Below are 106,934 nucleotides of genomic sequence, written 5' to 3'. Positions count from 1 at the left end.
TGACAAAACAACTGTACAGAACTGGAAAAATAAAAAGAGGGTGTGTTGCTCCCAAGACAAATTTCCATCTCACACACTGTTTATAAATAGAAAATTCACCTCATAGCGACCAGGCAGAGAAGACTTGCCTGTCCTTCACTTATAAGACACTGATTATATATCTTTACCAGTTCCTGATTGTCAGCCTAATATCCAATTGAAAATCTTCCGAACCATTCAAAGAAGACCTAGAATGGAATGCAGCTCCCGAACCAATTGAATGGCAGCCATGTGGAGTTAGTCAGGACACTTACAGCAGTCTGCAGGCTCAACGTTAATTACTCTTCATAATAGTATTCGGGAATGATATTACCTTTCACATAAAGCAAACCTACTCCCTATATCCAGTGTACGTAACTCACACTGTTAATCCATAACTCCTGTGCTGACTGACCTCTGTTGGTGAACTGCCTTCTTTGAACCACTTCAGTTTCCATTCTGCTGTTAGGAAGAGAATTTCAGGATTTTGACCTAGTAACAATGAAGAAATGGCAACAGTTCCAAGTCAGAACTATTTGTGTCTTGGGAGGAACTTTGGGGGTGATGCTGTTTCTATGCACCCACTGCACTTGTCTTTCTAGATGGTGAAGGCATTGCCGAAGAAGCCTTGATAAAGTTAGTGTGCACCATGTCGATAAAATAGATCCACCAGTGATACAGGGAATTAATGTTTTATAATGTGGATGTGGGGGAAAATGACAGAATTGAGCACGGCTTCAATAGTTCCTGTAACTGAATAGTCCTAGTAGGTCCATGGTCATTGAAGAGTGGCCACTTGAACAGCAAACTTGTGATGACAATGTTTCCTGTGAAAACACATCTCTCTCGGTTTTTGACAAAAATAGAAATTGCTGGATAAGCTCAGTGGGTCTGGTAGCATCTGTGGACAGAAATCAGAGTTATCGTTTCTGGTCGAGTATCCCTTCCTCAAAACTGATGGTAGCTGTAAAGTGTCTGTTTATATGCAGAAAATAGGGTGGGGAGGTGGTAAGAAATAAACAATAGAACCCAAAGAGAAAGAATAGCAGTTGGACAAAGGAGTAGATAACATTCTGCCTCGGAGGGTAAATAGCTATTAATGGAGTCTGTTATTGGCTAACAATGTTAAAAATCACACAACACCAGGTTATAGTCCAACAGGTTTAATTGGAAGCACTAGTTTTCAGAGCACCGCTCCTTCATCAGGTGGTTGTGGAGGACACAATTGTAAGACACAGAATTTATAGCAAAAGTTTACAGTGTGATGTAACTGAAATTATACATTGAAAAGTACCTTGATTTTTTGTTGAGTCTTTCACTGTTAGAATACCATGATAGTTTCACTTCTTTCATATGTAGATCACAAAACGTTTTTTCAAAAGTTACATTCTCAGGTTAACTGTAACAATTGGTGTCAGCCAGATAATATGTTCAACATTATTATCTGGCTGACACCAATTGTTACAGTTAACCTGAGAATGTAACTTTTGAAAAAACGTTTTGTGATCTACATATGAAAGAAGTGAAACTATCATGGTATTCTAACAGTGAAAGACTCAACAAGAAATCAAGGTACTTTTCAATGTATAATTTCAGTTACATCACACTGTAAACTTTTGCTATAAATTCTGTGTCTTACAATTGTGTCCTCCACAACCACCTGATGAAGGAGCGGTGCTCTGAAAACTAGTGCTTCCAATTAAACCTGTTGGACTATAACCTGGTGTTGTATGATTTTTAACTTTGTACACCCCAGTCCAACACCGGCATCTCCAAATCATGGCTAACAATGGGTTTTGTGTAATAACAGACTATGTGATAGCAAGGCCTGCTGTGTGGAGGTTGGAGCAGGGACATGGGAGAGTTCAAGCTCCAAAGTTGCTGAACTCAATAGGAAGGCTGCACGATGCCCAGTGGAAAATGAAGTGCTGTTATTCCAGCTCACGCTGAGCTTCGCTGAAGCACTGCAGCAAGCCTGAGACAGCCTCTCTGTTTTTGACTTGCTGCAGGAAAAAGGGGTATAGGCAAGGAAATTCAAGAAAACTGGAAAAGAGAACAAAAAATCCTCACAGTTGTAACTGTAAGTAAATTTGTATGTGTTGATTTGATCTATTTTTAGAGCTGTATGGTAGGAACTAATGTACTATAGTGTATTTTCAGAGACCTTGATTCCCTGATCATATTTCCTGGCAGAAATACTCAAAATGAATCTCTACTTGTGCTTCACTGACGTTGGGTGCAGCCATACACATATATTTGTAAGAATTCTGTAAGTGCTTAACACTTGCGAAAATAGGAGATAGGGTCTAAAACTTAGTTTGTTATATTGTGACAAATTGATAGATATTTTTGTTCTTTACTGCGTGGTGCCTAATAAGAATCGTGAAACTATTAAAATATGTTCAATTATCAAACGTGTTTGGTTTTTATTCTCTGCCTGTGAAAGAAAGCTCTTATAAGCACAAAACCTCAAAACTCCTCAAAGCTTCATGCTGTTGCAAAGTCCTTTCCAGCAAAGGAGTCAGAAGTCAAACAACACCAGGCTATAGTCCTGGTGACCTCATCTGACAAAGGGACAACACTCTTAAAAACTTGTGATTTTAAATAAATCTGTTGGACTATAATCTGATGTTATTTAACTTCTGACCAGGTAAAAACTGATGAAGGGCTTTTGCCCGAAACGTCGATTTCGAAGCTACTTGGATGCTGCCTGAACTGCTGTGCTCTTCCAGCACCACTAATCCAGAATAATTTCTGACCTTGTCCACCCCAAACCAACACCAGCACCTTCACATTACAACAAATGAAGTATGTAAAATGCATATCTGTCATAATTTACAAAACGTGGCAGGACGTAACCACAACCAGTGAAGAGATTACGACCTGATTATGTTTTTCTGACGGTTGAGAGATGACTATGGAACACAATAGTAATAACATTTGCATAGGGGTTTGGATCCTTTATATGTTACAAAAAAAATTCAAAAACACTTAGAATAGTGAAAGCACACCATTAATGATGCACTTGAATGTCAATCTTTTGTGTTCAGACTACTGAACCGGCAACTTCTGACTTACTAGAAAGTTTCACTGTAAATTGGAGCTTCTATCTTTAACTTTCAGGCTCAAAGCCAGCAACTTCCTAATTGGGGAGATAGTCTCTATTCACTCGCGTGTACTTCCACTCAAAACCAGACGTCATCACGCTTGACAAAAATATTTAGCGTAAGGAGCCCATTCCTAAACAGTTCAACTACAACTCCCAGAAGGCATTGTGCACAGCACGTCTGCGCAGTACAGGCGATTGGTCGGCCCCGCCCCCCCCCAAGTGCACCATTCAGGGCGGGGGCCAACGGCAAAGAGGTGGAGGCGACGGATTGGCCGTTAACCGGCAGGTGGACCTGTTAGAAGCAACGCTTTCGTGACAATCAATGCGGAACGTGACTGTGCTGGCGGCGGCCTGCTTTTGTGTCCTCGCCATCATTATCCCTTTCGGATTGCAGCCTGGCCGCGATCCCGGTAGCCTGTTCCAGTTTCGAGGTACTGTAATGGTAAATTTAACCGTCACATAACCGCCACGCTCGCTCGCGGCTCTGAGGCCTTTGACGTCACGATAGAAAGTACTGCGCGTGCGTGTTACCGTCGTGACGTCGGGCCAGGTGACGCCACAGTGGACGCTGTGTCCCATGTGGTACTGCGCCTGCGCATCTGCCTGACAACTTTTGACAATGTAGAACAGCCACCTGTAACTTTCAAAGCATGTGTTTATTAGCATTACGTTGTGACAGAGTCAGAGAGTCATAAAGTATAGAAACAGACCCTTTGGTCCAAACAGTCCATACTGACTGTAGGGCAGCATGGTGGCTCAGTGGTTAGCACTGCTGTCTCACTGTGCCAGGGACCTGGGTTTGATTCCAGTTGGGGTGACTGTGTGGGGTTTGCGCTTTCCCCCCCCCCCGTGTCTGAGTGGGTTTCCTCTGGGTGTTCTGGCTTCCTCCCACAGTCCAAAGATATGTAGGTCAGGTACATGGCTGGGAAAGGGTGGATCTAGGAAATTGTTTCCGTTAGGCCAGGAGACTAGGACCCATGGACACAGGCTTAGAATTAGAGGGGGTCAATTCAGAACAGAAATGCGGAGACATTTCTTCAGCCAGAGAGTGGTGGGCCTGTGGAATTCATTGCCGCAGAGTGCAGTGGAGGCCGGGACGCTAAATGTCTTCAAGGCAGATATTGATAAATTCTTGATGTCACAAGGAATTAAGGGCTACGGGGAGAATGTGGGGAAGTGGAGTTGAAATGCCCATCAGCCATGATTGAATGGTGGAGTGGACTCGATGGGCCGAATGGCCTTACTTCCACTCCTATGTCTTATGGTCTTATTAGTTAGGGGTAAATGTAGGGTAATAGGTATCGGTGGGAACTGGTTCAATGCTGTAGGGATTCTACGATTCTATAATCCTGAACTAAACGAGTTCCACCTACCTGTCCTTGGCCCATATCCTTCCAACCATTTCCTATTCATGTATTTATCCAAAAGTCTTCTCAACATTGTAACTGTACCTACACCTCCCACTTTCTCTGGAAGTTCATTCCAAACACAAATCATTATGTGTGAAAAAGAAATTGCCCCTCATGTGTTTTTAAATCTTTCTCCTCTTACCTTAAAAATATGCACCCTCATCTTCCTGTGCTCCAGTGAATAAAGTCCAAGCCTATCCAGCCTCTCTCTCTCCAGTTTATAATATCCTTCCTATAATAGGACAACCAGAACTGGACACAGTACTCCAGAAGTAGCCTCCTGTACAACTTCAACATTGATGCCCCATCTCCTATCCTCAAAGATCTGTGCAATGATGGCAAGTATGCTAAATTCCTTAACCACCTTGTCTACCTGTGATGCAAGTTGCAAAGAATTATGTACCTGAAACCCTGGGTCTCTGTTCTATAACACTACCCAAGGACCTATTTTTAATTGTATGAGCCGTACCCTTGTTTGTTTTACCAAAATGCAATACCTTGCATTTATTACAATTAAGCTTCATCTGCCACTTCTCAGCCTATTGACTCAGTTGATCAAGATATCCTTGTAATCTTAAATAACTACCTTCACTGTTAACTATACCACAAATGTTTGTGTCATCAGCAAAGTTACTAATCATGCCTCCTATATTCTCATCCAAATTGTTTATATAAATGACAAACAAAAGTGGACCCAGCACCGTTCCCTGTGGAACACTGCTGGTCACAGGCCTCCAGTCCGAATAACAACCCTCCACCATCACTCTCTGTCTCCTGCTGTTAAGCCACCCTCAACAACTTCTCCTTTGAATTCTCCTATTTCTATCAGACCAGAGGGGTAGCCATGGGCACCTGCATGGGACCCAGCTATGCCTGCCTCTTCATAGGATACATGGAACAGTCCATATTCCATAGTTACATTGGCACCATCCCCCATCATTTCCTCTCCTACATCGATGATTGTATCGGCACCGTCTCATGCTCCCACGAGGAGGTTGAATGGTTCATCAACTTCACCAGCACCTTCCACCCTGACTTCAAATTTACATGGGCCATATCCGACATCTCCCTCCCCTTCCTGGACCTCTGTGTTCATCTCCGGTGACTGACTCAACATTTATTTCAAACCCACCAACTCCCACAGCTACTTTGGCTACGTCTCCTCCCACCCACCCCTCCTGTAAAAGCGTGATCCCTTACTCCCAATTCCTCTGCTTCCACTATACCTGCTTCCAGGAAGAGCAATTCCACTCCAGGACATCCCAGATATCCTCCTATTTCCGGGACTGCAATTTACCGTCCCAGGTGGTCAACAATGCCCTCCAGTGTATCTCCTCCACTTCCTGCATCTCTGCCCTTGAACCCCACCCCTCCAACCGCAACAATAATAGAACCCCCTCTAGTCCTCACCTTCCACCCCACTAATCTCTGGAAACAGTGCATTATTCTCTACCATTTCTGCCACCTACAGAGAGACCCCACCACTAAGTATATAATTCCCTCCCCAACACTACCTGCGTTCTGCAGAGGTCATTCCTGCTGCGACTCCCTTGTTAGGTCCATGCCCCCTACCAACCCACCCTATATACCCAGCACCTTCCCTTGCTGCCGCAAGAGGTGTAAAACCTGCACCCACACCTCCCCCTCATCTCCATCCAAGGTCCCAAAAGATCTTTTCATATCTGGCAGAGATTTTCCTGCACATCCATCCCCTCATCTACTGCATCTGTTGCTCTCAATGTGGTCTCCTCCACATCGGTGAGACAGGACGCCAACTCATGGTGTGTTTCAGGGAACATCTCTGGGGGACATGCACCAAGCAATCTACCACCCTGTGGCTGACCACTTCAACTCCACCTCCCACTTCCCCAAGGACACGCAGGTCCTGGGCCTCTTCCACTGCCAAATCAAAGCCATCCGTCAACTGGAGGAAAAACTGAAGGACATCAACATTTTCCAAATATCCCCTCCACCCACTTCATCCCAGATCCACCTCTCCAAATTGGCACTGCCCTCTTGACATGTCCTATCTGTTCATCTTCCTTCCCACCTATCTGCCCCACCCTCCCCACCAACCTATCATAATTGCTCCCCACATGCATCCACCTATCGCCTTCCCCCACCCCCACCCCCACCCCCACCCCACCCCCTATGTAGTTGTTTCTGCAATCAGCAGCCTTAAAATTGATTGACTGCTTTCAGTGAACAGCCAAGACAAACCTTCCCCCTCCACATTCCTGATGCAGGCTTATGCTTGAAACATCAACTGTCCTGCTCCTCAGATGCTGCCTGACCTGCTGTGCTTTTCCAGCACCACCCTTTCCGACTTGTTAAGCCAATTTTGTATCCAACTGGCAAACTCTCCCTGAATCCCAATTGAATTCCTGTGGAATTTTTTCAAAGAGTTCAACAAAGTCCAAGTAAACAATGTCTACTGCTCTGCCCTCATCAACCTTTTTGGTTATTTCCTCAAATATTTTCCTACAATTTTCTACCAAATGGATAATCGCCCATTGATTCACATTGTACTGTATCCTCCATCCCCTTTGTTCACTCTGTGATAATGCTGCTCCTTTAAGACGGTAAGGTTGGCCTTGGTACTTTTTAAGGTGATTGTAAAAACACAGACTTCAAAATGTCTGGGGTTGATCTACTTAAATGCTTTTAAGTTTAAAAAAAAACACTTGGACAATGAAAGGGGAGTGGCCAGTTCTCCCAGCTCAGCTTTTCTCTCGTTTGGTTTGGTTTGGTTTGGTTTTAGCAGTCTGGCTGTTCACTGAAAACAGTCAGTTTTGAGGCTGCTGATCCAAGAAACAGCTGCATGGAAGACCGTGTTCCATGCTTTTCTATCTCTCTGTCTGTCTCTCTCTGTGTCTCTCTCTCCCTCTCCTGCAAGACCCTGTTTGATTTTACCTTTTGTGCCAAGGGGGATTGTTGCAAGTATTTGAAACGGCATCATTAAGTTGGGATAATCTGTTGGGTTTTCAGATAGGTTAAGTTTTTTGGTAGTCTGTTTTCTTTTGTTTGTATTTTATTTGGTAATCTTCTAAATAAATCCTGTTTTGGTTAAAACTTAGTGGTTTGACCAAGTGCATCTCTCCTGGGATATCCACCTGCTTAAAACAACTAGCAAAGTTAGGGTCTGGGCTATTTCTTGAAGTGTTTTGAGGGGGTCTGGCCTGGTCCATAACAACTCACTTTGAGTGTGTCTCTGGGTCTAAATTGTAGATGTGTTTCTGTTTTAATGTCTATGTGAGTGTGTCTCTATGTTTGGTATATATATATCTCTGGTGTCTGACTGTATATAGAACATAGAACAATACAGCGCAGAACAGGCCTTTCGGCCCTCAATGTTGCGCCGACCTGAGAACTATTCTCAGTTTGCCGCCCTACACTATCCCAAAATCATGCATGCCTTTATTCTGTTTGCTAAAGACTGCTCGTGTCCTCTCTTTGCTCTTCTTAACTCTCTCTTTAAATCCTTCCTAGCTGATCTATAACTCTCCATCACCTCATCTGAACCATCTTGCCTCATCAACACATAAGCCTCCTCCTTCTTCATAACAAGAGATGCAATTTCTGTAGTAAACCATGGTTCCCCTACCTTATCACTTCCTCCCTGCCTGACAGGGACATACCTCTCAAGGACACGCAATATCTGTTCCTTAAACCAGCTCCACATTTCCATTGTCTGCATCCCCTGCATTTTGCTACCCCATTCTATGCATCCTAATTCTTGCCTAATCACATTATAATTGCCCTTGGCCCATCGATAACTCTTGAGCCGTGGCACATACCTGTCCCTTTCCATCGCTAAACTAAACGTAAGTGAATTTATGGTCACTTTCTCCAAATTGCTCACCTACAACTAAATCAAACACCTGACCTGGTTCATTACCAAGCACCAGATCCAGTGTGGCCTCCCCTCTTGTCAGCCCTTCGATATGCTGTGTCAGGAAACCCTCCTGTACACATTGGACAAAAACTGATCCATCCAATCTACTAGAGTTATAGCATTTCCAGTCAATGTTGGGGAAGTTAAAGTCCCCCATAATGATCACCCTGTTCTTTTCACTCCTATCCAGAATAATTTTGCCAATCCTCTCTTCCACCTCCCTGGAACTCTGCGGAGGTCTATAAAAACTCCAAGCAGTGTGACCTCTCCTCTCTCCTGTTTCTAACCTCAGCCCACACTACCTCAGTAGTCGAGTCCTCATCAAAAGTTCTCTCAGCCACCGTTATACTATCCTTGACTAACAAGGCCACACCTCCCCCTCTTTTACCGCCTTGCCCATTCTTAATAAAATATCTAGACCCTGGAACCTGCAACATCCATTCCTCACCCTGCTCTATCCATGTCTCCGAAATGGCCACAACATCGAAGTCCCAGGTTTACACCTCCATCTCTGTCCGTCTGTTTGTGTTTATCCCCTTCTCCCTACAAATGTGAATCGCATCACTACGTTATATTCCATCTGACAATGCTGTAAATATAATTCACACAATACAATAGATGTTATGATTGGATATAGCGAACTCTGTTACACTCAGTACCTTCATGTTGCAGGGTTACAATATCCAGTTAGAAAACTGTCCTCTCACTGGGTCTGGAAGAATGGAGTGGGGATTTTAATGTGTCACTGAGTTAGTTTAGAAATCTCTGCTGCACATGGACATTTCCCCACATTACATTCCATCTGCCGATTACTTGTCCACTCAGTGAATCTGTCCATATCTGTTTACAGTCTTCTTAGTCACCTCCATAGCTTTCTCTTCCACCCAATGTGGGTCTTGTCAGTGAACCTGGAGACATTACATTGAAGATAGGAGTAAGCCATTCAGCCCCTCGAGCCTGTTTCCCCCATTCAGTATGATCAAGACTGACCATCGAGTTCAGTTCCCTGATTTCACCCCCCCCCCCCCCAATATCCTTGGTCCATTTAGATACAAAAGCAATATCTAGATTGTGTAGGGCAGAGAGAGAGATTGTGTATAAGAGAGGAACGTTGAGATTGTTCATGATAAAGACTCACCTCCTCCTGACCCTGAGAGGCTCCTGTATCACACACCAGATTGAAATCAGATTCTTGGGAGCAAGCACATGAGGCTAGGCCCACTGTTCATGTGGATATGAAGAACCAGGAATCCATTGACAATTTGTTCACTTTTTCTCAGTAGACAATATTTTGAGTAGCTACAAACTCTTCGTCATTTATTTGGTTTTTCTGAATGAAAACATTTGAATTGAAATTTAGATAGAAAGTGCTCATAAGTTTTTCATGTTTGTTGATTGAAGGCGGATAAAGTTGACTGCAATGTCATTGCCACTAGTTAAGCTGGATATTTTTACTTAGAATCTCCACAGTATGAAAAGAGGCTGTTTGGCCCATTGTATTGGCACTGATCCTCCTCAAAGTATCCCACCCATATAAAATCCCCGACTCAATTCCTGTAACCCTGCATTTACCACAGCTAACCCACCTAGCCTGCACATCTCTGGACACTATGGGGCAATTTAGCATGGCTAATCCACCTAAACTGTACATCTTTGGACTGCGCATGGAAACCAGAGCACTGAGAGGAAACTCACACAGCCATGTGGGAGAATGTGCAAACTCCACACAAACAACCACCCAAGGTTGGAATCAAACCTGGGTCCCTAGTGCTGTGAGGCAGCAGTGCTAACCACATTGGAAAAGCTGCAACAAGTGGGATTTGGGGGTCTTCATGCATGAACCACAAAGTACTGACACGCAAACTAATTGGGTAACAGTGAAAACAGATGGACTCAACTTTTATTTCAAAGGGAATAGAGTATAAAAGTAGAGGACAAATGCAGAGAGTACTGCAAAAACTCAGCAGATTTGGCAGCGTCTGTGGAGAGAGAAAGAGTTAATATTTCAAGTCCAATAATTTTTCTTTTTCAGTTCTGAAGCAGTCATACTAGGACTTGAAACATTGACCGTATTTCTCACTCAACAGCTGTTGCCCAGACCTGATGAGTTTCTCCAGCATTCTCTGTTTGCTTCACATTTGCAGCATCTGCAGTATTTTGCTTTTGTAAAAGTGAGGAAGTCTAGCTAGACTGTATCTGGAATACTGGAGGCAGTTTTAGTTCTGTTATCTAAGGAAAGATGCACTGGCATTGGAAGCAGTCCGGAGAATGTTCACTATGTTGATTCTGGGCATGGAGGGATTTTCTAACAAGGGACATTTAGGTTGGACTTGTGATCATTGAAGCTTAGAATAGTGAGTGGTGACCTGATTGAAATATGAAATGTACATGTAGGTATATATGCCGAGAGGAAATTTCTTTCCCCTTGTGAGAAAGTCTCAGTGGAAGAGGTCGGCCATTTAAGGCAGAGATGAGAAGGAATTTCTTCTTTTGAGGGTAGTGAATCTGTGACGTTCTTTACAGCAGAGGCATGTTGAGGTTGGGTCAATAAGTATGTTCAAGGCCAGGGTAGAAGAACTTTTAATCAATAAGGGAATTGAGGATGTGAGGGTAAGGCAGAAAAAGGGAATTGAGGATTATTAAGTAAGGCATGATCTTGTTGATTAGCAGAATGGACTGAATCAGCCAAAGGCCTATTTCTGCTTCTACATCTTATCGAGAGTCATATAGCACAAAAACGGACCCTTCATTCCAATCATGCTGACCATAGTCCCAAACTAAACTAGTCCCACCTGCCTGTGTTTGGCCTAAATCCCTCCAAACATTTCTTACTCATGTCTTTATCCAAATGTCTTTAAATGCTATAACTGTACCTGCATCTACCACTTCCTCTCGAAGGTCATTCCACACATGAAGCATAGAGTCATAGAGATGTACAGCATAGAAACAGATCCTTCGCTCCAACCTTTCCATGCCGACCAGATATCCCAACCCAATCTAGTCCCACTTGCCAGCACCCAGCCCATATCCCTCCAAACTCTTCCTGTTCATATACCCATCCAAATGCCTCTTTAATGTTGCAATTGTACCAGCCTTCACCACTTCCTTTGGCAGCTCATTCCATACACGTACCACCCTCTATGTGAAAACATTGCCCCGAATGTCTCTTTTATTTCTTTCCCCTCTCACCCTAAACTATGCCCTCTAGTTCTGGACTCCCTGACCCCAGGGAAAAGACTTTGTCTATTTACCCTATCCATGCCTCTCATAATTTTATAAGCTTCTATAAGGTCACCCCTCAGCCTCCAACGCTCCAGGGAAAACAGCCCCAGCCTGTTCAGCCTCTCCTTATAGCTCAAATCCTCCAACCCTGGCAACATCCTTGTAAATCTTTTCTGAACCCTTTCAAGCTTCACAACATCTTTCTGATAGGAAGGAGACCAGAATTGCACGCAATATTCCAACAGTGGCCTAACCAATGACCTGTACAGCTGCAACATGACCTCCCAACTCCTGTACTCAATACTCTGACCAATAAAGGAAAGCATACCAAATGCCGCCTTCATTATCCTATCTACCTGTGACTCCACTTTCAAGGAGCTACGAACCTGCACTCTTTGTTCTTTGTTCAGCAACACTCCCTCGGACCTTACCATGAAGTGTATACGTCCTGCTAAGATTTGCTTTCCCAAAATGCAGCACCTCGCATTTATCTGAATTAAACTCCATCTGCCACTTCTCAGTCCATTGGCCCATCTGATCAAGATTCTTTTGTAATCTGAGGTAACCCTCTTCGCTGTCCACCACACCTCCAATCTTGGTGTCATCTGCAAACTAACTAACCGTATCTCTTATGCTCACATCCAAATCATTTATGTAAATGACAAAAAGTAGAGGATCCAGTACTGATCCATGTGGCACTCCACTGGTCACAGGCCTCCAGTCTGAAAAACAACCCTCCACCACCACCCTCTGACTTCTACCTTTTGAGCTAGTTCTGTATCCACATGGCTAGTTCTCCCTGTATTCCGTGAGATCTAACCTTGCTAATCAGTCTCCCATGGGGAACTTTGTCAAACGCCTTACTGAAGTCCATATAGATCACATCTATCGCTCTGCCCTCATCAATCCTCTTTGTTACTTCTTCAAAAAACTCAATCAAGTTTGTGAGACATGATTTCCCAAGCACAAAGCCATGTTGACTATCACTAATCAATCCTTGCCTTTCCAAATACATGTACATCCTGTCCCTCAGGATTCCCTCCAACAACTTGCCCACCACCGAGGTCAGGCTGACTGGTCTATAGTTCCCTGGCTTGTCTTTACCACCCTTCTTAAACAGTGGCACCACATTAGCCAACCTCCAGTCTTCCGGCACCTCACCTGTCACTATCGATGATAGATATATCTGAGCAAGAGGCCCAGCAATCACTTCTCTAGCTTCCCACAGAGTTCTTGGGTACACCTGATCAGGTCCTGGGGATTTATCCACCTTTATGCATTTAAAGACATCCAGCTCTCCCTTTTCTGTAATCTGGACATTTTGCAAGATGTCACCATCTATTTCCCTACAGTCTATATCTTCCATATCCTTTCCCACAGTAAATACTGATGCAAAATACTCATTTAGTATTTCCCCCATTTTCTGCGCCTCCACACAAAGGCCGCCTTGCAGATCTTTGAGGGGCCCTATTTTCTCCCTAGTTACCCTTTTGTCCTTAATGTATTTGTAAAAACCCTTTGGATTCTCCTTATTTCTATTTGCCAAAGGTATCTCATGTCCCCGTTTTGCCCTCTTGATTTCCCCCTTAAGTATACTCCTACTGCCTTCATTCTCTTCTTAGGATTCACTTGATCTATCCTGTCTATACCTGACATGTTTCCTTCTTTTTCTTAACCAAACCCTCAATTTCTTTAGTCATCTAGCATTCCCTAAACCTACCAGCCTTTCCTTTCACCCCAACAGGAATATACTTTCTCTGGATTCTCATTATCTCAATAAAATGACGAAAGTTTGCAGAGGAAGAGAAACTCATTGACAGGTCTGCGTATGCTTGATTAATTAAGCAACCTGTACATAAAGATGGGAAACCTTGATGAAGCCAGGCTGAATGGTCAAATGCTTTGACTAGTATATCATAACGAGACTAGTCTAAAGTATGTGGTCATGGGGTCACCTCACTCAGCTAACATGTCCAGTATCAAAATGGCTATTTCTTTTAAAATCATCTTAGATTCCCAAAATGCAACTTAAATTCATAACATTCCCGGATCTCGAGCTCCAGGGAACAACACACACATTCAATCTAGGACGAGCCAGTGTTTACTCAAATCAGACTAAAAAGAGTTAATCTTTCCACCGGCTTCCATCCTGTCTGTCTCTCTGTCTGTCTGTCTCTCTCTGTGTCCCTTGAACCCTTCAATCAGTGAATGTAATATACAGAAGAATGTTTTCTCTCTCTCACTCACACATAAACATGTTCCAACTTTCAGCCTTTGTGTTCCCCAGACTGTAAGGGTAATGAGACATTTACTTCCTGGACCAGTCAAGATGGGGAAGCTGAGTTTCATAAATTCAAACCTGCTCAGTGTGGTATACATGAAAATGTATCAGGATTGTTCTATTACATGCATATTCCACTCAGCTGATTAAATTACAAGTTCTTTTCCTATTGCCTATAAGTTTTGTTAAGTGTCTTCGACATAACCAGAATTTTTAGTTATCCGACATCCCGCTGTGAAATCCACAAGTGAATAAGTACTATTACCTTATTACACTGATTCATTGACACTAAGAACAGATATCCTTAATTCTTCTAAACAAATGCTGCCACCATCACCACCACCACCACCACTACTGTGGTCCTGCACTTTCCCACATCTTCTGTAACAGATGTGTCACATCTAAAACTACAAGCTTTCTCAATATACATCACAGTGCATCCTAAAAATACTCAGCCCAAATCCGCTATCGTCTCTCATTCATCACTTAATCTTTGTTTGTCAAGCATGTTGAACTTTATAGAATTTTTAAGATCATCTGGAATTCAAGAGGTAATCTGTTCAGTGGAGCAGAATAAAATCTTTCAATGCCTGCCACAAGTCCAAAGGTTGATAGGTTATTAACATAACGCTCAGGTCTTTCACACGGTCAGGAGACATATTACAACATATTTTTATCATATTGAAGTACAGTTAACATACAAGACCAGTTTATGGTGGTGTTTATACTCCACATAAGACTCCTCCCATCCCTCTATCTGGATCCATCAGCACATTCTTTTATTCCTTGTCTGCTTGTCTAGCTTCCATCCATCCATACAACATGTCTAAACTTTTCCAGTGGTAGGAAGTTCCACAACAGACCTCTCTGGATAAGGCTGTCTCTTGAATTCCCCAACAAGTGTGCCTCCCTTTTACATAAGGGACATATTTTACCTTTCTTGTGCTCATCCTTGAATGTATTCTAAGTAATTGAAGCTTGGACGTTTTGTTAAAATGTCACCCTTTTTGTCCCTTCTTGCAAACAAAGACCTTTACTGGCTCTGTGAAAGGTCTTTGCCAGGTGCTTTCTCATCCTCCAAGTACTCTCCAGGGAGTTGCCCAAGTAATGGAACAACAAGGAACAATAGCTTTCTTAAAAATAACAGTTTCCTTAGACTTATTCCTGGCAACACATCGTCTTCATATCCTCTTATATTGTTCCCACCTCTCTGTCAGTAACCAGCCAGAACAGTGAACCAGAATACTGGGGAAAATTGTCCCTTTCTGTGATTGGTGTAATAAAATATTTTATGTCCACCTGAGAGTACAGACAATGCCTTGGTTTGATAATTCATTTGAAAAACAGCCCTTCCAATGCAGCAGCACTCCCTCATTCTGACACTGTGTGTCAGGCTATCAGGATTATGGGACTCCATAATACCACACATATATTTACTTGGATTTTAGTAAAGCTTTTGACAAGGTTCCACGAAGTAGACTAATTAGTAAAATTAGATCACCTGGGATTCAGGGTGAGCTTGCAAATTGGATAGAAAATTGGCTTAATGGCAGAAGAGTGGTAGTGGAAGATTTGTGCACCTTGTGTCTCTCACTGTGTCCCACACCTGCACACACACAACATGGCTGCTGGGGAAAGAATAAGCACTACCGCAGTTAGGCGGTAGTGTGGGGGTTAAATAAAAAAAAGAACAGAAGTGTCAAACATCCTGTTCACTCTTAAAAAAATAAAAAGTGATAGTGGAAAAAAAAATAGAAATTGCTGGAAAGTTTCTAGAATCCTACCGCACAAAAACAGACTCTTCAGTCCAACCAGTCCATGTCGAACATAATCCCAAACCACACTAGTCCCACCTGCCTGCTCCTGGTTCATATCCCTTCAAACCTTTCCTATTCAAGTGAACTTAACTAAGTGAATAAATGCAGATTGTTATAACATTTACAAAGCATTTGGACAGGTGCATGAAGAGGAGAGGTTTAAAGGGACATGGGCCAAACTCTGACAAATGGGACTAGTTGAGTTTGGAAACGTGCTCAGCATGGATGAGTTGGACTGAAGGGTATGTTTCAATGCTCCATGACTCTATAAATCTTTAATTTCATTTTATACACATTCAGATTGTAATGCATCAAACATAGCCAGATGATTTCGAGAAATCTAGAGATGGAATAGTTTAGAATTTTACTTTCTTCATCTTTCTGTCTCTCTTTATATAGTCATTATGATGAAGAGTTGAACAACCTCATTGCCTTGCTCAAATTGTGCTCCGTATTAAAGTTCAAGGGATGTTTCAGAGGTGGAGTGATTTCTTTAAGAAAAGGCAGGAAGAGTAAGAGAGTATGAAGCCAGTTAGTTTCATGACTCACATCTTTCAAGTGACTAAGGAGTGCTGGAAGCTATCAGTACATAAGTCTTTGTAAACTGTTCAAGAGGAAGCTAGATAATTACATAAGAGAGGAAAGAACAGAAGGATGCATTCTTGAGATGAAGAAGTGGAAGAGGAGACTTGTGCAGAATGTGGAGTATAAGCACCAGCCCTTGAATTGGTTGGGTCAAATGAACTGTTTCATTGGACATTCATAGCTCCTAAAAATAAAGAATAGCTTTACTTTCTTAGAACGGCAGCACATTTGCGAAACACCAAACTGGCCCAGAGCCATTGTCTTTGGCTGTTTGCTTTGAATTTTCAATCTTGGCAACACTGCCATGTGGGAAATAAGCAGAAATGGAAACCCAGAGTAAATTTCAGTATGATACCCTTAACCACTTGTTGGTTTCAGAACAACTTTTGCAAACACCTGAGAGACAACTCCATTTAGCTAGGGATAGCAGATAAAATAAATCTGTAGAGGAAGGAGAAGGGAAGAAAATACTGTACAAGAGGGTTGGTAAACTCCTTTAGAGTCATAGAGATGTACAGCACAAAAACAGACACTTCTGTCCAACTCGTCCATGCCAACTAGATATCCTAACCTAATCTAGTCCCATTTGTCAGCACTTGGCCCATGTCCCTCTGAACCCTTCCTAGTCATATACCCATCCAGATGTCTTTTAAATGTTATAATTGTACCAGCCCCCACCACTTCCTCTAGCAGCTCATTCCATACACGCACCACCCTCTGCGTGAAAATGTTGCCCCATAGGTCCCTTTTAAATCTTTCCTCTCTCACCCAAAACCTTTTGTTCTCTTGTTTTGGACTCCCCCACTCCAGGTAAAAGACCTTGTCTATTTATCCTATCCATGCCCCTCATGATTTTATAAACCTCTATAAGGTCACCCCTCAGCCTCTGACGCTCCAGGGAAAACATCCCCAGCCTAATCAGTCTCTCCCTATAGCTCAAATCCTCCAAACCTGGCAACATCCTTGTAAATCTTTTCTGAACCCTTCCAAGTTTCTCAAAATCATTCCGATAGGAGGAAGACCAGAATTGCAATATTCCAAAAGTGGCCTAACCAACGTCCTGTATAGCTGCAACATGACCTCCTAACTCATACACTCAGTGCTCTGACCATTAAAGAAAAGCAGAATAACCACCTCCTTCACTATCCTATCTATCTGTGACTCTACTTTCAAGGAAAGGTCTCTTTGTTCAGCAACACTCCCTAGGACCTTACCATTAAGTGTATAAGTCCTGCTCTGATTTGCCTTTCCAAAATGCAGCACTTCACATTTATCTAAAATTAAACTCCTTCTGCCACTCCTCAGCCCATTGGCCCATCTGATCAATATTCCATTATACTCTGAGATAACCTTCTTCACTGTCCACTACACCTCCAATTTTAGTGTCATCTGTAAACTTACTAACTATATCGCCTTTGTTCACATCAAAATCATTTGTATAAATTTAATTGGAAAAATTGAAGCACCATTTCCCAACATAAAATACTTGTAACTCAGTCTTCAGAGAAGATGAGAAATTGTTCAGCATTTGTTTTAAAGTAGATAAATTACCCAAAAATATTGAAGATTACCCATGGATTTACGAAAAGGTTTTGTACTGCAAACCTGTGTATTTGTTACCTCTTCCTTTGGATCATACACAAGGAGGCTAATTGCCCAATTGTTTTTGTGCCTGTTGTTTGGACGAGTTTCCCAATATGTCTCAATATCTTTTCCCTATTGTCCTGAGCTTTTATCATTCTCAAGTATTCATCAAATTTCCTTTAGAAAGTTATTTTTGAATCCGCTTCTGCCAACATTTCAGGTAGTGCATTCCAGATCATTCTTTTTTGTTTTGTGACTTTTATGCCCACATGTAACAATTTGTTGGACAGATTGGTGAGAGGAAGGTAAGGTCAAGAATCGTCTCCAAGCTCCGGTTTCTTTTGAACTCGATTGCACTTTACATTTACTGTGCTTAGTAATATTTAGTATTATTGTTACCATTATGAAAGAATATTCTCTCCATTCATCTCTCTCACTTTTCTAATTAATTCTGCCTAGACTATGTCAGTTTTGCCCATAAGGAGGATCTCTGTGACATCATCGCAATTTTGCTTCAGGGTCCTAAAGACCTTTCACAACAATCACAGCAAGTCACTTGTCTAAGACAAATGAGTCTCATTTCCCCTTACTTTGATCCCTTTGCAAATTGACTTAAGTCTGTGTCCTTGGTTACTGGCTGTACTGCCATTGGAAACAGTTCTTCCTCACCTATTTTCTCAAAACTACATAAGATTTATTTAATCTTTCCTTACTCTTCTCCACTGTAATAAGAATAGCACTCTCAGTTTTACCTAGGCATCCAAGGCAGTGAAAAGTTTGGATATTTATGCAAATGTAATTGAAGTTCTGATCCTAATGGAAGAGAATCTCATTTTGGGGGTTCTACTTCAGATGTAACTGTGGCATGATTAGCCTCTAACTTTGTTGTTTGAAGAATATACTGGCACATTTTGGTGAAGAATTACCTGCGTTTGCTGCGTTGTGTAGAGATTCTCTAATTAGACAATAAAATTGACTTTGTTTGCTGTAAGCCCCACTCTACCTCCTCCAACACATTAGCTGGCAGAATAATGTCAATGGACACTCCATCGGTCCCAGGGCAAATTTTAGCCTTTGCTAACAGCCATAAAATGGATGCTTGGGAATGCAGCACACCCAGTTCACATAGGCATCATATAAAGGATGATGAAAATTGTTTTGTCTTCTCAGTGTGTTTTATTCATATTTGTCTTCATGCATCCATTGGGTTTTTAGTCACTTATCCAAATATGACTTGGAGTAATATTTTGTTTGATTACATCTTCTGAAGTGTTATGTTGAAAATGTTAAATAAGGGCAGTATGTGAACATGGGATCTTTGACCTTTCACTGTAGTTCAGTACATTCAGTTTTGCTCATATGTAGCATCTGCTTTAAGTTGGCTAAATTGTCCGAAAGTATTGTGAATTTTACAAGATTAACAAGATAGTTGGTAATGCAAAGTTGTGGTATTTTATTCTCGTTATAATGAATTGTACAGCTCAGAAGGAGGCCATTTGCTCCATTGTGGTTGTGTGAGGTCTCTGAATCTAATTGAATAACTTATTCATTCACTTGCCCTTACCCAATAGCCCTGAACAACATAAAGCATGATGTTGAGCAGTTCAGTGTGGCATATAACTTATAAAGAGGAATCCATAGAATGCCTACAGTGTGGAAACAGGCCATTTGGCCCATCAACTCCACCCCCCCGCCCACCAAAGAGCATCCCATCCAGACCCACCTATCCTTATAACCCTACATTCCCGATGACTAATCCACCAAGCTTGCACATCCCTGAACACTATGGGTAATTTAGTATGTCTAATCCACTCTAACTTGCATATCTTTGGACTGTGGGAGGAAACTGGAGCACCCAGCAGAAATCCAAGCAGGTAGGGGGAGGATGTCCACGCAGCTAGTTGCTCAAGGGTGAAATTGAACTTGGGTCCCTGGCACTGTGAGGCAGCAGGGAAACTACTGAGCCACTGTACTTCCTACAATAACCTACAATGTGCATTAACATTTGTGGCAGCTGCCACTAAAGCTCAATGGGAAGGGCTGCTGTATATCACTCTCCTGCCATAGGTACTGGGAGACTGGAAATAGTGGGGAATTCCTTTGCCTGTACATTTGACTTGGAACTAAAATTTGTAAGTACAAAGGTTACAGGGAAAAGCTAGGAGAATGTGGTTGAGAAATATAGCCATGACTTAATGGGCTGCATGGCCTAATTCTGCTTCTGTATCTTCTAATCTCATTTTAGGGGTGGTGAGGCACCACATGGTGCTACATAATGCATTGAAAAAATCTGTTTGAGTTTTGTAATGTTAAGTTTGAATTGTTACATAATGTGCCTTTTACAAATTTAATGAATATATTTTGCAGGAAGAAAATTATGATGTTCTCTTGATTTAAGGCCAACACAGAGAATGTATATTCAAGTCCATTTCAGAAATTCAAGGCTGTAATCAAGGCTGACTTTCCAGTGCAGTACTCGGGGAAAACTACTTTCAGATTAGACAAATTGAGTCTTCCTTCGCCCTCTCAGGGAGATGCAAAAGTATTACCTAAAAAACAACAAAATAACTCTCAAAAGTATTTCATTGGCTGTGAAGCACTTTGGTTCTCCTATTATCCTGAAAGGCACTATGTAAATTCACGTTCTTTCTATTTCTTCTCTTGACTGTTGACTTTACTTTGCCAGAGTGGACAACAGATCAGTTCGATATTGTGATTGGTATACTGTCAGCTCGACACCACCATGGGTTACGTAATGCACTCAGAAATACCTGGCTGGGGCATTTACAGCATCTGAACCAGCGGTGAGTCACAAATTATTAAAGCATTTAAGTTATTTTTCTCTTTGAACAATTTTTAGATTAGAAAATAGCTGAGAAGAGTGTGCAATTATATGAAAAATAGCTATTGGTGTAAAAAAAAATCAGGGCTTCTGGAGAAGGAAGTAGAAGAAAGGTTGCAATGTTTAGGGATTCTAAAATCTTACAGCACAGCAGAAGCCTGTTCCCAACAACCCCACCTCCCCCACACTGACTCTTTAAGAAAACCATCAATGAGCTCACCTCTTTTCTCTTTCCCCATGGCCAGGCAAGTCTTCCTTTCTAAATATCTATGTCCAAAATTAGCAAATGAGTGTAAATAACTGAGAAACAAAAACCTTCAAACTTTCAAATAAAGCATTGTTTTTCTTTATTTGACTGACATCAAAGAAGGTGATGAAGGTATCTAGTGATTTTTTTGAAGTTTTATAGTAGATGGAAGAATGGTAAATGCTTTGGCCTACCATGCACAACCTATGCTCTGGAGGATCTCCAGGATGCTTTCTGTATCTTCTTTAATCTTTTGTGTACGAAATGTTGTCAGTGGCAGCAGCTTTCAAGTTTGAATAGCAGCTGATATTGCTGGGGCTGTGAAATTAGTAGGTGGCATGTTTATAAATGTGGTCAATGTGTAAGCTTATGCAGGAAGCGAGGGAGTGAGTGACCACAAGACAGTCAGGAAGAAACAGGCAGGTACTGCAGTAGTCTGTTGAATACACTCCAGTCTCCAGCCAGTATTCAATTCCAAATAGTGATGAAAACAATCGTTCACCTGGTTAGTGTAGCCAGAAACAAGTCCATGGAACACCAGTTATCTCAGCTGTGCAGGGGACAGCAGATTACAAGAGTAATTGTGGTAGAAAATTCAGTAGTACGAGGAATAATTTTTAAAATAATTTAACTTGTGTTTCTAAACAACCAGTTCACCTCTGGCGCGGGTGGGACTTGAAACCTGGGCCTTCCAATCAGTGGTAGGGACTTTACCACTGCACACGAGTGGGCTTGACTGAGCCTTGCATGCTCAGCCTGGCTCTCAGCCATAATACTCACACAATATCTGTCATAAGCAGACTTCATCTTAATCCTTGTATCATTTGTCATCCAGGGAACATTGAGTCTGTTCACTCTAACTTTCCCTTGGGTGGGAATATTTCTTGTCTCAACCTGAACACACTCTTCTTTAAAGACAGCCCATTGTTTGGCTGCAGCTCTGCCTGAAAGTCTTTGATTCCTATTTATTGGGGTCAGGCCCACTCTTACCTGATTGAAGTTGGCTTTCCCCCCAGTTAATATGGGGCGGCATGGTGGCTCAGTGGTTAGCACTGCTGCCTCACAGTGCCAGGGATCCGGGTTTGGTTCCCACTCTGGGCGACTATTTGTGTGGAGTTTGCACATTCTCCCCGTGTCTGCGTGGTTTTCCTCCGGGCGCTCCGGTTTCCTCCCACAATCCAAAGATGTGCAGGTCAGGTGAATTGGCCATGCTAAATTGCTCATAGTGTTAGGTGCATTAGTCAGGGGTAAATGTAGGGGAATGGGCCTGGGTGGGTTACTCTTCAGAGGGTTGGTGTGGACTTGTTGGTCTGAAGGGCCTATTTCCATACTGTAGGGAATCAAATCTAATCTAAAATTGGAGATGCTGGTGTTGGACTGGGGTGTACAAAGTTAAAAATCACACAACACCAGGTTATAGTCCAACAGGTTTATTTGGAAGCACTAGCTTTCGGAGTGCTGCTCCTTCATCAGGTGGTTGTCCAGGAGTAGCACTCCGAAAGCTAGTGCTTCCAAATAAACCTGTTGGACTATATCCTGGTGTTGTGAGATTTTTAGCTTAATCTAGAATCTTTAATCTAGATTGTTACTTGACCTATTCCAGAGCCAGTCTAAACTTTATGGTACAATGATCACTGTTCTCTAAATCTGCCCCTATTGACACTTAATCCACGGTATATCTCATTTCACATAATCAGGTTTAGAAATGCCTCCTTTCTCATTCCACTGGAAGCATACTGATGCAGAAAGTTTCCAAATAATACAGGGATTAAAATGAACAAGAAAAAATCTGCTTATGACCGATGTTTTGTGAGCTGAGAGCCAGGCTGAATGTGGAAAGCTCAGTCCTAGGTACTCCACTTTAGGAAGGATGTGAAAGCATCAGACAGAAGAGGTTCAGAAGTACGGTTCAGGGAGAGAGGACTTCAATTACTCAATAAATTGAAAGAGTTGGGACTATTTTGTTTGGAGAAGATTGAAAAAAGATTTAATAGAAATATCAAAATCTTGAGCTGTTGAGACCGCAGATAAGGGAAACTGTTCCCACTGGGTGGAAGGATCGAGAACAAGAACTTGCAGTTTAAAGGTAATTTGCAAAATAAGCAATGGCAACATGAGGAATACCATTTCCATGTAGCTAGTGGTTAGGTTCTGGAATGCACTGCTTCAGAGTCATTCAAGAGGGAATTAGATTATCAGAAAAGGCAGAATATGCAGGGCCTTGGGGAGTGACACGAGGTGAACTGTTCTTTCAGTGAGCCAACACAGAGATGATAGACTAAATGGCCTCCTTTTGCACTGTAACCATTCTGTGAAGAGTGTAAAGTACATAACACGTATTTAAGTGGTACGTTCATTACATACACAGGTTGTCAACAGAACAACAGCAGAACTATTACCACTGTTTTTGTCCACAAATACAGGAACATTGGTAAGATCTGAAACATTTTTATTCTTTCATGGGATGTAGGCATTTCTGACTGGGCTAAGATTGACTGCCCATCTGTAATTGTTCTTGAGAAGGTGATGATCGTTGCCCTCTTGAGCTGCTGCAGTTCCTTGGTGTGGAGGACGTTGTTGAATATGATGTTGATTCTAGCGTATATCTTTAGTATATGGTGTGCAGACCTCTCATAGTCTTACCCTTTAATGGTGATCATTAAGGCAGGTTGAGGCAGTGGGGAATGTCGGGTTGCCTTGACTGGTTGTGACTGAGTCCAAACATGACCCAGTTGGATAAACCCAGGGATTTTTGTTCTTCCTTTCTGCCTGGATGCATTCTGCACTGAAAATGTGTTCCCTCCATTCACTGGGTCTATATCCCTTCCCAATGCCAGGGTCTCTCTTCTCCACCCTCCACCTAGCTTCACAGGGTCTGTACAGGGTTTGTCTCCCCTCCCCTCTGCCAGCCTTGGTCTATTCCCCTCTTCCCTTCCATACCATGGGACATAGTCCAAAGAATTATCCCTAATGTTTTGGTCAGTATTTATCCCTCAATCAACATAATAAACTCGATTATCTGGTTACTATCACATTTCAGTTTATGGGCACTTTTCTGCACACAAATTGGCTGATGCATTAATTACAATGTCTACTCCAAAGGTACTTCATTGATTATAAACCAAATGAGATCATGAAATGCACTGTAGATTTTTTTTTGTGTCTCTGGCAGTGTCCTTGCAAAGTTTATAATTGGGACTTATGGCTGCGACATTCCTGATGAGGACAGAGAGGATCCCTACTCCTGTCAATTGCTCAACTTTACAAACCCAGGTCAGACTTGCTGGAAATTATTAAAATGCTATACTCTTGTATTTGAGAAGGGAGGACATAATGTACACAAACATACTGGAAATCTGAACATATGCACAGGGAATCTTGTGGCTGGAACAAGTGGGAATTCAGTAGCCTCCTACCATTACCTTATATGGTCAAAGGTCCAGGTGCCATATTTAAAGGGCACTAAGACAATCATTCACTCCTCACTAGACTGGAATGGCACTTAGGCTTCAGGAGGGGACAGCTGCAGTAAAACTTTCAAGCTCCTATTTCCTATCACCTCCCCCTCTATCTCCAGACACCCTGCTGTTTCCCCTCCCAGGTCGATCTGCACCCACCGTTCCCACGATAAGAGTTTAAGCAAGTACAGGAGTCAGGACAAGTAGGGATCTACCCTCTAGATTGTATCCCCCATGTCATGGAGGCCCACAAACTGAGGAACATGGCAGCATAGAAAATAGAAGCAGGAGTAGATCATTCAGCCCTTCAAGCCTGTTCCACTATTCAGTATGATAATATCTGATCATCCAACGCAATACCCTGTCCCGGCTTTCTCCCCATACCATTTGATCCATTTAGCAGAAAGAACTATATCTAACTCCTTCTTGACAATATTCAATGTTTTGGCCTCAACCGTTTTCTGTAGCAGAGAATTCCACAGGCTCGCCGATCTATGGGTGAAGAAATTCCTCCTCACCCGAGTCCTGAATGGCCTACCCCATATTCTTAGATCTGGTTCAGGAATTAATTTATTTCTCACAACGAGTTGTTATAATCTGCAGATCCCTGAAGGGGTGGTAGAAGCAGTTTCAATAGTAGAAAAGGTCAATTTGTAGTGTTAAAGGGAAAATATAAGATGAGTGGGAGTAATTTAGTAGCCATGTCAGGGAGCTGGTGCAGTGCCCTTCGAAGGGCTTATGCCTGAAACGTCGATTCTCCTTCTCCTTTGATGCTGCCTGACCTGCTGTGCTTTTCCAGCAACACATTTTTAAGCTGGTGCAATGTCCCAAGTGGCTTACTCTGCTGACTCTGTGACAAGCAGCATGTTTTAGCTTCATTATAAACTAACCTTAGCTAATAATTTAATGTAGATCATTAAGTTTTCCATGTGGTCAGTATTCCAATGCAGAGAAACAATTATGAGTTAAGGGTGTGAATTTGATTCTGTCCTGTGCATGAGTCTTAATGTATCACTGTGTTTTGTCAGCCATGAATTAGTAAACAACATTTGTACTGCTGAGTCAGAACATTGTGGTTCAAGTCTTAGTTGTGATGAGCACACAATCTCAGCAGATACTCATTATGGAGGGAGCGCTGCACTGTTGGAGATGCTGTTCCCCAGATGAGATGTTAAATTGAGGCCTTATCCATCCTTTCAATCAGATGTGAAAATTTCTCCTTTGAAGATAAGTATTCTTCCCAATGTTTTCCCTCAGCTGGTATTTATCTCCCATCCAGTATCACTAAGATTGATGATCATTAGTTAACACTATATAGCTTGCTAAGTGAGAGTGATGTGATTCCTATATTGCAACAGTGACATCACTGCAAATATAGTTATTGGCTGTAAAGTATAATACTGTAGAATGTCTAGAGGCTGTGAGAGATGCTATAGAAATGTAAATCGTCCTTTTCTTTCTTTTTGCAGTTGTAGGCCAGGAAATTGAAGCTGTCAGTCTGTTCGGAACTCCTGCTTCAACATTGCTGGGAAGCAAGATTTCAAAGATTGACTTCCGCGTTCTCCATCCCATTATTATTACAAGAGTTGGGGTATTCCATGATCAGAGAGGAGCAGGTTTTCATCAGAATCTCACTGTCCGACTCTACCAAACCACGCTGGAGGTAAGTCTCCCCACTTAGTCATGACTCCTATCAATCCCTGAGTTGAGCTTCCAACCTCCTAACCTTGTCCACCACCTAGGCTGCCTTTGTCCACATTCATCATTTCACGTTTCTCAGTTCTTGCCTCAGCACGTCTGTTCAAAGTCTTATCAATTCATTAGTTACTTCTGTACTCTTGGCAACCCGACCATCCTGCACCCATCATAAACTTCAACGTGTACATAACTCACACCAAATTTAATTTCTTCATCATCATTGTGTTTGCTGAGTTAAGTTGACTCCACAACTAGCAATGCCTCAAATATGAAATTCTCAATTTTCAAATAACTCTAAAAGCCTTACATTATTGTTCACCTTGTAATCTGCACAGGCCCAATAAGTTTCCTTGTTTCTGTAACTTCCTCTAGCCCCTACAACCCTCCCTCTCTCTGTTGCCTCCTCCAGACACTACAACCCTCCCTCTCTCTCTGTAACCTCCTCCAGCCCCTACAATACTCCCCCTCTCTCTGTAACAGCTTCCACCATTGTGGTGCTCATTTTAGACTTAGGCTAAAATCAGAATGGGTCTCAAATATTAGATTAATTTTTTTAAGTCATTTTTATCTCATGGGTATTGCAGTCATTGATAAATTATCAGAGCCCCTAGAGAGAGTTGTGATGGTTAAGGTAACCAAATGATTAGCTGGCACATTACATGGGAAACAGATTGAACCAGCCAGCACTGTAACAATTTGTTGGAACTCTAGCCTGTTGTTTACAAACTCTCAGAGTGGAAGTTGTTGCTGTATTATTGTGTGAATATTTTACCAGGAGGTGATTGCCAGTGCCCGCTTCAGTCCGCTCAGCTCGGGAGTGCAAGTGAACCAACTGTGGTATAAACCAGTGGAAAGATTCCTTTTACCTAAGGTACAAGCAAAGGTTTAAGAATAGTTTTGTTCCTTTTCATTTGCTGATCTTGCTGAGTGACTTTTTAGAAAATCCAATCTGTATTGTGTGCTGCATCCTTTGTGATATTTCTTCTCCCCAGTCTACTCAGGTCTTGCGATGAAGTATTCTGCTTAGATGTCTGCAAAGCTACTGTTAACCGGCCCATTAAGAACTGGATGATAGCAATCTTGGGAGAAAGTGAGGACTGCAGATGCTGGAGATCAGAGTCAAAAGTGTGGTGCTGGAAAAGCAGTCAGTCAGGCAGCATCCGAGCAGCAGGAGAGTCAACATTTTCGAGCATAAGCTCTTCATCAGGAATGTGAGCTTATGCTAGAAATGCCGATTCTCCGGCTCCTTGGATGCTGTCTGACCGGCTGTGCTTTTCCAGCACCGCACTTTTTGACTCTGATAGCAATTTTGGGTGACCTCCCCCCCAATGTTTTCCTCCTCTTTCCCAAAGGAAAGTACCAGGTTCCTAGTGTGGTTTGCTTCACTCTGGTCCTCACACTTCACATCCAGAGGATTTGCATTCTGAGCCCATTTTATTAGCTGGTTTTTTAGATTAGATTAGATTACTTACAGTGTGGAAACAGGCCCTTCGGCCCAACAAGCCCACACCGCCCCGTCGAAGCGCAACCCACCCATACCCCTACATCTGCCCCTTACCTAACACTAAGGACAATTTAGCATAGCCAATTCACCTGCCCTGCACATCTTTGGAATGTGGGAGGAAACCGGAGCACCAGGAGGAAACCCACGCAGACACGGGCAGACTGTGCAAACTCCACACAGTCAGTCGCCTGAGGCGGGAAATGAACCCGGGTCTCTGGCGCTGTGAGGCAGCAGTGCTAACCACTGGTATTTGTCTTCTTTTGGGGATATCAATGTGGCTGCATCAGCCATTCTAAGATATTGCTCACTATCTAGTGAGTTAAAAATATAATGTATATCAGCCTAATAGATTAAGGTTTATTTTGTTTTGTTACAAAGTCCAACTTAATCTATCCATTTTCTTCAATTATCCTCCGATTGCTTACCTTCCCTTTGCTCTTCAAGATTTTTAAACCTGTCATCATTTCCCTCAGTCTAGCTCCATGTCCATCTCTCCAGAAGATAACGTTTTGATCACTTCAGTCTGAAAACCACCTTGCTCACAATGCCAAAACTAACCTGGCCAGAATCTCAAATGATGTTCCTTGTGGCAGCGGCCACTGTGTGTTAAACTTCAATCCCTCCATTATTGTTTCTTCAGTGTACATTGTGATATTTATTATACCTTCACCCTATTAAATTCTATCTCAAATATGACGTCTCCATAATTCACTTTGCAAAGATAGTTCCAGAACTATTTATTGGCTTCAAACTCATCATTGCATTCAATTCAATTTAAACCATGTGCCTAGAGTATGAACTTCGATGACAGTGTCCAGTGACACTATCACCAACCTTCACTTTTTCCCTCACACCGCAGTCCGTCCCTTGTACCTTCTGTATGTGACTCTCTTCCTGATTCTCCAGATTGTCCATCAGCTATAAGACACAAGTCAGGAGTGTGATGGAATATCCTTCACTTGGCTGGATAAGTGCATCTTGAGAAACTCTACACCATCCAGGGTATATGATTGATATTCCACCCATCACATTTAAATATTCACTCCTTTCACCAGTGATGTGCATAGGCAGCAGTACATACCTTGTATAAGATACAAAACTCCCTTAACAGCACCTTTCAAACCCATGACTTTTACCACCTAGAAGGACAAGGATGGAAGATACATAGGAACACCACAACCTGCAAGTTTCCCTCCAAGCCAGTCACCATCCAGACTTGAAACTATATTGCTGTTTCTGGACTGTCGTCCGATTATCATCCTGGAACTCCCTTTTTAGTGACATTGTGGACATAGCAAATAGACTACAGTGTTTAAGAAGGTAGTTACCCGTCCTTTACGAGGGCAGTTGGGAATGGGCAATTAACAATGATCCTCACATCTCATGAGTAAATTAACAAAAATGTGTAAAATCTCAAATCATGAAATTTAAAACACTTGTTTTGACAGGGCTTTGAAGGCACCATTGCTTGGGAGAGCCAAGACTCTCAGTACCTCATTACCACAAACCTCACTGATGTCGTCCTTGACAGTGGAGGAGGTGTTCTTAGATTTTCTGCAGTAAGTCAATCTTTGTGTTACAGTAACTTAACTAGTCAGGACTACTACAGAAAAGTGATTAGGAGCAGAAGACTCTCTCCTGGGAAGACATTGGGGAATGACTACTATTGGAGGTACAGTGCTGAGGATGTGTTGTGCAGTTGTGGGTATAGTGCTGAGGGAGCACTGCAAGAGGCAATATTGTGGGAATGTTGCACAGCTTTTTCAATTAAATGTGCAAGAATGTGACTGATTAGTATTAAAGGCATGTTAACTGTGGTAAAAATATTATGCTGGGTATTGATTTTAAGCATGTGTGTTTATGTACATTATTTGTTTACATTTTTCCCTTCTAATTTTCCTCCTAATTTTTCACCGGTTGTTGTTGTATAGGCTCAGCTTCAGGCAGAGAAGCAGGTGATTCAGGATGGTTTTGGACAGAATGTGGCCGCTGTGGCTGGGGGCTTTACCTACACCATTCATGGTAAGTCAGTGAAAGACCAAGCTGCAACCCTGTAAACTGTTTAATCCCTTAAGTTTAAAAAAGATGTTGCTGAAACAGTCATGTAGGGAAATAACTAGAAAAGATATTGGCCTTAAAGATTCAATAGTCTGAGCACCTAAGAGGTAACATAAAAGCTCTTTAGTGTGACAAAAGAAGTTACGAAAATTATCATGATGCTGTCAAAATCTGACAGATGCATTGATATCCCAAATAGAAGGAAAAGTTACTATCTTACCTGGATTGGGTCTATATGTGTGTCCAATCCTTCATTGATTTGATTGATTCTTAATACTGTTTCAAGTGAGCTCAGAATTGCCTCAAACTGATGGCAACTAGGAATGGGCAAGGTACCCATATACACTTGTGGAGAACAATGTTTTAAAAATACTTTCTGCATAATTTACTGCCATACTATATTATTGTCATTAAGTAACTTTAGCACGAATAGCATAGGGTCAACATGGTTTTATAAAAATGACCACTTGTTCGGCAAAATTGTTAGAGCTTTTGAGAATGAAACTAGTAAGGTAGATAAAGGTGAACCAGTAGATGTAATATACTTGAATTTCCAAATGCCATTTGATAAGATGTCACAGATAAAGTTAATACACAAGGTAAGGTCTTATGGAGATGAGTGGCTACATTAGCACAGATATAGGATTGGTTAATAGTAAGGAAACAAAGAGTAGGGATTCGCAGGTAATTTTCAGACTGTGCCTAGTGGAATGCCAAGCCTTAGTTGTTTACCATCTTTACTGCTGTCTCTTCATCTGTCATTGATATTGTATCTAAGTTTGCTAGCGATACAAAGGTGACAAGGACACAAAGAGGCTGGAAACAGTCATAGACAGCTTAAGTAAGTGGACAGTAAGGTGGCAAATAGAGTATAACTTGGAGGAAGGGTGAAGTTATTCAGAAGGCAAAGCAGAATATCCTTTTGAAAGATACGAAATGTGGAAATATTAATGTTCAGAGACTTTGGTGCACTCATGCAAGGACCATAAATTTTGCCTGCAAGTACAGCAAGCAATTAGTAAAGCAAATGGCATATTGGCTTTATTGCAAGTGGATTGAAGTAAAAGAATAAAGAAGTCTTGCTACAATTGTACAGGACTTGAGGAGACAACACCTGGAATATTTTCTGCAATTCTGGTTTCTATATTCCATTGAAGACAGAAGAGTAAAAGTTCGTTATATTGGTCCATGAAATGAGAGGATTGTTCTACAATAAGCCGAGTAAATTGGCATCTATTCTTTAGAGCTTGGAAGAATCAGACATGATTCTGTTGAAACATTGAAGATTCCATTGAAACATTGACAAATGGGTTGTTTTACCTGATTGGGGAATCTAGAAGCTGGGGGGCACAGTTTTAGGATAAGACATTGATCATTTCAGACAGAGATGAAAAGAAAAATCATCACTTGAGGTTTTTTTTTGGAATTCTCTACCAATTATTAAATATATTTAAGGCTGGGATATGCAGATTTGTGGCCTGTTGGAATCCAAGGATTTGGGGAAACAGGTGAAAAAAATGGAGTTGAAGCCCAAGATGTCATTGATAATTGGATTGAATAGTCTCAATGGATCATATAGTATGCTTCTGTTTCTGTTTCTGTGTTGACTCTTTGCAGTTTTCTGACACAATAAGCACCCTATTACCCCCATGATAACTTGCCTGAAATTTAATAATGAGGATTCCTACAAGACCAGATTCAACTTGTCATTTTACTTATCTTTTTTAGATGGTGCTACACTCTTGGAAAGCCTCACCACTAGGCCCAAGCGGTTTGAAATCCACAAAAATAAGCTCAGGGAAGAAGATGCTGCCTTACAAAAAGAAAGCCAAACCTATCAAGATATTGTTTTTGTAGATGTAATAGACACATACAGAAATGTGCCACACAAGTTGCTTCAGTTTTATCAGTGGTAAGGGATATTCTTCACTTTGTTCACACTTTGTGTCACTTCTGGTTCAGAGGATTGCACTCTCACCTCTGCATCTAAAAAAATGGCATCAAATCCCATTCTGAAAGTTGAGCACAAAATTCAGCTTGACACTCCCAATGCCAGTACTGAGGGAGTGTAAGCTATTGGAAGTGCCAACATTTTGATGTGAGTTCAAACTGAGGTTTGGTGTCCTCTCTCAGGCAGACAAATAACATCACACGGCACTTTATAGAATAAAAGCAGAGAATTTCTCCCCAGAAATGGGATCAATATTTACCCCTCAAACAACACCTACAAATAATATCAGATCAAATATTGAATGGCTGTTTGTGAATGCCCTGTATGCCAACTGTCTCCAGTGCTTCATGTGTTCTAGCAGAACCTACACCAAAGGAAGCACTTCATTTTTTAAGGATTTTGGGACATCTTAACGTCGTGACAGGCAGCATAGACATTCAAGTCTTTTCCTTTTAATTATATTACTGTGATGGTGCTTTTCTTTGGGTAACTTAAGCACTTGAAACTTAGGAGTTTTCCTTGAATATACACACCGACACACACGCGCGCACACACACACACACACACACACACACACACACACTCTCTCTCTCTCTCTCTCTTACTGAAAGCTTGTTTGATAATATCACGAATTCTGATTCTGCTTTTACCTCACAAACAGGTCTGTGGAGACAACGAGTTTCAAGCTGCTACTAAAAACAGATGATGATTGTTATGTCGATGTGGAGGCAGTACTAGAGAGAGCCGGAGAGAGACTGGGAGCTACGAATGTGTGGTGGGGAAAGTCAGTATCTGTGTATTCGTGACAGCTTTATAAGTCATTCAGTCATTCCAAGGTAGAGATTTGCAGGGCTAGTGGCACTAGTGTTGGAACCATTCACATCATTCTTTTGAACAGCAATAATGATGATAGCTGAGTGGCCTTTTGCACTGCATACATTTGTTCTATAATTTGACTCTGTACAGCTGTTATTGAAGATCTGGCTGTCTGCATGTTAAAGTCACTGCATTTTCTATTTGTTTGCCTGAATTACTGGATAACTTGCCTGATGAGCCACTTTTTTTCTTACCAGATATTCCTGGGCATTAATTTGCATAAGTCTGAATATTTATTTATCTCAGACGTTTTCTTAAATGTGATCTCTCCTTTGTTCCCTTCTCCCCAGCTAGTCAATAAATTATTTTGTAGCTGCGGATTAACCTCACATCTTTCATGTGCTGTTACTGCTTTCTTTTATTTGTCTTGCTATCCCTTCCTAGCTAAATGGTTTCATGTTCAAAGAAAGCTTGACAGATCTCAATATCAAATGCCCAGGGACCTCCACCACTCGATTTCAGTGGAATGTGTTTCCTGAGAATTTGATAAGTACCAAGTGGAAAACCAGTTGAAACTGATGTGATACGTTACTCACCTTAACATAAAAGACGTGGAGCTTTGGAGTAATATGACCAAGGGAGTTAATTTATGAATTAGAACATGAAATGCTGGAAGCACTCAGCAAGTGAGGCAACATCTGGAGAGAAAGAAAAACAGATTTAATGCTTCAGGTCAATTACTTTTTCAGAACTGGAAGTTATTAAAAATGTAATAACTTTTAACCAAATACAGAGCAAAAAAGGGGGATGGTGGGGAAGAACAAAAGGGAAGGAGTGTGGTATGGTGTAAGGCAGGACGAATTAAAAGGCCAAAATGCTGGATGCAAGAGAAAAGTAGTTGATAATTACAGAGGTATCTGAGGGAAATGTTACAGAATATTACAGAATGTCCAAGTGGAAGTGGACAAATAAGTTTTAATATAATTAAGTTCATACAGCAAGGCTGAAAGGCTTATATAAAAATACCTAACCTGTTGTTTCTCAAGCTTGTGTTAAACTTAGAAATTGTTAATCAGCAAAATCTTCCCAATTGCGAGGGTAGCTCATTGGACTGAAGCATTAACTGTTTTTCTCTCTATGGTAGCATTTTCTGTTTGCACTGCAGATTTATAGCATCTACAGTAATTTACAGGTGTTTTTTTAAAAAATTTGTTCAGAAAGACCTGGCATTCATTTATTTCCACAAATGATTTCCTCAGTTTCAGGCAGAATTGGGCAGTGGATGGAAGCGGGAAGTGGATGGAGCTGGAATACCCAAGTCTGGTCTATCCGGATTTTGCCTGTGGTTCTGGTTATGTCGTCTCTCACAACTTAATTCAATGGCTGGCAGAGAACGCCAAGACACTAAAAGTCTATCAGGTGTTGGGCACTTTGTGGGTTTTAACTGGCATGTGTATAACGTGGTTGAAAAGTATTCACTGGTTACTTGAATCCATTTTACCAATAGAGCCATTTTTTGTCTTAGCAATTCCTAGGGTCTGTATTGTTCCTCTTTTAGTTACATAATATAAGTTGTTAATCAAAGCAATGAATCTCTATCAGGTGCTTTACAACTGACTCAGGCAGGAGAGCATTAGTTAAAAGCTATGGGAACCAGAGATTCAGTCATATGGTCTTTTCAAACATGTCACATAAGAAATATGAGCTAAAGTGGACTATATTTCCCCTTGGATCCCAATATGCAATAAAATAATGGCTGATCTCCTCCATTTTTCCAAAGGGTGTGAGACTAATTGTGTGTTGCTAACTACAGCTATAGACAGGGTAGATGGTAGAGTCTCCAATGCTTTTAGCAACAAATGACTGAACAGGAATATCTCCTGCTCTTGCCACTTGTCAGTGGTGTATTGGAAGGCTTTGAAGAAGGATACTTAACCTATTTGGCCACAACATAAACACATGTTCCTTGGCTATCATGCCATGGGTGGGGTCTCAAACCTGGAGATTATGGCCTCAGAAGTAGGGATGCTACTTGCTGTATTATAAAACCTCCTTCCAGACCACATCAGTAAGAAAATGAAAGGTACTAAAATGGTAAAGAACTTTGAATTGAGAGATTGAAGTCTGAAATGTTTTAGTAGTACAAGAAAAAACCTTGCTGTCACTGCATTTCTTGCATGGTATATGGGAACGAGCAACATCCTTTGTATCTTACCTTTTCAGACCAATAATCTAAGGAACATATTCTCTATGGACAGTTTTTCTTCTAATTAAGATCTAACTCAGGCTGTTGCATTTGTGGCATCTCAGGATATGGGCAAGGCCAACATATTATTGCCTATCTCTAGTTGCCCTTGAGAAGTAAGTAGTGATCCTTTTTGATCTGGGGAGGAATTACTCTCATGGTACTTTTAGGTGAGAGTGCTTTTGACTCGATGTTTATGGAGGAAAAGGGATATATTTTCAAGTCAGAATGGGTGAGAGTTAGAGGCAATGGTGTCATATGCAGCATCTGCCCTTGTCCCAGGAATGTCTCAAAGATTGTTTTGAAGGATCATCTTCACTGTTCATGTTTGTTGATACAGTCACAAACTTTTTCTGAGTGAAATTGCGAAATGAGAAAACTTGTGTAATTCATATTGTAATCAATTACATGCAGAAAATATTGGATGTGTGAAGGACTCTCTGATCTGTATTGTAACTGTAGGGTGAAGATGTCAGCATGGGTATTTGGATGGCTGCAGTTGGACCTCAGCGACATCAGGTGAATATTCAACATTTCTACTGTTGTTTAGTGTGAGTCTATAGAGTTTTACTATGTGTAAAGTCAAGAGTCCCTTTCCAAAATAAAAGCAAAATTAGGCATTTGAGGCAGATTTTCACAGTACCTGTACATGTTACTTTGCAATATTGCAATGTAAAACACAGCATCATACCAGAGTCCAATTGGTCTATATTAGTGTTAGTGCTTCTTCCACCCAGTCTTTATCTCAACCAACTTTCTTAATGTGCTCAAGTAACCCATTAAATTCATCAATTCTATTTGCCATAGTATTGCAATAGTAATAAGTTCCTTATTTCAGACGGATTAGGATATGGAAGTGTCACTGAATTCCTGACTGGATTTATTAGTGACACTCTTATTTATGGCCCATCCTTTTAGATCTCCACGCAAGTGTATCTTTCACATTCATAAAAGCCTTTAACATCTGCTGTAACTTTTCTATTCTTGACTTTGAATCTATTGTAGCTTGTACTAAAACGTCCACTTATTCTTCCATCCTCCTGCTGACAAGGATCCTCGCTGGCTGTGTGAAAAGAAATGTCTGCACGGTGCTCTATCATCCCCACAGTACTCTCCAAAGGAGTTGCTTGAGTTGTGGAAGAACAAGGAAGAGTGTGGAAACCCTTGTCACTGTCAAAAGTGAGATTGTCAGTGAATTCTCAGCAAGTCAGAGCAAATGTCAAAGATCTTTTTGGCTCGGGTAATCTTGACTGTGAGTCAGAACACCATGCTTTGTTTCATCTGTGGTTCGTCTTTTGTCAAAAGATGAGGTATCAATCTTGACAAACCCAATAACCGTTGGATTGAAATGACTGTGTTCATAAAGGAACAACCTATCTTATCTTCTAATTCCACTGGCCCTGTGGACTTTTAACTGCTACTGAGCTTGCACCATTTTAATTTTGGTTCTGAGCTGGTACTGTTCCACCAGTGTCATTGGCTAGACATGGCCTTTGTGGGTGTTGCAATTTAAGAACTTAACAGAAGAAAAAAGTTGAAAAACCTTCATATTTTTGCAAGTGAGGAAAAAAGTGTTCCAAATCATTTTCTATTCTCCATATTCCACCACATTAATTAGATTCAAGAAAAGAAGTAAACAATATGAGCAGGAAATAAATAATGATTCAGGAAGGAAGGAGTGGAAAATGTTTTAAGCAATCAATGTAGTAAACTGGGTAAAGTACAAAACACCGAATTTAATGGGTATACACCTTAATTGGCAGTATTCCCCAGAGGCCTTAATTATTTTTGTATTGTGGTTACCAATGACTTAATGAAGAGAGTATTATATATTCAAACAAATATGTTGATAACACTAAATTAGGTGATAGAGGTGGGTAACATTGATGCACTCAGTTTGTAACTTTAAGACTACAACTAGGAAAAACCAGCCAAATGTGAGCTCATGGTAGGCAAGTGATGAAAAAAAGCAAATGGGTGGTCAAGGTTTGGAACGTATTGCAAAGAAGCTTTGAATTTCTGCAGTGCAGCTTGTAGATTTTACCAATGCTGCCACTATGGTGAAGGGAGTGAGTACTGGTGATGGATGAGGTGGCAATCAAATTGCTCCTTAGTACTGGATTTTTGTCAAGTTTCTTAGGTTTTTGGAGCTGTAATGATACTGGTAAGTAGGGAATATTCCATCATTCGCCTGATATGTGCCTTTTAGGTGGTGGGCAGGTAATGGGGAGTCAAGATATGAATTAATCACCACAAAATTTCTAGCTTCTGACCTCTTGTAACTGGTCCAGTTCAATCTTTGGTCAAACTTGATTGAATTTTCAGAGGACGTAACCAAAACGATTGTCTACATCAACTTTAGTAAAGGCTTTGACAAGGTTCCACATGACGGATTAATTAGTAAAGTTAGATCACATGGGATTAAGGGAAAACTTGCCAATTAGATGTAAAATTGGCTTGATGTGGGAGACAGAAGGGGGTTGGTGGAGGGTTGTTTTTCAGACTGGAGGCCTGAGACAGGAGTGTTCCACAGGGGTCAGTGCTGTGTCCAGTTTTGTTTGTCATTTTATATAAATGATTTGGATGAGAATTTAGGAGGCATAGTTAGTAAGTTTGTAGATGACATGGTATAATCAACTGTGAAGGTGGTTATCCAAGATTGTCCCAACTGATCAAGATCCCTTTTGCAATCGGCTGAAAAGTGGCAGATGGAGTTTAAATTTAGCAAAATGCAACACCATGCATTTATCTAAATGAACAAGGGCAGGATTTGTACAGTTAATGAGTAGTGTTATAGAACTGAGACTTAGGGGTTCAGGTAAATAGTTCTGTGAAGTTTCCATCACAGGTAGGCAGGGTGGTTATAGCATGTTTGCCTTCATTGCACAGACCATTGAGTAGAGGAGTTGGGACATCATGTTGTGGTGATACAGGACGTTAGTGAGGCCACTTATGGAGTACTATGTACAGTCCTGGTTGCTCTGCTACAGGAAGGATATTATTAAATTGGAGAGGATTCAGAAAAGACTTACGAGAATGTTGTTTGAGTTATAAGGAGAGACTGAGACCTTTTTTTACTAGAATGTAGGATGTTGATGTGTTACTTTATAAAATTGTGAGGGGCATAGATAAGGTGAATAGCAAAGGTGTTTCCCCTTAGGGTGGGGGAGTTCAAAGTTAAAGTTAGAGGTCATACTTTTAAGATGAGAGGAGAAAGATTTAAAAAGGACATGATTTCTTTTTAAACACAGTGGTTTGGATTTATGAATAGGAAAGGTTTAGAAGGATATGGATCATACAGTCAAGTGGGACAAGTTTAGTTTGGGAAACGTAGTCAGTGTGGACAAGTTGGAGCGATGGGTCTGTTTCTATGCTGGATGACTGAGTTAGGCTATTCAACTCAACGTGGTGCCTAGACCTACCCTGAGGAAGCCTGGCTCACTTTTTGAGAGGCAACTGAGATTAGGACAGCCAACCCCTGCTGCTAGGGTGAAGGGACTCAGGATATTTACATGGTACATGGAATGGTTCAGAAGTGATCTTCTTGAAAGACTTATTATCTTCTCAGGAAATAGTAAAGTTCAATATTAGCACAAACCGATGAGAAAAACTTTAAGCTAAGACAAAAAGTGCCTACAAATTTACCAGCTTCATACTGTGAGGGTGGTAATTTACAATAGCCTATTCAGCAATGAGGGGACGAACGGGATGCTGGTGGCAGCTTTGTAAACATCAAGTTTGTTGGGAAGTGTGTCCTTTGCAGATCAGCAAGTTAAGAGTAGCAATTGGACTGGATGCCAGTTTGCTTCAGTACAAATTCTTGGTTGGGTCTTACACTCAGGGCCAGTTTATTGGAGATGGAACAACCCTACATGAGATGGAACTTGTTGGAACTTCACACTAGTTTATACTGTTGCACTGCTGGTGGATCCTGATTAAACAGAAGGCTGTGCTTCTGGTTGCATTCATACCACATCACTAGTAGCTCCTTCTCTAAGGAGTGAGCTCCTTTCCTTGCCTTTGATAATGTGATGATATGTAACCAGACCAGATATAGATAACTTTCCTTCAAGGTGATGGTCATTCACGTTGCTATAGGTGTTGTACAAAATGCAATAGAACTGTTTCATAATTATATAGGACAATGGCAATATGCATAAGTTGGGCACTTCGTCTTCAGTATAATGCAACCATATTGCAGTTTCAGAACAGTAACACTAAATAAAGGAATAAAACATGACTCCAGCAAAAACCTTTTATTATATTTGCATAGGTTCTTCATACAAATATGTATGAATGTCAAATGTAATTCAAACTCTTGGAATCCACAACTTTTTACATAAGACATCTTTAAATGTGTAGGAGACTATACGTCCCAGAGAGAAAGCATTGAAGGGGAGTAATATTCTACACGTTCTGAGATGCTTTGAACCCTAGATGTGATATACCTAAACTGGAGGAATCTGTGAAGAGACCTACCTTGGAGTTCAGGCAGCACTTGATTAGTTTATAGGATCTGAGGCTACAGGCAAACTACAAAAAGCAACAGGGGTAGGAAGATCAGTTTTTAACTGTTATTTTTACTGTTCTAAGTTTGGATTCCCCCCAAGATGCAAATATTTTCTTTGTTTTATTTTTCACTCTCTCAAATGTCTGTCTCTCAACATCACACAAGGAAATTGAGAAGCATAGGAGAGACCAGACTCCAGTGACACATTTAATGCTGAAATATTCTAGTGCTAGGAAGTTCTCTTAATAGCTAATGCAAAACTCCCACCTTAGGACAATTCACTTTTGAGGGCTGTGGTAAAGTCTAGAATTGGATTGTGTGGTCACATTAATTTTTGTTAACATCTGTACATGTATACCTATAATATCAGTCTACTTAATTAACTTTCAAAATGACATAGGGATGTATACGATGTAAAAGTTTCAATTTATGGTCATTCCCACCATAAAATGTAAGTTATTCCTAACAGCTTCCTCAATTGCTCAAACCTTCTGACAGAGTGCTATTTTACACTGGATTTATAAATATATCGCTTCTCCAAAAAGCTTTAAAAGGAGAATAAAGTGTTTATGTTCTATCACTCCTTCAACAATTCCCTCTGCTCCATGCAATGTGGCTCGGAGGACAAGCTGCTTTCAGCATGAGTCCACTCTGCAATCACCGCCAAGACAGTTCCACTTTAACCCAGTGTGGTTTCATAATGTAGGGGCAAGGAGGAATTTTGGATATGGGAGTGCATTCAGCCAAGAATTATCTAAACTAATCTGCAGAAGGTATCTGGAGTTAAAATGCTTGTTAAGCTATGAATCAGAGTCCAAGCCATTAACATTAAGGCCAAATGCCAGAACTATCAAAAGACACAACACTGAACCTTTCAAATCATTTCAAGTTATTGGTGGTTCAGAACTATTACTGTACAAACATTGCTGGAGAATGAGGTTAACCACTGAAAATCTGCATTAGGACAATCAGTAAATATTTGGTGTAATCGTTAAATAAAACATGTTAATTTTCAAACTGTTATAAACTGCATCTTCCAGATTGTTTATCCTGTAAAGATAAATTGAGCTTTGTTTTTTTTACCAAAAACAATTAAATACAAAGTTGAGAGTTTTGATGCAGGTGCAAATTATAACGTGGACATTGTAAAATCTACATCACATTCTGTAGCTTCAAGGCTGGCACTAAATAAAATTGCTGTCCACTGACCGACAACTAGCCAGCATTGTTTTAAATGCAGATGTAAAGAAGTACTGCTTCTAAAGTTGCATGTATCGGATCACATTCATCTTGAATAGTGCTGAGATCCTGTTAAAAAATACCTTCGCTCAAGGCTCTGCGTTATGGTTCCTTTCCTTTATATGTAATCAGCTAGCCACTGCAGCTACCATCGCACTAATATACAGTCTCCACTTTCTATTGAGTAGTATGAAAGAGGCTTTAGGTCGTTATCCATATCTATTTCCACATCCATCTAAGAAAAAAAATTAAAAATCAGTCCTAGAATTACTAAGAGCAGAGAATACCACACATACTTGTGTAAAAGTCAATTCCTGAGACCAAATTTTAATTCCTCGAAAGTATTAAAATCCAGTTTCTGCCATTGTCCATACCTCTTTATGGCAATACATCAGCCAAACATTCTCAGGTTGAAGATGTACTCACAAATCCACCCTCAAAAGGAGCTAAACAGACATGTGGAGCTGAACAGCCAACTTTGAATGAACAGCTTTGGCCAAGAGCAGGTTTGACTTCAATTAGCAAGTAGTGACTAGTAGAGTTGCATTTTTCAGGGAATGACTTTTCCACGAGATCTTCAATGACTAAGGAAAATCAGTACACCGTATATACACAAAAGAATTTTGTACCGTCACTGAGTTCTCATCAGGAACTCAGTTAATTTCTTCAACAATAATCTTAAACATAATAGATATTTGCAATGATACAGCAATAAAACGTTTAAAACTGAAATACAAAAAAAACTTTATAACACTATTGTAAAGTGTTGCTTCAGTCTTGCTACTGCCTAAATGAGGCATACTCAAACAATTGTATTCCTGGTTCAGAATCTGGCTGCTACCTCTGCGTGCTGATGCATAGGTAGAGATTCACCCACCTTTCCATTAACAAGCAGCTCTCCATGTCTTCATCTACAAACAATATAATCTAGTGGATAAGCCTGTGACATTAACTAAGTAGCAGTTTGCATAGTTTAGATTTTACAGACTGGAAATTGACAAGCACAAGTTTATTGTTAAACAGAGTTGTAGGACGGGTAGGAGTGATGCTGCTAATACTATTGACTGACTTTGCTCTGTCTCCCAGGTTAGCTTTTACTCCTGAGTCAAGTTTATGTATCCTCTTGAACTCCTGCTCACTTCCAAATATAAACTGCAGGAATTGCAAAATGCTGAAAAGGGATAAAACCACCCTACTTGTGACACTGAGTGAAGACATGGCCTGACCCTTTCCTAATCGAGTCTGTTTGAAATCAACTGTTTTGGTAAATCCTCAAGGTCAATTCCTGCTCAAGAATGGCTCAGCAAATCAAAGAGCGATGTCATTCTTTGAACAACCAATTTTTGTTGTTCATCTTATTCCATTAAGAGTTTAATTTTGCTTTTCATTCTAAATCTGATTATGACTAAAATAACTGAGTGAAATAGGCTGACACTTTAAGATGGAACATCTCACCTTTGAGCTGATGTATGTCAATTTTAGTTCTGTACCCGGAATTTTGAGCAATCGATGGAGCAGCCCCCTTACTTTCTGAATGGTCATGGAGTCTACGTCAGCCGGTAAAACACAAATTTCAGTTTATTAGCAAGTAGTCCCAATAACAGCATAGTCTTAAACAGTCTTACAATGTTGTAAAAGTTCTAAAGTGCTTCACAAAATGACAATCTGATAAATTCTGGTTTAAGAAATATTAGGGCAGAACTTGATCAAAGAGGTGAATTTTAGGCATGTATTAAGAGAGAAAAACAGAGATGTTGAAGGAGTAAACTCCAGATCTTAAAATCTTAAACAGCAAGAGGCACAAACACCACTGATAGAACAATTAGAATTGTGAATGGAGAAGAGGTCGAATTTGAAGCAACTCAAATATCATTGGAGATGGTAAGACTGGAGGAAGTTAGAGTGTGAGAGAGGGTTGTAGGGGCTGGAGGAAGTTAGAGAGAGAGGGAGGGTTATAGGTACCAGAGAGAGTTAGAGATGGAGGGTTTAAGGTCTGTCAGAGGTAAGAGAGAGAGGGAAGGCTGTAGGAGCTACAGGAGATTAGAGACAGAGGAATGTAGGATCTCAAGGTGGTTAGAATGAGGGACGGTTGTAGGAGATGAGAAGGTTACAGAGGAAGCTTGTAGCAACTGGAGGAGGTTAGAGAGAGAGAGGGAAGGTTGTAGAAAGTTACAGAGGAGAGTAATAAGATGGTTTATGGTAAGGAGGTGAAATTAGTTTGCTTTTATTTTGTAGATTAGAAATTTCTTTCTTACCTGGCAGTTTCTTCTCCAAAAGCTTTTGGTCTGGGTTGTCTGGGCACCTAATGGTCAAAACTGTTGAGGTAAATTAGTAGTCAATTTTGTCAAATCTGTCTTAGCACTCACTTCATCTGCTTCTCTGGGCTATGCTGAGCATGAGAAAGAAACAAGTTGCAACCCTTTCTTTCCAAAACAAAATAATCCTACAGTTGTTCTGGATGTTTGTTAAGAGCAGTGGAATCTCTAATGTCACTGTCCATTGCTCCAGTCTACATCATGGTAACAGTGTTTGTTGCCACAGCAACTCAAAACCCCCTGAATGAACTGTAACACTGCACCACCACCATCCCAAGGCCATTAGTTTTATATGTCCTTTCTGTTTTTCTGCACTAACCATAACAAAGTTTTTTATAATTTTAAAGACCTTTATTCAGTCACCCTTCAACCTTGTCCTTCTTAGGAAAAATTCCCCAAAAGTTGAAGACTTTCCTGAGAGTTACAGCCTCTCAGTTATGGTATTAGCTTTACTGGCAGTCCCTTGGTTGGGAACGGGTTTTGTTCTGGAATCTGTTTGCATGTAAACAAAATGTATGTTGGGTCTTTAAAACTAAACCCCTGAATTATGTCACATTTTTAAGTATAAACGTTTGTTAAGTCACACATTCATAAACTGGGGAACTCCTGATTTTTTTTGGAAATTCTGCAGTGTGTCTGTAACCCTTTTGTAATATGGAAACCAGAACTCTGCATAGTACCCAGTGTCTTTTAATTTTTAGTTCAATACAAGGTTAACACAACCTCTCAAATCTTTGTTCTGTTCCTGAAGAAATGAACCATTGTGTCCCTTTTAACTGCCTTATGAACCTGTATCACTACTTTAATAACTTGTGCATCTATATTCCAGACATCTCCATCTTCTATCCCATTCAGAACTTTATTTTCTCAAGGAGTACATAGCCACCTTATTCATCAAAACAAAAGTGTATTAACTTATATTTCAACTAGCTTCCAAAGTCAGTTTCACAAAAGGAATCAATTGTTTTATGCCAAAGAAGCTTTCTGGAATAGCTTAAATCTCACTGCTGATGAATGTGCTCTCACCTAATAGCTGATCCTTTAGGGCAAACAACTTTTGTTGCTCCATTTCGGAAACTTCAGGAGGTCCAAACTCTGTCCAGGAAGAAGAAACAAGAAAATACTGTATGCTGATGCTCACTTCAACATGAAACAGTAATGATCAGCCCAATTTTTGACAACTGTTTTACATTTATTTGCTCTCTTTATGCTGAAACAAAAGTTTGGGTTAATTTGGCCGAGTCTGTTTTATTCCCTGGATGTTCAGTGAAGTGGAACCACTATGAAATGGAGTGAATATTGATGCCATCTTGTCAGCCATTCAGCTGGAGACTGGGTGTGACAAGCAACATGACTTGCAGGACAACTTTGTAAATAGATAGTTCGCTGGGTATATGACTAAACAACCTCAATTACAATTTCAAGATCAGTCCCAGTGACTGATAGCAATGTGGGCTCTCGGTTTGATTGATACATGAACCACCCAAATATATATAAAATATTTATATATTCTTCCTGTAATTTTAAAATAATAGATGACAACAGCCCATGCTCATCCAGTTCAAATGATGCAAACTTCAGTAATCAGGTTTTAGAATTAAGTAACATAAGTTTTAGAGCTATTCAAGAGGGATACATTATTAGATACTAAAATTTTGTCTAGTTTCTCCCATTCTAGTTCTTCTTCATATTCCATTACTATTCTCAAATGATCAGAATTAAACACATGACTCTACGTGTAGTGTCATTCACTCAGACTTAATCTAGAACGTTTTAAAATGCATTAGCATCGCCTTGGCCACTGAAAAATATTGTGCACATTTTCTTTATTCATCTTGGAGAACATATTACTAGAACTCACCATCTATCTCGAGATGAGCAATAAAGGTGGTGGTGTCGGTGCAAACGCTAAGCAATCAACCAGGGAGGTCTAGATTTTTGAGCGAGTGACGATGATGAAACTACAATCTGTTCCCAAATCGGGAAGATGGGTGATTCGGAGGCGAATCTCAAAGGATGGTGTTCTCATGTGCCTCCTTTCAGAATTTTATAACACAAGGAAGATTCAAACAAAAGAACGCTACCCTGAAAAGGACAGCCTTCACTTCAAACAACACAGTATCACAATCATAGAGTCAAGAGTTGTACAACATGGAAACAGACCCTTCGGTCCAAGCTGTCCATGCCAAACAGATATCCTCAATTAATCTAGTCCAATTTGCCAGCATTTGGCGCATATCCCTCTAAAGCCTTATTAGTCATATAACCCTCCAGATGCCTTTTAAATGTTGCAATCGTACGAGCTTCCACCACATTCCAGACACGCATGAAAAAGTTGTCCCTTAGATCCCTTTTATATCTTTCCCCTCTCACCTTAAACTTTTGCCCTCTGGTTTTGGATTCCACCACCTTGTCTATTCACCATATCCATGCCCCTAATGATTCTATAAACCTCAATAAGGTCACCCCTCAACCTCCGACTCTCCAGGGAAAACAGCCCCAGCATATAGAGTCTCTCTCTATAGTTGAAATCCCCTCCAATCCTGGCAACATCCTTGTAAAGTTTTTCTGAACCCTTTTCAAGTTTCACAGCATCCTTCTATGGGATGGAGACCAGAATTGCACACAATGCTCCAAAAGTGACTGAACCAATACACTGTAAGCCAACTCTTATATTCAATGCACTGACCACGAAAAGCAAGCGTACCAAACACCTCTTTCACTATCCTATCTACCGGAGACTCCAATTATGAAATTGCACTCCAAGATCTCTTTGTTCAGCAACACTCCCCAGGAACTTCCCATTAAGTGTACAAGTCCTGCCCTGACTTGCCTTTCCAAAATGCAGCACCTCACATTTATCTAAATTAAACTCCATCTGCCATTCATTGGCCCATCTGATTAAGATCCCATTGTAGTCTGAGGTAACCTTCTTCGCTGTCCACTACACCTCCAAATTTGGTGCCATCTGCAAACTTACTAATCATACCTCCTATGTTCACATCCAAATCATTTATATAAATGACGAAAGCAGTGGACCCAGCACCGATCCTTGTGGCACTCCGTTGGTCACAGGCAACCCTCCATTACCACCCTTTGGTCTTCTACCTTTGGGTCAGTTCTGTATCTAAATAGCCGTTGTTCTAACGCTACTAACCAGTCTGCCATGAGGAACCTTGTTTAATGCCTTATTGAAGTCCATAAAGATCACATCTACCACTCTGTCCTCATCAATCTTCTTCATTACATTTAAAAAAAAACTCAATCATGTTAGTGAGACACTATTCCCCATACAGAAAGCCATGTTGACTATCCCTAATCAGTCCTTGCCTTTCCAAATACATATAAATCTTGTTCCTCAGGATTCCCTCCAACAACTCGCCCACCATCGATGTCAGACTCACTGGTCTATAGTTCCCTGGCTTGTCCTTACCACCTTTCTTAAATAATGGCACCACGTTAGCCAACTTCCAGTCTTCTGAGACCTCACCTGTGACTATCGATGATACAAATATCTGAGCAAGGGGCCCAGCAATCTCTTGCTTCTCACAGAGTTCGAGGGTACATGTGATCAAGTCCAGGAGATTTATGCATTTTAAGACGTGCAGCACCACCTCCTCTGTAATATGGACATTTTTCAAGATGTTGCTATTTATTTCCCCATGTTCTAGATCTTCCATATTCTTCTCCACAGCAAACAGGATGCAAAATACTCGCTTAGTATCTCACCCATCTCCTTCACTTCCGCATGTAGGTGGCCTTGCTGATCTTTGAGGGGTCCTATTCTCTCCCTAGTTACCCTTTTGTCCTTAATGTATTTATAAAATCCCTATGGATTCTTCTTAACTCTATTTGCCAAAGCTATCTCTTGTCCCCTTCTGCCCTCCTGAATTCCCTCAAGTATACTCCTACTGCCCTTATACTTTTCTAGGAATTCTCTCAATCCCTGCTATCTGTACCTGATAAATATTTCCTTCTTATTCTTGACCAAAACCTCAATTCCTCTTGTCATCAAGCATTCCCTACACCTATCAGCCTTGCCGTTCATGCTAACAGGAATATACTGTCTCTGGACTCTCATCATCTCACTTTGGAAGGCTTCCATTTTCTAGCTGTCCCCTGATCTGTGAAGATCCGCCCCCAATCAACTTTTGAAAGTGCTTGCCTAATACTGTCAAAATTGGCCTTTCTCCAATTTAGAACTTTAACTTTTCGATCCAGTCTATCCTTTTTCATCACTATTTTAAAACTAATAGAATTATGGTCACTGGCCCCAAAGTGCTCCCCCACTGACACCTCAGTCTAATTTCCTTGTCTTTTTGCCCTGCCTTATTTCCCAAGAACAGGTCAAGTTTTGCACCTTCTCTAGTAGGTAAATTCACATATGAATCAGAAAATTTTCTTGTACACTCTTAAGTTCCTCTCCATCCAAGCCCTTAAGATTCTATGGCAGTCCCAGTTTAGTTTGAAAAGTTAAAATCCCTTACCACAATCATCCTATTATTCTCAGATAACGGAGATCTCCTTTCCAATTTGTTTCTCAATTTCCCACTGACTAATTGGGTGGCTATAGTACAATCCCAGTAAGGTGATCATCCCTTTCTTATTTCTCAGTTTCACCCAAATAACTTCCCTGGATGTATTCCCAGGAATACCCTCCCTCAGTACAGCACTAATTGTATCCTTAATCAAAGACGCCACTCCCTTGCTCTCTCGCTCCCCTTTCTATCCTTCCTATAGCATTTATACCCCAGAATATTAAGCAGCCAGTACTGTCCATCCCTGAGCCATGTCTCTGTAATTGCTATGATATCCCAGTCCCATGCTCTCAACCATGCCTCGAGTTCATTTGCCTTAGCTGTTGGCATTTTGCATTGAAACAAATTCTAGTAATATTCCTACACTTGCTAATTTGTGGTACCTGGAGTAATCCAGATATTACTATCCTTGACCTACTTTTTAAATTCCTGCCTAACTTCCTATATTCTCTCCTCAGAATCTCATCCTAAATTGTTTGGTCTCTCTCGCCTTTGAGAACATTCTGCACTGTCTCTGAGATATCCTTGACTCTGGCAGCAGTGGGACAATACTCCATTCTGGTGTCTCACTGTTGGCTGCAGAAAGGTCTGTCTGTGTTTCTGACTAGAGATACCCCAATCACAATCCATTGCTTGGAACCTGGCATACCCTCATTACATGAGAGCCAGGCTTGGTACCAGACACCTAGCTGTTTGTGCTACATTCCCCTGAGAGTCCATCACCCCCTACATTTTTCAAAACAGCATACTTGTTTGAGATGGGAATAGCCACAGGAGACTCTCCTGCAGATAAACCAAACCTATTGTCAGGTAGGTGGGTTATCTCCCTCATTGCAAATGCCATCCATCACAGTCCTAGCTCCTGTAAATTCCTCACTGCTTCTCCCATGTCCACAGGTATTTGAAAATCAAACAGCAGAGGCAGTAGCTGTGAAGGTTCACTGCTGGGTCGGAGTTCTTGTTCGGTTGATTCACCTTCCATCATGTGGTCGCTGCCTTTGTCTCCCATTCTTCTTTTTTAAAGTGCCATTGTTGTGTTCTGTTTTCCTCCAAAGTTCCAAAACAATGCAACAGCTTATAAAACAGTAATCACTGCTCCTAGAATTCGAGGAAATCAGCTCCAACACTGAAAATACTTCAAAAAAGGAGCAACTCCTACTGTCACAATTTTTTCCTGTCCTCTATCTTGGATTACCCATCCTTATGAAAATGGGTAATTGAGGAATGTCTGGATAATTCCCATAACAGTTGGAGATTGGGGAAAATCTAGACCTCAAACTATAGAGGGAGAGTGAATTTAATAAAATGTCAGTATGGTTTAATGAGCTGCACTTCCACTCCTGAGCACAAATTTGTAGAGCCATGTCCCACTCTAGACTACCAAATATGTTATCTGGGCTGGCATTCCAGTGCAAAATGAAGTGAGATGAGATATTAAACCAAAGTCCCCAAGTAGGACAAGCAATTTATGAAATTGCTCCATTGCTTTAGGTCTTTATACTCTTAATACTTTGGACAGCACCAGAGACCCAGGTTCAATTCCAGCCTCAGGTGACTGTCTGTGTGGAGTTTGCACATTCTCCCCGTGTCTGCGGGGGTTTCCTCCCACAGTCCAAAGATGTGCAGGTCAGGTGAATTGGCTATGCTAAATTGCCCCATAGTGTTAGGTGCATTAGTCAGAGGGAAATGGGTCTGTGTGGGTTACTCTTCGGAGGGTTGGTGTGGACTTTTTGGGCCGAAGGGCCTGATTCCGCACTGTAGGGAATTTAATCTAATCTAATCATAAATGAGAAAGCTGTCTTCAGTAAAACTTTAATTCCACCTGGAGATGAGTTAAAACACAGTCTGATAGCAAGAATGGGATAAATGAAATGAGGGCACACTCATTCAACACTACAGTAGAGGTAAAGCACAGCTTACTGAATGTAAAACTTGTACAAATGGGCATTCCCAAAAAATGGGCAATGATTGGAAGACCCAAATAACTCACTGGTAAAATAAACCCAATGGTAAAACACACCAAAACCACTCTGAAATCACAAACAGCCACAAATTATGAACTATGATCAGCCATCAATGCACCAAGCTTTTTTACAATTTAAAGCAGTGGGTACACAGGTCAGTAAAAGCAAGAAGTTACATTTAGGAAGCTGCAAGGGACATTCAGTATTATGCTACATAGTGTTGTATTGAATTCTCTCTTTTGGGGCAGTGATGGAAGAGTGGGGTTCCCCTGGACCAGTAACCCAGAGAGCCAGGTAATGATCTGGGAACTAGGGGTCACATTTGACCAGGGCAGAATACAGTTAAAGAAATCTGGAATTAAAAGTTGAATGATAAGCATGGAATCAATGCAAATTGTTTTAAGAACCTCATCTGGTTTGCGAGATATTGTGTAATAAGATATTATGTTATAGGCTCTCTCTATTAACTCACTCAACAGCTCACTATATTCATTAATACTGGGTTCACGTTCATTTATTCATAACTCTTTACTAACCTCTTATTTAGTATAACATGGTTTCATTCATTCATTCATTTCATTCATAGAACCACAGTTCTGTAGTATTAAAATTTAAGAACAATCCTTTCCAACCCATTACAGTATTTCCACACCTTATCAGCATTCAGAACAATACCACCCCCATCAAGTCTCCACAAAACATTATAATATTAATCAGCCTTTACCAACTATCTCCTGGACCTGAATAGATGAGTGCCTGTTAGACACCTTTTAACGGGGGTATTACCTCTTTAAGAAAGTAACTGACAAAACAGCACATGCATGAAACTGCATGAATGAAAGAAACCCATCCTGGCAAATAGTAACTAAATTTCACCACATGGCTGCAGTAATCAGTTCGGTATCCTTTATTCTTTTTTATTATGATTTCTAACTTAATAAAGCATATAGGCTAGTATTTTTACCAACATTTACTAATTTAAAGGACAAAAGGGCTCACACCATCTAATTATGCCAGCAGACCAGACATCCCATCAGAAGTAACAGCCAGCATTTAGCTTGTTTTAACCCATCTGTCTCCCAGGATGGAAGTCCTTCAAAGATTTATGTACTATAGATAACAAATGTAATACCATAGTAATAAGATTTTAATATATGTAGGAACTGTGCATAAAGGGGCACTTGTAAGAACTGTATTTTAGGATTCTATTGCTGCCTCGAACCTTTGCTGTGATTGCTGAATAAAGAGGCTATTTTCGCCACTCACTGATTTCGGTCGTTATTTGAACATGATCCCACAGGTTCAATAATGTCCTCAGGGAAAGAAATCTACTATCCTACCTGGTCTGGCCTACATGTGGTTCCAGACACACAGTGAGGATTCCTGACTGCCCTCTGAAATGGCTGAAAATTGTATGAAACTGTGAAAATGTAGTCTCAAAGATGTGAAGCCGGATCTGTCTCTGCATTCTCCAAAGGCCCCTAACATCACAGGTGTTAGTCTTCAGTCAATTTGATTCTCTCCAAAAATATCAGGTCAGAAGTGGATGCCCAGTGGAGTTCCGTAGGGAACACTGTCGGGCCCACAACATTTCTTGTGCTACAATAACGATCTGGACAAAGGAACTAAAGGCAGATGACACAAAGATGGGTGGGAGAATAGGTAATGTTGAGGAAGCGGGAAGGCTGCAAAAGGATTTAGACAAAGTAGGAGAGTGGGCCAAGTAGCAGCAATTGGAATACAATGTGGAAAATGTGGGTTATGCATTTTAGTAGGAAGAATTGAGGCATAGGCTATTTTCTAAATAGGGAAAGGCTAAGGAAATCTTAAACATGAAGGGACATAACAGTCCTAGATCAGGATTTTCCTATGGTTAACATGCAAGTTCAGTTGGCAGTTAAGAAAGCAAATACAATGTTGGCATTTATTTCGAGAACAGTAGAATACAAGAGCAGGGATGTACTGCTGGGACTATATAAAACACTGATCAGTCTGCATTTGAAATATAGTGAGCAGCTTTGGGCCCTGTATCTAAGGAAGGATGTGCTGGCTTTGGAGAGGGTGCAGAGGAGGTTTACAAGAATAATCCTTGGAATGGAGGGCTTGTCGTATGAGGAGCACTTGAGGAATCTGGGTTTGTACTCAATAAAGTTTAGAAGGATGGCGGGGACTTCTGATTGAAACTTACAGCAACATCGAGAGGCCTGGATAGAGTGGACATGAACATGATACTTCAACTATTAGGAGCAACAAGGACCTGAGGACACAAAATAGCGGAATCCCCTCCATATGAGCACTGTGGGTCTACCTACAACAAATGGACTGCAGTGATTGAAGAAGGCAGCTCAGCACGACCTCCACAAGGATAACCGGGGTGGATAATAAATACTAGCCCAGCCCAGCCACTGATACCTACATCCTGTTAGTGAAGAACAAAAATGTTGTTTGATAGCTCTCATTCCTCTGACCCATTCCAGAATGTTACAATTCTGTGACTAAGCATTCCCTTGAGCAAAAGAATACATTTAATACATATAAAACATTTGTTCATCCTTATGTTCACTAAATCATGTCTCAGTGGTAATCAAAACTAAACCTTGTCTAATTAAACAGGAAGATTAAATATCCACACATTTGCCTAATGCTGGATGACCTTCTGCTGTCTAAAGACAAGAAATCAGATTTCCTAACACCAAATTACTCATTCAAGTCTGTTCTGTCAATTAGCATCCTAAGATCGTTTTGCTTTATCATTTTTACAAATCTCTTATCCAACAGAAATCAATTTCAACCTTGAAATTTTCTATTCAGTCACGCAACTCCTATCTTTGCAACCTTAACAGCTTTTTGGAGAAGTTATAAATCAAAGGGGAAGCTGGTTGGTTAATGTAATCAGGAAAGGTCAGACAGCAATCTGATACATAAAAACACATTATCTAACTATTTACTCACTCTCAATGAGTGACTGATATCTAGGATGCTCAGCACAGAATTCCTTATTAGGCCTGTTTTTCTCAGGATCCTGGTGTCCTCCAGCCTTCAGCCAGTCCTTCCCAAATTTCTTGCGATAGTCTAGCTCTGCTCCCTTCCTTTCATCAGCTGAAATCTACACCAACATTTGAATGTAAACAAAGAAACAGAGAATATTAACGTATAAGACACAACACCAAAACATGTAACTCATACGTCTTGAACAGTTAATTGGAAGCTTTACACATTCAAGATTGCAAGTCGATAAAAGTTTTCTCAATTACTTTCAGTCATAAAGTTTCATTCAAATATTTTCTTAAAAAAAATAGAAGTTGTCTCATTTTGCAACCGAATGCTTCTCTGGTCACCGGCCTGGGAAAACTATGCCAACACCGACAGCAGGAAACATATGGCAGAGATTTAATGGCTTCATGGGAGATAGAGTGTTCTCCAAGTGTGTCAAGGCAGGAGACAGTCTGTACCAATTTAAAAGCAGAACATAGGATGGGGAGCAAGTTTTGTTTTGCAGTGAACCCTGTTTCATTAATTCCTCTCTTCCACATCTGGATTAATTTTATGGAATCTCTTCCTCTCACGTACATGCTGGGAAAGTCACAATAAAAGAAGCTTTATTGGCTTGAACGGCGAAGATATTATACCAAATATTGTTTCTATTTCCATATCCATAGAACTCCAAAATAAAGTAGATTGGCTTAATTCACTCAGTGGCACTTAACAGTGTGTGGCAACTATAAGACTGCCTGGTTATACAGAACACTCACATCAAAGCCTTTTTTCAGCTCAACTGACATAATCTAGTCTTCAGGTATCTATCAATAAACAATTTGATTATTGTATATAATTATACACACAGAGGTAGTAGCAGCCTGAAGAGATTTGAAAATACAGCCCTTGCAAGTTGCAAAGTATACTCTTCAACCTCACTACCATAGAATATACTTCCAAATAAACCTGTTGGACAATAACCTGGTATTGCGTGAGTTTTAACCGTAACATAGAATAATATGACACAGGAGGAGGCTATCCAGTCCTTGTTGCCTATGAGAGCTTTTTTTGGGGATAATCCAATAAAGTTCTGTTCTTTCCTCATTATCCTGTTAATTGCTCCGTTCAAGTATTTATCCAACTTTAAATGTTATTATTGTATCTGGTTTCATCCTTCTTCCAGACAGCACACTCCAGATCACAACACCTCAATATGTACAAAGAAATGTCTCCTGGTGTCACCCATTCATCTTCATTCCATGTTCCCTGGTTACTAATCCTCCGAACACTGGAAACAATTTCTCTTTATTTGCTCTATCGAAGCCATTCAGAATTTTAAACACTCCCATTATAGGCCACAGGATACTGTGTGAGGAACAAACACATCCTAGGCTACATAACGCAAGGTCATGACTCTGAGTTAGACTAATGATACATCGAATGACATCACATATGCTAATTAATGAAATTTCCGTAAGAATAATAAACACTAATGCTTTCAAACATGCAAATTTGTTCCAGGTGCACAGCAATAAACTGTCAACACCAAATATGCAAAATTAAACCTTCATTTTGTTGATATTTAAACATAGCATACATGTTCCAAATATCATAACAAACTTCAACTTATGCTGGTTGGGACTATCAAGTCCCAAATTAATTGTCATAAGCAGGAACTCTTTTCTTGTAAAGGGAAGGTTTGTGATGATGTGAGTTAAGGATTTGACAAGGTTGATGCAGAGAAAAAGTTTCCACTTGTGGATAGTCACTAATAAGGTGGAACAGTCCATCTTCCGCAGCGACACTGGCACCACCCCCCACCTTTTCCTCTGCTACATCGATGACTGTATCGGCGCTGCCTCGTGCTCCCACGAGGAGGTTGAACAGTTCATCCACTTTACCAACACCTTCCACCCCGACCTCAAATTCACCTGGACCGTCTCAGACTCCTCCCTCCCCTTCCTAGGCCTCTCCATTTCTATCTCTGGCGAACGAATCAACACCGACATTTACTATAAACTGACCGACTCCCAAAGCTACCTAGACTACACCTCCTCCCACCCTGCTTCCTGTAAAAATGCCATCCCATATTCCAAAATCCTTCGTCTCCGCCGCATCTGCTCCCAGGAGGACCAGTTCCCAATACTGAACAACCCAGATGGCCTCCTTCTTCAAGGACCGCAATTTCCTCCCAGACGTGATCGATGATGCTCTCCACCACATCTCCTCCACTTCCCGCTCCTCTGCCCTTGAGCCCCACCCCTCCAATCGCCACTGGTCCTCACCTACCACCCCACCAGCCTCCGTATACATTGTATCATCCGTCGTCATTTCCGCCACCTCCAAACGGACCCCACCACCAGGGATATATTTCCCTCCCCTCCCCTATCAGTGTTCCGAAAAGACCACTCCCTCCGTGACTCCCTCGTCAGGTCCACACCCCCCACCAACCCAACCTCCACTCCTGGCACCTTCCCCTGCAACTGCAAGAAATGCAAAACTTGCGCTCACACCTCCCCCCTTGGCCCCAAGGGATCCTTCCATATCTGCCACAAATTCACCTGCACCACCACACACATCATTTACTGCATCCGCTGCACCCGATGTGGCCTCCTCTATATTGGGGAGACAGGCCGCCTACTCGCGGAATGTTTCAGAGAACACCTCTGGGACACCCAGACCAACCAACCCAACCACCCCGTGGCTCAACACTTCAACTCCCCCTCCCACTCCACCAAGGACATGCAGGTCCTTGGACTCCTCCATTGCCAGACCATGGCAACACGACGGCTGGAGGAAGAGCGCCTCATCTTCCGCCTAGGAACCCTCCAACCACAAGGGATGAACTCAGATTTCTCCAGTTTCCTCATTTCCCCTCCCCCTACCTTATCTCAGTCCCAACCCTCGAACTCAGCACCACCTTCCTAACCTGCAATCTTCTTCCTGACCTCTCCATCCCCACCCCCACCCCCACTCTGGCCTATCACCCTCACCTTGACCTCCTTCCACCTATCGCATTTCCAACACCCCTCCCCCAAGTCCCTCCTCCCTACCTTTTACCTTAGCCTGTTGGACATACTTCCCTCATTCTTGAAGAAGGGCTCATGCCCGAAACGTCGATTCTCCTGTTCCTTGGATGCTGCCTGACCTGCTGTGCTTTTCCAGCAACACATTTTCAGCAATAGTCATTAATAAACTCAGTAAGGAATTCAGAAGAAATTTCTTTACCGAGAAAATAGTCAGAATGCAGAACCCGTTATGAATCAGGAGAAATTGAGTTGAATAGCCTGGACATACATAAAGATGATCTGGATAAGCGTACAAGGGAGAAAGGAGCAGAGGGATACACTGGGAGGTGGAATGAAAAAGGCTGGGAGTAGATTCTTGTGGAACATTAACATCTGTATAAACACACAGCTATTTGAAAAGGTCAGTTTCTATGCTCTTACAGTTCTATTTAATTTGGTATAAAGACACTTACCTCTGTTTTGTTTAATACATTCAGACGGTCTAGCTTTGCAATGATAAGCTGCCGCACTGTCTTTGCGTTCTTCTCACGCTCCACCATCGCGTAGTCACTAAATTTCAGCTGTTCCAGGCTCTGGAGCTTGTTTAACTCATTCACAGTTGAAAACTTGAGAACACAAAAAGACAGAGCTCCCTGTAAATTTTAAGCAATTACATTTTCCTCCAGCAAAACAGTGCACAATAATTCAGAACAGTGTAGCCTTCTGGGAAGAATAAGAACAGATTTCTCGGAGTCTGATTTCCCGGCATTTGTGAAGAAATTGGTTATTAGCAAATTTCTCAATTTCATTCTCATAGCTACTCAACGAATACGGTGTTACTTGGAAGATAGGAGGAGGCCATTCGGTCCTTTAAATCTGCTCTGCCATTCATCAAGATCATGGCTGATTGTCCAACTCAATAGCCTAATCTTGTTTTCTCTCCTTAATCTTTGGTCCCATTTTCCCCAAGTGCTATATCCAGCTGCCTCTTGAATATATATTCAATGTTTCGGCATCAACTACTTCTGTGGTAATGAATTCCACAGGCTCATCACTCTTTGGGTGAAAAAATGTCTCCTCATTTCTGTCCTGAATGGTCTACCCTGAGTCCTCAGACTGTGACCCCTGGTTCTGGACACACCCATCAGCGGGAACATCCTCCCTGCATCTACCCTATCTAGTCCTATTAGAATTTTACAAACCTCTATGTCCCCCATTCGTCTGAACTCCAGTGAAACAATCCTAACCTAGTCAGTCAATCGCTCCTCATAGGTCAGTCCCACCATCCCTGGAATCAGCCTGGTTAACCCTCACTGCACTCCCTGAAGAGTAAGAGCATCCTTCCTCAGAAAAGGAGCCCAAAACTGCACACAATATTCTAGGTATGGCCTCACCAAGGCCTTGTACAACTGAAACAACATATCCCTGCTCCTGTACTCGAAATCTCTTGCGATGAAGGCCAACATACCATTTGTCTTCTTTACTGCCTGCTGCACCTGTATGCTCACCTTCAGCGACTAATGCCAAAGGTTCATTAAAATATTCTCTGTAGTTAAAAAATATAAAACATAAATCAGTATTTTCCAATGACAGCAGAAAATGAATGACTTGTCATAATCAGTTAGAATACATCTGCAAGCTCCCCTCCAAAATACTTGCTATCCTGACCTGGAAATACATCACCGCTCCCTCAGTGTTACTAAGTGGAACTCCCTCCTTAAGGGTATTGTGGGTTTACTTACACTAAATAGAGGTTCAAGAAGGCAGCTCACCACCACATTCTCCATGGCAACTAGGGACAGGCAATAAATGCTGGCTAGCCAGTGACACCCACATCACATCGTGGGCAGAAATTTATATTGCTGTGATGGGGAAGGACGTTGAAGTGAATGGAATAGACATTGGTCAAAGTCAAGATCTGGTGACATGGTGTAAATGTGAGTTCATGTATTGTTGTATGAGAGAAAAGCAGCTAGGATCGGTTGGATAATGTCACAAATGGTTCCAGTCCCTTAGGTTCTAAGTCCTCCCCATCCTTTCAAAACTGCTGCTCTCACTATTCCCCTTAAAAAAAATCTCAATTCCTGTGTGCCAGCCTTTTCAGAAAGACTGGGACCTGAAAACAAAAACATGTAAATGAAGACATTTAACACGATAACAAAACAACCTAGAACAAGCCAAACAGAGACATGCACAAGAATTCCTAGAAGCATAGCATTCCAACCGGAACTCTATCAACAAACACGATGACTTGGAGCTGAAAATGTGTTGCTGGAAAACACATTTTCAGCTCTGATCTCCAGCATCTGCAGTCCTCACTTTCTCCTACAATGACTTGGACCACATTTACCACCCTCTGAGAAAAAGAACAGGAAATGACATCACCACAGGAACTGACCAACACAAAAAATAACATCACCAACAGAACAAAACCTAAACACACGAATAGAAAGTGGGTAACTAATACCAGTGCTTCACTGGAGGCTCACTGGTGATGTTACCTAGTATGGTGATGAAATGTCTGAAAATGAACCTTCCAGCTCAGCAAACAAACCTACATCCAGAACCTCAACCTGAGCTATAAATCTTCTCAAAACTCGATAGTAAGGTGGTGTTTGGAGCACTTTCAAGTATTTTTTTTGAAGATGATAACTGTATGGGCAAGTAGAAAGCTGCTAATGTAGGTAAGGTGTTGTACTTGGCCAAGTGTATCTATAGGCAAAGTGAGGACTGCAGATGCTAGAGATTAGAGTCGAGGCCGTGGTGCTGGAAAAGCACAGCAGGTCAGGCAGCATCTGAGGAGCAGGAAAATCAACGTTTCGTGCAAAAGTCCTTTATCAGAAATAAGGCTGAGAGTCTCAGGGGTGGAGAGATAAATGGGAGGGGGGTGAAGCTCAGAGGAAGGTAGCTGAGAGTGCAAAAGGTGGATGGAGGTGGGGGTAATGGTGATAGGTCAGAGGGGAGGGTGGGGCGGATAGGTAGGAAGCAAGATGGACAGGTAGGATAGGTCATGAGGGCGGGGCTAAACTGGATTGGAACTGGGATAATTTTGGGGGGGGGGGGGGAAAGAGGGGAAATGAGGAAACTGGTGAAATCCACATTGATGCCATGGGGTAGGAGGGTCTTGAGACAGAAGATGAGGCATTCTTCCTCCAGGTGTCAGATGGTAAGGGTGTGGCGATGGAGGAGGCCCTGGACCTGCATGTCCTCAGCAGAGTGGCAGGGGGAGTTTGGTCACGGCACGGTGAGGTTGGTTGGTGTGGGTGTCCTAGAGATGTTCTCTGAAGCACTCTGCAGGTAGCCGTAGAGGAGACAGCATCGGGAGCAACGGAGACAGTAAATGACACGTGTGGAAGTGCAGGTGAAACTTTGGATATGGAAGGCTCCTTTGGAGCCTTGGACAATTGTGATGGGGGAGGTGTGGGCGCAGGTTTTTCAATTACTGTGGTGGCAGGGGAAGGTGCCAGGAGGGGAGGGGAGGGGAGGGTGGGTTGTTAGGGAGTGTGGACCTGACGAGGTAGTCGCAGAGGGAACGGTCTTTACGGAAAGTGGATAGGGGTGGGGAGGGAAATATATTTCTGGTGGTGGAGTCTGTTTGTAGAAATGACGGAGGATGATGCGATGTATATGGAGGTTGGTGGGGTGGAAGGTCAGGACCATGTGAGATTTGTCCTTGTTGCAGTTGGAGGGGTAGGGTTTGAGGACGAAGGTACGGGAAGTGGATGAGATGGGCTGGAGGGCATCATCAACCAAGTGGGAGGGGAAACTGTGGTCTTTAAAGAAGGAGGCCATCTGGTGTGTTCTGTGGTGGAATCGGTCCTCCTGGGAGGAGATGTGGCGGAGACAGAGGAACTGAGAATAAAGGATAGCATTTTTGCAAGAGGCAGGGTGGGAGGAGGTGTAATCCAGGTCGCTGTGGGAGTCGATGGGTTTGTAGCAAATGTCAGTGTTGAGTCTATTACCATTGACGGAGATGAAGAGGTCTAGGAAGGGGATGGAGGTGTCTGAGATGGTCCAGGTGAATTTAAGGTCAGGGTGGAATGTGTCGGTGAAGTTGATAAACTGCTCACCCTCCTCGTGGGAGCACGAAGTGGTGCCGATCCAGTCATCAATGTAGCAGAGGAAAAAGGTGGGGAGTGGTATATTCAGGACATGATCAGCAGTAATTTCAAGTAAAATATTGACAATAAATTAAATTGGTGGCTGATTGCATACAGATGCTGTCAGTCAATAATGCAACAAGGGATGTATGTATTGCATTCTAAGTGGTCTAGCTTGGCTCAAGTCTTCTAAGATTGTGTCATGATTCTTATAATTGATGTGGAATTTGCAATTAACACTTTAATCAACATCTAATGTGGTTATGCTGCCAATGATGTAACCTTCATAGATTATCTTTCTCAGTGTTGATTATCTTAGAAATTTGAGCTGTTGAGCAATGTATTAAGTGGGACATGTGCCAAAGTTTTTTCTTTCTTTTGCTTTGTACGCTTGGCGGGCCTTGTAATTAAAAGCCACGATTAACTCCTAAGTGTTTTTGTTCAATTATCACATCTTCATTTTATTGTTCTCTGTCGTAAAACATAGGAACTAAGAGATAGTCATATTGCTTTGTTGTTGAATGTTTCAGATGTTAACTATCTAGTTTCAACTAGCTTGGACCAAAACTAACAATTCAGTCTGTGTGGAGTTTGCACATTCTCCCCGTGTCTGCGTGGGTTTCCTCCGGTTTCCTCCCACAGTCCAAAGATGTGCAGGTTAGGTGAATTGGCCATGCTAAATTGTCCATAGTGTTAGGTGCATTAAGTCAGAGGGAAATGGGTCTGGGTGGGTTACTCTTCGGAGGATCGGTGTGGACTGATTGGGCTGAAGGGCCTGTTTCTACTCTGCAGGGAATCTAATCTATTCATTCTTGGATAGAATTAAAGCATTGTTATGCTGGTATTTGCAAAGGACTACAAGCTGTATTCATGCTAGAAAATTATCAGTTTGGCAGACACTCCATTTTTTTTTCAAACTGCTCAAAGTTCTCGTTACAGTTGACTATCCTTTCCTTACATCGTTCTCCAGATGGTAGCCTTAGAGCTTCTGCTGTCCTACTGTCACATTCTATTTATTACATTTTGTTATTGGTGCACAGTGCAGAGTTTCAAACCCTTTTTCCTCTCTGGATTGAACATAAACATAGAGTTGTTTTTATTATCAATATTGTGTGCTTTGCAGGATGATGGTTTTTGTGGTGCAATATTCTGTAAATATCTAGGGGAACATGTTAATTCAAGATTAGACAGTTATCTAAGTTCTGTAAAGCTATCTTCTAGGACTATATAGTGAATATCAATGCATGGTTCTCTGGTTCTCTAATCTTTCAGCATATTACACAGATGTGCTTTGGTAGTATGGTTTTAAAGCTTTATTTGGATATGAATGCCACTAACAAGGTCACCATATCAACACATACTGTCAATTCCTAGTTGCCACTAACTGTGGTGATAAGATACCACCTTATCACGCACATGTCTGCGTGAGTTTCCTCCAGGTGCTCCAGTTTCCTCCCACAATCCAAAGATGTGCAGGTTAGAGGAGTTGGCCATGCTAAATTGCCTGAAGTGTTCAGGGTATCTGTAGTTTAAGTGCATTATTCACGGTAAATGTAGAGTAATAGAGTAGAGGAATGAATGTGGGTGGGTTGCTTTTCGGATAGTCTGTGTGGACTTGTTGGGCTGGAGGGTCTGTTTCCACACTGTAGGGATTCTATGATCATTTCTATGAGTTATAGAATATTATGTAGCAATTAACGATTTTAGTCTTTATTTTGTGAGAAACTTTTGTCTTTTGATTAACTGGCAAGAAAGAAACATGGCAGATAAAAGATTTTTTTGAGAGAAGATTTTTGAGGAAATTCAAGAGAAACTTCTCTACTGAGGGAGTGATGAGAATGTTGACCTCACTACCACACATGGAGTAGTTGATGTGGATAGATTTAAGGAGACCTAGATAAGTACATTCAGCAGAAAGGAATGGAAGAGTGTGCTGAAAGGTGAAATGTAATATGGTGGGAGGAGGTTCAATTAGAGCACAAATCCCAATATGCACCTATTGGTTGGAATAGTTTGTTATGGCACTGTAGTTTCTACATAATTTTATGTACTGAGTTGACTAGTTTCATTTGTTGTGAGTTGTCAGAGAGAAAAGTTTAGGCCAACAAAGCAGTCTCATACGAGGGTGGTCAGAGGAAATGAGCTATCGTAAATATAGAAACTGACCCCATCACACTCTTCACCTCATCATCAATGGCCCCTGACACCGGTCAAGGGCTGAAGAAATGTAAAAGGAATGTGAAACCTATGATGCTGCTGCTAAACTGTACCTGTGTTCTCTATTTTAGGTCTACACTCTGTTTATTGTATAGTATTCTTGAAATGAACAATGGAGTCAATTGCCAGTTAAGGTTATAGTTCAGAATGACAGCTATTAATTATCATGCTGATGTTATTAATCAGACTTAACAAGAGAGATAATGTACCAAATTTAATATAAAATAAATAAATAAATTATATAAGAAATATTATTAGAGTCAGCATAGTGTTAAGAACATAGCTCCAGGTAACATAAGGTTGCATGAGGTTACCTTGACGATCAAATGTTAAACCATCTATTCTCTATAAATCATATTTAAAACACCAGGTCTCTTGAACATTGTCTTTTAAGCTCAGTGTTATAATGACAACATCTAGATTGACATTTTCTGTACTTTTCAGCCTTTCTCTCTTTGTTGAAGATACACTCCTTAAAGCCTACCGACTATTTTAAAGTCTCACTCTTTGGCTTAATATCAAAGATTTTTTATTCTCCTGTGAAGATCTAAAACAATTCAGCGTGTTCAAGATGTTCTATCATAACAAGTTGTCATTATAGGTATACTGTAAACCTATTATGAGCTCAAACATCATCTCTAACTGATTGAATTCAAAATTCTTAAGTCTGTCAATGAAATCATGAACATTTAGTTATGTTATAGCAGGATTGCTAAAATCCAGCTTTGCATTGTAGTTGACAAATGGCCCTACAGCACTATTCAATGCTTTTTGCTGTATGCATACAGCTTCAGGCAGCTAAAAGTACTAGTTGATGAAACTGAAAAACAGATAGCAATCCCATCAGGAATGTAGCTGCAGTCTACTGCAGAACCTTCTGGAAGATTTGATTGGCAGATCTCAGATTAGCCCAGAATGACCCGCTGAGTAGTACAATTATAGCCTGGTACATTCTGTACAGACAAAGCCTGACTGAACCAAGTGGTGCAGAGAGGGAGAAGTCAACTTTAATAAATTAGTAGTACACCTTTAGGCTCTGATTAACAATCCACACCCTTCCTGCTCATCACCCTATCAAATTTGTACATTCCCAGACCAACCATTTCTGTGAGGTGTTAGTAGTGCATAAATAGCAATGACAGGTATCAAAGTGCTTTCAGAAAGGCATTATTAAACCGACAAACAAGATCTCAAAGGAGTAAATCACTTCAACTAACTGAAGCAAGCTGCCAAGAGTTCTGATTGATGTGCCTGCAGGGCTACAGAAACAAGCTGATAGCTCAATTATCAACTCCACAGATGAAGCATAATAAACTTCCAAACTTCAATTCTAAATATTCCAGTTACTCAACATTAAGTTAGTTACGAGCAGAACTGCTGCAGGGCTGTCTATTTGCAGTGAACTAAGATGCTGTGCTGGAATAGTTGACTGTATGGCTACCAGGAAAAGAACAGAAGGGCAAGCTTTCAATTATATGACATCGTTCAAAATCAAGATATCCCTGAACTCTTTAGAAACAATGAATTTCTGTACTTTTAAAGTTTGGTGTTACAAGTAGAAAATACAGCAGCCAATTTGTACCGAATGTGTTCCCACAAACAGCACTGCGGCAAGGCAAGGTCCTTTTCTTTGCTTCAGTGATGCTGATTGAGGGAAGAGGAGACCCAGGAGAAATGACCTATGCATCTTCAAAATAGCAGCCAAAGAGTCTTTTACATTCACTCTAGGGGACAGACATGGCCTTGCATTAAAATCTCATCTGACAGTGCAGCATTCAAAACTTCTGACTGAGCAGGAAACATTTTTACCCACTGAACCACAGCTTGGCTAAATATGGAGACGTTGTATGTTTAGTCCTAGAGAAGTGAAGTAAAACAAACACTCTCCAATAAACACACACACACAAACTGATTTTAGGTTTGAAAAAACGGGTACTTGGGGCTAATCCTTAAGGGCTATACCACACAGGGAAGTGTTACTTGCGGGAAAAAATATGGAAAAGTTGAGAAAAAAATTTAACAAACATCACTAGTCATCATGCAGTTATGCTGATTCCTAACTATTTTTGAAAATATCTTTCAAGTGAACTGGACGAACGCTGTAAAGAAAACTGACAGAAACTAGCAGCATTAGTGTGAATACAAACATATTTACTTCCACTCCTAATATTGTTTCATGGAATTAAATTCCTTGAAATAGATTTACCTCTGAGATTTGGTTCTTGTCAATTGCTAGGAATTTTAGTTTTGGAAACATTGCTGTTTTACCATCTGAAAGAGAATAAACAAAAAAAATGTGAACACTCAGTAAAGGATATATTTCACATTTGTCAACTAAAAAGACTCCAATTAAATTACAGCAAGTTCGTGCCTCACTGCACTCTCCATGTACTTACATGGCACTGAGTTGCAGTTCATGAGAATCAATCCTGTTTTGGATTCCATGCCCACTCGATGAATGATGAACATCTGGATTGTTCCCCTGCTGGCATTCCTCAGATCGAGTGTTGCCAAACTATAGGAGGGGTTCTCACCATAGATTTGAAACTTCTGACACTGCTGTGTTAAAAGTCAAACCATTCCTCATCCCATCCCATGGCAGAGTGTAGGAAAAGGGATTCGTGCAAAGAAATAATTGGATGTGGGCATTCTTTTTCTGATAATCCGGCAGCAATAGCTAGCATTGGAGCCTAATCTTTATAAACTGTGCTTCTTTACAGAAAGATACACCACCATTGTGAAGCTCTATAAAATCATTCTGATAGAATTAACTAACCTAAATTTGGTATAAAGATGGCTACAGTTGTGAAAGGGTCATTTAAATTGTAGCCTATCAGACTGTTCATTAGTCTCTGAATTCTTTCACTACTTCACAAGAGGAAATATTAAAACAACTATAAGATTAAAACAATCAGATTTAAGAAAAACATATCCACAATACCCTTTGAACCAATTGTCTGCATAAATTTACAAATCCCTGCAATTATGTAATCATCAGTATACCTGCAAGAAGGCTACACCAAGATTTTGTCCGATTGAGTTTTCAGTGTAATTCCACAGCAGGTTATAGCAGATCAATAAGAAACAGCTCTCCAAATGCCAATGCAGAGGGCAAAGTAACGAGATAGGATGTACAGCATTGCAGAAGGTCATGCAGAGGAGAAAAATACCCAATGCATAAACTAACCTGAAGCTTCCCAGTGACTTGATTAAGAAATACTCTACAGTGTTTGATGATCTCCCATAAAAAAAAGCTAAGATTTGACCAATGTTCTTGCTCTTAACCATTATCTGGTACCACACAGATGAGTGTTGAAAAGCTGAACCACTGGATAAGGCTAAAGTGTTGAGATTCACAGAGGAAAATCTGATCATCCTAAAAGGTCGAGGAGGCTGTGAGCATGAGATGTCATGGCCAGTGACGAAAGGGGATAAAAACATAGAAATATTGTTTTCATTAATATTCTTATACCTTGTTGAACATCATCGAAATGAAGTGAGGTTAACCCAGTGTTTGACAGTATGAGCTGCTCCAACCTGGAATGGAAATGACAAAAAAGCCCGAGACTGATAAATAAAATTGTAGCATAAATACAAATATCAAGATTGTGATTTTTAAAATAAGATAAACATGAAGAAGAATTGGACAATACAGGTTCCAGGGTACGAGTGGGACTGTTACAGATAAGTATCACCAGTCCCCACACATTGAGGTGCAGGTATTGCTATACCCCAACCCCTGAAGGAGAAAGTGAGGACTGCAGATGCTGGAGATCAGAGTCAAAAACTGTGGTGCTGGAAAAGCACAGCAGGTCAGGCAGCATCCGAGGAGCAGGAGAGTTGACGTTTCGAGCATTAACTCTTCATCTGACTGACTGACTGTGCTTTTCCAGCACTATACTTTTTGACCCCACCCCTGAAGGACAGTCACCTGGATAGGTGCAGTTGGTCAGGATTAGCTTCCTAAGGTTTCCAGGAGCATTTTGCTTTTTGTCTGCAGGAAACAGCACTGTGCACAACTCCAAACAACTCTAAGAGGTTTGAATATTTTCACATGCAGCTAGATATTAGCCTGAAGCATAGGAGTCTATGTAGAATGCGGATCTACTGAGGTATTGGAAGGAAGGAAAGGCAGTAATGAACTGGGAAAAAGAAAATAAAAGAATTTACATTTCTACAGTACCACTTTAGACCATAACATGTTGTAAATGAAGTGTTGTCAGCGCTCTAGTGTAAAAGTCATACAACAGCCAATTTGCACAGACAGTATCCACACCTTTCAAAGTGCCAATGAAAATTGTCATGGAAATATAATCCAAATAATGTTTCTATTCATTCATGGCACGAGGGCATCAATGATGAGGCGAGCATTTAATGCTATCCATAATCATCTTTCACAAAGTCAGTTGACTTTTTAAACCACTGTAGTACTTCTAAGTAATTAGAAAAGCTAATAGAAAATTATCATTCATTTGTGAGGGCAATGGAATACAAAAGTGAGGAATTTATGTGTCAATTACACAGGGCAGTTGTGAGACCATATCTGGAGTATTGTGCATAGTATTGGTCACTTTATTTAAAGGAAGTTGTAAATGCACTGGAAGTAATTCAGAGAAGAGTTACTATACTAATGCCTGTGTCGCCTTTTTAGGAAAGGCTGGACAGCCGGTCTTGACCGGCTCGAGGCTACAATTTAATTTCTAGATGATGGTAACTCCCAAGATGTTTGTAGTGGAACAAAGTACAAACAGCAATGAACAATACAGCACAGGAACAGGCTCTTTGGTTCTCCAACTCTGCACCGACACATTTTGCCCTTTCATACTAAAAGTGTCTTCACTTACAGGATCCACATCCCTTTATTCCCTTCCTACTCATGGTGCTTCTTGAATGCTACTATAATGTCTGCTTTCACCACCTCCTCTGGCACACACCGTCCTTTCTGAAAAATCTGCCTTGTACATCTCTTTTAAACACAACCCACTGTGGCGCTGCACCTTGAACCTGTGCCCCTGGTAATTCACCCCTCCACCCTGGGAAAAAGCCTCATACTTTCCACTCTATCCATGCCATTCACAATCTTATAAATTTCTATCAGGTTGCTTTTCTGTAACCTCTCTTAAACATCCATATCCTCTGGTAGTGTGGTGACCAGACTGTCCGCAATATTCAAAGTGTGGTCTAACTAAACTTCTTTAAAGCTGCAGCATAACTTGCCTATCCTTATAGTCCATTCCCCTTCCAATGAAGGCAAGCATGCTATGGCCTTTTTTTGACTACCTTATCTACGTGTGCTGTCACCTTCAGTGATCTGTGGACCTGCACACCCAGATCCCTCTACATAGCAATACTCCTAGGGGTTCTGCTATTCACTGTATAATTTCCACCTGTTTAGACCTTCCAAACTGCATAACCCCCTCATTTGTCCAGATTAAACTCCATCTGCCATTTTTCTACACAATCTATACTCTGCTGTATCCTCTGACAATCCTCCTCACTGTCTGCAACTGCACCAATCTCTGTATCGTCCAAGGATTCAGCAATGGTAATGCCATTAAATGTCAAGAGGCAACAGTTAGATTTTCTCTTGAAGGAGATGGTCATTGCCTGGCAGTTGTGTGCCACAAATGTAACTTGCCACTTTTCCAGGTTTTTCTGCATATGGACATATATCATTTTAGCATTTGAGATGAGACACACTAGAGTGATACACAATGCTTTGGATTAATATTATCAAATGAAAATAGTTTATAAAATAAAAGAACCTCATATTCATTTTTGGCTTTAGCAATGCATAAAAGATTCAATGCAAGTAACACTGAAGTTGGATTATATGTTGCTATTTGAACTGCGAGTTTCAACACAAAGAAATGATGTCAATTAACCTTGGCAAATAAGCAATGTGCACCAATTGATTCTCATCAGCCAGCGGATTGGAGCTGAGATCGAGTAATGTCAAGGATTGAAGAACACCAACAGGCCTAAAACAAGGCAAAATGTATGGAAAGAGATTAAATATGCAGACAATAAAAAGAAAACCTAAATATCAGTTACAGATAAAACTAGCAGCAATACACAGGTGTGCATTCAATTCTTAGATTCAATAGTTGAAACATTAAGATTTAGACACATGGTGATAAACATTCAAAAGAAAATTATGAACCAAAATCTAACATTAACAGAGAAGAAAATAATTCAAAGTCCTGTCTAAACTGATTGGTTTGGTCAGAGTATCATACTCCTATTTGGTCCAATTACCTGTACTTTTACTGACACCCAGTCAACTTGGAGGAGGTAAAGTGGAAAAAAGCCAAAAGCTTTTGAGTAATTGATTGCTTGTACGTGGCTCACAGCTATCACTGCGAGGCATTTCATAGTGTAATCTTGGTGAATGCTGAAAGTGGACTAATAATTAGCTTTACCTTTCTAACTCAGAAATAGCATTAGATGCGAAGTGGGCCCTTTCAAGCACAGGCCACATTGGGGCACATTCCAGAACCTGCAAAGAGAACAGAGTCAGATATATACCACATCACCTCATTTTGTTACAGTAAACAGAATGCCAGTGTTACCTGGGCCCACGTCAGTCCATTGTGTTGAATGGCTAATGCCTTCAGGTTGGCGAACGCATCGGACAGGGAGACTGGATTGGAAATAATAGCCAATTTGTTTTGACTGGTGAAACAAGACAGACAGAAAATTACATGAAAAGCAGCAGAAAAAACATTAGAAGCTCCTTTGGGAATCCTAATAGCTTAAGAAAAGCTGGATCATTTAGCTGGCAAGAACAGTCAGAAAACCAAGCACCAGTTTACTTAGTTGATAGAATGCCAGTTTCAGCCAAATTATCTTATCACTTCGCTGAGAGATCATCACTCCTGCACCCAAACCAGGAGAGATGGCAGTGAATGTAAGAGTAGCTTTTTTCATCAAGCCTTGCCTCACTCTATGATTGCAGTCCAATTCCATGTAAGAAAATGGTCAAAACCTGTGTGAGTGGAAGACCGGACTTGCTGCTTTGTCCCTCAAGAAAATTGCACTTGTGAGGGGACTGCACAAACTCATTCTGTCTCATTACCTTGTGCCAGACAATGTCTGACACAGAATATAAATCACAGACAAAGGGCATTTAGTTCAACTGGTCAACATTGGCCTCCTCACAATCCTCTTTCCACCTCTCATCCCATCATCATAACCTTTTAAACATTTATGCCACAGAGATAGGGTGGTAGTGGGCATAGAGGAGTTCTAGAGTCAAATATGGCACTTTGTACAGCATGGAAACTAGTCCACACCGACCACATTCCCAAACTGAACTAGTCCTACCTGCCTGCGTTTGGCCCATATCCCTCAAAACTTTTCTTAATCATGAACTTATCCAAATGTCTTTTAAACATTCTAACTTTACGTGCATTCCACCACCTCCTCTGGTAATTCATTCCATGCACTAACCACTCTGTGTAAAAAAAAAGATTGCCCTTGTGTCCTTTTTAAATCTTTCTTCTTTTGCCTTAAAAATATGTCCCCTAGTCTTGAAATCCCCCGTCCTAGGGAAAAGTCCTTTGCTATTCATCTTATCTATGCCCCTCATGATTTAATAAACCTCTATATATAAGAATTGGGAAAAAAGGTAGACCAAATGGCAGAGGACCCTGGCATGCAAAGTCAAACATTTATGAAATGAGTTTGAAAATCACAGGGCAGCTTGGATCACTGCTGCACCGACTCATTACATTACATTACGGTGTGGAAACAGGCCCTTCGGCCCAACAAGTCCACACCGACCCGCCGAAGCGCAACCCACCCATACCCCTACATTTACCCCTTACCTAACACGATGGGCAATTTAGCATGGCCAATTCACCTAACCTGCACATCTTTGGAGTGTGGGAGGAAACCGGAGCACCCGGAGGAAACCCACACAGACACGGGGAGAATGTGCAAACTCCACACAGTCAGTCGCCTGAGGCGGGAATTGAACCCGGGTCTCCGGCGCTGCGAGGCAGCAGTACTAACCATTGTACATTAGCTTCATAAAATTTGCAAGTACCTTCATAGGAAACAAATAGATGTTGTTGATCATTTACGTTCAAGATTGAAAATGTTTACATTGCCACTGGGCAGAAGCACAACTGAACATATTAGTCAACCTAATAAGGTTGAGATGTCTTACACTGATGATGGACAAAAGTTTGGACAACACTGGATGGACAGCATTCAATTAATAATAACATCGGAGCAGGAGTAGGGTTTTCAGGCCCCTAAGCCTGCTCTACTATTCAATTAGATTATGGCCAATCCATATCTTAATTTCATTAATCCACCTGGGCTCCAGAAACCTTCACAACCTTACCTTACGAAAAAATCTTACAGCTTTTGGGGGAAGAGAGAGTGTATTAGATTTCCACAATCCTTTGTTTGAGGAAATGCTTCTTGATACCTTACTGGATGGACAAGCTCTAGTTTTAAGGCTATTTATCCATCATCCAAGTAACCTTTGAGGATGACAGATCAGAATCCCAAAGTATTTGCAAACTTTAATTCCAAAATGTAATTTTTTAAATACAATTGCTCCAACCAAAAGATGTAAATTCAGTGACTATTTGGCAAAGTATCAGGAATATACAGTAAAATGGGGTTAAACGACTCCAAGCCCTGGTGTGTGTGTAGTGGACTGATGTATTAGTTGTGGTAGTGTGTCATGAAAGTCACAGTTTGAGGACATCTATCAAACACCCCTACATTGTGGGTGAAGAGGAAAAAGCTCATTTGCTCTGAGTATTGCCAGTCAGCTACCATTGAGAGGGGCCAGGATCAAAGAACCTCAATCAACCTGAAAAGCCACAAATCTTAAATTAACTGCCCAACCACCAATGTCAACACTACTGGTACCATACCATGTAAATGCGGCAATGTTATACAATCTATTCTTACCGAACAACTCAGAATTGTCCATATATCTTTTATTTTTGGACACACTACTTAGCACTAACCTGTGTGTGGTGTTCTTAATCTTTCTCCTATTTAGTAACTAAAAAACTCACTTTTGTTCATTCAAGAAAGCCTGGTTAAATGGGATCCTTTTAAAAATTTAAGTTCATTTGGTTCTGGGAGGAGGGATCCACAAGGGAAGGAATCCATTAAAACTTGGGAGCCTGACAATTTGGGATATCCTGTCTGGAACCATAACAGAGGATTGTTGCTGCAGACAGTTATGACATCTTAATCAGAAAAATTTCAGCTGGAATCAAATAATGCTTTATTTTCCTGCTATTATTGCTTTGCTTTGATAACATTGTTTCTTCCCCATCCCCACCACTCAAAATAAAATCAGTTTTATGTTATAAGACTTCTGAAATTATTAGCTTTCATAGATTCCATACCTGAGATCAAGGTGTTCAAGTTTCCTCAACTGCCGAGTAATTTGCGCTACCTTATCCCAGGAAGCAAGCAGGTTTTTGGCCAAATCCAACTCTATAATATCTGAAAGAGTATGGTGAAGGAAATGATTTGATAAACTACCCCAGCTGCAATCAAGGCATGATTCCCCAATCCTGCACTAGCAATACTGGAACCATCACCTGTGAAGCAATAAGAAGTTGATCAACCAACCTCTTTAAGATAGGTATGAAGTGTGCCGGGGGAGATAAAGAAATAAGGAAAGAGCTTACATTTTTGCAATGTCTTTTAGAAAATTAACCTCAGGGTATTCAAAACACAGAGTCAGTAAACTACATTTTGAAGTGCAGTCACTGTTGAAATGTAGGGAAACAAGGTATCCAATTTGGACATGGCAAGAGCCCACAATCAGCAACAAACCTGTGAAATTGAAAAGGCAATCTAACTTCACAAAATTATCAAAGCACTTAGATCAAAGATCTCAGATAGCTTCTGTACTTTGACAGTGATTAGCTGACGAGAACCAGACCCCACAGTAACAGCAGGCTACTGCAGTTGTAGGAGAAAGTACACACTGCAGATGCTAAGGATCAGAGTCAGAGTGTGGTGCTGGAAAAGCACAGCCAGTCAGGCAGAATCCAAGGAGAAGGAGAATCGACATTTCGGGCATTAGCCCTTCCTGATGAAGGGCTTAGGCCCGAAATGTCGATTAGCCTTCTCCTTGGATGCTGCCTGACTGGCTATGCTTTTCTAGCACCACATTCTTTGATCACTGCAGTTGTGTACTGCAGAACAAAAACAAACATCATATCCAATTGCTCCATCTGCTGGTTAAAACAATAAGTCCTGGCGAACATGTGTATGCACCCTTCTCTCTGCCTACCTTTCATCATCTTTCTGTGAGCACTATGCCACACACAGCCTCACTAAGCAACTGCTGATTCCACTGAAGCTTGACAGTGGACCATTTGGATCAGTTCCCAGAAACCCGATGCAGCTTGAAGGTTCGGTGCAATTCCCGAGAATTGCCTGAGATGGAGCTCTAACCAGTGGTTGTATGTTACCAAAGGGAACGAAATGTCAAGTAGTCTCAACTTGGCTGAGTGAAGACTTTCCAATATCTTTAAAAACCTGTGAAGGTTTAATTAGAGGCAAAGAAACCTTAATCTGAACAAACTATGGCCACACCTTCAACTTCCTAGGTCTGAAACTCTGGAATTCCCTCCCTAAGCCTCTCTATCTTCCACTTCTCCTTGCAGGTATTCCATAAATCTAAAGATCTTAGACCAAACTTTTAATCAGTTATCCAAATATTTTGATAGGCGTCTCAATGGCACATTTTGTCCGAGAATACTCCTGTAAAATACTTGGGCACATTTTATTATATTAAGGTCCAAATAAATGCAAGCTGTAACTGTTTAATGATAAAATTGGCTAAGTCAAGGTATAATAAAGTTTACAAACTTTTTCACAGCAATTTTAGTGCCTTTGGTGTCAATGAAGCTCTAGCTCTCCTCTCAATTGGGTATACATCCCATTCAAATGGACGGATGCAGCTCTCTCTCTCTCGTCCCATTCTTAGTTCAATGGTTATTTTGAGACATTATTGATAATAGCCCACAAACATGTATGTACAGAGTCTTAATGAAGAGAAATTCACAAAGCTTTGATCCCCATTTATGCTCTATTGCCAGCAACACTTCACCATATAAAGGAAAGGTGGTAAGAAAAAAAAACAGAACTGTAGACTGGTGAGCCTAACATCGGTGGTGGGAAAATTGTTGGAGGGAATCCTGAGGGACAAGATTTGCATGTATTTGGAAAGGCAAGGACTAATTAGGATCGTCAATGTAGCTTTATGTGTAAGAAATCATGGTTCATGAACTTGACTGAAATTTTTGAAGAGGTGTCAGAAGATTGAAGGCAGAGCAGTGGATGTGATCCATATGGACTTCAGTAAGGTGTTTAACAAGATTCCTCATGGTAGACTGGTTAGCAAGGTTAGATCACACGGAATACAGGAGGAACTAACTACTTACATACAGAATTGGCTCGAAGGTAGAAGTCAGAGTGTGGTGTTGGTGGAGGATTGCTTTTTAGACTGGAGGCCTGTTTTCATAAATTATATAAATGATTTGGATGTGAACATAGGAGGTATGGTTAGTATGTTTGCAGGTGATACTAAAATTGGAGGAGTAGTGAACAGCAAAGGTTACCTCAGAATACAATAGGATCTTGATCAAGATGGGCCAAGGAATGGCAGACTGAGTTTAATTTAAATAAATGTGCGGTGCAGCATTTTGGATAGGCAATCAGAGCAGGACTTATACTCTTAATGGTAAGGTCCTGGGGACTGTTGCTGAACAAAGACCTTGGAGTGCAGGTTCACAGTTCTTTGAGAGTGGAGTCACAGGTAGATAGGATAGTGAAGAAGGCAGTTGATATGCCTGCCTGTATTGGTCAGAGTATTGAGTACAGAAGTAGAGAGATCATGTTGCAGCTGTACAGGACATTGTTTAGGCTACTATTGGAACATTGCATGCAATTCTGGTCTCCCTGCTAGAGGAAGGATGTTGTGAAACTTGAAAGGGTTCAGAAATCTTTACAAGGATGTTGCCAGGGTCAGAAGGCTTGATCTACAACAAGAGGCTGAATAGACTAGGAGTATTTTCTCTGGAGCAACAGAAACTGAGGGGTGACTTTATAAAGGTTTATAAAATCATGAAGGGCATGGATTGGGTAAACATGGTTGGGGTAAAAATGTCTTTTCTCCAGAGTGGGGAAGTTGAAAACTGGAGGGCATAGGTTAAGGTGCAGGTAGAAAGATATAAAAGGGCCTAAAAGGGAACTTTATCATACAGAAGGTGGTGCATGTATGAAATGAGCTACCAAAGGACGTGGTGGAGGCTGATATAATTACTACACTTACAAGACATCTGGATGGGTATATGAATAGGAAGGGTTTCGAGGGATATGACCCAAATGCTGGCAAATGGGACTAGATTTATTCAGGATATGTGGTCGGCATGGACAAGTTGGACCGAAGGGTCTGTTTCTGTGCTGTATTTCTCTATGACTCTATAACTCAGGCACACAATAAGCTGAACCAAGCCTTCACCTCAATTATCGGCAAGAGGTATTCCAGTCTACTTTAAGGTTTCATATACCTGCATCATGTATGCTGTATATCAAGATGCTAATTTACAAGGGCTTGCAATAATTAAAATTTTTTTGTTTGAAAAGTTGCTGCATAGTGTACACAGTGCAGAAATAGCCATTTGGTTGAATGGGTCCGAGTTACATACCTAGCCTTCCCCAACTACTGCATCTAACACCATCAACACAATATTCTGTGTCGTTACTATTCATGAGTTTATTCAGCTTCCCCATAAATACATCTATGCTATTCACTCTATGTGAACTCTACATTTCAATCACTGTTGTGGTTCTGTTCGCCGAGCTGGGAATTTGTCTTGCAAACGTTTCGTCTCCTATCTAGGTGACATCCTCAGTGTTTGGGAGCCTCCTGTGAAGCGCTTCTGTGATCTTTCCTCCGGCATTTATAGTGGCCTGTCTCTGCTGCTTCCGGTTGTCAGTTCGAGCTGTCCGCTGTAGTGGCCGATATATTGGGTCCAGGTCGATGTGTTTGTTGATAGAGTCTGTGGATGAGTGCCATGCCTCTAGGAATTCCCTGGTTGTTCTCTGTTTGGCTTGCCCTATAATGGTAGTGTTGTCCCAGTCGAATTCATGTTGCTTGTCGTCTGTGTGTGGGGCTACTAAGGGTAGCTGGTCGTGTCGTTTCGTGGCTAGTTGGTGTTCGTGTATACGGATCGTTAACTGTCTTCCTGTTTGTCCGATGTAGTCCTTGCATGGGATTTTGTACACTACATTGGTTTTGCTTATGTTGGGTATCGGGTCCTTCGTTCTGGTGAGTTGTTGTCTGAGCGTGGCTGTTGGTTTGTGTGCTGTTATGAGTCCTAGTGGTCGCAGTAGTCTGGCTGTCAGTTCAGAGATGCTCCTGATGTATGGTAGTGTGGCTAGTCCTTTGGGTTGCGGCATGTCCTCGTTCCTACAGCGGACAGCTCGAACTGACAACCGGAAGCGACAGAGACAGGCCACTATAAATGCTGGAGGAAACAGCACAGAAGCGCTTCACAGGAGGCTCCCAAGCACTGAGGATGTCCCCTAGACAGGGGACGAAACGTTTGCAAGACAAATTCCTAGCTCGGCGAACAGAACCACAACAACGAGCACCCGAGGTACAAATCTTCTCCCAAACTTTGAATTTAAATCACTCTCTAGGGAAAGAAGTTTCTCCTGAATTCTTAATTAATTGGATTTCCGATGACTGTTATACTTATTGCCCACGAGTTTGGAGTCCTATCCAAGCAAAAATCATCTGTTCTTCATCTATCCCAGTAAACCCTTCCATAAAGACCTCTATCAAATCAAAATCAAAACCGAAGAAAAGCCAAGTGCATCCAGTCATGAAACTCCAGCCATCATGATACAAGCTGAAGACCCCATTAGTAGCTCAGAAATATTGTTTTTGCACACTTCCTTTTCTAACAGACAATACATAATGTTCCTTTAAATCAGCAGTACTAAATGAATATTGTAAGGATACTTGGGCAGACTTCTGAGATCTCCTCCTCTTCTTTGACGTGGCTGACTTGACACCCACTGACTGAAACAACCAACAATGCATCAAACCACCTGTATACAGACAGAAAATTGGATATTGTTAGAGCTGCCACTGACGTACAATAGGGAGCTCCTGTGAAAAACACTCAATTTCAATTCAATGACATTTTACTGTGTGAAAAACAGTTTAAAAGATGAATAACTATATCCCATATTTCTTGTCACTTTGGTCTTCTGGTGTGGACACAGATGATTCATATTAAGAGTATACATGATGTGATTATAAAATTTAACTTTTACTTATGCACATTTATTTAATGGTTATTTCCTATAACCAGACTGGTCTGCTTTTGGAGCAATTGGGTCTTCCCAGTGACAGTTTATTCTTAATATGACAGCAACTGGGGATGGATCTAAACAGACAACATGACTGCAGCTCTGTGGTTTAAAATACAGCTATCCTCATTCATTCTCTCACTCAGAATACAGTGCAGTGAAAACCATAGATATACAGTCAATAATGGATAGGAAATCCAGCCTGACCAACACATCTGCATAACAATACAATTGACTGTCAGGAAGGGTGAAAATGCAGATTAAAAATCCAAGCCACTTAATGAAAAAGAAAATCTAATTGTGCATTTAGCATCTTTCCAAAATCTGCAGCGCTTCAATCCCAGTTAGATGCTGGGCAACAGATTCTTTGACACCAACAGATTCAACAGCCTATTCCATATGGATGGACCTATGATCTACGCCTATTTAGAACAGAAGGGAGAATAAAGCAATACCTTTGAGCCCTTATGGTTTAATGTAGGAGGAACCAACTCCATCTGGTGCCCACCTGGTAACTCAATATGGGATAAGTACAAGTCTCAGATAATCCTTAATAGAGTGGAACAGACGTCCAACTTTTGGCCATCCTCATGGCAAAGGAAGGTGGGTGCCCAGCTCAGATAATCTGGTAGGGGTGAGAAGACCATCAGAAATAGGAACAGGAGTAGGCAATTTGGCCCCTTGAGTCTGCTCTACCATGGCTGATCCAACATTTATTATCCCTACTTTCCTGCCTTTACCTCTAACCCTTGATTTCCCCAACCAAATCTTATAGAATCCCCACAGTGTGGAAACAGGCCCTTTGGCCCAACAAGTCCACATTGACCTTCCGAAGATTATCCCACCCAATCATTCCCCATTACCCTATATTTATCCCTGACTAGTGCACCCAACCTACACATCCCGAACACTATGGGCAATCTAACACGGCCAATTCACCTAAGATGCACATCTTTGGATTGTGGGAGCAAACCAGAGCACCCATTGGGAGAATGTGCAAACTCCACAAAGGCAGTCGCCCGAGGCTGGAATCTAATCTGGGTCCCTGGCGCTGTGAGGCAGCGGTGCTGAGCCACCGTGCCACCCATTCAAGAATCCATGCCGTACCAATCAAAAAATCTATCTACCTCAGCCTTAATTATAAACAAGGACTCTAACCCCACAGCTCTCTTTGGCAAGGAGTCCTAAAGACTCGCAACCTTTTGAGAGAATTCTCCTCATCCTGGTCTTTAATTGGCACCTCTTTGTTCTGAGCCTGTGCCCTCTGGTCCTATTTTTCAATGAGATCACCTCTCATTCTTCTAAACTCCAGTGAGTAGAGTCTCAACCTGTTCAGCCTTTGCCTGTAAGTCAAACCCTCTATCCCAGGGAGCATCCCAGTGAACTTTCTCTGAATGTCCTCCAATGGAATGATATCTTAATTAAGGGGCTCAAAACTGCTCTCAAAAATCCAGCTGTGGTCTCATCAACGCCTTGTATAGTTACAGCAAGACTCTTATACTTCAATCCCCTTGAAATAAGGGCCAACTTTCCAGTAGCTTTCCTGATTACCCACCGCACCTGCGCGCTAGCTTTCAATGTTTCATGTACAACTACCCACAAGTTCCACTGTGTTGTGGCTTTCTGCAATTTTTCTTGATTTACAATTCTTGTATTCTCTTCCAAAATGAACAACTTCACATTTTCCCACATTACATTCCATTTGCCAACTGTTTGCCCATTTATGAACATATCAAAATCTGGATGTTAAGTTAGCTCGCTGAGCTGGAAGGTTTATTTTCAGAAATTTCGTCACCATGACTAGGTAACATCATCAGTGAGAGTCTCTCGTGAAGTGCTGCTGGTATGTCCTGCCTCTCTATTTATAGGTCTTGGTTTCTTAAGGTGGGTGATGTCATTTCTGGTTCTTTTTTCCCAAGGGAAGGTAGATCGATTTAGATCCTGTGTGTTTATTGATGGAATTCTGGTTAGAATGCCAGGCCTCTACTGTCAAAATCTCTTTCTGCAAACTTTGTATCCATTTTGCAACCTGCCTTTCCACCTATTTTTGTGTCACCTGCAATTTTGTCTCTCGTACATTCCATTTCTTCCTCTAGTCTTTAATATATATGAAAAATAGTTCTGGCCCCAGCACTGATCCCTGTGGAAGTATTATTTGTAATACTTATGGAAGGTGCATTTCCAACATGATTGTGCACCTCAGAATACACTGAGTTACCATCCCTCATCTGCTTCAACAATTCAAGGCCTTAAGCTGTTCCATTCTGCCACAGCACAAGCTGAAATGGTCTGTTATTACGTTTGGTTCATTTGATCTTGGTTTCCAGATTCAATGCAACAGTAGCTACAGTGACATTCTAATGTATTAATCCAATTTGAAAACAATTCCACAAATTACAACTCATTTTATAGTGAATAACCAATTTCAGAGCAATGCTTGCTTTGAAAAATATATCAAACAGAGAGAATGGTTTATTACCTTGAGTTCAGCTGATCCCCCCCCCTTTACATTTTACTGTCTTATTGTGTTATTACTATTTTGCTCCAAAATTTTAATCAGTATCTTAAATATATTATGAATTTATTTGTAGCCATAATTAAGACGGTTTGGTTATTCTGCTAAAGTGTTTGTGGAATATTAGAGTTCTGTAGGTGATTACATTTATAATTATATCTAAATAACACAATCATCTGTACAGGGGGCAAGAGTGAGAAGTGTCTGAGGAGGATTCTGTAAGAAATCTACCTGCTCACTACAACTGAGAAGGGGATCGCGGAGGACACTGTGTCAAAGAACAGCTGAGAGAGTAAATGGTGCAGTTATGGTACATTTAAACTTGTAAAGCAGGGGAGTGGGTTGACTAATGAGCCTAGTTTTGGAAATACTAGTTTTGAGGACAAAAGAGAGAAGATAGAGAATGGGGAAAAGGAAATGAAGCAAGGCTTGTGTGTTGAAAATGAACAAAGAAATGATGAGCAAGAAAGAGATCAGGGCAGGGTGAAATTGTACGCCTGCAAATGCATGGAATATCATTAATTAAGTTGGTGAACTGGAAGCAGAAATTGCTCGAGGGAGATATAACCTAGTAGTAGTGACCGAAACATGGCTTAAGCCAGAGCAGAACTGAATACTTAACTTCTGGAGTTTTTGGCAGAAGCAGGAAGAGTTTAAAAAAAAAAGGTGAAGTAATTTTGGTCAAAGGTAGTATCATAGCCCTTGAATGAGAAGCAATTTCTGATTTAAAATCTGTATGACTGAATGTGAGAAACAAGAAGGGAGTAGTGGCCTTGTTGGGCATTTATTATAGACCTCCAACTTATAGAGGGAGTAGAAGAGAGCATTTGCAGTCAAATTTTGGAAATCTGAGGTCCAATAGGGTTCTGATAGTTGATGATTCCAATTATCCTAGGGTAGACTAGCTAAAAGGTAGTGTGTGGAGCACAGAGTAGGAGAAATTCCTGCAAGTCTTATGAGGGAGAAAGCTGTGCTGATTCTGGTCCTTGGAAATCAGGTAGGCCAAGTGGAGAATGTCACAATGGGGAGCATTTCGGAAACAGAGATCATAACATAATAAAGTTCAATGTTAAGTTGGAAAATGATAAAAATCAGTGAAGGATTAAAAATCCCAAACTGAAAAACGGCATATTTTAGAGGTCATAGATTTGAACTGGAGCTGGTTAATTGGAAATCCATTTAAATAGATAACACAGTGGATGAAAAAGTGGGAGACTTTCAAAAGAGGGATGGCTAGGTCTCAAACTAAGTACATACCCATGAAAAATAAATATGTGGTACCCAAAGCTGGAGTACCTGGATGCCTAAGGACATTAATGAGAAAATAAGGAAGAAAAAGGAGGCACATGATGAGTACTGGAATAATATTAACAATAGAAATCAGGACAAGTATGTCAAATGCAGGACACAGGCAAAGGCTGGAGAAAGGAAGGCTAAGAGGAAGCATAAGGAAAGGATGGTAGATTGCGCTAAAGCAAACAGTAAAATGTTCTTCAGACATATTAATGATAAAAGATTAGTTAAGGAAAGAGCGATGGCCTATAAGGGACAAGCAAGGATAAGCTGCTCACTCAAGCAAAGGATATGGCAGCGGTACTAAATGATTACTTCGCCTCTACCTTTAACAAATTGAAAATGTTGAGCAACTGAGCAGTATAGTGACAGAAAAAGTAGAGGTGCTAAAAAAGCTGGCAGCAATTCATGTAGAGAAGTCACCAGGTCTGGACAGGATGTATTCTGGAATGCTGAGAGGTAAGGGAGAAATTTGCAGAGCCATGGACAGAAATTTAACAGGCATCTTTGAAGGCAGGATTTGTGTTGAGCTTATTAATTCTAAAAATATTCAATATAAAGTTACTTGTAACACGAGGAGGGCGCCATCAAGTCCATGCTGGCTCACCAGTCAGTCCCATCCCTCTGCTCGATCCCCATAGCCTAGAGGCTTTATAGCCTTCAAGTGCACATCTAATTTCCTTTTGAGATCATTGTTTCTACTTCCACCACCTCCTATGAAGTAGCAGGTTCCTCCCAGTTGCTGCATTAAAACATCCTCTCAGCATCTCTTGTCCAAGACCTTACATTTGAAACTCTTTGTCCTTACTAATCAGCTAATTAGAACAGCTCTTCTTTCTCTGTCTTGTCTAAGCTCATCATAATCTTGTACACCTGCATCAAATCTCCTCAAATCTCTTTTGCTCCAAAGGAGAACAAACCCAGATTAAAATAAAAGCCATTTTGCTGGTAAGGGAGAGAGGATATGATTTGATACCAGGAGGTCTTGTGGTAGAACTCTGGCCATTTTTAATCAAAGTTGGCAATCCTAGTCTGCAAAGATGATGAAACAAAACAAGCTAAATTCATGTTTGGATAAAATAAAAAGGAAGCAAAGAATATGAATTGACATGACAGGAAAGGCAATGACAAGACATTAGTAAAAGCAAATTTCATCATATATATTTGTGAATGTTTTTCCTTCTTGTGTGAATGGTACATCATTTATTTTGAAGAATGGTGAGTCTTTCAAAGAGCCATGATAAACCACAGGGCCTCCTCCTGCTCTGTGCCATTCTGCAATTACCTTTGTTTCACATCTTGGCTTCCCAAGAATTCGATAGGTTTCTTGCCCCAGAGAAGCGGATTGCCTCGACAGTCCTGTATTCCTTGATTGCCCTCTTGGCCATAGCGGTCCCTCACTGCCGTGAGAAAATCGACTCCAAAGTTTGCTTTTTGAGGGCGAATGAACGAGCCACCTGTGGGATGACTGGGACAAAAAGATGTACTTTTAGTCATTGCATTCCTTCCAAATCAGGATCCAGGGCTCACTCTGATTCTGAGCAATTCCCCATCTTCCCTCCTTCCCTTCCTTTCCCCTCAAAAAAAAGGAGGGAAAGCAGTCAGGGCCTATAGCTTTTGGCCTGTAGCAGGTCAGGAGATGACAGCACTGAAGGGTGGAAAACAACAAGATTACATAGAGGAGAAGGAAAGAAGAGAGGATCTTTGTTTTTACGTGAATACTAAAGGAAAAGGTTGTTATAAATAGTCTGTTGAGGAATGGTAACATCATTATGTTAATAGTAATCAAGAAAACAGAAGTTCAAACCCCACCATGGGCAGTATGTAAAATTGACTTCAGTTTAAAGAATTGGAAATAAAAATGTGGTCTCACTAAGAGTTGTGAAGATGCTGAATTTTCATAAAGCTCAACAGATTCATCAATGTCCCGTTAGGTGGGATACACGTCTGGACCTATATCTGACTCCAATTCATTATTCACTTCCCCCTCCCCCCAACCTCCCTTGCAGGACTTAACTGATAAAGATGAGAAAATAGAATTGGCTTGTTTTGAGGTGAATGCCAATGCTACTTGCTGGTAAGTGTAGCAGACTGAGCTCACACATCCTCTGAAAATCTTTCTCACCAGACAATCCCAGTCTCCAACTATCCAGAATGCAATGAGTGGCAGCGTGACATGTGCCCTGTTAGAATGCAATCCACGAACAGGCTGGATATGGATTGTGACTTCAACTGAGAAAAAACACACACACACAATAGTTGTGAAGTTAATTTATCAACTATTATTATTACCAGAGAGGGGGTGTTGGAACCTGATTGTTTATATCACAGTGCAAATTAATATCTTATGACTGGAAGTGGCTCCTGTGGCTCGATCCTAGTAAGATCAGTACCTTTGGGCACTGAAGAGTGGGGGTAAAACCGTAGGTCTGTATCCCATCACCTCTGAGCATTAAGGGGGACTGGATCTAATCAATGTTCATATGTAAGCCACTGCTTAGGTGCCGTAGAAAATGCTGAAATGTATAGATTTATACCCCAGTATGAATCAGAGGAACAGGTTTGGCAGTGGTCAGATTTCTAGTCACCTTTCCACTCTCTAGGTGTTGGAACATGAGATAGAGATTGAAAATAGATGCAGCTCACATAATTGTGGAAGAGGTTGAGCAGAGAGAAGAAATTCAAGTACCTGCACTGAAAATACTGCACTCCTTCATGTGTCCCATTGTGTTTTCCTCGTTCAGGATTGTCCCATTCTATTCCAAGCCAGATTCCTTGAAAACAAACAATGCACTTCTATCATTTGAACTTCATATTTCATCTGCCTGTCAAATCTTGTAACACATATTCTAATAGTTACTTGTCATGCCATCTAAAACTGTCACCTGTCCCAGAATTACTTCAGCAATCTCAGCAAGCACAATCAGTATGACTCTTCTTCAGAACTGAAATTGTGCTTTCTATCCTATTGATGGGGGAGTCGCTAACAGAACAGATGGTGAGAGTGTCCAGAGCAAAGACAGAGGTGGTAATGATGGTAAAGGAGAAATGGGAATGCAAAATAGGTGTAAAATGATAGGTGTCTGAAGGAAAAAATGGGCCCACTTTCCCGCTGTTTCCCCCTTTTCTTCATTGATCTTTTCCAGAGACAGTGAATTCCTTCTCCCTTGACCCCATTTTAACTTTTCCTTTCTGGTCTCCCAGAATTCTAGTGAAATTGAGCATGACCCTCATGGTTTCCTCAGCTTTTAGCAAGATATTGGAATACTACCTCAGCAACCTTTTTATGTCCCAATGGTCTATTACAGGCATTGTGTTGGTGTCAACTGCATTAGGATGCTGGCTGGGTGAGCTGAAATGGTAAGCTACTTGGGCTGAATGCTTTAAATTTGACCTCAACTTTCAATATTCACACAACCTCAGATTCCTTATGTTTTTATATATCATAGCCCCCTCCTCCTCCAGTTTTAATTTCCAATATATCTCTGCTTCATAAAATGTTTTTTTTAAACTCATACTGAATTCTCCTCTGACTTTTCATCTTCTTTTCCAATAGTTTGGTGGATTCCCTCTTTCAGGCACCGTTTCTCTACATTGTCCCATTCCATGGAACGCAATTATCCTTGAGGCTTCTTGGCTCTCAATACCTCCTATCAGTTCACACTCTCTTGCTTTCTAATTCAATCCTCTTTGATCCCAAATCTCAGCAGCTGCTCATTCCTTCCTGAGTCCAACATCCAAGGTCCTACAACTGAAGTGACCATCTAACACGGCCCGGTGAACACCAACTCTCCTTGACTAATAAATAGATAACAACAAGACATACAGTCTATGTAAACTCCATCTCCTGGTGTGTGTGCACGTGCACACATTTAAATAAACAACAATGTATCCAAAACATTTATGAAAAATATTGCCACCATTGTTCTCCACAGGAGAATGAAGATTCAAATCAAAACAGCTGTGCACATTAGATCAATTTGTAAAGTCTACGGTACAGTTTTTGTTTACTCAGTTAATGATGGAAAATTGAAATAATATTAACTTACATTGGTCCAAAGTATAAAAAGAAAGCACATGTATCTCTACAGGTATTCCAAGGTGCTTTAGAGTCAGTGAATTATCTTTTGTAGCATGGTCACTGTTGTAATGTAGAAGACATAGGGGCCAATTTGTACACAGCATTGTGATAACGAGCAACCAGTCTGTTTAAATTGGGTGGTTGAAGGATAAATATTGCACAGTACATGGTGGAAAACTCTTATACTCTTCTTCAAAGTTTTTAAACTTCTAAGGTAGATGAAATCTCCACTGAACATCTCTGCAATACAGCACTTTTGACAATGCAGCTTACTACTGCGCTGTGCGTGTCAGAGTGGATCTCTTACTCACGCCTCTAAAGTTGAACTTGAACTCACAATCTTGAGTCTTCAAAATGGGAGAGTGTTATCCCCCTGAGCTACAGCTGACAGAGATAAAGTACCAACTGCACACCAATCTAATATCAAATGGAAATGACATTGGGAGCATTCTCACCATATAGACCGCTGCGATTTCAGAAGGAGGCTTACCACCACCATCTTGGGGTAAATAAGGATGAGCAACAGACACTGGCCATGCCAATGACACCTATACCCTACCAAAGAAGAAAGAAACCTCCACCAATTCTCAAACGTTTTGGGGTCAAGTCCAGGAACTCCTCCTTCCAGTGATTGAATAATATAAAGAGAACTTTTCTTCAATGTGAGAATTACCTCAACAAGCATGAATAGAATCAGAAAGATTGTTATTTAACTATACCAGGTGCTGATGGGACTGTTCCTACAAAGCGTACAGTTCCGTATTCGTCCCGATAGATGATTCTTCTGCCCACAGCATCACAAGGCACACTGTCACTCTGTGTCATCTTTGAGATATTTCAATCTCTGATGGCTCGTCCAAATCTGAACAGAAATTGAAAAGAGATATATCAGATTATCCTCACAATATATGACTGTGCTGAGCTAAATCTGATAGAATTGGCCAGTTTCTGCACACATTATCCTCTCTCCTAACTTCTGCATGGAAGGTTGGCTTGTGCAATGCACTGGGCTGTATTCGCAACTCTCTGTAATTTCTTATGGGTCCTGGGCAGAACAGGCTGTGATGCATCCGGTAGAATACTTTCTATGGTGCATCTATAAAAATTGGTAAGAGTCTTTGTGAACTTGCTGCCGTGTGTGTGTAGAAGTGCTTCCTAACATCTCTCCTGAATTGTCTAGCCCTAATTCTCAGACTATGCCTCCTAGTATAGCATCCCCAACCAGTGGAAATAGTTTATCTTGATCTACCCTGTCTTTTCCTGTAATATCTTGAAGACTTCAATCAGATCAATCCTTAGCCTTCTGAACTCCAGAAAACAGGCCTAATCTGTATAATCTCTCGTCAAACATAACTCCTGAAGTCCAGATACTGTTCTTGTCAACCTATGTTGCACTCCCTCCAAGACTAATAATATCCTTCCTAAGAATACAACCATAGTTTATGTAATTAGTCTTATTCCCCTGTTTTTCCCCCAACAATTCTGCGATTTACCTCCCACCTTTACCAATTAGAGTCAGAGAGATAGATGTACAGCATGGAGACAGACCCTTCTGTCCAACTCGTCCATGCTGACCTGATATCCTAAATTAACCTAAATGCCATTTGCCAGCATTTAGCTCTAAACCCTTCTTATTCATTTACCCATCCAGCTGCCTTTTAAATGCTGTATTTGTACCAGTCTTCATTACTTCCGCTGGCAATTCATTCCATACACATACCATCACCTACGTGAAATTCTTGCCCCTTGGGTCCTTTTTAAAACTTTCCCCTCTCACCTTAACCAATGCCCTATTGGTTTGGACTCTCCAACCTCTGGGAAAAGACCTTGGCTTTTCACCCTATCCATGCCCCTCACAATTTTGTAAACCTCTATAAGGTCAATCCTCAGACTCTGACACTCCAAGGAACGTAGCCCTAACCTATTCAGCTTCCTCCTATGGCTCAAACCCGCCAAACCTGGCAACAACTTTGTAAATTTTTCTGAACCCTTTCGTTTCGCAACATCTTTCCTATATTTGGGAGAACAGAACTGAACACAGTATTCCATAATGGTCTAACCAATGTTAAGTACAGCCACAAAATGACCTCCCAACTCCTATACTTAATGCATTAACCAATAAAACATACCAAAGACATTCTTCACTATTTTGTTTACCTATGACTCCATTTTTAAAGAACTATGAACCTGCACTCCAAGGTCTCTTTGTTCAGCAACACTCCCCAGGACCTTACCATTAAGAGTATAAGTCCTGCTCTGATTTGTCTTTCTAAGATGCAGCACCTCACGTTTATCAAATTAAATTCCACCTGCCACTCCTTATCCAACCCGATCAAGGGGTAACCTTTTCTGCTGTCCACTACACCTCCAATTTTGGTGTCACCTGCAAAGTTACTAACCATACCTATGTTCACATCCAAATCATTTATATAAATGACAGTGGACCTAGCACCGATCCTTGTGGCACACCGCTGGTCACAGGCCTCCAGTCTGAAAAGCAACCCTCCACCACCACCCTCTTTCTTCCAACTTTGAGCCAGTTCTGGATCCATATGGCTAGTTCTCCCTATATTTCAATGTGATCTAACCTTGCTAAACAGTCTGCCATGAGAAACTTTGTCGAACACCTTCGAATGACTTTTTGAAAGTTGTTTCGAATTTGCTTTCATTACCCTATCAGGCACTGTATTCTAGATTGCAACAATTTACTGCCTTAGTAGGTTTGTCTTAATCTCCCTGCTGGCATTTTGCTAATATCTTTACTCCTTTGTTTTGTGACTACTGACTCTCCTGCCAGGGAAACACTTTCTCCCTATCTACTCATAATTTAGGGACAAAACATTTCCTCAACACCAGCTGCATTGCCAAGGAAGCCCAGCAGTGCCTCTGCTTTCTGGGTAGACTGAGGAAAGCCCACCTCACCACATTCTATAGAGGGTTCATTGAGAGTACCGTGAGCTGCTGCGTCACTGCCTGTTTGGGGAGTTGCACCGTCTCAGATTGTAAGAGCCTACAACGGATAGTGAGGACACTGAGAAGATCATCGGGGACTCTCTTCTCTCCATTACAGACATTTACACCACACCCTGCACCAAAAGGACTAACAGCATTGTGGAAGACCCCATACGCTCCTCGCTCAAACTCTTCTCCATCCTGCCATTTGGCAGAAGATACCAGAGCATACAGTCTCTCATGGCCAGGCTGTCGAACAGTTTCTTCCCCCAAGCCATCAGGCTCCTTAACACTGTATGATCGGACTGTTTTCCATCCCAAATTCTTTGCACTATTTTGAATTGCTGCTAGAACAATGTCTATTCATTATCATTCTTTTATTACACTGTAATTTGCGTGTTTTGCATTTCTTATGCACTTTATGTCACCCTTTGTATGATTGTGTAGTTTGTGCTGTCCATGTAGGTCCTGGAGTACCGCTGTCTCTTTTTGTTTTACTGTATCAGTTATATATGGTAGAAATGACAAAAAGAAGCTACTCTACTTGTCTGCATCTGCTCTAATACCTTGACATAGTCATAAAAACACCTTTCCTAAAGTGTGTTGACTAGAACTGAAGACAGTACACCAGCAAGGACATTAACTAAAAAAAAGTTAAAGATAGCATCAAACTTGAAGAAAAATGCATATAATGAAATTATGGGTGGCAGTTCAGAAAATTCTACAGATCAAAAACTACAAAGTTTGACAAACATAAGAAGGAGGGAAAAATTAAGAGTATGAGAGAACACTAGCTAGAAATACATCTATCATAGGAAAGGTTAGAAGCTTCTGTTGAAGATGTAATAGTAGGGAAACTGCAAAATCAACATGGTTTTGTGAAAGGAAAATCCTATTTAAACAACTTATTGGAGTTTTTCGAGAAAGATGGGCTGTGAATAAAAGGAACAAATGGATGTACAAATTTAAAATGGCATTTGATAAGGTATGCAAACATTATTGTGGAAAATACAGAAAACAGTAGGCATAAATGGCTCATTTTCTAATTAGCAATATGTATCAAATGGTGGGCCAGTGCAGTCCTAAGGCCTCAACTTTTTAAATTTATGCAAGTGGTTACCAAATGTGCTGTTGCAACAAAGATAGGGAGGAAATTAAGTTGTGAAGAGGAAATAAGGAGGTTATAAAGTGATTCAAATAGATTTAGAGTTGACATAGATTTGGCAAATGGAGTATAATATGGAAAAATACAAAATTGTCCATCTTGACAATTATCAAATCGTTTAAGAGATTGCACACCTCTGAAACACAGAGCAATCTGGTTTTCTAGTAAATTACTCGGTGGGGGGGAAACAGTATGCAGATACAGCAACTAATTAGACTTAATATAAAGCTTATTGTTTATTACAAAATAAACGGAGTACAAAGTTAGGGAAGTTATACTTCAGTTGTACAGGACATCACTGATATTAAATTTTGTTTTCATTCATTTGTGGGAAGTGAGCATCACCACTAGCCAGCATTTATTGCAGTCCCTCGCTGCCCTTGTGGTAGTGAGCTCCCTTCTTGAACTGCTTCAGTTCATGTCGGTAGACCCAGGATGCCATTAAGGAGGGAATTGCAGGAGTCTGGCCCAGCAAAAATAAAGGAATTTGGAGTACTCTGTAGGGTCCTGGTTACGTTATTAAAGGAAGAATGTAAAAGCATTGGGAATAGTTCAGAGAAGGTTTATAAGACTAATAGCTGGAACAGGCAGATTATCTTATGAGGAAAGGATGGACAGGCTAGGCTTATATTTTTGGAGTTTAGAAGATTAAGAAGAGATCGAGACATATAAGATGCTGAAGGATCTTGATGGCAGATGTAGAGAGAACATCTGACAGAATCAGGAACTAGAGGTCACCCATGTAAGACAGAGATATGCAGAACTTTTTTTCTCAGAGGATTCTGGGTCTTGAGCACTTCCTTTTTCAAAGGCAATGGAAGCAGAGTCCTTGAACATCTTTTAATGAAGGGACAGATTCTTAATAAGCTAATGGGTGAAAGGCTTTGAGAGCAATGGGGGTGTGGAATAATCAAATCAGCCTATAAAAGAAACAACATATTGGAGGCAACTTTGACTTGGTCTTGCTAAAGGTGGCCTAAGCAGTCAAGAGGCATGTGATTCCCTAAGTATGAGTTATAATTGGCACCAATGTAAAACACTTTATCTTCTGTTTTATCTTATCAACCTGAATTAATTAAATGATTGTGTTTTGCTAGTCATTAAGATTAGAGATAAAACATGCATGGTAAAGAATAATATATGGCAATATCATAACTAAAACATTACAGTGGTATTCTCAGGTATAGCTGCACTGCAGGGAGAAGTCTGTATTAGCAATGGTAGAGTAGCTAATAGGATGGCAGGTTCTATTGTGGGTATAATGAGGTTGAATATGTTGACAAATATGACTGATATAGCACTAGAATGTTCTTGTAGCCTGGCAAATTCGGAATAAATCAGTGAGTGAGGTCAAAGTGGAGAGGTAATGGATAACTGTGAACAGGGAACAGCACAAGATGGGCCAATGAGTTTCAGACATTAAGATCCAAATCTCTCACTGAGATTAGATGTTCTGAGTTTAGAGCCTGGAGATGAAAAATCTGAAATGTGAAGTCAATTTCTCACATCCGATCAGTTCTAACAACTTCTCCAAATGAGAGACAGGAAAGGTACAGACCTTCATTCTAGTTCAAGTGGGTTGCTGGAAACCCAGTAATTGGATGAGAATTAAATTATGGAATTTATAGAGTCATACAGCACAGAAACTGACCCTTTCGTCCAACTAGTCCATGCCAACCATGTTTCCAAACTAAATTAGTTCCACCTGCCTGTGTTGGGCCCATATCCCTCCAAACCTATCCATGCTGCAAGCTCACCTACCTTATTTCAGATACTTCTGGTGTTGAAGTAGACACACTTCAAACCAGTTTGCTGTCTGCCAGTACATTCCTGGGACCATGAAATCCTGTCCCTGTCCTCCCTACTCTCATCCTCCTGTGCACTGCAACTGCACCTCAGGTTCCCCCCCCCTGCTGAGTTAGTTTAAACCCACCTGAATAGCACCAGCAAATATCCCACCCAGGATATTAGTACCCCACTATTTCAAGTGAAGACTGTCCTGTTTGTACAAGTCCCACCTTCCCCAAAATGAGCCCCAATTATCCAAGTACCTGAAACCCTCTCTCCTGCACCATCCTGCAGCCACATGTTCAGCTGATATCTCTTCCTATTCCTTGCCTCACTATCACGTGGCACGGGTAACAAACCAGAGATAACAACTCTATTTGTTCTAGCTCTCAGCTTCCACCCTAACTTCCTGAAATCCTGCCTTACATCCCTATCCCTCTTTCTACCTATGTCATTGGTACCTACATGGACAACGACGAAGCTGGTCACTCTCTCCCTTCAGGACGCCAAAGATACGATCCGAGACATCACAGACCCTGGTACCTGGGAGGCAACACACCAACCGTGAATCTCATCTGTTCCCAACAAACCTTCTATCTGAGCCTCAAACTATTGAGTTCCCAATGACTAACACTCTCCTCCTTTCCTTCTGTGCAACAGGGACAGCTTATTTTCATCCCTAATGATTTTATAAAGCTCTATACAGCCCAGAGAAAAAAGTCCCAGTCTGTCCAGCCTATTTTTATAACTCCAACCCTCCATTCCCAGCACCATGCTGATCAGTGCTTTCTGAACCCTCTCCAGTTTAATATTATCCTTTCTATAAAAGGGCCACCAGAACTGCACAAAGTACTCCAAAAATGGCCTCACCAACATCCTGTACAATCTCAACATGAAATCCCAACTCCTATACTCAATGGGCTGAGCAATGAGGGCAAGAATGCTAAACACCTTCTTAACCCCCCTCTTTCTACCCGTGATGCAAATTTCAAAGAATTATGTTCCTGAACCCCAGGTTCTACAACACTACACAGGGCCCTACTATTAATTTATCCAAATTAAACTCCATCTGCCCCTTCTCAGACCATTGACCCAACTGATCAAGATCCCTTTGTAATCTTAGATAACCTTCAACACCACCAATTTTTGTGTCATCCCCAAACTTACTAACCATGTCTCCTATACCGTAATCCAAATCATTTAAATAAGTGACAAACAAAAGGGGACCCAGTACCAATCCCTGTGGAACACTGCTGGTCGCAGGCTCCAGTCCAAGACAAAAACTCCCTCCAACGCCCTGTCTCATACCATGAAGACAATTTTGTATCCAGTTGGCAAACTCACCCTGAATACCGCGTGTTCTAATTTTACCAATTAGTCTACCATGCAGAACCTTGTCAAAGGCATTATCAGAGTCCAAGTAATCAACATCTACCCCTCTGCCCTCATCAACTGATTACTTCCTCAAAAAACTCAATCAAGTCTGAGACATGATTTGCCTTGCACAAAACCATGCTGACTATCCCTAATCATTCTTTGTCTCTTCAAAGCACGTAAACCCTATCTTTCAGAATCCCCTCCAAAAACTTACCCACTGTCAATGTCAGACTCACAGGTCTATAGTTCCCAAGCTTCTGCTTACAATTAAAAAGTACAACATTAGCCACCCTCGTCCTCAAGCATCTCATCTGTGTTCATGGATGATACAAACATTTTAGCTAGGGCACCCGCAATTTCCTCCCTAACTTCCCACAATGTCTTGGGATACACTTGATCTTGTCCCAGATTCTTATCTGCCTTTTTGTTTACTAAGACTTCCAGCACTTCCTCAAAGATGTGAACTGTTTTCAAAACAGCAATATTTATTTCCGAGTCTTCCAACCTCCATTTCCATCATCACAGTAAAAAGTGACGTGGAATATTCATTTAATAGCTTTCCCATCTCCTGAGGTTCAACACAACGATGACTTCATTAGTCTTTACAGGGCCCTAGTCTCTATAGTTGATCCTTTGTTCAAAGTATTTGTTGAATCTCTTTGGATTATCCTTAACCTTATCTCACATCCCCTCTTTGCCTTCCTGATTTCCCTTTTAAGAATTTCCAAACACTCCTTCTATTCTTTCAGTGATTCATTTAATCAATTCTCTATCTAATATATAATTCTTTTTATTTTTGACTCAAACCTCAATATCTTTGTTCATCCATTGTTCCCTAATCTTATCAGCCTTATCTTTCACTCTAACAGGAACATAATGTCTCTGAACTCTCATTATCACACTTTGGAAAGCCTCCTACGTGTCAATTGTCCTTTTACCTGTGGACTTGAGAAAGTTCTTCTCTCATACCATTAAAATCTACCTTATTCAAATAAAGAACTTAAAATAGTTATGGAAAAGGACAAACGTTCCATAAAAATTAAAAACCTAAAGTGTTCGCCTATTATCACTTCAGTCACTTGCTCTGTCTTGTTACCCAAGAGGTTTTGCTCCTTGTTATTAGATTTGCTCCTTTTCTAGTAGGAACATTTACATATTGATAAATAAAATTTTCTTGAACACATTTAACAAATTCCTCACCATCCAAACCTTTAATACTATGGCAGCCCCATAATTAGAAAATAATTCTGGTAGTTTTTTTTTCAGCAATTCATTTGATCATAATATTTTTAAGTGATAGAAAAACCACTGTTAATGACTGGTAAATGATTTTAATCAACATTTAAGTTTTAGGGCAAAGGTGAGTGTAAAGTAATTGAAAACAAAAGAATAAATTAAAAGAGCTGACTTGCATTTATTTCACTCCTTTCCGAACCTTAGGACATCATAATGCATTTCAAAGCCATGAAGTAACTGAGGCATAGTGAATGTTGATATACAGTGAATTATGGCAGTAATTTTGCCACTGAAAGCTCCCACAAATGCAGGGGAGAATGAGCCCTCTTGGGAAAAGCTCAGTTTGGAGCATCTGCAGAGCCATGGCTTAAAGGACTGTAATGTTTGACTTTTTAAACTTTATTTCTTTTGTTTTTCTACTTCGGTAACTAAGATTTTGTACCTAGGTATTTTGTAGCTAAAGATGGCACCATGTGTGGTGATGTTGTACACTTTACTCTTTTTTCACTGTACTCTTGCACTCTGTACTTGCTTACACGTGAGAATAAAACCTAAATCTAAACTGCAAATAACCGGTTTAGAGATCGTGGCTGAAGCACTGATATTGTTCAGAATGTGGGAAGAACTCTTCCTTCAATACTTGCTTCTTAAGACCATTAGAAAGGGTGGTCAAAAACTTGAATTAACATGTCAACCGAAAGGTGGCACTCTCTCCATTGCGATTATGTCTCCAGAGCAGAGCTTACAATCACAATCTTCTGACTCAGAGGGAAATGAAAGTGGGATTAGAACAGTTTAGAAAAGAGTCTTGGATTTACTGTTAAAGGTACACTGGGGGAAGACAGAATTGAGAACTGAACAGAAGGAAGTGGTGAAATGCTGGTTTAAAAAAATCAAAAAAGCAATGGAGTAAAAGGCAATGTACAGCTCCTTTGCATAAAGGAGCTTAATATAGAAAAGAATAGAGGTGGTCTCCAGGCTGTGAGAAGATAGATAGAAATGTGTTTAAGATTCTGATCTCTGGTTTGGAAAACTACAGCAAGGTTAAAGAAGAGGGAAGATTCAATATTAATTTAAGCAGTATGATTTGGTGGTGTCTATTTGGAATTTTGCAGATCTTCAATGTTTTTGCCACTCTTATCCCAGTTTAGCAGTTTACAATTTCAGGCTGTCAACCTATAACTCATGGAATGCCATTATTTACATGTTTATTAATTACTCAGATGAGGAAAATGCATGTGCTATACTGAGTTTGCAGATTAGACAAAAAAAAGGTGTGAAGACAAGTGGTGAAAATGACAGTCAGCAGACAGAAATTGCTGAAAGGAGTGGGCAGAAACATGACAGAATGTGTGCGCTTATGCATCTTAGCAGGAAGAATAAAGGACTGAATGTTGTTTAAATGGAGAAAGACGACAAAAAGCCACAACACAGAGGAATTTGGGAGTCCTTGTGCATAAATCATAATAAGGCAACACACAAGTTCATCTGGTAATACGGATGGCAAACAGAAGGTTTGTCTTCATTTCAAAGGGAATGGATATTAAAACAGGAAAGTCTTGTTAATGTTATACAAGGCGTTAGTGAGACCACTCCTGGAATATTGTGAACACTTTTGGTCCCCTTATTTAAGGAAAGATGTACAGCTATTGTAGGCAGTCCAAAGATGATTCACTAGTTGGATTCTGGATCATGTGTGTGTGTGGTTGCTTAGGGGCTTACACTCTGAGCAAGGGAGTACAATAGGTTGGGACTACACTCATTGGAGTTTAGAAGAGCAAGTGGTGACATTATTGAAACATACAAGCGTCTTAGAGGACTTGACAGGTGGATTTGGAAAGGTTATTTCCCCTTTTGCGAGAATCTCGGATCATAGAGCATAATCTCAGAATAAGGGCTCACCCGCTGAAGACAGAGAGGGTAGTGAATTTGTGAAATTCTTTATCGCAGAGGGCTGTAGAGGCTCAGACATTCAATAAATTCAAGGCTAAGACCAGGGAATTTTGAAGCAGTAAGGGTTATGAAGAAACTGCAGAAAAGTGAGTTGAGGATGAACAAAGGTGTAGATTTGATTGGGTGAATGTCCAACCTTGCTGCCAAGTCTTGTGATCTTAAAGACAAGCGTAGGAATGATTCAAGGCTAGAGGGGTGCTGTGGAACACATACCCATGGGATGTGACAAGATGATCTTGCAACTGTGATGGAACCAATGGGAACACACAGCCATGCAGCCCATTTGCACCACTAAAATTGATCATGGTTTATCTGTAACTTAACTGCATCGACTTTCCTTGGTTCCCTAATCTTTAATACTCATTCCCAGGAAACACTCAACAATACATATTTGAAGCTGTTAATACAGCACCCTGCCTTAACAACCAAACCGTGTGGGAGATAGGGTGCAGAAGAGGTGTACCACAATGTCACTTGGGCTGGAATGATTTACCTCTGAGGAGAAACTAGATAGGCTGGGGTTGTTTTCCTTGAAGGAGAGAAGGCTGAGATGATCTGACTGAAGTGTACAAAGTGATGAGGGGCACAAAGAAGAGAAGTCTTCCAAAGCACAAGGGTCAAGAAGTAGGAATCACGTTTTTAAAGGTAAGGGACAGAGCTTTAGACCGGATTTGAGGATTTTCTTTCCCCTTCCAGATGCGGGTGGTATATAGAACTCACTGTCTGAAAGGTCGGTACCCTGATGACATGTAAGAACTATTTAGATGAGCACTTGAAGTGAGCCACAGCAAACACGATTACAGAACAAGTGCTGGAAAATGGAATGAGGATCAATGGATGTGTGATCGGCGAGGACCTTTGTGTCATTCCCCCCTGAACAGTCTCTCTCAGGGTTAGGACTATGTCTCCTTATCTGGACTGTCTCAGCAGAGGTTAGTCCAGCTCTGGTCCTGGCCTTGACAGGTGACACTGGGGGGGGGGGGGGGGGGCCTGTCCATCGCCTCTCCCCAGGGCCCGGGGCAGGTAACATGAGGCCATACCTCACTCAGGCCCTTGCTGCTGCCTCCCGTGTTCAACCCACCGTGTCCGCGTTGGCGAGAGGAAGACCCGACCCGACCCGACCCTCTTTGTCGCTGACAAGAACCTTTGTCGCCGTCTTCCCTGCCGCCAGCCTGCTCGGTCACGCTCCGGGCTCCGTCACTAGGGCAACCCGCGGCCGGAACTGCTGTCAGGGCGCAGCGGTTTCCGCGTCGGAGACATTCCGTGAGGCAACCGAGCGACGTCACTTCCGGGCGGATCTGCTGGGTGAAGGGGCGAGGCCCGGCCCGGCCCCGCGCAGGCGCCTGCGGTCCTTTATCCATGAAGAGATTTAAAGTTGACGGCTCCTTTATTTTCCTCCAGCAGAGTAAACAGTTCTTTTGAAAGTGTTGGTTTTATTTAAAGTTTAACAATAAATAAATAAATAAATAAAGTATGTGTGGTTGGTAGATGGGAAGTGAGCGGAAAGTAAAGTTCCCAGGACGGGAACAGCACACAGTAAAAGTCCCCTTCCTCCAACTATTATTAAAAAATAAAATACAGGTTTCATCCACACTGTCCCCATCTAACACTCCCAGCACTGGGTCAGCAAGGGGTTAAAAACATCGGCTAAAGCTCCCGCGATGTTTTCAGGAATCAACAACAACAGGAACAACTGTTATCAAATCAAACACAAACCAAAAAGACCAATGGAAATTTAATAGAACAAAACACAAACTTACTAAATCAAAACATTATGGTGTGGGCGGATGAAGAACGCCGGTCCCTGCGGTGCCCACGGCCCGGGCGCAGTCAGGAAGGTCGAGCCCCTCCATGGCCCCACTCTCTCTGTCCTGGTTCATAGTTAAAAATCACACAACACCAGGTTAGAGTCCAACAGGTTTAATTGGAAGCACTGGCTTTCGGAGCGACGCTCCTTCATCAGGTGGTTGTGAAGGGCTCAATCATAACACAGAATTTATAGCAAAAAAATTTGCAGTATGATGTAACTGAAATTATACATTCAAAATTGATTGTCTGTTAAGCCTTTCAGCTGTTAGAATACAGTGATAGTTTCACGTTCATGTGTAAATCACAAAACTTTTTTTTAAAAGTTACATTCTCGGGTTAGCTGTTAATAATAGTGATAGCTAAACAATAGGTTGAAGGTGTTAGCCCTCCCTTGTGTTCTCTGATTCCAATCTAAAAAGTGAGATAACAATCTAAATAGTATGGCATAGACAGAGTTTTACATAAATTCATGCAGTTTTTGAGCTGAGTTCTACATGAATGAGCAAAGTCCACTATAACTATGCAAGTACAATTCACCACAAAATATATGCATGCATGTGGGTCTTTGTCTGTGTGTGTGTCTGTCTGGGGCGGGGGTTGTGAGTGTGACAAAGTGTGTGTGTAGTGAGTGCAGAGTGTCTCAAGTCTGTGAGGGGATGCATGGGTGGGAGTGTGTGTCTGTAAGGGCACGTGCACACGCGTGCGTACATGGATGATGTATGCGTACATGCATGCATGTGGGGCAATGGTGATCACCTGTAATGTGACATGAACCCAAGGTCCTGGTTGAGGCCCTCCCTATGGTTACCGAACTTAGCTATCAGCCTCTGCTCGGCCACTTTCCTCTGCTGTCTGTCCAGAAGTCCACCTTAGAGGATGGGCACACGAAGGTCCGAGGCTGAATGTCCTGGACCACTGAAGTGTTCCCCAACTGGGAGGGAACATCCCTGTCTGTTGATTGTTGTGCAGTGCCCATTCATCCATTGTTGTAGCCTTTGCTCAATTTCCCCAATGTACCATGCCTCCGGGCATCCTTGCCTGCAACGTATAAGATAGCCTAACATTGTCTGAGTAACGTACATGGCAGGTACGCACAAGGTGGAAGATGTTTGCATGCGTAATAGTGGTATCTCTGTCCACAAGCTGACACGTCTTGCAGCATCAACAGTGACAGGGTTATATGGAGTTGTCCTGAGAGCCAGACAGTTTGCTACGAACAATGATCTGTTTGAGGTTTGGCGGTTGTTTAAAAAGGTAAGTAGTGGAGGTGTGGGGAAGGTCTTGGTGAGGTGCTCATCCTCATTGATAATGTGTTGCAGGTCATGAAGAACATGGCGTAATTTTTCAGCCCCTGGGAAGGACTGAACAACGAAGGGTACCCGGTCGGTTGCAGCACGTGTCTGTCTCCTGAGGAGGTCATTACGGTTCCTTGCTGTGGCACGTTGGAACTGGTGGTCGATGAGTTGAGCATTGTACCCCGTTCTTGAGAGGGCATCCTGGAGTACTTCCAGGTGTCCGTTGCATTCCTCCTCATCTGAGCAGATCCAGTGTATGCGTAGGGCTTGTCCATAGGGAATGGCTGTTTTAATATGTTTTGGGTGGAAGCTGGAGAAGCGTAGCATTGTGAGTTTGTCTGTGGGTTTGCGGTAGAGTGTGGTGATGAGCTTGATGGAGACGCACGTGTCCAAGAATGAGACAGACAGTCAAGAGTAGGCCATGGTGCGTTTGATGGTGGGATGAAACTTGTTGATGTCACTGTGTAGTTGTATCAGTGACTCCTCACCATGGGTCCAGAGGAAGAAAATGTCATCAATGTACCTGGTGTATAGTGTTGGTTGGAGATCCTGTATAGAGAAGAAATCTTGTTCGAACCTGTGCATAAAAATGTTGGCATATTGGGGTGCAAATTTGGTTCCCATGGCTGTTCCGTGTGTCTGGATGAAGAATTGGTTGTCAAAAGGTGAAGACGTTATGATCGAGGATAAAGCAGATGAGTTGTAGGATGGTGTTTGGAGAGTGGCAGTTGTTGGTGTTGAGTACTGAGGCTGTTGCTGCGATGTCATCCTTGTGGGGGATGCTGGTGTAGAGTGCGGAAACGTCCATTATGATGAGGAATGTTCCTGGTTTGACTGGTCCATGGGTGCTGAGTTTCTGTAAGAAATCTGTAGTGTCGTGACAGAAGCTGGAGATCCTCTATACAATAGGTTTCAAGATGCCTTCCACAGGGTCTCACACAGGGTCCCATTTCCCGACACAATGGGACGTCCCCGTGTGTTGGCTTTGTGTACCTTTGGAAGGCAGTAGAAGTCGCCTACACGAGAAGTATGTGGGATGAGGGTGTGTAGGGAGCTCTGAAGGACTGGATCCAAAGTTCTGATCAGTGTGTTTAATTCTCGGGTGTGTTCTTTGGTCGGATCAGCTGGTAGCTGCCGGTAGTATTCCTGGTTGTTCAGTTGTCGGTACACTTCCTTGCAGTAATCTGTTCTATTCTGAATGACAATGGCTCCTCCTTTATCTGCTGGTTTGATGACAATGTTGTGATTGGTTTTGAGAGCCTGGATGGCATGGCGTTGGGAACGGGTGATGTTATGCTCTACCTTATGGGTACGGCGGATGAATCTGGGATTTATATATTTCCTGACGGTTTGAGCATACATGTCAAGCCCAGGGCAGCGGCCCTCCGGTGGGGTCCATGTTGACACCTTCTTTGGTCACTCCTCTACAGATCCCTGTGATGACTGTTCTAGTTCATCAGTGGGCTCAGTGGAATCACTGCCGGCACCTTGAAAGAATTCCCAGAGTCTCATTCGTCTGATGAACTCCTGTGTCTGCTGCCAGAACGAACGGGTCCATTTTGATGGTGGGGCAGAAGTTGAGACCCCCAATCTCTTCCAGTCGAAGGATGTGGTCTGATATGTTCACCTTGTCCAGGCCAATAAGGGGGGGGGGGGGGGGGGGTCAAACAACCTGTTTGGAGATGGTACTACACATATCTGCAGTAGCTGGAATGTGAACCCAAGCCTCCTGGCTAAGAGGTAAGGACACTATCACTGAGCCAGGAGTGCCCTAATATGATGTTTTATACAACTATTCTAACAACCAGCTGAGAACAAATGCAAGTGTATTACAGGTCTTGTCTCAACAATTGCATGGTAGTCCAAGGACCTAGTCTATCACTTTTTTTTATATAAAAGGAGTGAGCCAATTGAGAACTGGATATTTTGTAAGCAATTTGTTCACATTTGTGATGGTAGACTGCTGGAGAAGGTGGGTAGTGGGGTCCTGAATATCTTGCCTTACGTTCAGGCTCTGCTATAGCAAAGATCCTCTGAGGGTTACAGAACCAGTTTTTAAAAAATCAATACATTCATATACAATATGTATGTCTGGCGCACACTGATATGAACTCTGACCTTCTAACACTACAACTACACCCCAAGAGCACCTAGGGTTACAAATCATAGAATCCCAACAGTATGGATAAAAATCCACCCAGACCTATTCCCCTACCCTAGAATTACCCCGAACTAATGCAACTAACCTACACATCTCTGAACAGTGTGGGCAATTTAGCATAGCCAATTCACCTAACCTGCACATCTTTGGATTGTTGGAGGAAACTGGAGTACCCCGACAAAACTCACACAGAAGTAGGAAGAAATGTGCAAAGTCCACACAGGCACCTGAGGCTGGAATTGAACGCGAGTCCCTGGTGCTGTCACGCAGCAGTACCAACCCCTGAAACACTGTGCCGGCCCTAGCAAAAGCAGATGTTTTCTGGTCAGCCAGTTAAGGGATGTTATTAGGTACCTTTTGAGGAGTTGGGATTTGAATCTAGGCCTCCTGGTTCAGAGATAGGGACACTATTACTGCAACTGAAAAGCCCTAGGTTACAAAAAAAAAACAACTCTTAGATATTTTCCAAATCAACAGATGTTAATGCACACCTCTTGAAAAAAAAAAGTGTGAGATTTGAACCCAGGTCTTCTACCTCAAAAGGTAGGGTTACTACCCCTGTGCCAAAAGAAGGCCCTAATATGAAAAAAAAAACAAGTTTTCCTTATCCACTTGTTCAGAGATGTTATTACACCACAGGTGGTACCTGAACCCAGACCTCCTGCTGCAGGTGGTAAGGACACTACCACTGCGTCACATGAGGCCCCAGAGGGTGACAAACGCAAGGTAGGTAATGGAAGTGAGGTTATCTGTAACCTGATTGACAGAATTACCTTCTCCTACTCCCAAATTCCTGGAGAAAGGGAATCAAGCTGACTTTTTACAACACTGTTCCCCTGACCCCAAATTGATCAACCTCAGTCTTCAATGCTTCAATTGTACCTTCCACTGATGTTCCTTATCCTGCACAGGAGTGGACTATTTATTACTGGTGCAAGTACTAAATGTTCCAGAGTCAGCTGTACCTAGCTTGGCAGAATGTTCCAGAGAGAATGGGCAGTGGAGACCAAAATGGTGTGCAGTATATTTGTTACCGATAAAAGTAGTTCCTGGCAAACATCCAGACTCCCATCTGGTAACTTTACAAATCCTGGCAGATGAATCTTCACTTGTATCAAACTATTTTCAGTTAGAATCCCGAATATGGCATTCGGGATATATGACATCTGTCTAGATCTAGTTGTACTGCAGGTTACATTTGTGTGTTTTTGAAACTCTTAAAACACTTTAAAAACTATAGTTCAAGATCAAATGTCATAGTTACACTACAAAGTGTCAAATGGGCACCCAGTCAGGAACCCAGCACAGTAGGGTCAGTGAATAGAGCAGATGGATTAAAGGCAGATGGGAAGGGAAAGGGGAATTTTCTTAGCCACTGCTCAGTTTATGATCTAATATCCACTTTCTAAAAGGGAAATGATGCAACAGTGTTTATCTAATTTTCTTCAAAATGTTGATGAAAACACTGCAGGGAAATAGGGGGGGAAAGTAGAGTGGAACTGAATAGATCTTGGATGGACTGAATGGTCTAATTCTGTCCCACCTTTTTGTAAGCAATGAGAAGAACAAATGAAATCCAGAAAATTCCTTGAGACCTGGTATTCAAACTGGAATTCCATTAACCTAAACTTGGATCCCATTTACCAACCTCTGAAACCAAACTGGAAATGGTGTTACCCTCAACCAACCTAGGCACATGTGCAAACTGGACATAACAGCAAAGCTCCAGCACAGGCTCACTGATGTTAATGTCACAATGCTGGTCCTTGTTATAAGGTTACTATGCCCTTGTGGTTCTCCTCTCCGCTCCCCTCCCCCCAACATCCCAGAGAGGGGGTAACTTGTCAGGCTCCAACAAGGGTGGGTTTGAAAAGTTTATTGGGGCCCTTTTTGTTTACCCCCAACAGACAATGCCACCAGCCAAAGGCTTTCATGTCTTTTTTTAAAAAAAAATGGTATAATCAAAGGGGAGTGGCTAGCTTGCCTTCATTTAGATGAGAGAGGTAGTTGCGTAAGGGGATGTGTGAAAAAGGCTGAAGTCTCTCTTCTGACTTCATAACCTGTAAGCTTTGTGATTTTTACTCTGTGCTCAGGGATGTGTTTATGAGGACTGTTGCAACTATTTGTTTTGGAACAGCACCAAGGCAGGATCGTCTGCCTGGTTTGGATAGGACAAGTTATTCAGTATTCGATTTTCTGTTCTTTACGTAATGAAACAATTTTGTAAATAAATTCAGTTTAAAACCAGCAAATTCACTCAGAATATCCACGGTACCTAAAACAAATAGCAAAGTTATAGTCTGGGCTGCCTGCTTGAAGTGTTTTAAGGGGTCAAGCCTGGTCTATAACACTAACATGGTGACAAAATACTTAAAAACATAAACGCACCAGCTCAGTCAGCAAACAGACAACCTGATCTACAACTGGAGTTACAAATCTTATCTAAGATCTCAAAATCCAGAAAGGTTAGGTCAATTCTGCAACTAAGCACTCAAAATTCTAGCTGAGACTCCACAAATCCTTCCCAGTACAAGCTTGCTTTCTTCAATCGCACCTGGCATTACCATGTGTGGCACTGTAACGTTGACCAGCAGGCTTCTGGGCAAAATTAATTCTAAAAATGCCATAATCGGCAGCAGGGTAACGAGACTTTAAAAGGAAGAACCACTCTTTGTGCCTTTCCTGAACATGAGACATCCCAGAGCTTTGCAGCCAATGAAGTATACATGCTGTTTTAACATCATACAGCACTGAATCACAGCAGTCAGTCCAGCCAGTCCATGCTGAACATAATCCCATCTACTTACTCCTGGCCTAGATCCCTCCAAACATTTCCTATTCATGTATCTATCCATGTGCCTTTTAAACATTGTAATAGTACCCTCCATCCACCATTTCCTCAGGAAGTTTATTCTACAAATGAATGACCCTCTCATCTGAAAAATGCACCCTCGGGTCTTGAATTTCCCAATCCTTGGGAAAAGACATAACGTTAAATATTTAGAATGAGAGGTATAGATAAAGTTATCAGATCAACTCTTGACCTCCTATGCTCTAGTGAAAAGGTCCCAGCCTTTCTTTATAACATAAACCTTCTGGACCCAGCAACATCCTAATAAATCTTTTATGAACCCTCTCAGCCTGACAACATTAGGTGCAATTCTTGTACAGCACGTTTCCACCACCAGATGCTGAACAAAATCATTTAAAAAGTTGGTTGATAGTTAAATGTTGGAGAACCCTGGAGAGATTTCCCCTGCTCTTCATATAATGCTGTGGAATCTCTTCTGTTCACCTCAGATGACAGATGAGGTCCCAGGTCCTCTTCATACCACATTAATACTGTTAGGGTGAAGCATATGTCCAAGTCTCTGGAGTGGGTTACACAATAAACAATCATAACTTCATACCACAGAAGCACAAGTATCACCCACCAAGCCACAGCTCATTGTGGTAGATATTAGCCTCAGTATCAATAGACTTAGGAAATGTCTGTTCTTCAGTTGCACTTGAAATGTATTATTATATATCCCTGTAGGAACTCTACTCCTGTGGAAGCATTAGAGCCTTCAAAACATCAATCCTCTTTGGAAAGTAAGCTTCAACATAACAGGGCATCAATTAGAAGTTGCATTGTAAAATCAATTTAGCATAGTATAATAATCCAAAGCACGTCCCAGGAGTATTAATAGACAGAAATTAACACTGACCAACACAAGGAAAGATGCAAGGCTCAACCTAAAAGCTTGGTCAAAGGGATGAAAATGGGTTTGGACAGCTTTGACAGCTGAAGACTGCCACCAAGTGGTACACGGTGGTAGAAGAGGCTAGATGTGCAGTTGCCCTTGATGGGGTGGTGATGAGCTGTATTCTTGAACTGCTACAAGACTCAATTTGGGAGTTAGAAGATTTTAACCCAATGACTTGGAGGGATTGATGTGTAATCATGAACCAATAACACTGAATGAACACAGTGGGTAATGGGTATTGAAATAAATTGAGATTTGGAGCTAGGTCAAGATTATAAAGATGATCGAAAAGATTCCCAGTATAATATAAAAATAGTAAAATAAAATTTCAGCTTGAATTCACAATATTACGTATTACATTTCTGGGATCCTCCAAAAGAACTAAAACAGAATAAGATTAAGTCAATTCTTAAGCCATATTTTGGTTCAAACACCTGACAAGAATTTGAGGAGAGGGCTTGAGAGGATATTCAGTGCTTTGGCTGGTAAAGGCAGAGTTGTTCAAAGTGAGCACAAAGTTGTTGCAGAAAAAAAACAAAGCCAGCATTTATTGTTAATTGCCCAGAAGGCAGTTAGGAGTAAACCATGTTGCTGGGGACAGGGGTCAAGGGGTGTTGGAGTGTCTCACATGCAGACTTTCTTCCTGAAGGATATTTACAATTAACTGTATCATTTCTTTATTTATTCCATACATTCTTTAAGTAAAGACTTGAACTCAGATTTCACCATTTTCCATAATGGGTTTTGAACCATCGTCTCCACAGCTTCTAGCCTGGATTCCCATATTACTAATTAAATAACATTAACTCTATCCCATCATCTTACACCAAACCCAAGTAGATTCATTACCCCACTCGACAGCATTAAGCAGATTAAAAAAAAGTTTCATTTTAAGCAGAGATAATACAGAATAAAAAATTTCTTATGCACATTGGTTGATTTATTTTGGAAATGAGCTGCGTGACTGAGGACAGTTCCATCCTGTGGACATAAACAGGTTTTTATTTGAAAAAGCTTCATTAACTAAAATTCATGAAATACACCATGGCATAAATGTCAAGTCAAAAAGAAGACACTTCATGCTATTATTGCAAATAGGAAGACAAGACCAGGTGGAGAGCGAAAACATATCCACTGAAGTTATAAATTTTGCAAAATATTTGTTGGATATTTACATGGAGCAAAAGGAATTATCCTTCTTTGGCTGTCCAGGAGGATTAAAGAGGACTTCCTTCCATGTTGTTTATGGTTCTTCAAGTGACTAATTGTCTAAAAGGAGTATGCATGGTGGCATTTTGACAAAATTATTTAAACCAAAAAAACTACTTTCCTCATTCACACTAAAAACTTCAGAGTTTCAAAGTAAGTAACATTAACAGGTGATTTTTTTGAAAAAACTGATCCTTATTCAATTGAGCATGGAGACTTACACATCGTTTAGCAAAATGTTTATCTCAAAGATGCAGTTTAACACCAGTTCTGACATTTCTGATTCATTCAAAACAAGGTAATTACCTCCAGGTTCAATCTGACACTTAACTGGTAGTTAGGAGCCCATATATTTGAGAAGCTAATTTCCTCTTGTGCTCTAAGTACCCAAGATGATAGAACTGACCCAGAAAACACATCACAAGCAAGTTTGGGTTAGATGTGTATCAGTATATTAAAACCAGACATTTACAGCTTATGACTAAGGTGAAACTTGCTGTAAATGTACAAGCCAATTTATATATTCTACAGGTAAACAATCCTTTATCCAAAATCTGAAAAGCTTCCAAGTCCGAAGGTTTCTTTGTGAAGTTTTTTTCTCATTAACAGGGTTGTTTGGCAGTCAACCCAAATTGACACCTACTCGCGTGTCACTTCGATGAGATGTGGGGGGCAGGCCTCCATTCTGTTTCAAGGCCCTGTTTACTCAGTGAATATGTTCCTCTGGCAAGATTTTTAAAAATTTCACATTCTGAAATTCGAAAAATTCTGAAAACCAGCTGGTCCTGAGCATTTCAGATAAAAGGATTGTGCATCCGTATTTGCAGCTTGAAGTTGTACAACAATATTACTGGTTTTCAATGACTGCAGTCTTATCCCTCTGAGTTCCTTGGTGCTGGTGCCCTACTTCACCAGTGGCACTAAGTACACCATTATTGAAGATTTTGTCACCGGAGAGACTCTTGAACTAAATGTTCACGACAAATCCACAGTGCTGCAAATGAGAAGTAAATAAATGTAGTTGTCCTTACTCAAACCTCCAAGAATGCTTTGTGAGATCTCTGCATTTGGCTTATCGTCGGTGAGCTGTTGCTTTCCCTTCAAGCTGTGAATCTGCCTTCTCTTGGCAGTGTGGCTTGTCTTCTAAATAGAATCAACGCTATGCAGTACAGAAATAGACCCTTGGTCCAACTTGTCCATTCTGACCAATATCCTAGAATTAATCTAGTCCTATTTGTCAACACTTGGCACATATCATTCTAAACCCCTCCTCTATTGTTATACCTATTCAGATGCCTTTTAAATCTTGTAATTGTACCAGCCTCTACCACTTCTTCTGGCAGCTCATTCCATACACTCACCATCCTGAGAGAAAGTTGCCCCCAGATCCCTTTTATCTCTTTCCCCTCTAGTTCTGGATACAGTGTGTGTGTGTGTGTGTGTGTGTGTGTGTGTGTGTGTGTGTGAAGTGGGGGGTGGGGGTGGGGGGGGGGGTGGGGGGGTGGGAAAGAGGAGGAGGGAGAGAAGAAAGGAGGAGAAGAGACCTTGTCTATTTACCCTATCCGTCTTAAGATTTTATCAAGTTCTATAAAAAGGTCATTCCTCAGCCTTCAGGAGAAAATAGGCTGGGAGTGTTCAGGCTGTTCAGCCTCTCCCTATAGTTCAATGATGAGTGTATCTCAAAAGATGCAGTTTAACAACAGTTCTGACATTTCTGGTTCATTCAAATCCTGGCAACATCCTTGTAAAGCTTCTCTGCACCTTTCAAATTTCAGAACATCCTTCCTATAGGAGGGAAAGCAGAATTGCACACAATAATGCAAACATGGCCTAACCAGTGTCCTGTACAGCTGCAACATAACCTCCCAACTCCTTTTTCCAATGCACTGACTAATAAATGCAAGCATACCAAACACCACCTTCACTACCCTGTCCACCCAAGACTGCACTTTAAAAGGAACCATGAACCTGCACTCCAAGGTCTCTGTTCAACACTCCCCAGGATCTTACCATTAAGCGTACAAGTTCTGCCCAGATTTGAATTTCCAACGTCTAGTACCTCATTTGTCTAAATTAGACTCCACCTGCCACTCCTTGGCCCATTTAATCAAGATCCTGTTATACTAAGGTAACCTTTGTTACTGCAAAATCAATCATACCTCCTACATTCACATCCAAATCACTTTCTCAAATCTACAGCATCCTGAATGTAGGTGAAGTGCAAGCTGCCTTGCATACAGTTAAATAGTCAGTAACTAACTTCTCCAGTGTTGAAATTCATAGATTTCTGCACAGCTTCAATTGTAGCCACATGCACATCCTTAAATCACTGCACTGATGACTACGATGCTTCCTGCTTCCAAGCA

General features: G+C 41.2%; 2 protein-coding genes across 9 annotated transcripts; one reads left to right on the top strand and one right to left on the bottom strand.

Moving 5' to 3' along the window:
• The first annotated feature begins 3,269 nt into the window (after window positions 1-3,269).
• On the top strand, window positions 3,270-40,464 carry b3galnt2 (beta-1,3-N-acetylgalactosaminyltransferase 2). Of its 3 annotated transcripts, none has more exons than XR_011954921.1 (13): window positions 3,270-3,558; window positions 20,607-20,724; window positions 23,378-23,440; window positions 24,182-24,282; window positions 25,937-26,130; window positions 26,941-27,036; window positions 29,118-29,228; window positions 29,601-29,691; window positions 31,456-31,639; window positions 32,340-32,462; window positions 33,754-34,855; window positions 35,202-35,258; window positions 35,791-35,831. XR_011954921.1 is itself a non-coding variant. In XM_072559372.1 (13 exons), exons 1-13 carry the CDS (start codon window positions 3,450-3,452, stop codon window positions 35,920-35,922), a joined length of 1,539 nt encoding a protein of 512 aa, XP_072415473.1. In that variant the 5' UTR covers window positions 3,278-3,449; the 3' UTR covers window positions 35,923-40,464. The 3 variants fall into 3 exon arrangements, 2 of the variants coding, with proteins under 2 accessions (XP_072415473.1, XP_072415485.1); XM_072559372.1 differs by having other exon boundaries at window positions 3,278-3,558; window positions 33,754-33,913; window positions 35,791-40,464; XM_072559384.1 differs by lacking the exon at window positions 23,378-23,440 and having other exon boundaries at window positions 3,287-3,558; window positions 33,754-33,913; window positions 35,791-40,464.
• Window positions 38,981-96,214, bottom strand: tbce (tubulin folding cofactor E). Of its 6 annotated transcripts, none has more exons than XM_072559335.1 (18): window positions 95,427-95,583; window positions 90,245-90,322; window positions 84,594-84,736; window positions 82,483-82,567; window positions 81,079-81,261; window positions 75,633-75,721; window positions 70,990-71,089; window positions 68,179-68,281; window positions 68,029-68,105; window positions 67,492-67,587; window positions 65,079-65,143; window positions 63,813-63,877; window positions 55,763-55,915; window positions 52,258-52,411; window positions 43,830-43,898; window positions 42,744-42,803; window positions 41,944-42,035; window positions 38,981-40,723 (listed from the first exon to the last, which is right to left on the bottom strand). In XM_072559335.1, exons 3-18 carry the CDS (start codon window positions 84,697-84,699, stop codon window positions 40,634-40,636), a joined length of 1,587 nt encoding a protein of 528 aa, XP_072415436.1. In that variant the 5' UTR covers window positions 84,700-84,736; window positions 90,245-90,322; window positions 95,427-95,583; the 3' UTR covers window positions 38,981-40,633. The 6 variants fall into 6 exon arrangements, with proteins under 6 accessions (XP_072415436.1, XP_072415453.1, XP_072415462.1 ...); XM_072559352.1 differs by having other exon boundaries at window positions 95,490-95,562; XM_072559361.1 differs by lacking the exons at window positions 90,245-90,322; window positions 95,427-95,583 and adding an exon at window positions 96,106-96,214.
• Between the last annotated feature and the right edge of the window lie 10,720 nt (window positions 96,215-106,934).

Source organism: Chiloscyllium punctatum, chromosome 3 (assembly GCF_047496795.1).
Source record: "Chiloscyllium punctatum isolate Juve2018m chromosome 3, sChiPun1.3, whole genome shotgun sequence".
In the NCBI taxonomy this organism is placed as follows: domain Eukaryota; kingdom Metazoa; phylum Chordata; class Chondrichthyes; order Orectolobiformes; family Hemiscylliidae; genus Chiloscyllium; species Chiloscyllium punctatum.
Note: the sequence above shows the minus strand (reverse complement) of the source record. Positions and strands in the feature narration are given on the sequence as shown.

Bases quoted from the DNA above. Each gene is read 5' to 3' on its own strand.
- tbce (XM_072559361.1), bottom strand. From the start codon at position 84,699: ATGACACAGAGTGACAGTGTGCCTTGTGATGCTGTGGGCAGAAGAATC. The intron at 81,262-82,482 runs GTACTTGAATTT...TTTTTGTCCCAG, and splicing joins GTGCAGTATTTTCAGTGCAG to TCATCCCACAGGTGGCTCGT. The intron at 43,899-52,257 runs GTGAGTAAATAG...CTTCCTGGACAG, and splicing joins ATATCAGTCACTCATTGAGA to AGTTTGGACCTCCTGAAGTT.
- b3galnt2 (XM_072559372.1), top strand. From the start codon at position 3,450: ATGCGGAACGTGACTGTGCTGGCGGCGGCCTGCTTTTGTGTCCTCGCC. The intron at 27,037-29,117 runs GTACAAGCAAAG...TTGTTTTGACAG, and splicing joins AAAGATTCCTTTTACCTAAG to GGCTTTGAAGGCACCATTGC. The intron at 35,259-35,790 runs GTGAATATTCAA...CCTGCTGACAAG, and splicing joins TTGGACCTCAGCGACATCAG to GATCCTCGCTGGCTGTGTGA.